Source organism: Erinaceus europaeus, chromosome 15 (assembly GCF_950295315.1).
Source record: "Erinaceus europaeus chromosome 15, mEriEur2.1, whole genome shotgun sequence".
NCBI lineage: Eukaryota > Metazoa > Chordata > Mammalia > Eulipotyphla > Erinaceidae > Erinaceus > Erinaceus europaeus.
The window spans coordinates 20,981,228-21,125,406 of record NC_080176.1 but is presented as its reverse complement, the minus strand read 5'-3'; the positions used below and the strand labels follow the sequence as shown (position 1 = coordinate 21,125,406).

Genomic DNA, 144,179 nt, shown 5'->3' with positions numbered 1-144,179 from the left:
AGCTCAAGGACCAGCGTAAGGATCCCAGTTTGAGCCCTGGCCCCCCACCTGCAGAGGAGTCTCTGCACAAGCAGTGAAGCAGGTCTGCAGGTGTCTATCTTTCTGTCCCCCTCTCTGTCTTCCCTCATCTCTCTCCATTTCTCTGTCCTATCCAACAACAATGACAACAACAATAATAGTAACTATACAATAAAAACAAGGGCAACAAAAAGGAATAAATAAATAAATAATAAAAATTAAAAAAATAGTAAGCAAATAAAGAGCTTGGGTAGAAGTGATTGCCTAGTAGTTATCATCTTTCTGTCTTTATAATTATCTCTCATTACTAAAGATATTTAAAAAGTAAAGAAAGAGAAAGATGTTAAAAGAAGTCCTTGGACTGGGAGACAGCTTAGTAGCTAGCACCATTCTCTCTGTATCTCTCTCTCCCTCTCTCTCTCTACCCATAGCTAAATATAACAGTACAATAAAATATCTAAAGTTTGAAGACCCTGTGCTAGGAGCTATGCTAGGAGTTCTGCCAAAGACTTTTATGGCTTGGCTCTCAAAAACCCAGTTTCAATGCCCAGCACCACCATTAGCTTGAGCTGAGCAGTGTTCTGGTCTTTCTGTCTGCTTTTCTCCCTGGATCTGTGTCAGGAAAAGAAAATGAAGAGAATATTCAAAGAAATACAGGAGCCCTTTGGTTGGCGCTAGTCTCCCATAAGGTGCATTCTGCTCCGTGTCCACAAGGCGGCGACATAACCCAGCAGGGCTCCTGCTGGGCGGGCCTTGTTTTCTCACTGTGCTGTCAGTTGGTCAGGACTAGCTGTTGCTTTGGGCAGGGTGTTTGCAGTCTGCTCACAGAATCTGTTCTTGGAAGCTTCCATCCCGTAGGCTAGAGAGAGGCAAGAGACAGGGCTCACTGGGCAGACACCGGGCTTTTGAGGCTGAGGCACCAGGTTCCCTGGTGGGATGACCACAGAGTCAAAAGTGTCCTGGAGCTCTGCCTTTGTTTCCCCATCTCTGTGCCATGGGTCAGTCCCTTTCTGTCTCCTGCACTGCTCCAACTCCATTATAGGAAAAAAAAAAAAAAAGTGATTTGAGGGGGCTGCATGGTAGTGCATTGGGTTAAGCACATGTGGCACAAAGCGCAGGGGCCGACGTAAGGACCCTGGCTCAAGCCCCCTGCTCCCCACCTCTAGAGGTGTCGCTTTGCAAGCAGGTGAAGCAGGTCTGCAGGAGTCTTTCTCTCCCCTTCTCTGTCTTTCCCTCCTCTCTCCATTTCTTTCTGTCCTATCCAACAACAATGACATCAGTAACAATAAGAGTAACTACAACTGTGATAAAACCAGGGAGACAAAAGGGAGGAGAAATAGCTTCCAGGAGCAGTGGATTCATAGTGGAGGCACCGAGCCCCAACAATAACCCTGGAGGAAAAAAAAAAATAGCGATTTGAGCAGCTCTGCTGTGCTGCTGGGCTGTGAGGAACCTGCTGGAGTTCCCAGACCTCCGTGCACAAGAACCAGGGATGGAGCCCTGTTCCCAGCCTGCAGCGGGAGGAAAGGTGAGGCAGGTCTGTGGGGTCTCTCTCTCCACATCTCTATCTCACCTCTTCCTATCAATTTCTCAGTGCACTTTAAACTCAAAGGGAAAGAAAAAATGAGAAGGTGTTTGGGTGGGGAGCCGCCAGCAACCCTGGATTCCTACTGCTGGCACAGAGCCTCAGCAACCCACCTAGTGGCAACCAAACTAGAAAGGGCCAGGGCTAGATACCAGAATGGTGATGCAAAGACACTCTCAGGCCTGAGGCTCTGAAGTCTTGGGTTCAGTGCCCTGGACCACCAGAAGTGATAATAACAAATCAATGTCTTTGATTTGTTTATTTCTGCTTCCAGGGTTATCATGAGGGCTCAGTGCCAGCACTGTGAATCCACTGCTCCTAGAGGCCTTTTTTGTTGTTGTTGTTCTATTTTATTGGATAAGACAGAGAGAAATTGAGAGAGAAAAGGGGATATAGAAAGGGAGAGAGACAATTTCACACCTGCTTCACTGCTCATGAGGTGTCCCCGCTGCAGGTGGGGAGTGGGGCTGAAACCCTGGCCCTCGCATGTGCACAGCAATGCCCATGCTTAACGGGGGCACCACTGTCTGGCCCCCATGAATGAGTGTCTTTTTATTTTCACTTCCATTCTGGGATAGATCAAAAAGATGCCCTCTGAGCAGTTGCCTGGGACTCTGGGGACATTGAGAACAGGTCCCCAGCAGGGACCTGAAGCTGACACACTCCGACTCCTGCTCCAGGCTCAGGCCTCCAGGGCTTTCCAGCTCTCCCGCTGCCTCCGTCTTTCTCAGCTCGGCACCACCATCACCTGGGCTCACCCACCAGGTGACTTTTATTTCAGATGGAAAGAGAGACAGAGGGAAGAACTTGCAGCTCTGAAGCTTCCTCCTTCAGAGGCCGTGTATTGCCGTCACCCAGTAGGCATCTCACTTCCCCACAGGTCAGAAACTAGTTCTGTGTCCACCACGCCCTGGAGTTCTGTTTGATTTCCTTGTCTGAAATAGTCTCTTGCTTTGTCAAGTCGGTATTCAAATCTTCAATAATCTTGACAGGTAGGATGTAGGTGATTAGGCAGATGGGTATGTGACCCTTACATACACAGATGTAGGGAATTCTTATTATTCTTTTTAATGAGAAAGGGAGCAGGTGAGAGAGAGCATGTGCATCACTCTGGAATTTGCGGTTCCTGGCGTGGAACTTGGGTCTCATGCTAGAGGGTCCAACACTGTAGCCACTGTGCCACCTCCTGAGCCCTGTGGCCATGAGGCATCCGAGCGCACAGTTTGCACGAACATTGTCCAGCACTCAGCTGGGCCTCACGGGGGGAGTGATTAAGGTTTGCAAAGACCGTCAAACGAGTTAGCTGGATAGATTTCACCTGGAGGAGAAGCCCTGCTAACCAGAGGGGAAGGAGGAGAAAACACCTAAGAGACGCTGGGACGGACGGGACAGGACAGACAGAAGACTGGTGGAAGAGGAGCAGCGTCTCCACAAAGGACAACACAGTACGTGCCATCTCCTGCATCTCTGAAATCTTTTGTAGCAAAACAGAGATGGTGAAGCTGCCGTGTGTGTGTGTGTGTGTGTGTGTGTGTGTGTGTGTGTGTGTGTCCGTGTCCCCGTGGTGGGGGGGTGGGCTGTCAGCAGTCTCACAATGGCCTGGGCTTTCCACGGGGCAACCATGGTCTCAGCAGGTCTCGAACTCTTCTGCCACCCAGAAAACTCAAGCCCTCTGGGTCTCCGGGACACTTGGCTGCAGTTTGCTCTTGGCCCCTCAGATGCTCCTGAATCCTTAAATCTTTCTTCTCAGAAAAGCTTTAAGATCTGTTTCTCGGCTGCACTTAAGACCCAGGCGCCAGCTGCCGTGCCGGGTAGTGAGAGAGCCTGTGTTGATCCTGCAGGGCCCGAGACCTGCTTCCTGCCTGCCCTGTTCCAGCCTGTCCTTCTGCCTTGGGGACTGAAAATTAAAATCAATCACTGTGGTTGTGTTCATGGCAGACTTGTTGCCGAGAACTCAGGAAACAGCCAGGCTGGGATCTTCCTCACTTTTATGTTCTCTCTGCTTCCTGGTGTGTCACTCAGCCCCTGTCCCCTCCTGCCACTCTCAGCAGTCTGGAGGCTGGAGTCAAGCTGCAGAGGACAGAGGACGCCCTGCAGACACTTGCAGTTTCTGCCCAAAAAACAAAGACCTGGAGAGGTTTAATGGTTTGTAAGTTTCTCTGTGGTTTAAACAACAGGTTTCTAGGATCCGGGGGGGGGGGGGGGGGTCCTATCGGACCTCCCTACCTTCCTAGAGCTGAGAGGTCTTGGGGGATCCTGGGAGGGGTCCTACCGCTTCTCCCTACCGGCCCCAACAAGCAGGAAAAGCACTTGGCTCCCGGGGATCCGATCCCCCGGGACCTGGAACATGAGAGGCAAGAGCGCTAGCAATGTTCCTAAACCCCCACCCACCACCTTAAGTGGACTTTTAACTTACTTAGCTCTCCACCAAATCTCATCTCTCTAAAGCTCAAACACGTGAAAATGCTCAGACCACCGGCCTTCGACTGATCCCGGGAGCTGGGGCGTGAAAGACGAGAGGCCTCTGTGAGGCTATTCACCCGCCTTCTGGACTTTCCCCCCAGTCTCCTCCAGACTGCGGGGGGGGGGGGGGGGGGGGGGGGGGCACTGAGGCCTGAAAAGCTCAAAATGCTTCACATACTGGGGTGGCGGGGTTACTAGGGAGACTGAACCCGGACCTGGGATATGAGAAACATGCGAGTTCCTGGGACATCCCCCCCAGCACCTCCCAAATTGACTCACAACTCCTTCATGCTGTGACAACCAAGGACTGAACCCAAGGCCCCGGGGTCCCCGGGCTCAGCGCCCCCACACCCACACAACTCCCAGCTTCCTGCAGGTGAACTCCGCTACAACAGCCCCTCCTTGGGGAAGGGGCAAAGCAGGGTGAAAACTGACCAAAGTGGAAACAGGAGGGGAAACCCCCAACCCCTGCAGGTGTCTGCAGGCCAGGGGCTGGGAAGGCCTCAGGGGACGGGTGGACGGCACCCGGGTCAGCAGCCTCGGCCAGCCCTGAGCTGTGGGGACATGGCCGCATCTGTTGACTCTGGAGGTTGGTCCCCTGCTCCTCAGTCCCATTACGTGGTCTAGACGAAAGGAAAATCACATCAAAAAGGACCATTTTAAAAAAAGCTTTATTAGAGAATGAAGCAGAGTATCACTCCAGCCTTGACAGTGGCTGGACTCAAACTCTGGGCCTCACACATTCGAGTCCTTTGCTCTGCCTGCGGTGCCATCTCCCTGCCGCAGGGTTCTCTCAGGCCAGGGAGACAGCTCAGTGGGAGAGCGCAGCACCTGTGCGCCCAAGGCCTCCCGTGCTGGAGCTGCTCCTCCCACCCCGCCTCTGGCCAGATGCTGTGCCCTCCACCTGGAAGCCATTCAGGAATGGGAGAGGGGGGAGAGCAGCTCGAGGACTCACCACGCTTCCGGGTGTGGGGGCGCTGCTGTGGGGCTGGAGTGACCCCCTCACTGCTCAAGAATGTTCCCTCAGCGCATATGGCACAGTCCTGTGTCCACACTGAGATCCTACCCTGGATACACAAGGCTGCAGAGCTCACATGCAGCCATAGCAGCAGGAGTCCTGCATCTGGGCAAGTGCGGACTTGCGGGCCACACCCACACACTGCGACGCCCTCCCCTCAGGCCCCGCCCACCAGGGTCTGGTCGCGCCCACCAGCTTCTGGCCAGTGGGCTGATCCTGGCAGGTCCCAGATGACCCGCAGCAGGGGGAGGGTGTGGACCTCCCAGATTAACCACACCTGAGGTGGCCACGGCCCTGCCAATCAGCACATCCATCCCCAGGAAAGTGACTTAGGAGACGTTCTGCATTGGCATGGCCATTAAGTCCAGCCGAGGATCAGTGGGGCCTTGCAGAGGGGCACCTTGATGTGTGGCATAAATAAGTAAATAAATGAATAAACAAACAACTAGAAATAAAGGTGAGGCAGCCTGGATGGAGCAGCTCCCCTCCTGGTGGGGCTGTGCCCACAGAGCTGCACCCAGGGCCAGGTGGGGACGCAGAGGGCCATCGTGCACAGGGTGTGGTCCCTGTGATTCTCCAGCTCCCTCACTCACACTTCACTCCGTGACTTTGTAATGACCTGCGGGCAGGATGGGAGGTTTCAGGAGAAAACACAATCAGGGAGTGAGGGAATCTTAAACCTTTGCTGTCAGCAGACTACAATGTCAGCTGCCTTGATGGGCGTTTATATAGTCCAGCTTAAATGTTAAAGGGGAGAGCTGTTTTGTTGCAGGAACTCTGAGAGAGACAGAGACGGTGTTATCCGCTACTCTAATATGCTAAAATTAAGGGAAGACAGAACCGTGTGTGGCAAGTCAGTTTTCCGTGTGAGGTGGTGCAGTCACAGGGGTCATCTCTGCTTCTGTTTCTCTCTTCACCTTAAAAGACAAACGTGGGGCCAGGGAGGTGGCACAGGGGGAGAAGCTTTGGAGTCTCAAGCCTGAGGCACTGATTTAGATCCCAGCATAACACGAGCCAGAGTGACACTCTGGTTCGACCTTCTTCCTCCTCCATCCTCCATCAATAAATGTTTTTACAAAATGATAAAAATAAAGAAAACAAAATGAAAAAGAGAAGAGTTCAGAAAAAGTAGTGGAATAAGAAGTCCTGCCAGGTACATGTACACACACACACACACACACAGATGAAAGTACTGGGGAGCTATAGTAACATCCTGTGTGAGCAAACAGAACTTGCACGTTTTCTTTTGTCAAGAAAGATGCCACAGAGTTTCAAGATAGCATAAGCAGCACAAAGGTAAAGGTAACAAAAACAAAATCAATTTTTACTATTTAAATAGCATGAGTTATTTATAACCTAGTAAACACAAACATATCAACTTATTTTTAAAGAGTGGTTTTCTCTCAAAATATTTTAATGACAGCAATACAGAGAGATAAATAGAGAGAGAACAGAGCACTGCTCAGCTCTGGCTGATGGTGGTGCTGGGGATTAGACCTGGGACCTCAGAGCCTCAGGCAGGAAAATCATTTGCAGAACCGTCATGCTGTCTCCCCAGCCCCCAACTTACTTTTTTAACCTATTTTTCCCTTTATTGGGGGATTAATATTTTACATCTGACAGTGAATACAATAGTTTGTACATGTATAACATTTCTCTGTTTTCCACATAACGATACTACTTTTTTAACCTTAACATTTCAAAGTGTGCATCTTTTTTTTTAAAGTAAACTCAAGGGAGTCTCTGAACTGTTAATTATCCCATTTAGTTCTAAACCTAGGCTTTGGACAGTTTATTTAAACCTGCCTGGGTTGCCCGGAGGCCATGCCTTGGCCCAGCCTCATCTACTTTGTAATGGCTTTTATCTTTAAAATAAGAGCAAGCCAGGGAGGGTTAAAAATACTCACCAGAAGAGAGTTTAGTAGGTTCATACAAAGATAAAGATCTCAATATGTGATTCAGATATCTTGATTACTCCTAGATATTTGCCAAAATTGTTTTTAAAACATGCTTGTACACAAAAGCAAAGCCACACACATTTTTCAGAGTATCTCTGGTCATAATTACCCAAAACTGGAAGCAACAAGATGTCCTTCAATAGGTCGATGGACTAACACTTGCTTTACGTCCCTGCAAGGGACTACAGTTTGAAATGCAGAGGGATGATGTATCAAGCCATGCAAGGCACAAGTGTGTTGTAAGTACATTAGTCAAGGATGGAAGACTGCATACACACACTTCAAATTAGCTAGCATTCTGTAGAGAAAAGGTCAAGAGAGAGAATAAACAGTGTCTGTGGGGCAAAGAGAGAGAGAAATCAGGTACAGAGATTGTCACGAGCAAGGAATGGAGCAAGGACTCACTCTCCAGCAAGTGAATCCGGGTTAAGCAATAATTCTTTACTTATTTTAGATGTCAGAGAAGGGTCGTACAATTCAAACAACACACAGTCAACCCAATACCTCTCCTTACTAGTAGCTGTTCACAGGTAAGGCTCACGACGTAGTCCCTAACCGCTGTGTTGCCGGACTGGAGGTCCTTTGTCCGCTGGGGCGACCAGATGAGCGAGGGTCCCTGGAAGTGTGTGCTTAAGTCTCTAGCAGCACTGGCAGCATCCGGTCAGTAACAGTGAATGCGCTTCATTCAGCTGGTTTCTGAGCCTCTACTTATACTAGCTTGCCTCAGGTTTCAACGTTACATTGGCCAATCAGGTTGGGGTTGACGTCTTATCCTATGTACACCTATGTCTCTGTCCTTATCACACCATGCTGGCGCACTATGGTTACTATAGTTACTAGGGTTACATGTTTACTACAGAGATGCATTTGAGGGAGGCAAAACTGGTCAGTTCCTACTGGAATGATGACTATGTAAAATTCTGCATTTGTCAAAACAAAGTATCACAGCAAAAAGGAAATCTTTAAAAATTCAACTGAGAAAATCATTTGAAAGGTTGAAAAGACAGCAGAAGGTAAGCTACATGGCAAAATGATGTAAACTGAAAGGTGCTGAGTACAGTAATTTTTCAAAATTGTGTTTGTATTATTAAAGGCAAAAAGAACTGCATATAAAAAAGTTACTAGGGGTGAGCAAAATAGCTCACTTGGGGGGGCAGCAGTGGTGTACTACACATATACTACAGACTGCAAGGACTCAGGTTCAATCCCCTAGTCCCCACCTGCAGGGGGAAAGCTTCATGAGTGGTCGAGCAGGGCTGAAGGTGTCTTTTTTTTAATATTCATTTATTTATTCCCTTTTGCTGCCCTTGTTGCTTTTTATTGTTGTAGTTATTATTGATGTCATTGTTGTCAGATAGGACAGAGAGAAATGGATAGAGGAGGGGAAGACAGAGAGGGGGAGAGAAAGATAGATACCTGCAGACCTGCTTCACCACCTGTGAAGCGACTCCCCTGCAGGTGGGGAGCCGGGGCTCAAACTGGGATCCTTACGCTGGTCCCTGTGCTTTGTGCCACATGCGCTTAACCCACTGCGCTACCGCCCGACTCCTCAAGGTGCCTTTCTGTCTGCCCCCTCTCCTCTCAATTTCTGTCTCTACCCAATAATAATAAAAACAATAGTTCACTTGTGTGGTGTGCCATGTCTCCATGTATGCCATGCTGGCTCCAGCCCGGCCCCCGCCACAGTGACGGAAGCTTCCAGGATGTGGTCTCACTCTGCCTGGCTGGCTCTCTCTGTCTTTAAAAATATTACTTTGGAGGAAAAAAGGATTCCATTTTTTTTAAATATATATTTTTAAATAAATTTATTCATTATTGGATAAAGGCAGAGGAATTGGGAGGGGAGGAGAAGATAGAGAGGGAGAGAGACAGAGAGTTACCTGCAGCCCTGCTTCACCACTCATGAAGCTTCACCCCCATGGCCCTACAGGCCTCCCTGGGCAGATGACTTCAACAATGTGTCATAAAACCTCCCCTCTGCAGAACCCTCCCCAACTAGGGAAAGACAGAAACAGGCTGGGGGTATGGATCCGCCTGCCAACACCCATGTCCAATAGAGAAATATTTACAGAAGCCAGAACTCCTACCTTCTGTACCCCATAAGAAACTGGTCCAGACTCCCAGAGGGATGAAGAATAGGGAAGTGGTCCAGGAAGTGGCACAGTGGATAAAGCTTTGGACTCTCAAGCATGAAGTCCTGAGTCTGAGTTCAGTCACCAGCATGATATCTACCAGAGTGATGTCTGGTTCTTTCTCTCTCTCCTATCTTTCTCATTAATAAATAAATAAAATCTTTAAAAAAAAAGAATAGGGAAGCTTCCAATGGAGGGGATGGGACACAGAACTCTGGTGGTGGGTACTGTGAATTGTACCCCTATTATATCACAATCTTGTTAATCATTATTACATCAAAAATAAAAATGAATAAAAATTATTTTTTTTAAAAAAAAAGGTCAGCTTTGGGTCACTCTGCTTCTAGAGCTGTCTGGATGAAGGTGCATAAAGCCCCGGGCGACAGGAACAGATACAGATTCTGAGCAGCTCAGGCACTGGCCCTCCCTCACCTGAAGCCCCAGTCTGATGTGCGTGTCAAACCTGCCCTCTAATAATAATGGTATCTCCCTCTCCCTCTCCCTCTCTCTCTCTCTTTCAGTGGAGTCTCAAGCTCTTTACATCAGAAATTTCATGCCCATGAAAAAAAAAAAATCAATGCTTTCATCTCTAGTATTAAAAGGCAAACAAACCTGGCAAGTATTTTTTAAAAATATTTATTTATTCCCTTTTGTTGCCCTTGTTGTTTTATTGTTGTGGTTGTTACTGTTGTTGTTGTTGTTATTAATGTCATTGTTGTTGGATAGGACAGAGAGAAATGGAGAGAGGAAGGGAAGACAGAGATGGGGAGAGAAAGACAGACACCTGCAGACCTACTTCAACGCTTGTAAAGCGACTTCCCTGCAGGTGGGGAGCCGGGGGCTCAAACCGGGATCCTTATGCCAGACCTTGCACTTTGCACCACCTGTGCTTAACCCGATGCACTACTGCCCAACTCTCTCTGGCAAGTATTTTTATACACAACTAGAAACGGTAGAACGAAAGTGCTGATATATTTGACCTGAAAACTTACCTACTTAGTAAGTAAGCTCCAGGCGATGCTTTTGAAAAGCCCACTTCACTGAGGAAGGTTCATGATTGACAGTGCAGCTGCTGACCCTGGGATATAGTTCTCTCTCAGTCCTATCAAATTTGAAAAAGAAAGGGGAAATATGGCCACCAGGACTAGTGATTCATCCTATAGGCACAGAACCCAATTGATAACCCAGATGGCAATGGGAAGTAAGAAGTAAGAAAAAAGACAAGCAGACAGACAGACTGCAAAAATTCTTTAAACACCAGTCTCCATAGGAGAACACCTGCACAGGGGAAGCTTCACAAGAGACAGAGCCATGCTGTGGTCTCTCTCTCTCTCCCATCTGGACTCATCTCTCCCTGTCCACATTTCTCCCTCACTGGCTCTCACCTCTAAATTAAAAACAAAACATCAGAGTTGGGTGGTAGCACAGCGGGTTAAGTGCACGTGGCACAAAGCACAAGGACCAGCATAAGGATCCGGGTTCGAGTCCCCGGCTCCCACCTGTAGAGGGGTCGCTTCACAGGCGGTGAAGCAGGGCTGCAGGTGTATCTCTTTCTTTCATCTCTGTTTTCCCCTCTTCTCTCCATTTCTCTCTGTCCTAACAACTTCGACATCAATAATAACTACAACAACAATAAAAAGAAAAGGGCAACAAAAGGGAAAATAAATATTAAAAGGTTTTTTTAAAAAAAGAACAGCAGTCAGTCATGATCCGTGGAATCTACCAGGTGCCTAACTAAAGAAAGATGTTCATCAAATATAAATTAATATATTCTAAACACTAGATACTCAATATGCCACAGGGGAAAAAGAAAACAATGGTTTGAGAGTAATTTGTGCAATTCATATGTTAAAATCCACTGTGCACTGGAGTAGGGCACCAAAGTAAAAACCCTGGGGTGAGGGTGAGGGTGGATATTCAGCTTCCCAGGGGTGGGGGGGGTGGGGGGGGACACAGTCTTTCGGCAGTGGGAATAGTGTTTATGTACACTCCTATTAATTTGTAGTCATATAAATCACTAATTAATATGAGAGGGGAAAATTGATTGTATGTCTCAAAGTTTTTAAAGCACAGAGTCTTTTTAATATATAGGCTGAGTCTTTGATATGCTGACACTCTCGAAAGTCTAGACCAGGGAGAACAGAAGCAACTGGTGGCACAGCTATATACAAATAATGTCAAAGGACATAAATTATGGTGATATTGGATATTATACAGCAAATTCTAACAAAGGGATTTTTTTTAAGTTAACCCAATTACCAAATAATGTGATTATAGTAATAACTATCTATTGTCTTCTTGAACCCTAAGATAGCAGGAACCTCACATTTCCACTATAGAGCCTATATTTCCCCCAGTCCTGGAACCTTAGGGTGGGGCACACTTTCCTGCACGCTTCTCTCAACTCATACCAAATAATATTGCATCTGCCAATCCCAACCTAATCAACACAACAAGTACCACGTCAGCATGCTTCACTTCAGACTGTGTCCAGAGACTTCAGATGTGGAATGACAACCCTTCAGCTTCATTACTCGGGTGAGACCTTTCCTTTCATAGTATTCTCTAATTCCATTCCAGGCGGTTCACTTCCTAATAAAGTCCCAGAACCTAGATATAGACCAGGTTCCATGAGACAGAGCATATGTTCACACATATCCATAAACTTGGGCAAAATATATACATGAAAGCAAAAGTACACAATAGTCTGCAGTGAGTCAGTATAAAGTTCCTAATGAAATAGTATCTAATTAGACTTAGATACCCTTCTAACCTACTTCCTATTACAGTTCTCTCACTCACTCCAAAGCTAACCTTAGCAAAGCGAGGACTGCAAAAGCTGAATCAGGGCAAGAGACTGGCATACTTTAATGATGACTCTTTAGTCACTATCAGGCCATCCCATCAACTGGAGCCCTACTTGAGGTGTCCTGAGATTCCCAAAAAGACATGATGGGCCTAGACCTCAAATAAATACCTCTCTCCATTGTTACAGGTCATCTCTGTCGGCTGCGACTCGGAGGAGAGGGAGAGGAGATCTGGAGGGGAGAGGGAACACAATTCTTTATTCGTGCGACACCTCAGAGTTGGGTGAGAGCGCAGCATTTTGGGCCACATGGAGCTAGCAAAAGTGGCCCCTGGTGCAGCACCTTTTTCTGCTTCTAACCACCAAGATGAAAAGCGGGCAAGAGAGAGAGGGGCAGAAGAAGAAGGGCTTTTATGGGAGAAAGTTGGGACGTGATTGGCTAGGAAACAAGGCACTCGGGGATAGGATAATGAGAAGGGGAGGAGTAAACAAAGCACTCCAACTATGCGGGGAATTGACAATGCCCTGAGGGGACAACATGGTGGCTGTGACTGCATCTGCATATCTCTATCAGGAACAGCAAAAAAGACCCTTTTGTGGGGCCCCCCATAGGACCTTGCCCTCAACTTGGATCAACAATGGTAGAGAATGTTCCATCCTTTGAAGGGAGGATGGACAACATACTCTATGCTACATCTGAGGAAGGTGGGTCAATACTGGGGCAGCTTGGAATGTTCCTACTCATGACCACAGGCTGTGAGCTCAGATCTACAGGGATGCAGAGGTCACATAGGCTCCTAAGCTGAATATGGGCCACAGACCAAGTCAAATCGATGGGGTTTACAGTCAACAATATTTATACACCTTTCCCATATTAGGGAGTCAAATTGATGGGGTTTACAGTCAACAATATTTATACACCTTTCCCATATTATCTTCCTTGATCCAGCTTTCTGTCCCTTTTCCAGCCATGACATCACCTCCCCAGACAGTAACTTGGAACCACCTACATATCAGATTTCAGGCTCAGAGAAAGAAAAAAAAAAAAACTCGTATAGCTAAAGGCCCTTTGGAATTTAACTAAAATATGCCTACTAGCTATCTACAAAATGGAGGATCCCCCAAATCTTCATCTGCACTATTCCAGCCTTTAGGTCCATGATTGTTCAACAATTTGTTTGGCTTTGTATGTTAACTCTCTTTACAGCCACCAGGCTCCAGAGGCCAGCATGATGCCAACCAGACTTCCCTGGACAGACGACTCCATCAATGTGTCCTGGAGCTCCGCTTCCCCAGAGTCCCACCCTACTAGGGAAATAGAAAGGCAGGCTGGGAGTATGGATTGACCAGTCAATGCCCATGTTCAGTGGAGAAGCATTACAGAAGCCAGACCTTCCACCTTCTGTACCCACAATGACCTTGGGTCCATACTCCCAGAGGGATAAAGAAGAGGAAAGCTATCAAGGGAGGGGATGGGATTCGGAGATCTGATGGTGGGAATTGTGTGGAGTTGTACCCCTCTTATCCTATGGTTTTGTTAATGTCTCCTTTTTTAAATAAATAAATTTTTTAAAAATCCACTACAGGGAGTCGGGCTGTAGCGCAGCGGGTTAAGCGCAGGTGGCACAAAGCACAAGGACCGGCATAAGGATCCCGGTTCGAACCCCGGCTCCCCACCTGCAGGGGAGTCGCTTCACAGGCGGTGAAGCAGGTCTGCAGGTGTCTATCTTTCTCTCCTCCTCTGTCTTCCCCTCCTCTCTCCATTTCTCTCTGTCCTATCCAACGACGACAACAATATTAACTACAACAATAAAAAAACAACAAGTACAACAAAAGGGAATAAATAAATAAAAATAATAAAATAAAATAAAAAATCCACTACAAAAAGGCACATTACACAGAATGCTTAGAAACAACTAGATGGTGTGGTGTTTTGCTGCCATCTTGTGGACATGCTGAAGAATGCATCTGAATGAGAAAAAGACTCCGTATCTTCTTTAGATAATATATATGCTTTATGGAAACTCATTTAAAAACTGTCTTTAAGAAATGCACTGTGAGGGGTTAGGGGACAGCACACCTGGCTAAATGCACTCACTACAGTGCACAAGGACCCAGGTTCAAGCCCTTGGTCCCTACCTGCAGGGGGAAGCTTCACAAGTGGTGACGCAGGGCTGTAGATGTCTCTCTCCCTCTCTATCTCCCCTCCCCTCTCAATTTCTCTATTTCTATCCCATAATAAATATATAATTTTTAAATGAAATGTACTGTGTACAAAACCTGAGCTCTCCTTCCCACAAAATGCTTAGAAACACTCTGGATTGTGGTATTTGCTGCTGCCTTGCATCTGAATAGACGAATTGATCAATTCCAGGTGTAAGCTTTATATATTCAAAGGTATCCGTGTCACTGCATTTAAAAATAATGGAGGATGGAAGTCGAGCGGTAGCGCAGTGGGTTAAATGCAGGTGGTGCAAAGTGCAAGGACCACCGTTAGGGATCCCGGTTCAAGCCCCCGGCTCCCCACTTGCCCGGGAGTCGCTTCACAGGCGGTGAAGCAGGTCTGCGGGTGTCTATCTTTCTCTTCCCCTTTCTGTCTTCCCCCTCCTCTATTTCTCTCTGTCCTGTCCAATAATGACAACATCAATAACTACAACAATAAAAAAAAACAAGGATAACAAAAGGGAATAAATAAAATAAATATTTAAAAATAATAATAATAGAAGACAAGGGAGACAGCATAATGATGATGCAAAGAGACTCTCCTGTCTGAGGTTCTGAGGTCCCAGGATCAATCCCTCAAACCAGAGCTGAGCATCAGCCAGAGCTGAGCATGCTCTGGTAAAACAATAATGGTAATTATAATGATAATAATAATAATAATAATATAGAAGTTGGGGAGTTGGCTCTGTGGTGGACAGAAGGTCTTGAATGTGTGATCCCAGGTTCAATCCATGCCCCTCCTGGGCCTGGTTGTCTCTCTAGAGCCCTTCCCCTCTTTACATGGATAGAAAGTGCTTCTAAATGAACAAATACAGGCCACAAGCTTCTCAGAAGAGGAGGAAGACCCTGAGACCACGGGGAGGTGAACAAACACACCAGAGAGCAGTAGCCTCAGGAGAAGGCAGCTCGCCTGCTCCTGGGGAACTTGATTCCAAAGACCTTATCTGAACCGGCATCCTGTGGTGAGCTAGCAGTGCTCCGATTCCGTTATTAAACTGCTCAGCCCAATTATTTCAGAAGACCTGCTGCCTTCCCTTCTGTGTCTGAAACAATCGTTTATACTTCAGTGCTCTAGAGCCAAGGCTGCCCTTGGTCATCAGGGAGCTGCTGTGGTGTCTGTGGGGAGCCATGGCTCAATCAAGAGGCTTCCCCTCTGCCAGGCTCCAACCAGATGGGGCCAGGGAGCTCTCTCTCTCTTTCCCCCTTCTCCCTTCCCCCCTTTATTTGACAGGACAGAGATAAACTGAAGGGGGAGAGATACAGAGAGGGAGAGACAGAGAGACACCTGAAGACCTGCTTCACCACTCCTGAAGCTTCCCCCCTGCAGATAGGGACCTGGGACTTGAACCCAAGTCCTCATGCATTTTAATATGTGTGCTCAACAGGGTATGCCACCACCTAGCCACGTCCATCTCAACAGCTGTCAGTGATGGTACATTACATTGGCGAGCGGCTCTCCTATAACCTGGGGAAGCTAGTTTCTCTTCACTGTACTCACACACTTTCTGTGGCTTTTTGGAAGCTTTCCAACTAAAAGCTACTTAAGCAATGCCTTTAAAGGGGCTCAGACACACCAGGAAGTCAGAGATACAAAACCAGCAGGAAACATATTCGTGCAACGAAACAAGAGTCACAAAAGCAAGACAAATCCTTGTTTAAAAAGATAACGCTAGTGCAACAGGTTAAGCGCAGGTGGCGCAAAGCACAAGGCCCAGAGTAAGGATCCCAGTTCAAGCCCTGGCTCCCCACCTGCAGGGGAGTCGCTTCACAGGCGGTGAAGCAGGTCTGCAGGTGTCTATCTTTCTCTCCCCCTCTCTGTCTTTCCCCTCCTCTCTCCATTTCTCTCTGTCCTATCCAATAATGACAACAACAATAATAACTACAACAATAAAACAACAAGGGCAAAAGGGAATAAATAAATAAAATAAATATTTTTTTTTAAAAAAGAAAACGCCAGGGAGTCGGGCAGTAGCGCAGCGGGTTAAGCACACTTGTCACAAAGCACAAGGACTGGCATAAGGATCCGGGTTCAAGCCCTCAGCTCCTCAACTACAGGGGAGTCACTTCACAAGTGGTGAAGCAGGTCTGCAGGTGTCTATCTTTCTCTCCCCCTCTCTGTCTTCCCCTCCTCTCTCTATTTCTCTCTGTCCTATCTAACAACAACAATAATAACTACAACATTAAAACAACAAGGGCAACAAAAAAGGGAATAAATTAATTAACAAATATTAAAAAAAAGATAATGCCAGGAGTCAGGTGGTAGCACAGCAGGTTAAGCACATATGGTGCAAAGCACAAGGACCATGGAGTAAGGATCCTGGTTCAAGCCCCCAAATCCCCACCTGCAATGGGGTCACTTAATGAGTGAAACAGGTCTGCAGGTGTCTGTCTTTCTCTCCCCCTGTCTTCCCCTCCTCTCTCCATTTCTCTCTGTCCTATCCAACAACAATAACAACAACAATAATAACCACAACGATAAAACAACAAGAGAAACAAAAGAGGAAAAAAAGTCTCCAGCAATGATCTTGCAGGCCAAAAAAAAAAAAAAAAGATAATACCAAGGGGCTGGATAGGGTTGAGCAGCCACATTGCCGGGTTCAAGCCCCTGGTTCCCAGATGCTGGGGTGAGGGAAGTTTCGTGAGTGTTGAAGCAGGACGATAGGTGTCTTTCTCTCTCTCTACCTCCCCAACCCCCCCTCAATTTCTCTCAGTCCCATCAAATAAAAGAAAAGAAAAAGAATGGCCTCCAGGAGCAGTGAAAGCACCTAGCTCCAGCAATAACCCAGGTGACAATTAGAAAAAAAAAAAAAAAGAAAGAAAATATCAAATACAATCTTACAAACTGTTAATATGACACAGGAAAATAATTCCCAGGAAAACCTGAACCCAAAAAGAGCACTGATGGAGGGCAGGGGTAAATAGCATAATGGTTATACAAAGAGACTCTCATACCTGAAGCTCCAAAGTCTTAGGTTCAATATCCTGCACCATCATAAACCAGAGCTGCTCAGTGCTCTGAGGGGGGAAACGATGGATTTTGTGAAACCCCCACTCCCCACCCCTGTCTCTGTTCAGTCTGGGTGCAAACACTTCTCTAGGTTGTGCCAGGCCCCAGGCACTGTCCCAGGAAATTCACAAATGTTGCTTTTAATCCCCACAACAATCAGGTGAGCACGGTTATTAACTCCCCTCTTAAAGCTAATGAAACCGAGGCCAGGAAAGGTTAATGAACTTGCCCCAGGTCACACAGCTTGGGAGAGGTAGAAGTGCTGAGAAGCTGCTGGCCTGGTGACAGCCTGCAGAAGGGAGGGTGAAGAGCCCCCCCCCCCAGATAGGCTGGGCCGGACGGGCCTTCCCACGGCCAGGCTGATTCTGCAGCACAGACTTGGCCCAGGAGCTGTCCTGGAGCGGCACACTGGGACCAAGTGCTTGGGTCACAAAGCCGGAGCCACTGTTTATTCCTTTTTTAGTAAATATAGATGCATATATGTATATTATTTCCTACTTTAATGAGAGAGAGACAGAAACGGACTGAGATTAAGGTCTAGACCAGAGGACTGCTCCACTCACAGTGGTACAGGGGACTGAACGAGGGACTTTGGAGCCCCAGGCCTGAAAGTCTCTAGCCAACCATGATGCTGCCTCCCCGGCCCACAGAGGCTCATTCCTCACGCCTACTTATGAGAACACAGCAGCCACCTGGCCAAGTTAACCCGATATGGTGGCCACAGGTCATTGTGGCTGTTCACATTTAATTATTATGTTTTTTTAATTTTTTCTATTATCTTTATTTTATTTACTGGATAGAGACAGCCAGCCATCAAGAGGGAAAGGGGTGATAGAGAAGGAGAGACAGAGAGACACCTGCAGCACTGCTTCACCTCTTGCAAAGCTTTCCCCCTGCAGGTGGGAACAGGGAGCTCAAACCTGGGTCCTTGTGCACTGTAACCTGTGCGCTCAACCAGGTGCGCCACCACCCGGCCTATAATTATGTTTTTATTACCACCAGGGCTACCGCGGGGCTCAGTACTGGCACTAGGAACCCACCACTCCCAGTGGCCACTTTTCATATTTTTTTCTTTCTAATTTTTATTAGATAGGACAGAGGAAAAGTGAGAAAGGAGGGGAAGTGAGAGGAGAAAGAGAAAGACATTTTCAAACCTGCATCCCCCTCCCCACATACACACCCTGACAGCTAGGGAGTGGGGCCTCAAACCTGGGTCCTTGCACTTCGTAATATGTGCACTTAACTGGGTGCATCACCATCTGGCCCCCTAATTCTAAAGAAATAAAATTGGACTGGGGAGATAGCATAATGCTTATGCAAAAAAAAAAAAAAAAAAAAAAAACCTCTCATTCTTGAGACACCAAGGTCCTGGGTTCAGTCGCCAGCACCACCATCAGCCAGAGCTGAGCAGTGCTCTGGTAAAAATTAATTAATTTAAAGCTTCAATGCCTCACATACAATTCCTCTTTTTAAAAAAAAATCTACATATTTATTTGAGGGAAAGAGAGAGAACCAGGGCATCATGCTGTCACATATGATACCAGGGATGAACTCATGTTTGAAAATCTAGTGCCTTACCCACTGTGCCACTTCCCAGGCCACTCAACACTTTTCAAGAGCTCGCCAGCCATATGTACTCGTGATTGCCACAGGAAACAGCATAGGCTACAGGACACTGCTGTCACCACAGGGAGTGCTGCTGGATGGGGTCAAATCCAAAGATTTCTTTACAAAGAACTACAATTATTCTTCAGCTGGGGTGGGAGGGGGGACTAAGACAGCCTGAAATTTATGTATTTATTTATCTGTCTCATCACCACTCCAAGTCAACTTATCCAGACAGAGACAGAGAAGGGTCTGACAGTGGTATAACTGGTAGAGCACACATGCTCTCTTGCACAAAGACCCAGGGTCAAGTCCCCAGTCCCCACCTGCAGGGGGAAAGTTTCATGAGTGGTGAAGCAATGCTGCGCATGTCTGTTTTTTCTCTCCCCCTCTCTATCCTCCCTTCCCTTTCAAATTCTCTCTACCAACAAAGAAAGGGGAAAAATAGAGAAAAAATGATAGTAGGGAAAGGTGGATTCATTGTGCAGGCAGAAAACCCCATCAATGACCCTAATGCTGAGATAGAGAGAGAGAGAGAAAGAGAGAGAGAGAGAGAGAGAGAGAGGTGCATCACAGCAGCAAAGCTTCCCCCAGTGCAGTGGGGGCAGAGCTGGACCCTGGGTCAAGTAAAGCAGGTTTACTATCCAGTGAGCTATCTTCTCATTCCAGTCTAAAGCATTCTTAAATTTGCACTATTTTTTATAAAGATTTTATTTATTTATTAATGAGAAAGATAGGAGGAGAGAGAGAAAGAACTGGACATCACTCTGGCACATGTGCTGCCCAGGGTTGAACCCAGGACCTCATGCTTGAGAGTCTAGTGCCTTAACCACTGTGCCACCTCCTGGACCACAAATTTGCACTTTTACTTATTTCACATGAGATAGATCTAGCTCTCAAGCATTACATGAGAGAGAATCCAGGGCATCATTTTAGTGCTGGAGATCAAACCAGTAGCCTGGAAGCCCAGGAGGTGACACAGAGGGTGGAACATAAGAGTTGTAAGTTGGGATCCTGAGTTCCATCCCCAGCACCACATATGCCTGAGTAGGTACTGGTCTCTCAGTTCTCTCTCTCCTTAATAACTAATTTGTTGGTTAAGCACATGCGGTGTAAAGCACAAGGACTGGCGGGAGGATCCTGGTTCGAGCCCCCTGACTCCCCACCTGCAGGGGAGTTGCTTCACAAGCAGTGAAACAGGTCTGCAGGTGTCTTTCTCTCCCCCTATCTATCTCCCCCTCCTCTCTCCATTTCTCTCTGTCCTATCCAACAATGATGATGACATCAATAACAACAACAATAATAACTACAACAATAAAACAAGGGCAACAAAAGGGAATAAATAAATAAATATTTAAAAACAATAGTAAGTGTGGTCTGGGAGGTGGTGCAGTGGATAAAGCGCTGGATTCTCAAGCATGAGGTCCTGAGTTCAATCTCTGGCAGCACATGTACCAGAGTGATGTCTGGTTCTTTCTCTCTCTGCCTAACTTTCTCATGAATAAGTAAATAAATTCTTTAAAATAATAATAATAAGTAATTTGCTTAAAGAAATGAAGTGGGAACTTGTCAAAGTAAGGACAACAAAAGCTGAATAAGGGCAAGAGGCTGGCATACTTTAATGATGACTCTTTAGTCACTTTCAGGCCCTCATCAGCAGGGGCCCTCCTCAGGGAGTCCTGGGATTCCCACAGATAGGATGGGCCTAGACCTCTAACAGATCACTCTGTCCACTGTCACTGGTCATCTCCATCAGGAACAGCATAATGGACCCCTTTGGGGGCCCCTATAGGACCTTTCCCTCAAGGTGGATCAACAATGGTAGAGAATGTTCCATTCCCCCGAAAGAAGGTTGGATAACACACTCTATCTACCACCTGAGGAAGATGGGTCCTGAAAGTGGGGCAGCTTGGAACGTTCCTACTCACGATCACAGAATTCGAGCTCAGACCTACAGGGAGCAGAGGTCACAGAGGCTTCTAAGCTGAATATGGGCCCCAGATCACATCAAATCGATGGGGTTGACGAGCAGCAGCAGATCGCTTTCTCTCCTCTCCTTTCCTCTCCCGGATCAACTAGGAATACCAAAGGAGACCACCCGGGACCGAAACAAGGCAGGACTAGAATGACCACAGGCAACAGTTGAAGGAATCAACTATCACTAAGAAGCTGAAAAACAAGATCAGAAACGAAAACACAATTAGAACCTGAACTGGAGTTGGTGTATTGCACCCAAAGTAAAAGACTCTGGGGTGGGTGGGTGGGTGGGTGGGGAGAATCCAGGTCCATGAAAGATGATGAATGACATAGTGGGGGTTGTATTGTTATATGGGAAACTGGGGAATGTTATGCATGTACAAACTATTGTATTTACTGTTGAATGTAAAACATTAATTCCCCAATAAAGAAATAAATTTAAAAAAGAAAGAAAGAAAGGAAAGAAGGAAGGAAGGAAAACTAGAAAGAGAGAGAGAAAGGGGCTCTCAGTGGTGGCACACCTGGTTGAGTGCATGTTACCGTGTGCAAGGACCGGGGTCCTTCATCTGCAGGAAGAAAGCGTCACAAATGGCAAAGCAGTGCTACAGGTGGCCTTCTCTTTCTCCTCTATCCACCTTCCTTCTTTTTTATTTTTATTTCTTTCTTTTTCTTACCACCTTCCTTCTTAATTTCTCCTTGTCAAAAAAAAAACACAAGTAGAACCTGAAATATATTTGACATATCACACCAAAGTAAAAGACTCTGGGGTGGGTGGGTGGGTGGGTGGAGTACAGGTCCATGAAGGATGACAGAGGACCTAGTGGGGGTTGTATTGTTATATGGGAAACTGGGGAATGTTATTCATGTGCAAACTATTGTATTTACTGTTGAATGTAAAACATTAATTCCCCAATAAAGAAATATATAAAAAAATTGATGGGGTTTACAGTCAAGAATATTTATACACTTTTCCCATATTTGGGAGCTACTCTCTTCCCTGATACAGCTTTCTGGTCTTTTGTCCAGCCATGACATCATCTCCCCAGACAATAACTTAGGTACACCTGCATATCAGATGTCAGGCTCAGGAAAAAACTAGTAAAGCCATGGGCCCTTTGGAATATACCTAAAACAGACCTACTAGCTACCTCCAAAACGAAGACCTCAAATCTTCATCTGCAATATTCTTGTCTTTAGGTTCATGATTAGTCAACAATTTGTTTGGCTTTATATCTTACCTCTTTTTTCAGCCACCAGGTTCCAGATACTACCATGATGCCAACCAGACTTCCCTGGGAAGAGGACCCTACCATGTCCTGGAGCCCTGCTTCCCCAGAGCCCTGCCCCACTAGGGAAAGAGACAGGCTGGGAGTATGGATCAACCTGCCAATGCTCATGCTCAGCAGAGAAGCGATTACAGAAGCCAGACCTTCCACCTTCTGCATCCCATAATGACCCTGGGTCCATGCTCCCAGAGAGTTAAAAAAAAAAAAATAGGAAAGCTATCAAGGGGAGGGGGGATGGGATACGGAGTTCTGGTGCTGGGAATTGTGTGGAGTTGTACCCCTCTTATCCTATGGTTTTGTCGGTGTTTCCATTTTTACAAATAAATTTTTTTAAAAAAACTGGAACAGGACCAGGAAATAGCTTCCTTGCTAGTGAACACACTTCACCATGTGCAAGAACTCAGGTTTGAATCCCTGGCCATCACACGGGAGCACCGTGAAGAGAAGCTTCATGTGCAGTGAGGCAGTGCTGTGGTGTCTCTCCTCTCCTTCTCTCTCTATCTCTCTATCAGGAAGAAAAGAAAGAAAGAAAGAAAGAAAGAAAGAAAGAAAGAAAGAAAGAAAGAAAGAAAAAAGAAAGAAAGAAAGTCCACCGGCAGCAGTGGAATCACACAGACACAAAGCCCTTTCAGGAAGGAAGGAAGGAAGGAAGAGACGGAAAGCTGAGGGGATGGAAAGGAGTGGAAGTGAGCAGTGGCGAGGGGAGAGGGATGGAGGAGGGGGAAACAAAATCTGGAAATAAAACAATAGCAGCAGCTGGACTGAACGCCCCAACCCAGCCTGGGCTGCTCCAGCCTGACCTCCTGCCTGCAAGGCCCAGCACAGCACCTGTCACCGTCCCACTCTACAAATGACACACAGCGGCTGCAGAGGGGAGGGCACCACCCAGACCCACACTGAGAGCGCAAGAGCCTGGCTCTGCCCCATCCCGGTTCTCCTGGGAATGGGTCTGCTTACTTGAAGTGATGGAAGGAGAGACACCTACTCCAGCAGAGTTCTGACTCAGCCCACAGTCAGAACAATCAGGATGACGAGAGAATGAAAACAGAGCTCAGGTACAGGAGCCCTCATGAAGCTGATTTGAATCTGTTTTTCTCCCTTCCCTTCCTTGCTCCCCACTATACACTCCATGCTTCAGCTTCACAGAAATGCTGCTTGCTTGATTTCTGCCAGTTTCATTGTGATATAATTTACATATCATGTTGTATTTTTTCTGGTATGTAATATTATTATATATATTCTCTCCCTTTTTTGCAGACTTTTTTCTCTTTCAATTTCAGAGAGAATAGATAACACAACACCACGCTGTTACTCACTATGAGAACAATATTTGAATTATGTACATACTGCAAAATAATCACAATAAGTTTAAAAAAAAAAAAAAGAAAGAAAACAGAGCTCAGGCCAAGTATACAACAACCATACAGGTCAAGGAGTAAAGAGTGGAGGATGCCTGCATTCACCTAAGAGCCCTCCAGACGTTTGGGAGTCTTGGCTGGCTCACCTGCTTGAGAGGTACCTGACCTGGACTGGCAGTCAGGAAGGGCTTCCTGCAGGAGAGGACAACTGATGCATTAGAACTAGAGTCCTCACCCCTGCAAGTCCTGTGCTTTACCTGTTGAGACACCTCACCAGCTGCCAAGCTCTCCTTTAATGAAATCCAAAGAAACCACATATCTCGGCCCAAGATCACACAGGAAAGAGAGAGCAAAGTCTCCCATCCCCGAGCGCAGAGCCAAGATGGCTGCATGAAGCCAAGCCCGGGGAATCTTCTGCTTAAGAGATCTCTTCAGGTCCTGATCTTCTTGACCAGAAAGGTGATTCCAGAGGACAAGAGGAGCCTCAGAAAAGGGAAGGCAAAGTCTCCCATCCCCATCTGTGAATCTCTAGTTTCTTTCTCAGGGGCAATGGAATTTTCTTAGTATTCAACTAGATATACTTATTTATTTTTGTGAGAAAGATAGAAATCCAGGAGTATACCACTCAGCTATCCCCAAGGCAATGGTGTTTATAGCCTTGTGGGTATTTCCTGAGATACTTTAAGCACCAGTAGCAGTCCAGAAAGCAGCACAGTGACTAGAGCACTGGATTTAAAATCACAACATCTCAAATTCAACCCCTGGCAACACACATGCCAGAGTGACGGTTGGCTTCTCTCTTTCCTCTCTCTGGAGTTAATTATAGTCATTTAAAAAGCACATAGAAACTTTAACATTAATTAAACAAAACAGATGTCTTCTCTTAGCATAATGGTGCTCCCACTATAGTGGATTTTACTTTTTTTTTCTTCTTAATATTGTCATCAGGATCTTTGCCAGTTAATAACATCTAAACTTGGAGGCTGGGGAGATAGCTTAAAGTTCATGTAAAAAGCTTTCATGTGGGAGTCAGGCAGTAGTGCAGCAGGTTAACTGCAGGCGGCACGAAGCGCAAGGATCAGTAAGGATCCTAGTTCGAGCCCCCGGCTCCCCACCTGCAGGGGAGTCGCTTCACAGGCGGTGAAGCAGGTCTGCAGGTGTCTATCTTTCTCTCCCCTACTTTGTCTTCCCCTCCTTTCCATTTCTCTCTGTCTATCCAACAGCAACAACAGCAATAACAACAATGATAATAATATCAACAACAATAAACAACAAGGGCAACAAAAGAGAAAAATAGCCTCCAGGAGCAGTGGCTCTCTAGTGCAGGCACCGAGCCCCAGCCATAACCCTGGAGGCAAAAAAAAAAAAAAAAGACAGAACATAACCAAAAGTTCGGGCACTGCTGACAGCAATTGGCTTTCACAATTCCAGGACATGCTGAGACAAAGCAGCTGGCAGAAATGCTTCCTGGCATCAAAACCTGCTCGGTGCAGACAGTCTGAGTAGTTTAAGGACACTGGCTGTGGGTGGGAAAATATCACTTGTTACTAGAAATGATGGCGATGATGATGGTGAGGTTTCAGATCTTGTGGACAGTTTTGATGAAGCTTGAAGAATGAAACACATTAAATTAAACCAACCCCTATAAAAGATAACACTTGTAGTTTCTGGGGGCTGCTATCTTTTTAGTAGAACTGCTTTTTCAAATTGTATTCATGAATCTGATAAAATTTAGTCCTCTCGGGAGTTGGGCGGTAGCGCAGAGGGTTAAGCGCAGGTGGCGCCAAACTCAAGGACTGGCAAAAGGATCCAAGTTTGAGCCCCCGGCTCCCCACCTGCAGGGGAGTCGCTTCACAGGCGGTGAAGCAGGTCTGCAGGTGTCTGTCTTTCTCTCCTCTTCTCTGTCTTCCCCTCCTCTCTCCATTTCTCTCTGTCCTGTCCAACAACAATGGCATCGATAATAACTACAACAATAAAACAACAAGGGCAACAAAAGGGGAATAAATAAATAAATAAAATTTTTAAAAAATTTAGTCCTCTCACCTCTTTTTTTAATTCTTTTTTGTTGCCCTTGTTGTTTTATTGTTTTTGTTGTTATTGATGTCATTGTTGTTGGATAGGACAAAGAGAAAATGGAGAAAGAAGGGGAAGACAGAGAGGGGGAGAGAAAGACACCTGCAGACCTGCTTCACAGTTTGTGAAGCTACTCCCCTGCAGGTGGGGAGCTGGGGGCTGGAACCAGAATCCTTACCGGTCCTTGTGCTTTGCGCCATGTGCACTTAAGTCTAACATCTTTTTAAGGTTGTCAGACACTCCAGCTCTTTTCAGCTTCTGCTTATATGCAATTCATTCTTTGTAGCTAACTATGGTCAAGGAGTTTGGGAATAAAATCTGAAATTAAGATAAAAAAAAAAAAAACTTGGTTCACTCCAACACCCCAATGTTCTTCCTCTCTCTCTACAGATGTGGCTATTTTAAGTTGGAAGGCTCGGTCAGGGTTCTGGTAGTTGCCATATAACTTCTGCAGACTGAGGCTCCCAACAGATCAGGGGCTTACCGAGATACAGATTTGATAAGACGATGCTCCAAAGCCCCAGGTTTAATCCCCCGCACCACCGTAAACCAGAGCTGAACAGAGAGCTCTGGTAAAAAAAAAAAAAAGGAGGCAGAGGAGATGATGAAGCTGGATGGCTCAACAATGGTCTGTGCACTCTTCTATTTCTTCAAAGGTCTGAAATTTGGGGCTGAGTGGTAGTGCACCTCACTGAGCACACAGGTTCCCTTACTCTGTGCAAGGACCTGGGTTTGAGCCTCCAGTCCCTACTGCAGGGGGAAAGCTTTGCAAATGGCAAAGTAGTATGGCAAGTGTCTCACTGTCTCTCTCCCTCTCTATCACCTCCTTCCCTGACACCCTTCAAAGCACTTTGCTTCAGGAGGCAGGCGGCAGTGCACATAGTGTAAAGTGAAAAGAATCGGCTCAAGGATCCCGGTTCAAACCCCTGGGTCCCCACCTGCAGAGGAGTCGCTTCACTAGCAGTGAAGCAGGTCTGCAGGTGTCTGTCTTTCTCTTCCCCTCTCTGTCTTCCCCTCCTCTCTTGATTTCTTTGTCCTATCCAATGACAACAATAGCAGCAACAACAACTATAATAACAGCAACAACTGGAAATAAGAGGGCCTCCAGGAGCAGTGGATTTGATTTATGAATCCACCAAGCCCCAGCAATAACCCTGGAGGCAAAAAAAAAAAAAAAAAAAAAAAGGAAAGAGAGAGAAATAAAGGAAGGAAAGAAAAGAAAGAAAGAAGGAAGAAAGAAAGGAAGAAAGACAGATGAGTCTGGCAGTAGCGCACATGACGCTGAAGTAAAAGGACTGGCTTAAGCATCCAGGTTCGAGCCTGCATGCAGCTCCCCAATGGCAGGGTCGTCGCTTCACAGGCAATGAAGCAGGTCTGCAGGTGTCTATCTTTCTCTCCCCTTCTCTCTCCTGTCTCTTCTGTCTTCCCCTCCTCTCTCCATTTCTCTGTTTTACCAACAATAATAACCACAACAATAAAACAACAAGGGCAACAAAAGGGAATAAATAAATTAAATAAATATAAAAAAGAAAGAAAAAGAAAAGAAAGTAAACAGCACTTTGTTTCCATCTAAGCTTGTAAAGACCTGCACTAGGGAGTCTATTCGTTATATAACTATCCTGTAATTAAAATCTATTGGGGGTATTGGTTTTTGCATACGAAGACATCAGAAAGCTGGGGTTGGGGTAAGTTTAGAATGTCTTGTTTGATTGTTAAAGCAGAAAACTACTCAGCTATCTGATGGTGGTGGCTTGGGGTAGTGGCTGGGGACTGAACCTGCAACCTTAGAGCCTCTGGTGTGAAATTCTCTTTGCATAACCATTAAACTATCTCCCTAGCCCACAGAATTTTTTTTTTTTAATCAATGAGTAAGTGGGTTTTTTTTTTCCTTTTAATTTTGTTGGACAGGGATAAATTGAGAAGGGAAGAGGGGGGAGAAAGAGAGAAACTGACTGCACTGCTTCCTTGCTTGTAAATCTTCCCTCTCTGCTGGTGAAGCTTCAAGCCAGGGGCTTTAAACCAGACCCTTGCACATGGTAACATGTGTACTCAACTTGGTGTGCCACCAGCTGCCCCTTGAATAAGAACTTGTAGAGAGTCGGGCAGTAGCGCAGCAGGTTAAGCGCATGTTGCGCAAAGTGCAAGGACCGGAGTAAGGATCCTGGTTCAAGTCCCCGGCTCCCCACCTGCAGGGGAGTCACTTCAGTGAAGTGGTCTGCAGGTGTCTGTCTTTCTCTCCCCCTCTGTCTTCCCCTCCTCTCTCCATTTCTCTCTGACCTATCCAACGACATCAATAACAAGAGCAACAATAAAAACAAGGGCAACAAAAGGAAAAATAAATAAATATAATAAAATTAAAAAGTTTTAAAAAAAAAAAACTTGTAAAGTAAATCATGCTAAAGGTATGGGTGGTGTGAGGGTGTCCAGAGAGGCAGAGAGGTGACCAGGTCTGAACTGCTCTAGACACCTTTACCTTAAGGGACATCCTCAAAAGAGGTCATGGGCCGCAGAAATGAGGGCGCTCCAGCAAGCACAGCATGTTACAATACTTGCCACTGAGGTTTCTGGGGCTTCCGGGAGTTAGATCCTGGAAAGTGGCATTCCATAGAAAATGTCTTCAGTTCCATTGGTCAGTTGCCTGGTTACAGGGATTCCAAAATCTACTGGAAATATTGTGGAGGTGGGGGGAGTGATTTCACTTTCTGGGGCCCTCTTAAGTGAACCCTATCTTCAGATAACATCTCTCTTAACTATATCCGAGCCCACTTGGTGTCTGGTTTCCTTTGCTGGTCACTCTGGTCTCTCTCACCCTGAAATCTTTAAACATTAGCCATCTGTCAAAAAAAAAAAAAAAAGTGCAGTCACGTATATCGTGCCTTATGTAAGCAATATTTGGGGCAATATTTTTATAGGTGTTAGAAGAGAAACAGACCCCAGAACACTGCTCTATCATTTAGGATGTTCTATTTGTTTTTATTTTTATTTTTGTTTTTCTTCCAGTTCTGTGGTGCCAGGAATGCCTCATGTACATACGGTGTCTCAGTGAGATATTTCTTCTATCCCCCTTTGTTTAATTAAACCAAACACACAACATATGGTTTAGCTATTATTGCTGACTTACCATAATACACTTTTAAATTCAACTAAAATGTAATGAACATACATATCACCACAGCACTCTGTAAAGTTCTTCAGTGCTTTTGTCATAATTGCTATAATTATTTTATTTATAATTATTAGCTACATTTATTTTTTAATATTTATTTATTTATTTATTCCCTTTTGTTGCCCTTGTTGTTTTATCATTGTAGTTATTATTGTTGTTGTTACTGATGTCATTGTTGTTGGACAGAACAGGGAGAAATGGAGAGAGGAGGGGAAGACAGAGAGGGAAAGAGAAAGACACCTGCAGACCTGCTTCACCACTTGTGAAGGTGGAGAGCCGGGGGCTTGAACCAGGATCCTTAAGCCGGTCCTTGCACCACCCGTGCTTAACCCACTGCACTACTGCCCAACTTCCAGCTACATTTATTTTATATTTGCTATATATAGACAGTGTGCCAGTTGTGCTCATATGCTCACTCATGTAGTTCTTAAAACAGCTCTATGATGTGTATGTCATTTCCATCTTTAAAAGCTAGATAAAAATGGCCCACTCATTACTACATAACTAAATGTTGACATGTCAATGTTAGCATTTGCAATAAGGATATCTCTCCTAAATTATATTTTAGCTCATGTGTTCTGCTCTTTCCCAATTTTGTAAGTCGATTTTCTCACTAAAATGCAAGCTCTGTCACCAGGCCCTGACCCACAAGAAAAATTCTCTAGATATGAAAATAAATTAAGCTTGTATTTAAATTTTGAGTTAAGACTGCAGGGAAAACAATCAAAAAGCCCTTCAGTTTTGGAGGACTTCAGAGGGGTAGTTCAGCAGTACGGTGCAGGGTTTGCGTGCATGGGGCCAGGGTTTGTTCTTCAGTGCTGTGGATGACAGAGTGGGGCTCTCTGCTCTGTTGCCTTCTCGCTTCCTTACAAAATAAAAAAGCTATTTCTTCAAGTAGTACCCCATTGGGGGTTTTCCCTGCTCCAAGCTATTTAAGAGCTTGTTCTATAACTATAGAAAAATAGAGGGGGGGTCTAGTTGAACACACATGCTACCATGTGCAAGACCTCGGGTTCAAACCCCCACTCCCCACCTTCAGGAGGAATGGAAATTTCACAAGTGGTGAAGTAGGTCTGATTCTCCCTCTCTATCTCCCCTCCTCCCCGCCACCCCCTCCCTTCTCCACTTCTCTCTGACCTACCAAACAAAATAGGAGGGAACAAAGGAAAAAATGCCCACCAGGAACGGTGGATTCTTAGTGCCAGCACCAAGCCCTAGTGATAACCCTGGTGACAATAAAAAAATAAAATAAAATGGGAGGCGGAGCTACGAGCAGCAGATCGCTTTCTCTCCTCTCCTCTCCTCTCCTCTCCTCTCCTCTCCTCTCCTCTCCTCTCCTCTCCTCTCCTCTCCCGGATCAACTAGGAATACCAAAGGAGACCACCCGGACTGAAACAAGACAGGACTAGAATGACCACAGGAACCCAGTAAATCACCCGTGAGTACAAACACGTGTGGCTGGTGACAGAGAGGAGAGAGGGGCCTAAGGAGAGATTAAGTGGCTGCTAACAGTTCAACAGTTTATCAGTGGAGACACCACCTCCAGTCTGCTCCACAACAAGGGGACAGCTGAAGGGAGGAAAGGACTCCCCAGAGCCTCACTAAGTGCAACTCTGAGTCTCCATTGCTACTACCCTCAGAATCTGGAGCAGCAACAGGGAGGGACACCAGGGGACAGAGATCTAACCGGGGAAACTCAGGAGAAGACCTATACCTCAGTGGCATAGCTGAGGGGCTGTGAAAGTCTCTTTGCATAACCACTAGATTATCTCTACCACACCCTGCTTTATCTCTTGGTCAGGAGTCAGTGATTAAGCTAAGAAGCCTATTGACAGTTTAAAAGCCCTCAGGCTCCCATAGCCTACATGGAAGAAAAAAAAAAAAAAGAGGCTTTTACACCACTGAACTCCAACTCAGGGATTGAAAAAACTGTTAACATATATAAAAAGGTTAAAACAACAAGAAAAAATATTGGAGACTCGAACCAGGACAAGAGTCCAGCTAAAAGTCCTCCAGAGGGTGAAGCACAAAACAATGAGTTCAACATCCAAACATTAGCTAAGGAAATAATAACAGGAGTGAGTAAAGAATTTGAAAAAATTGTAATCAAAAATGTAGGAATAACAAATGAGAATATGGAAGAAAATTCTAATAATCTCATGGTTATTAGAGAGCTGAAAGCTGAAATCGCTGAGCTAAGAAGGCAACTAGCTGAACAAGCTAAAACAGTATCAGAGCAGGGCAACAAAATAGATGAACTCCAGAAAGCAGTAGAGGGCAGAGAGAATAGAATCTATGAGGCTGAAGACAGAATTAGCAAGATTGAGGATGAATTAGAGACAACTAAAAAAGAAGAGATCTCAAAAAGAGATTAAGAGATGCTGAAAACAACAACAGAGTCCTATGGGATGACTTCAAAAGAAACAATATACACATTATTGGCTTAACAGAGGAAGAAAGAGAAGGAGAGGAAGAAAGCATTCTCCAGGCCATAATAGCTGAAAATTTCTCTAGTCTAGACAACACCAAAGACATAAAGATTCAAGAAGCCCAGAGGGTCCCAAACAGAATTAGCCCAGACCTAAAGACACCAAGACATGTCATACTTAGAATGGAAAGGAATAAGGATAAAGAAAGGATCCTGAAGGCTGCAAGAGAAAAACAAAGAGTCACCTACAGAGGAAAACCCATAAGATTAGCAGCAAACTTCTCCATACAAACACTACAGGCCAGAAGAGAATGGCAAGATATCTATCGAGTGCTCAATGAGAAAGGCTTTCAGCCAAGAATACTATATCCTGCTAGACTGTCCTTCAGACTAGATGGAAGCATCAAAACCTTCTCAGACAAGCAACAATTGAAGGAAGCAACCATCACCAAGCCTGCCCTGAAAGAAGTTCTGAAAGGTCTCCTATAAACAACCAGACCACCACAAATAGGACATATATCAAAACACTCTAAAACTCTACAAGAATGGCATTAAAATATCTTCAATCTTTGATATCAATAAATGTGAATGGCCTGAATTCACCTATTAAAAGACACAGAGTAGGAAGATGGATCAGAAAACACAACCCAACAATATGTTGTCTACAGGAAACTCACCTAACGCAACAAGACAAACACAGACTTAAAGTGAAAGGATGGAAAACTATCATACAAGCCAATGGCCCACAAAAAAGGGCAGGAACAGCTATTCTCATATCTGACATGATAGACTTTAAAATAGGTAAGATTAAAAAAGATAGGAATGGACACTACTTAATTCTCAGAGGATCAGTCAATCAAGAGGACTTAACAATTATTAATATCTATGTACCCAATGAGAAGCCATCTAAATACATCAAATTTCTACTGAAAGAGCTACAGCAATATATTAACAGTAACACAATCATAGTAGGGGACTTCAACACCCCACTATCTCAACTTGACAGAACATCCAGGCAGAAAATCAATAAAGACATAAGGGAGCTAAATGAAGAGATAGATAAACTAGAACTATTGGACATTTTCAGAGTCATTCATCCCAAGAAACTGGAATACACATTTTACTCAAATCCACATGGATCATTCTCAAGGATAGACCATATGTTAGGCCACAAAGACAGCATCAGCCAATTCAAGAGCACTGAAATCATCCCAAGCATCTTCTCAGACCACAGTGGAATTAAACTAACACTTAACAATCAACAAAAGATTAGTAACAGTCCCAAAATGTGGAAGCTCAACAGTACACTTCTTAACAACTTCTGGGTCAAAGAGGAAATCAAGGAAGAAATAAAAATGTTTTGAGAGTTCAATGAAAATGAAGACACAATCTATCAAAATATTTGGGACACAGCTAAAGCAGTCCTAAGAGGGAAGTTCATAGCTATACAAGCACACATTAGGAAACAAGAAAAGGCACAAATAAACAGCCTGATTGCACATCTTAAAGACCTAGAAGAAGAACAACAAAGGAATCCTAAAGCAACCAGAAGGACAGAAATCACTAAAGTTAGGGCAGAAATAAATAACATTGAGAATAGGAAAACCATACAAAAGATCAATGAAAGCAAATGTTGGTTCTTCGAAAGAGTAAACAAAATCGACAAACCTTTAGCCAGACTCACAAAACAAAAAAGGGAGAAGACCCAAATAAATCGGATAGTAAATGAAAGAGGAGATATCCCAACAGACACTGCAGAAATTCAACATATCATGCGAGGCTTCTATGAACAACTATATGCCACCAAGCTAGAGAACCTGGAAGAAATGAATGATTTCCTAGATACCTACCAACTTCCAAAACTAAGTAAAGAGGAAGTGGATAACATGAACAGGCCCATCACAGCTAATGAAATTGAAACAGTTATCAAAAATCTTCCCAAAAATAAAAGTCCTGGACCAGATGGTTTTACAAATGAATTCTACAAAACCTTCAAAGAAGAACTAATACCTCTACTTTTAAAAATCTTCCAGAAGATTGAGGACACTGGAATACTCCCTGCCAGCTTCTATGAAGCCAACATCACCCTGATACCAAAAGCAGACAGGGACACAACCAAAAAAGAAAACTACAGACCAATATCTCTGATGAACATAGATGCGAAAATATTGAATAAAATTCTAGCCAACCGGATACAGCAGTATATCAAAAATATTATTCATCATGACCAAGTGGGGTTTATCCCAGGCATGCAAGGTTGGTTTAATATACGTAAATCAATCAATGTGATCCACCACATCAACAAAAGCAAGACCAAAAACCACATGGTCATATCAATAGATGCAGAGAAAGCCTTTGACAAAATACAACATCCCTTTATGATCAAAACACTACAAAAAATGGGAATAGATGGAAAATTCCTCAAGATAGTGGAGTCTATATATAGCAAACGTACAGCCAACATCATACTCAATGGTGAAAAACTGGAAGCATTTCCCCTCAGATCAGGTACTAGACAGGGCTGCCCACTATCACCATTACTATTCAACATAGTGTTGGAAGTTCTTGCCATAGCAATCAGGCAGGAGCAAGGAATTAAAGGCATACAGATTGGAAGAGAAGAAGTCAAACTCTCCTTATTTGCAGATGACATGATAGTATACATGGAAAAACCTAAGGACTCCAGCAAGAAGCTTTTGGAAATCATCAGGCAATACAGTAATGTATCAGGCTATAAAATTAACATTCAAAAGTCAGTGGCATTCCTCTATGCAAACACTAAGTTAGAAGAAATTGAAATCCAGAAATCAGTTCCTTTTTCTATAGCAACAAAAACAATAAAATATCTAGGAATAAACCTAACCAAAGAAGTGAAAGACTTGTATACTGAAAATTATGAGTCACTACTCAAAGAAATTGAAAAAAGACACAAAGAAGTGGAAAGATATTCCATGTTCATGGGTTGGAAGAATTAACATCATCAAAATGAATATACTACCCAGAGCCATCTACAAATTTAATGCTATCCCCATCAAGATCCCAAGCACATTTTTTAGGAGAATAGAACAAATGCTACAGATGTTTATCTGGAACCAGAAAAGACCTAGAATTGCCAAAACAATCTTGAGAAAAAAGAACAGAACCGGAGGCATCACACTCCCAGATCTCAAACTGTATTATAGGGCCATTGTCATCAAAACTGCTTGGTACTGGAACATGAACAGACACACTGACCAGTGGAATAGAATTGAGAGCCCAGAAATGAGGTCCCACACCTATGGACATCTAATCTTTGACAAAGAGGCCCAGACTATTACATGGGGAAAGCAGAGTCTCTTCAACAAATGGTGTTGGAAACAATGGGTTGAAACATGCAGAAGAATGAAACTGAACCACTGTATTTCACCAAATACAAAAATAAATTCCAAGTGGATCAAGGACTTGGATGTTAGACCACAAACTATCAGATACTTAGAGGAAAATATTGGCAGAACTTTTTTCCACATAAATTTTAAAGACATTTTCAATGAAACAAATCCAATTACAAGGAAGACTAAGGCAAGTATAAACCTATGGGACTACATTAAATTAAAAAGCTTCTTCACAGCAAAAGAAACCACTACCCAAACCAAGAGACCCCTCACAGAATGGGAGAAGATCTTTACATGCCATACATCAGATAAGAGTTTAATAACCAACATATATAAAGAGCTTGCCAGACTCAACAACAAGACAACAAATAACCCCATCCAAAAATGGGGAGAGGACTTGGACAGAATATTCACCACAGAAGAGATCCAAAAGGCCGAGAAACACATGAAAAAATGCTCCAAGTCTCTGATTGTCAGAGAAATGCAAATAAAGACAACAACAAGATACCACTTCACTCCTGTGAGAATGTCACACATCAGAAAAGGTAACAGCAGCAAATGCTGGAGAGGGTGTGGGGGGTCAAAGGAACCCTCCTGCACTGCTGGTGGGAATGTCAATTGGTCCAACCTCTGTGGAGAACAGTCTGGAGAACTCTCAGAAGGCTAGAAATGGACCTACCCTATGACCCTGCAATTCCCCTCCTGGGGATATATCCTAAGGAACCCAACACATCCATCCAAAAAGATCTGTGTACACATACGTTCTTGGCAGCACAATTTGTAATAGCCAAAACCTGGAAGCAACCCAGGTGTCCAACAACAGATGAGTGGCTGAGCAAGTTGTGGTCTATATACACAATGGAATACTACTCAGCTGTAAAAAATGGTAACTTCACCGTTTTCAGCCGATCTTGGATGGACCTTGAAAAAATCATGTTGAGTGAAATAAGTCAGAAACAGAAGGATGAATATGGGATGATCTCACTCTCAGGCCGAAGTTGAAAAACAAGATTAGAAAAGAAAACACAAGTCGAACCTGAAATGGAATTGGAGTATTACACCAAAGTAAAAGACTCTGGGGTGGGTGGGGAGAATACAGGTCCATGAAAGATGATGAATGACATAGTGGGGGTTGTATTGTTAAATGGGAATCTGGGGAATGTTATGCAGGTACAAACTATTGTATTTACTGTTGAATGTAAAGCATTAATTCCCCAATAAAGAAATAAATTATTAAAAAATAACTAAATAAAATAAAGAGAAATGGATAAAGGAAAGGAGTGATTTACCCTATTAACAGCAATAATAGTAATGTGATTCAGCACAGGAAAAGAACATTTAACAAAAATAAATATTAGGGGGAGTTGGATGGTAGCACAATGAGTTAAGCACAGGTGGTGCAAAGTGAAAGGACCAGCTCAAGGATCCCAGTTCGAGCCCCCGGCTCTCCACCTGCAGGGGAGTCGCTTCACAAGCGGTGAAGCAGGTCTGCAGGTGTCTATCTTTCTCTCCTCCTCTCTGTCTTCCCCTCCTCTCTCCATTTCTCTCTATCCTATCCAACAACAATGACAACAATAATAACTATAACAATAAAACAAGGGCAACAAAAGGGAATAAATAAATATAAAATAAATAAATATTAGGTCATGAGGATAAGCTCATGTTAGAGTACAGGACCTGCATGCACTGGCCTCCAGGTTCAATTCTCAGCACTGCCATCTGCTGAAGCTGAGTGTTCTCCAGTCTCTGTCTCTCATAAAAGCAAATAGGTATGTGAATTTTTAATAAAAATAAGAATTAAGGAAAAATATTGAGTTGTGTCTCTAGAGACAACTAGTTTAATTGGAAGCTGTTTTGTGCATGTAAAAGTAGGCAGATTCTTTTGGAATGTAATAGGTTAGGTCCCAGGGTTTTGTTTGTTTGTTTTGTTTTTAATGAATTAATTGAAGAAACTTTAATTCTAGAGGCTGGGAAGTGGCACGCCTGGTTAAGCACACACGTTACCATGAGCAAGGACTCAGGTCTGTCTCTCTTCCTCTCTATCTTCCCCTCAACTGCTCTCTGTCCTATCAATTAAATAAAGAAAAAAATAATGGTTTCTGAGAGCAGTGGATTCATGTGCAGGCATCAAGTCCTAGTGATAACCCCGGTGACAACATCATCATCATCACCATAGAAGAAGAAAGAGAAGGAGAAAGGAAGAAAGAAGGAAGGGAGGGAGGGAGGAAGAAAGAGACCTAATTCTTCCACCAGGACTCCTTTTGAGGAACCTAAAAACTCTATTAACATCTAGAGGCTTATTTCTGAGGAGATAACTGAGTGGCTGCCTGAGTCTCCAAAGCTCTGGGTTAAATACCAAGGACCACCACAACCCAAAGCTGAGCAGTGCTCTGGTAAAATAGATAAATAAATGCCTAGATAATAAAATTTAAAGGAGGGTAGACAGCATGATGATTATGCAAAGAGACTCTCGTGCCTGAGGCTCTGAATTCCCAGCACCACCAGAAACCAGAACTGAGCAGTGTTCTGGTAAAATAAATAAAAGCATAAATAAAAATTAAAAAATACAACTTATAAAAAAAATAAAAATAAAATTTAGAGACCCATTGACATTATAGACAGGGATTTGGAAATTAATCAAGGAGGGATCAATCCTTAAAGTTTCTGCTTTAGTGGTCTGGGAGGTGGCATAGTGTATAAGGCATTGAACTCTCAAGCATGAGGTCCTGGTTCAATCCCTGGCAGCACATGTACCAGAATGACGTCTGGTTCTTTCTCTCTCCTCCTATCTTTCTCATAAATAAATATTTTTAAAAATATTTCTGCTTTAATAAATTAATTTCAATAATTGAGGAAGAATGTTCTGGTTCAAATATGTTAATGATGTGTCTGAAAAGAAGTAGTGACAACTGCTTTTAGAGATCTAGCATATGAAGGGGCTAGGAGGTGGCACACCTGGTTGGGTGCACTTTACAATGCGCAAGGACCCAGGTTTGAGCCCGTCCACATCTGCAGGGGAGAAGCTTTGAGAGTGGAGAAGCAGGGCTACAGGTGTCTCTCTCCCTCTCTATTACCCTCTCCCCTCTTTATTTCTGGCTGTCTCTATCCAGTAAATAAAGATAATGATATTAATCATTTTTATTGAGAGGATTAATGGAAATTAAATAGAAATCTACCTTAAAAGTCTACTTCCTAAGTAGGGCACCAAAGTAAAAGCCCTGTGGTGAGGGGTAGACATGTAGCTTCCTGGGCCAGTGGGGGGTGGGAGTGGGCGGGAGGGATGGGTCACAGCCCTTTGGTGGTGGGAATGGTGTTTATGTACACTCCTAGCAAAATGTAGACATATAAATCAGTAGTTAATTAATATGAGAGGGGGAAATCAATTGTATGTCTCAAAGTTTCTCAAAAGACAAACTGAATCTTTTTAATATATAGGCTGTGTATTTGATATGCGGACTCTCTCAAAAGCCTAGACCAAGTAGATTAGAAGCATCCAATAGCACAGCTATATACAAGATACTGGGTACTGTACAGCAAACCATAACAAAGGGACTTTTCAAAGTTAACCCAATTAACAAATAAAGTGATGATAATATTAACTATCGATTGTCTTTTTGAACCCTAAGACAGCAGGAACCTCACATCTTTACTATAGAGCCCCTACTTCCCCCAGTCCTGGAACCCTTGGATAGGGCCCACTTTCCTGTATGCATCTCCCAATCCGAACCAAATAATATTGCATCTGCCTATCACAACCTAACCAAAGTAACGATTGCCACCTCAATATGCTTCACCTCAGACTGTATCCAGAGACTTCACGTGTGGAATGACAACCCTTCAACTTCACTACTCGGGTGAGACCTTTCCTTTTATAGTACACTCTAATTTCATCTCAGGTAGTTCACTTTCTAACAAAGTCCCATAATCTAGATATACACCAGTTTCTGTGAGAGAGAGCTTATGTGCACACGTATCCATAAACTACTGCAAAATATATACCTGAAAGCAGAAGTACACTAGAGTTTGCAGTGAGTACCTCCCTAACACTTCCTCTCCACTATTCCAAGCTTGGGATCCATGATTGCTCAACAAATTGTTTGGCCTCATATGTTAACTCTCTTTTCAATCACCAGGTTCCAGATGCCACCTGGATGCTGGCTAGGCTTCCCTGGACTGAAGACCCCACCAATGTGTCCTGGAGCTCAGCTTCCCCAGAGACACACCTTACTAGGGAAAGAGAGAGGCAGACTGGGAGTATGGACCGACCAGTCAATGCCCATGTTCAGCGGGGAAGCAATTACAGAAGCCAGACCTTCTACCTTCTGCAACCCTCAACGACCCTGGGTCCATGCTCCCAGAGGGCTAGAGAATGGGAAAGCTACCATGGGAGGGGGGGGGGATTATGGGGATTGGGTGGTGGGAATTGTGTGGAGTTGTACCCCTTCTACCTTATGTTTTTGTTCACTAATCCTTTCTTAAATAAAAAATTTAAAAAAATAAAAATAAAATAAATTAAAAAAAAAAGTCTACTTCCTCAGCTTATAATTTAAATTTGGAAGGCATTCTAAGTGTTCTTCACACTCTGTAATTCTGCTTGGAATTTTTCCTTTATGCTTCCTATCTTCTCAGGGAGGAATTCTTGATTATGGTGAATTGATTTTGAAAGCTGTTTTTCTGTGTGAAGAAGTTTTTACTTCTTGAATTGCCCTCACAATGATTTTTGTTGGATAGACAGAAATTGTCAGGGAACGGGGAAATAGGGAGGGAAAGAGAGAGACACCTAAAGACCAGTTTTGCTACTTGTGAAGCTTTGCCCCCCTCCCCTTCCCCCTGCAGTGGGTACATGGGGCTTGAACCCGGGGTCATGGTATCGTATGTGTTCAACTGGTTGTGCCACCCCCTGACCCCTACACTTTTAAAATCTTTTCTCTGGTGCATCCTCTACAACTTCTAGTCCTGTATGTTCCTGGAGTTCTTGTGTGGACTTTTTTTTTTTTCTTTTCCTATAGGCTCTGCCATAGCTTTAAATGAAGTGGTTGTATGTTGTCTGTGTCTGTACATTGTTTTTTCTTTTTTTCCTCCAGGGTTATTGCTGGGGCTCAGTGCCTGCACTATGAATCCACTGCTCCTGGAGACTATTTTTTCCCTTTTTGTTGCCCATGTTGTTTATTATTGTTGTTATTGTTATTGTTGTCATTGCTGTCGTTGTTGGAATAGGACATAGAGAAATGTCGAGAGGACAGAGAGGGGAAGAGAAAGATAGACACCTGCAGACCTGCTTCACTGCTTGTGAAGTGACTCTTCTACCAGTGGGGAGCTGGGGGCATAAACCAGGATATTTACACCAGTCCTTGTGCTTTGTGCCATGTGCGTTTAACCACTGTACTACTACTACCTGACCCCCTGTGTCTGTACATTTTTGTGTGGCTTGTGTTGTTGAGAGCTGCAGTGTTGGGAAATTGTGCAGATGTGGTTGAACATTGGCAGGGCCCACAAACCACTATATTTCCATGCAAGTATTATTTACAGATCCCCACCATGTTATCCCCTCAGGGTATTGCTAATTCAGTTAAAACCATTGCAACAGTTGCTAAGGATGCTTCCACCTTCCCAGTATGCCTTTTGCCTCTCTCCACCCCCTTTCTTAGCTAATTCCGTCCTGACTTGCCACTTCCAGAATTCTCCTATAAAAGTCACTCCTGTTTCTGCTTTCTCTCTCTTTTCCTTCCACATCCCAACCAGGAGAAGACCTGGAGAAGGGCTGGCGAGCATAGCGGGAGGCGGCCATTTTGCTAGCTACACATGGCCTAAACCTGCTGTGCTCGCACCCAACTCTGGGGCTCCCACATCAATAAAGAATTGTATTACCACGCCGCCACAAGTTCCTGGTCTCTTCTCTCTCCCACGATGCAAACCCGACACTGCAGATGGTACTTGGTTGCTTCTTTGTATAAGTGGGGCAATGGTAGAGGTTCTTCTGATTGATGCCCTAGCTTCATGCTTGGCAAAGCACTATGATACATTTGAGAAGTGAAGGGTCTACTGGGAGTGTTCTGACCTACATGCAGACCTCTGAGAACCAGAAGCAGAAGAGTCATTTCCCCCAAACTATAGCTAAAACCCATCATCACATTGCAATGGGACAGATACAGATTTCACTTTACAATGCTTAGTTCTACTCACTCTCAAAACATATTAAGAAATCATATTGCCTACTTTGTTCCTATAGAATCTACTCCCCATAGTGTTATTTGTAAGATGTGTTCAGAGAAAATTGGTTATAGATGCTGTAAATGTAATTTCCTTTGGCACTCATAGCATGTAAAAGATCTATATAGGTTTCATTATGTTGTTAAATAATAAATCATGGCACATGAAAAAATATATAGTTTCCACTGCAGTATGGAGGCAGAAAGGAAACATATTAGATTCCTGATTTTTTTTTTCTTGCAGGCAAATAAGCAAGATAAACTTTCTTTACATTTTTCATGTGTATATTGCTTTAAAGTACTGGAATGGGAAAGAGAATTAGAAATGTTCTTTGAGTGAGTTGGGCTGTAGTGCAGCGGGTTAAGTGCAGATAGTGCAAAATGCAAGGACCGGTGTTAGGATCCCGGTTTGAGCCCTGGCTCCCCATCTACAGGGGAGTTGCTTCACAAGCGGTGAAGCAGGTCTACAGGTGTCTTTCTCTTCCCCTCTGTCCTACCCAACAACAATGACATCAATAATAACAACAACAATAGTAACTACAACAATAAAACAAGGGCAACAAAAGGGAATAAATAAGTAAAATTAAATTTTAAAAAAATTTAAAAACAAATAAATATGTTCTTGGAGCAAATGCTGAAGTTCTAGAATAAGCCTTACCCGGATTCCTCCCAGCATCCCACACGAGCAGTATAGCTAGAACAAAACAGGACTGCAAGAACCTGCTGGAACACCAGTTGCCACAGATTACCTGGGGCCTCCCTGGCTGCCTTGGAGACAGAGAGACTGGACCTGACAACACTTGCCACCCATTACAAGGACTCTTAGCAGACTGCTCCTAATTGAATCTAACCATCAAAAATCTCAGAAACCTCAAAGAGCAATAAGCTGAGCCAGCAAGATAGCTCAGCCTGTTAGAGCACCATCTTGCCTGCCTACCACTGGTCCCCATTGCCACATGCCCAATCTCTGGCACTATTTTGTTCCAGAGGTAAGCAGTACTAAGGTCCTCTTTGCTATCCTTTCTCATTCTTTCTCTCGTAATAAGTTAATAGACCTTTAAAAGTGGGGTGGGTCCAACCTTTGGGTCCATGATTGCTCAACAACTTGTTTGGCTTCGTATGTTAACTCTCTTTTCATCCACCAGGTTCCAGGTGTCATCAGGATGCCGGCCAGGCTTCCCTGGACTGAAGATCCCACCCATGTGGCCTGGAGCTCCGCTTCCCCAGAGACCCACCCTACTAGGGAAAGAGAGAGGCAGACTGGGAGTATGGACCGACCAGTCAACGCCCATGTTCAGCGGGGAAGCAATTACAGAAGCCAGACCTTCTACCTTCTGCAACCCTCAATGACCCTGGGTCCATGCTCCCAGAGGGATAGAGAGTGGGAAAGCTATCGGGGGAGGGGGTGGGATATGGAGATTGGGTGGTGGGAATTGTGTGGAGTTGTACCCCTCCTACCCTATGGTTTTGTTAATTAATCCTTTCTTAAATAAAAATAAATAAATAAAGTGGGGGGGGGGCAATAAGTGGCCCAAAGAGGACTGCTTGAAAATTTCTAGTTGACAAAATACATTTTGAATAACAAAAAGTCTTTGGGGTTTTCTTGAGAAAAACCTCAGCTCAACCTCAAACTCTCATCCTCCATCAAATAGCTGGTCTAGTAGGAGCAGACCTGAGTACTGATGAGAGTAGTTTCACTGTAAGGAATCCGCCAGAAGTCAGTGTTACTTTTTCCTTCCCATCACTTCACCAAGAGAGGTGGGAATGTGGGTTCTCCAGAGGTTGTGGCAAGGTCAGAAGTTCCAGTACAGATTCTATCAGCCTCCAGCATCTTATATCCTTGGAAGATTCTCATTTGTTCCCTTGTGGAAGGAGATTAGAATTACAGCACAAACATGCAGGCAACCTAGATGTCCAACTACAGATGAGTGGCTGAGAAAGTTGTGATATGTATATATATAACTAAAAATGATGAATTCACGTTCTTCATCTCATCTTGTATGAAGCTTGAAGGAATCATGTAACATGAGATCAACCAAAAAGAGGAGGATGAATATGGGATGACCTCATTCATCAACAGAAGTTGAGAAGTCACATCAAATCGATGGGGTTTACAGTCAATAATACTTATACCCCTTTCCCATATTAGGGAGCTACTCTCTTCCCTGATCCAGTTTTCTGGTCCTTTTTTCAGCCATGACATCATCTCCCCAGACAATAACTTGGATCCACTGGCATACCAGATAACAGGCTCAGGGGCAAAAAGAAAAAGAGAAGAAAAAAAAAAAGTAGTACAGCCACAGGCCCTTTGGAATTTACTACCTACTAGCTATCTATAAAATGGAGGGGCCCCCAACTCTTCATCTGCACTATTCCAGCCCTTAGGTCCATGATGGGTCAACAATTGATTGGGCTTTGTATGTTAACTCTCTTTTCAACCACCAGGTTCCAGATGCTAGCATGATGCCCACCAGACTTCCCTGGACAGACGACCCCACCAATGTGTCCTGGAGCTCCGCTTCCCAGAACCCTTCCCCACTAGGGAAAGAGAGAGACAGGCTGGGAGTATGGATCGACCTGTCAATACCCATGTTCAGCGGAGAAGCAATTACAAAAGCCAGACCTTCCATCTTCTGCCATCCCACAATGACCTTGGGTCCATATTCCCAGAGTGTTAAAAGAATAGGAAAGCTGGGAGTCGCTCCCCACCTGCAGAGGAGTCACTTCCCAGGTGGTGAAGCAGGTCTGCAGGTGTCTTTCTCTCCCTCTCTGTCTTCCCCTCCTCTCTCCATTTCTCTCCATTTTACACATGTATCAACAACTGTATTTACTGTAAACCACTAATCCCCCAATAAAAATATTTTTTAAAAAGAATTCAGATACTCACGGGGCTTTGGACATAGGAAACAACAGAGATAAGAAGTCCTGAACAGGAAGCTGGGCGGTAGTGTAGCAGGTTAAGTGCAGGTGGCGCAAAGTGCAAGGATGGGAGTAAAGAACCTGGTTTGAGCCCCCGGCTCCCCACCTGCAGGGGAGTCGCTTCACAGGCCGTGAAGCAGGTCTGCAGGTGTCTATCTTTCACTCCCCTCTCTGTCTTCTCCTCCTCTCTCCATTTCTCTCTGTCCTATCCAACAACAATGGCATCAATAACAACAACATTAAAACAACAAGGGCAACAAAAGGGAATAAATACTTAAAAATTAAAAAAAAAAAAATTTTAAGTCCATCACAGATTGGTTTTGCAACATAATTGTTCCCTCTTGATCTCTGCTTGTTCTCTAGTCTCAGAAATCAAGTTATACCTACAACTCAAGAATGTTCTATCCCTCTCCCATGAGACTCTCCACTACACATTTCATAAGCAACCCTCTCAAACCACCCTGGAAAGACAAACTCGGTGTCTACAAAAATTGAAAAGTGGAGCTGGGCAGTGGCTCACCTGGTTGATCACACACATTACCACCTAGTACTCAGGTTCAAGCTCCCCAGTCCCCAGCTGCAGGGGAGAAGCTCCAGGGATGGTGAAGCAAGGTTGCACATCTCTATATATATCTATCTTTCCTTCCCGTCTCAATTCCTCTGTTCTATAAAATAAAATGGGAAAAGCGTGCACACACATGCTGGGAGTGGTGTATTTGTCACATAGGCATCTAGCCCCAGCAATAGCCCTGGTGGCAAAAAAATAAGAAGAAATTGCCAACTCAGAAATGAGGCTGAGGGGTGAGGTAGAAATGCATACCTTATCATACATGAGAACCCAGGTGCAAGCCCTGACACGGCATTAGAGCACCAAGGACAGCACCAAGGGAAGTCCTAGGAATAGTGGAGTGGTAGGGAGTCTGGCAGTAGCGCAGTGGGTTAAGCGCACGTGGCGCAGAGTGCAAGGACCGGTAGAAGAATTGCAGTTCGAGCCCCCGGCTCCCCTTCACAGGCGGTGAAGTGATCTGTAGCTGTCTATCTTTCTCTACCTGTCTTCCCCTCCTCTCTCCATTTCTCTCTGTCCTATCTAACAACGACAACATCAATAACAACAACAATAATAACTACAACAACAAAAAACAAGGGCAAGAAAAGGGAAAATAAATATAAAAAATATTAAAAAAAAAAAAAAAAAAGGAATAGTGGAATGGTTCCATGGTGTCTTTCCTTCACTTTCTCCCTCTACAAATTGGAGGGGGGAAATGAAGTCTGGGCAGTGGGAAATGACTCACTGGGGAGAGTGCACACTTCAGCACACACAAAGACCCAGGTACGAGTCCCCAGAAACACATAGGAGCACCATGCAAAGGGGAGGCTTGACAGTGGTGGAGTATTGCTGTAGTGTCTCTCCTTTATTCTCTCCCCCTATTTGTCTCTTACACACCCTCTGCACAAAAAAGGAAGAGTCCGGGGGTCGGGTGGCAGCACAGCAGGTTAAGCACACGTGGCATAAAGTGCAAGGACCGACTCAAGGATCCCAGTTCGAGCCCCTGGCTCCCCACCTGCAGGGGGCAGTCCCTTCACAGGCAGTGAAGCAGGTCTGCAGGTGTCTATTCTCTCCCCCTCTCTGTCTTCCCCTCCTCTCTCCATTTCTCTCTGTCCTATCCAACAACGAACGACATCAACAACAACAATAATAACCACAAGGCTACAACAACAAGGGCAACAAAAGGGGGGAAAAATGGCCTCCAGGAGCAGTGGATTCAGGGTGTAGGCACTGAGCCCCACCAATAACCCTGGAGGCAAAAAAAAAAGGAAAAAGAAAGTCCATGAAGAGTGCTGAAAATGTGCAAGCACCAAATTCCAGTGGAAACTTGGTGGCACCAAATTAAACAAACAAAACAAATGTCGGTTGATAACACTGGCATTGGACATGTGCAAGATCCCAGCACTGATGAAAAGAAATGAAAAAGAAACAAGGCTGAACTAACGTGAAGTGTATTCACATGTGGGACACTATACATTTCCACTAGACTACAGTGAAGAGAATAGTTGTAGAGATATTTTTAGGGGAGGGGAATTTCAAGGACTGTGAAACAGAATTTCCCGGGATTTTAGGTCTTCACATCTCCCTGTGAAGCAATCAGTTTGCTTCATCTTCTTGGTTATGAAATTGCATTCCCTTGGCCCCAGACATTGTGGCTATGCTGTGACCCTCATACTTATTTATACCTTGTGTCCAGTGGTTCTTCTGGGCTTCACTTACATTTTTTCATACCTCCACATAGATGGCTCCTATCTACATCCCTCGAAAATTTCCTCTCTCGCCCCAACTACTTCTCTCTTGTGTTCCTCATCTCAGTGGAGATGGGAGCAACCACTGGCCAACATCCAGGAAGGAAATGTGCACCTCAGCCCCCTAACTTCAAAGACTTACATTCAGTCAACAATCTGAATGGGCTTGGGAAAAAGACTTCCCAAGTATGAATGTTCATGTACAAGTTTTCATGTGAATAGTTTTTTTTTTTTAATTCTCTGAGACAAATGCCTAGAGAAACAACTTTTGGATTGTTGGTAGTTATAACTTTTGGATTGTTGATTGTTATTGTTGATAGTGTTTAAGAATTATTAATTAGTGCACAAGAGACTGAATAATGGTCCTGCAAAAAAGTTTAATGCCTTGAGGCTCTGAGATCTCTCTCTCTCTTAAAATAAGATAGATAAAATACTTTCTAAATTGTTAATTAATGAATTTGAGATCAAGAAAAGACAAAGAACCAAAGCATCACTCAGGAATATACAATACTGGGCATCAAACTCAGAACCTTGTGAGCAGTCAAGACCAGTGCCACCTCCCACGACACATTTATTTTTGTAAGAAATTTCACTGTTGGGGGCCAGGCGGTGGTGCACCAGGTTAAGTACACATAACAGGAAGCATTAAGGACCCGCGCAAGGATTCCAGTTCAAGCTCCGCTCCCGACCTTTTTTTGAGGGGTCCCCTCACAAGCGGTGAAGCAGGTCTGCAGTTATCTTTCTCTTCCCCTCCCCTCTCAATTTCTCTCAGTCCTATCAAAATAATAACCATAACAATAGCCACAAGAGCAATGGATATTTAGTGTAGGCACCAAGCCCTAGTGATACACCTGGAGGCAAAAAAATTTAAAAAGAAATTTCACTGTTTTCTAGAGTGGGTGCACCATTTCCCCCTCTATTTTTGACTGATGATTTGCCACTGATCTGGGTATCTTTGGTTTTCAGACACCTTTAAATGGAAACACTGGGAGCAGGGAGTCCAGGGGAAGGAAGTGTATCTAGGCATGACCACTCCTAGATTCCACGGCTTTTCAATAAATAAGTACTTCTCAATTCTTTATTTGCCCTTGGTCAGTTTCCAGAGTCCTGAAGGGTTCTATCCTGTTTTATAGCTGCCCAAAACTTTGTCAAAGATGCCCAGACATAAAAGTTTCATCCTGGGAGTCGGGAGGTATCCCAGCGGGTTAAGCGCACTTGGCGCAAAGAGCAAGGGCTGGCGTAAGGATCCCGGTTCAAGCCCCCGGCTCCGCACCTGCAGGAGGTCGCTTCACAGGCGGTGAAGTAGGTTTGCAGGTGTTTATTTTTCTCTCCCCCTCTCTGTCTTCCCTTCCCCTCTCCATTTCTCTCTGTCCTAGCCAAGAACAACAGGTATGGCAACAAACAACAAGCACAACAAGGGCAACAAAATGGGAAAAATAGCCTCCAGGAGCAGTGGATTTGTAGTGCAGGCACTGAGACCCAGCAATAACCCTGAAGGCAAAAAAAAAAAAAAAAATTGCATCCTGGGCAGTTTGGGATTCAGCTGAGTTCTGGACTCTCAGTCAGTCTCCATGGGTGAGTCAGCCTCTTTTCTTTTTCTTTTGCCTCTAGGGTTATTGCTGGGGCTCAGCGCCTGCACTATGAATCCACTGCTCATAGAGGCCATTTTTCCCATTTTGTTGCCCTTGTTGTTAATGTTATCGTTGTTGTTGGGTAGGTCAGAGAGAAATCTAGAGAGGAGGGCAAGACAGAGAGGGGAGAGAAAGATAGATACCTGCAGACCTGCTTCACCATTTGTGAGGCAACCCCCCTGCAGGTGGGGAGCCAGGGGCTTGAATCGGGATTCTTGTGCCGGTCTTTGCACTTTGTGCCATGTGCGCTTAACCCATTGTGCTACTGCCTGGCCCCTAGTCAGCTTTCTTGAACTGAAACACAGACCTCTCTCTGATTGTGAAAGAAGATTCAGAATTTCTTAGTTCTCCTTACTGAGAGATCCCACAGTCTAGGGAAATAATCTCCAGAATAGAGAGGACACTACTCAGAGGGAGATATGATACCAGTCAGTACACAGCATGGAGGATTTTATATTAAACAAAACAATTAGAGATTTAATCATTTAAATCATGGAGATTTAACAGCTCGACACCCTGATCCTCAATGCTGTTTCTGTCCCACTAAGTGTCCAGACACTGACCTCTATGGCCTTGGCACTTGCTGGCAGGTAAAGAAAGGCCCACAAAGCCTCGGCCAATTTGGAACAGAATCCACATAGGTATACACAATCTCCCTGTACAAATAACTGTACAGGGTATACCATGCCGGCAAAGTCTAGCTCTGTAAGGGGAGAAGGCAGAGCCAGCTAAGAGTTTGCTTTTGGTAACTCAAGCTGAGAACACATGGAGTGTTTATGTAGCTGAGATGTCTTTACATGCCCATTTCTATTCAAAGTTCCCTACCTGTCTTCTTTGGGACAGACTGTACATGAGAATTTTGAGTACTTGTGGCCAAGTACTCCTAAAGAGGTTTTGTGTTCTTAGAAAGGCCTGAATGGCTTGATGAGGCCAGTGTATCAGAAAGCATTGCCCATTCCTCTTGCTAATGACATGTGAGACTTGAAAACAGCTTGCAAAACTTGCTTGTCGCATATACTTTCCTTGGAAACAGGGTCCAGGAGGAAGGTAGCCTAGTAGATAAAGAGTCAGACCATCAGGGAGTCAGGCGGTAGCGCAGCGGTTTAAGCGCATGTGGCGCAGAGCACAAGGACCGGTCAGGATCCCATTTCAAGCCCCCGGCTCCCCACCTGCAGGGGAATCACTTCACAGGTGGCGAAACAGGTCTGCAGCTGTCTCTCTTCCTCTCTATCTCCCCTTCTCTCTCAATTTCTATCTGTTTCTACCCAATAACAAATAAATAAAGTTAAAAAAATTAAAAAAAAAAAAAGAGAGAGAGAGACTATCAAACATGAGGTAGGTCCCAAGCCTGACCCCTGGCATCCCGTGTGCCAGAGTGATGCTCTGGATCTCTCTCACTAACAAAGAAATGGAGGGAGGGGAGGAAAGAAAGAAGAAACACCCACCCACCAAGCTGGAGAAATGGAGGCATAACAAATAAATTCAGATGTTTTTATTCAGTAAAGCACATATGCACATATTTCAAACACAGTAAATTAATCTGGAAGTGAATGCCGTAACAGATCAGCTACTGACCATCATGCAGCAAGATAAATGAAATGGATCCAATGGCCCTCATAACCCCACAGTGCCTGCAGGAGGGGTGAAAAACCAGGATGCCGAATCCCCAATACTGCCAAAGAAAATGCAACAGAAATAGCAGGTTCTGAATGATGAGAAAAACTTACAAATAGAATCAAAACTGATTCAAGTCATACAGTGAAAGGACGAAAAGGAAAAAGGAAAGAGATCAATATGATCTGAAACAACCATTTGAATATTAAGTTGCTGACCTTTTGTGGGATCTCCAGTCCAATATAGTTGAGGATGAGCCAGTGCTCTTATGCAAGGTCACCCTTGAATGGCAGAAGTACCCTATCTGTGACACTCCTCTGATCCTGAGGAAGCCCAGTCAGACACAGAGGAGAATCAGGTCTTGTCTCTAAGTGCCCAGATAGTAGCAGGTCCTCTGGAATCCCCCAGACTCAGTGGTAATCTTGACTGTCACTAAACCACTTCACTAAGTCTCATGGCCTCCCTGCTTCCCCAGCCTTCCTTAGACACCTGTTTGACTCTGGATTCCGGTAAGATCTTTGAGAATTCCCTGCTAGGGTGAATGCTGGATTTTTTAAGTGTGTCCTGGTTTCATGCCCAGTCATACTTTCTCTCCTCATGCCTAATAGTGTCTGTCCTTCCTTCCCTGGTTACAAATTCCAGCCATTCCCTGCTATTAAAACAAGCTAGACTGAACAAACCAGAGAAAGACTTTTTTTTTTACTTGTCTATCTCTGTTTATATTACTCTAGCTGTTATAAATTTGTCCCTACAACTCCACTTCACTGGGATTTTATTAATACAGTAGCAGCTTAATCTAAAATTATTGGCCTTAACTATGTTGATGTTTCCAAAGGTCAAGCCAAATAAATGGCTCTTTCTCAATCTTACCTCATGAGAGTCTCAAGGTCTCTAAAGAGAAAACTAAACAGGTTAGCCATGCATCATATAAGCAACTCCTAACACACACACACACACACACACACACACACACACACACACACAACTGGACCAACAAGTATAATTATTGCGCTTGAAATATACTAAAAGGAAAAGAGAGATACTAATATATCAAGTTTCTACAGTGATTATTTTAACAACCTTCAGTAAAAGCCCACAGTTGTTTTCTATTCAAGAATGCCCGGGATAAGATATTCTAGGCTAGTATATTTCAGATTACAGAAATGATTTTGATTTAGAGCAGACTACAGACCTAGAGTTAAGGGAAAGAAGTGCTGACTGTCATGTCCAAAGTTTTACATGCCATTTTGCTGTAACAAAAAAAAACTGTGTTTGCTTGGGAAAACACAGTCACTAACGACAGTGAGTTAGTTATTAAGGCAAAGAACTATTACAAAAAAAAAAAAAAGTAACAAGAAAGGATCGCAAAAGATAATGCACAATTTTTTTTAAAAAACGGGGATGGATTAAAAAGGAAAAAGGATGGAGCAACTACATTGCCCATGTGTTCTAAGAAAGTAAAATGCTTTTGATTTCCCTGATAAAAAAATAACCACAACTACTTGCCTTCAAATTTCACAAGCACAATTTTCACATTACTGATCTAACTGCCACTTTCCTTCTGAAGATATGTTAATTGTATAACATAAATCCAAGAAAATGTACTCAGTCTTTAAAGAAAATAAAAATCCCTTTCAAAACTACTAAACCAAGTCATTACCCTTTTAGAGTGTCATCTGCATTCCCAGAAATAAAACAGGTCATTTACTTTAACCTAGAGCCACTTACTTTGTTTTAAGCCCTTTTGGGTGAGGAAGCTGCTTGAACTTTTATAATGGAGGGAAGAGACCAAAAAAAAAAAAGGAAACAACAAACAAAAAAGACAGTGGAATTTTCCTTGCCAACTCAAACAAGAACAGGTTCCTCACCAGCTATATGGAAAATGAGACTTAGATCTTTGCAACATAGGTGACTTTTAAATACTTAACATTTACTCAAGATAAAAGCATAGTTCTCTGTTAACTAAAGTAGTATTGAAATGTGACTATTTTTTCTTCAAAGAAAAACAAAAAAATTAGAAATATAGGTACGTTTCCTTCCAAGCAGAACATAAAAAATGATTATTACTGTTGTTACTATGATTATTAAGTCACAGACACTAAAATCCACAAAAATGGACCATTGGCTTTGGAAATGCAGTATCAGGTCAAAGGTGCAGACTGCTTTGAACATTCTGTACATATTGGGCTAAAATAAGAACCAAAGCAAACCTCAACCCCACCAGCAATGAGATGCCCCATGAGCTGGAGCCTGGTCTGCTCAGATGGAACGAGGTCACCAGTCCTTGCCGGTACTCTAGAGAATCATCTTGTCAAGTACACAGGTGAGGCTGAAGGGTTCTGGCTGGCTGCACCCAGTGCAAAGCACGTGCATCACTGGACCAATTATGAAGTGATTTTTATAAATATATACAAATCAGTTACAGGCACTTTGAAATGTCTTTGGCTGGAATAACCCAACATTGCAAGATAATGTATTCACAGAGTATCCAGGCCCAGACTGGGTTCAGCAGGCAATGATTATGGTTCTCTCAGTCTCTCAGAAAACAGGCAACTGTGAGATTAGGCATCAGCCAAAGCCACCTGGAAGAGAGTAAAATAATTGGCAGTCACTTGACAAGCTCAGGGAACCCTGCCCCACTGGCACCCTATCCAGAGACCATGGAAAGCCACATTATATGCACATGATCAGGCAGGAGGATGATTAGGTCCCAAAGAGAAACACCTCATCTAGGAGGAAATAAGAAATCTAAAAGTCCCCCATAGGAAGTAACCGAGCTGGTGGATCCTGTACTGAGAGTTTATTGTTTTGAAACCCCACCACCATTCTTTGAGGTGCTTTCTCAAGCAGACAGAAGTGATGGGAAGGCAGTTTCTTCAAGGTCAGTTTCTTTCTTTTCTTTACTTTTCTTTTAATGCCACTAGGGTCATTGCTGGGGCTTGGTGCCAGCACTACAAATCCACTGCTCCTAGCGGCCATTTCTTTCCCTTTTTTTTTTTCTTTTTATTTGATGGGACAGAAAGGAGAAGAGAGATAGAAAGACACCTGCAGGGAGTCGGGCTGTAACGCAGCGGGTTAAGCGCAGGTGGCGCAAAGCACAAGGACCGGCATAAGGATCCCGGTTCGAACCCCGGCTCCCCACCTGCAGGGGAGTTGCTTCACAGGCGGTGAAGCAGGTCTGCAGGTGTCTATCTTTTTCTCCTCCTCTCTGTCTTCCCCTCCTCTCTCCATTTCTCTCCGTCCTATCCAACAACGACAACAACAATAATAACTACAACAATAAAACAACAAGGGCAACAAAAGGGAATAAATAAATAAAATAAAAACATTTCTAAAAAAAAAAAAAAAAGAAAGACACCTGCAGGCCTGCTCACTGCTCATGAAGTGCTCCCACTATAGGTGGGGAGCAGAGGCTCAAGCCCAGGTCGTTGAGCACAGTAATGTGGGCACTGAAACGGGGGCCCCACCACTGAGTCCCCAGGTCAGTTCCTTTCTAATGGGGATTTGAGAACAATTCAGAACCTTTTGCCAGGTACACTGGATATATGGGTAACAACCCAACATCATCACAATGTAGGTGACGGTAGACTATTTCTGATAAAAAGACAACTAATTTCTGTAAAGGAACAAATAAATAAGTAGAATGAGGACTTCCTATCCAGAGATCTCTAATGAAATGCCTGACCCCATCCACTGCTCACCTTCTCAGGACAAAATTCAGGATTGCTCTGACGCAATTTGCTGGGTCTGCCTTTGATAACAGCATAGCAAAACATCGTTATCACCATCACAAAGAGGAAGTAACTGGTGTGCATGAGGTGCAAGTTTATTAATGAACGGTCATCCTAAGAGAATAAACCAGAAACATCTGCAATGAGTTATTGAAAAATTTTAAAGTTGGGTTTCTGAGAAAAAGATTTACAACCTCTATATGAGAGAGAGAGAGAGAGAGAGAGAGAGAGAGAGAGAGTCAGTTCAGAACACTGCTCAGCTCTGGCATATAATGGTACTGGGGATTGAACCCGGGACCTCAGAGACTCAGGCATGAAGTTTTTCCTTTTTTGAATCACAATTATTCTGCCTCTCCAGTCCTATACTTGTTCAAATTTAAACCTTAAATCGGAACAGACCTTTTCTTTTTTCTTTTTTTTTTTTTTTTTTGCCTCCAGGGTTATCTTTAGAGCTTGGTTTCTCCACTACTCCCAGAGGCTATTTTTTTCCCCTTTTGTTGCCCTTGTTGTTTTATCATTGTTTTGGTTGTTATTATTATTGTTGTTATTGGATAGGACAGAGAGAAATGGAGAGAGATGGGGAAGACAGAGGGGGAAAGATAAGACACCTGCAGACCTGCTTCACTGCCTGTGAAGTGACCCCCTTCACAGTGGTGGGGAGCCGGGGGCTCGAACCAGGATACTTAAGCCAGTCCTTGCGCTTCGCGCCACGTGCACATAACCCGCTGCACTACTGCCTGACTCCCAGACCTTTTCTTTGTGTTGTAAATATTAAATCTGGATCTCATGAAGTGAGATGGGGCTATTCCTGAAACCAACCCTCCTCCCCCAGTACTCTTGTCCCCACACTGCTGCAACGCTGCTCTCTAGCCTGAAATCTTCTCCAGAGGCCCAGAGTCATAACACCTCATCCCAGCCTCTTCTGAGGGTCCTCAGGCTGGCAGCCCAAGCTTGTTACTACCCCTGGAAAGGTCTCTCCCCAGAAGAGCTCCTTTCTTCTGCCCCCCACACCCCTCTATTGGCAAGCCCTTGACTGGAAACACTGCAGCTGCCTTTGACTCATTCCTCTCTGATCTCCCATCTGCCAGGCCCTGCTGGGCACTGAGACCCCACCACTGTTTCCACTCCATTTCCTTTCTTTTTATTTTATTTTTTAATTTTATTTATTTATTCCCTTTTGTTGCCCTTTGTTGTTTTATTGTTGTAGTTATTATTGTTGTTGTCGTTGTTGGATAGGACGGAGAGAAATGGAGAGAGGAGGGGAAGACAGAGAGGAGGAGAGAAAGATAGACACCTGCAGACCTGCTTCACCGCCTGTGAAGCAACTCCCCTGCAGGTGGGGAGCCGGGGTTCGAACCTGGATCCTTATCCCGGTCCTTGCGTTTTGCGCCACCTGCGCTTAACCTGCTGCGCTACAGCCCAACTCCCCATTTCCTTTCTTTAAAATATACTTCGGGAGTTGGATGGTAGCACAGCAGGTTAAGTGCATGTGGCGCAAAGCACAAGTACCGGCACAAGGATCCTAGTTCAAGCCCCCGGCTCCCCACCTGCAGGGGGAGGGTCAATTCACAGGTGGTGAAGCAGGTCTGCAGGTGTCTGTCTTTCTCTCCCCTTCTGTCTTCCCCTCCTCTCTCCATTTCTCTCTGCCTTATCCAACAGCAACGACATCAACAACAATAACTACTACAACAATGAAAAATAACAAGGGCAACAAAAGGGAAAATAAATAAATATAAAAAAATATTTAAAAAAAAAACAAACTTCTAGGGGGTTGGGCAGTAGCGCAGCGGGTTAAACGCACGTGGTGCAAAGCTCAAGGACCGCATAAGGATCCCAGTTCGAGCCCCTGGCTCCCCACCTGCAGGGGGGGTTGATTCACAGGCAGTGAAGCAGGTCTACAGGTGTCTATCTTTCTCTCCCCCTCTATTTTCCCCTCCTCTCTTGACTTCTCTCTGCCCTATCCAACAACAATGACATCAATAACAATAACCACAACAATAAAACAAGAAGGGCAACAAAAAGGGGGGGGGGCCTCCAGGTGCAGGCACCAAGCCCCAGCAACAAAACCCCCCCCTCCCGGGGAGGGGGAATGCTTCAGATCAGCCTTTTGTAATTTTTTATATTTTGATAGAGAAATCAAGGGAGCCAGGCAGCAGCACACCCAGTTAAGCACACATAGTACAACCCGCGCAAGGATCTGGGTTTCAGCCTTGGCTCCCAACCTGCAAAGGGGTTGCTTCATGAGCGGTGAAGCAGGTCTGCAGGTCTGTCTCTCTCCCTCTCTATCTCCCCCTCCTCTCTCAATTTCACTCTGTCCTATCCAATAAAATGGAACAAATGGCGGCCAGGAGCAGTAGAATCATAGTGCCAGCATGGAGCCCCAGCAATTACCTTGGAGGCAAAAAAGAAAAAAAACAAGAGGGGGAGGGGTGATGGGGGAGGAGGGGAGATAGACACCTGCAACACTGCTTCACCTCTTATGAAGCTTCCCCCCTACAAGTGGGGACCTGGTGCTTAAACCCGGGTCCTTGCACACCGCATGCACTCAACCAGGTGCATCATCACCCAGCCCCTCTGTGTCAGCCTTAAAGGCCCTCCCATTTCCACATACCAGGCAGTGAAGGCCAGTCTTCCTAATCTGCAGCTTACAAATCCCCTACAGCCCAGACAAGACAGTAACTGTCTAGTCTGAGGGGAAAATTCTAAGCTCCTCAGGTGATGGTCCCTTCTGGAACCAGACTTCCAACCACCACCTAACAGGAGCTCCACTGTTCACTTCTGAAGGCCCCAGTCTACCAACTATCACAACCTAATAACAAGAGACAAGAGAGGGAAAGAACAAGAGAAAAGAAATTTTATGCTGACAGGAAGCAAAGGACATTTACAAAAACAAACAAAACCCATGCAGTTTGTTAAAAAGCAGGTTCAAATGTAAGCAAGAAATTAAACTAGTCAGCTACCCACTAATCTATGTCGGCTTTCCTCCCCTTTCCTCTCAGTTATGTGAAATACTATTCAACTCTCAATATTTAGCCGGGCTGATGGCCATTATATTGCTACCTTTCTGAATTCCTAACAGCACTACCTACTGTTTAGATTAATACTAACGGAATACTCTTCACGAGTAGTTGCATGGATGAGTAAGACTAAATGCATCAGGCCAGTAAAACAGCTCGCTTGGATAGTATGTCGCTTTGCCATCTGAGCAACCAAGCTTTGAGTCCAGCCTCCAACAAGTTGAAGGGAGCTTTGATGGTGTGGTCTCTTTCATTCTCTCTCTCTCTGCCTATCTTTAATAATAATAACAAAAATAATCCCTATGAGTTATGTATACAATAGCAGCTCAATAAATAACGACTGCCGAACAAAACAGAAAATGAGCAGAGCAGGGTTTCCTTAACCAAAGGAGTGTCATGTTTCTCCAGATCTCTACTATTCTCCCTCGTCTTCCAACCCAACTAGAAATCTAGACTGACAGGAGCCAGGCTCACCCCATTCTCAGAAACACACACCTCAGCCCAGCCCAGCCCAGCCCAGCGGTTTTTCTCACTTACATCTGGAACAATAACAGTGAGCTTGGGATTTAAAGCATGGTAGACTTTTCCAATGGCCCCCTTATAACACCAGAAAGGATTGTAATCTTGAGCATATTTCGTGTTGGCATCTCTGGCAGTTGTGAAGATCTTATACCAGAGCGTGGCATTGCTGTACGTGTCGGGAACACAGTGTGGTGGCTGTCTGCAGGGGGAGAGACACATACTCAGTGGCTTGAGACATTTATTTGTGTTCCTTAAGCCACTGGCACAACACAGAAAATAGCCACATGAGTAGAAGGGAAGCATAAGAGACACATGTATTGTTGGGATTAATACCAGTATGGTTTCAGTTGAAGGATTATTTTTTAAAAATAATAAGCATCTAACAGGATAAAAATCAGTCATTACAAGTTAAGATTCTTGCTTTCAGATTATTCAGCCTTGGTCCTTTCCACATATGATGTAGTCAAAAGAAGAGTCCACCTGCATATCAGATGTCAGGCTCAGAGGACAAAACAAAACAAAACACTAGTATAGTCATGGGCCCTTTGGAATATAACTAAAATAGGCCTACTAACTATCTACAAAACAGAGACCCCCAAATCTTCATCTGCACTATTCCAGCCTTTAGGTCCATGATTAGTCAACAATTTATTTGGCTTTATATGTTAACTCTTCTTTCAGCCACCAGGTTCCAGATGCTACTGTGATGCCAACCGGACTTCCTTGGGCAGACGACCCCACCAGTATGTCCTGGAACCCCGCTTCCCCAGAGCCCTGCCCCACCAGGGAAAGAGAAAGGCAGGCTGGGAGTATGGATCGACCTGCCAATGCCCATGTTCAGTGGGGAAGCAATTTCAGAAGCCAGACCTTCCACCTTCTGCACCCCATAATGTCCCTTGGTCCATGTTCCCAGAGAAATAAAGAATAGGAAAGCTATCAGGGGAAAGGAGGGGATACGGAATTCTGGTAGTGGGAATTGTGTGGAGTTGTACTCCTCTTTTCCTATGGTTTTTGTCAATGTTTACTTTTTATAAATAAAAATTATATATATATAAAGATGGCTTCTAGTAAGCCCATTTTCTTTTTTTTTCTTTTTTTTATTTTTATTACCACTAGGGTTATGGCTGGGGTTCAGTGCCTGCACAACAAATCCACCACTCCCAGAAGCTATTTTCTTTTTTTCTGTTTGATACAGAGAAAAAACAGGGGGAGAGGGAGGAGAGGGGAGATTAGAGACGCTTGTAGCACTGTTGCACCGCTTGTTAAGTCTCCTTGCAGGTAGGGACTGAGGGGGGGCTTGAACCAGGATCCTTACACAGGGGTTGTGCATGCTCTCCTGAGTGTGTCTGGTCCCAGTAAACCTATTTTTCAAGTTATCAAAATTCTTAGAACAGGAAGTCTTACACGCAAATTTCTCCATCAGATATAATACTTATCTGATCTTGTCCTACAAACCTCCAACTATCTAAAATAAACAAATCCCAAGATAATTATTCTTTGCCTCCAGGGTTATCACTGGGGCTTGGTGAATGAATCCAATGCTCTTGGAGGCCATTTTTGTTCCCTTGTTGTTATTGTCATTGTTGTTGTTGCTGTTGTTGCTGGATAGGACAGAGAGAAATGGAGGGGGGGGGAGACCGAGGGGGAGAGAAAGACACCTGCAGACCTGCTCTGCCACTTGTGAAGCGACCCCTCTGAAGGTAGAAAGCTGGGATCCTTACACTGGTCATTGTGCTTCATGCCATGCGTGTTTAACCTGCTTCGCTACCACCTATGCCCCAAGATAATTATTCTTATTTTAAAAGGATTTGTGATAGGACTTCAATAGGCTATGTCCTGTGTTTCATGTATTGAATGATCTCCTTTACAGAGAAAGGAGAAGCAAGAAGGAAACTTAGGAGATAGGAAGAGCAACTACTCTTTCATGGAAAATAAGCTTGATTTTTTAAGTAGCCTTGGCATAAAGGTGATGAACAAAATCTTTACTTTTTGAAAGCTGTAACTATGGTTTGTTCCGGCCAGAGGACCAACTTTTATCTCCCCTGTGAGCAGTCTCTCCTGCCAATAGGAAAGTCAACCTAAGAATATGTGAGAGTGACCAGATGCTTTCATTGTCTTGTTGGTGCCCCAACTCTAACATTTACATACAGGAGTTCTTCAGGGGCACAGCAGTGGCGCACCTGGTTGAGCGTATGTGTTATAGAATACAAGGACCTGGGTTCAAGCTCCCGATTTCCACCTGCAAGGGGAAAGCTTTGCAAGTACTCAACCAGTGTTGCAGGTGTCTCTCTGTCTCCCTCTCGATTTCTGGGTGTCTCTATCCAATAAATAAAAGTGATAAAATTTTAAGAAAAAAAAAGGTTCTTCTACAGTATTCCAAGTTAAACATAATTCCAGGAAGTGACTACAGTAATATAATGCAAACCATCCTGAGAATTTGCTGAAGGGTCCCAGTCATCTTCAAGGTTAATAAAGCCTCCCACCCATATCCACCAACTCATGAAACCACTTACACGGTGACAGGAAAGACACCAGGGCTGGCTGTCAGTGTCATGCAGGTTGTGAACACCACCTGCTCACAGTGACCATGAAGGGCACAGTCGTCCGAGCTCCAAGCAGTAGGCAGGGTAAAGGTAATATTTATCTCTCCGTGGGCTTCCCTGCCTATGGAAGAGAAATCAGTTTTCAGTAAATAAAGGTGAAAATTCCTATGTTCATTATTCCTTAAATGGCTCTTATTATCAGAGCCACCCAGGAATCACGGATGAGCCTACCCAAGTGGAACACCTGCCTGTGTTGTAGAAGTGACTCTGAAATGGACTGTGAGGCCTGCTCACCCAGCAGAGACCCAAAATCATGCACAGAAACGGGGTGTCTTTACCCAGGCCTGAAAATGCCAAGCAAAGGTATAGGCAGTAGTCAAGTTGGCAAGCTGCTGCTTGGTGGATTATTACTATCACCGCTTTTCTAGCATCTGTAGCACTTCTAGTAACTTAGCATCTTCAAGTTGTCTTTGCATGTATTCTTTCACTTCAAATGTACCACTATTCCATGAAGATGATGAAAGAAATGTTACTACTCCCTCTTTGTATATGAGTGGTTGATGACCAGAAGGTCTAACAGACTTAACAAGGGTTATGGAAGTGCTAAGTGATAAAGTTTAAATGGAAACCAAAGTGTTCTAACTCCACAGCACAGGGAGAAAGTCCACTTGCAAACATGGAAAACCCAGAAGTCATCTTTCCTTTTACCAAAGGAAAAACTCTCACCTTTAACAACCTGCAGGAGTTTGGCAGGCACTCTCCCACATTCAAAGGACCTTGAAATGGTCTTGGTGACCAAATAAAAAAATAAAAAGATTATTTTTCCAAGACCCAGACTTCCAGCATGAAGCCTTTCCTGATAATTCCAGCCTACACTATTTTTTTTATTTTTAACATTTTCCAGAAATGCTTGCAGTCTACTAGTTCAGTACTGGTCAAATGGGAGTGCTCAAAATATTAGAGGTGTTCCATTTTAATATTATTTAGCAAGCACTTATATATTATTTCCTTTGTGCCAGAATGTATTGATAAGCACTTGAAATATATTAACTTATCCTTGTCTTTCATGATTTCAAAATCCCAAAGGAATAGACCAGATCTTAATTACTACTTCTATTTCTTCCCATCAGCCAGCACAGTGCTGAACTAATAATGGACATTTAAAAATGTGTAGACTAGAGTGCCGGGCAGTGGTGCATGGGGTTAAGCTCACATGGAACAAAGCGCAAAGACCCATGCAAAGATCCTGGTTCAAGCCCCCAGCTTCCCACCTGCAGGGGGGGTCACTTCACAAGTGGTAAAGCAGGTCTGCAGGTATCTTTCTCTCCCCCCTCTGCCTTCCCCTCTTCTCTCAATTTCTCTGTCCCATCAAACCACAATGACAGCAATAATAATAATAGCAATGATAGACAACAAGGGCAACAAAAGGGAAAAAACAGCCTCCAGCAACAGTGGATTTGTACTGTAGGCACCGAGCCCGTGATAACTCTGGAGGCAAAAAAAAAAAAAAAAAAAAATGTGTAGACTAATAACAGTATTTAAAGAAAGTACTGTTTTCAAATTCCAACAGGATGAAACTAAACAAAAGTTGTATTTGCATACATATTAAGGCCAGAAACAGGCCCTCTGGCTTCTTACCCTTTACAGACATTTACTGAGGACATGTTACATGCCAAACAGTTTAAACAGGGATGGAATAGAAATGGCTTTAACTTTATTTGCTTCAAACTCAACAAAACAGAGACACCTGCAAGAGTAATTAGAAAAGTGAAAGCAGGGGCCAGGCAGAGGCACACCAGGTAAAGCGCACACATTACAGTGCACAAGACCCAGGTTTAAGCCCCTGGTCCCCACTTGCAGCGGGAAAGTTTCATAAGTGGTGAAGCAGGGCTGTAGGTATCTCTTGTCTCTTTCCCTCTATCTCTCCTCCCCCTACAGTTTCTCTCTATATATCCAAACATAAATAAAAATACTTTTTAAGTGAAAGCATATGGTGATAATACTGTCTTAAAATAGTTGGTATCTGAGAAGGCCTGTGAAGAAACTGGCTACCACATACCTGAAAGTCCAATCTGATGCCCTAAAATGGTCAAGTACAGATGGGTGACATTGCGAGAGTACCCTCCGAAAGGCTTGAGTGGGTCCAGGGTTAGGGTGATTGCAACTGAGATGTTAGCTGGGCCTGACTCCTCCAGGGCCTGTGGGGACTGGGTGGATGTCCTGGCCTGCCCGCTGGTCATCGTGCTTTCCGGAGTTGTGGTATCGTTTGTGAGATGCTTTAATGTTTCATTCTCTGATACACATAAGTCCAAATCATTAAATCGTAGCAGAAAAGTGTTCCAATCCTTCAGTAAAATCAAAGAAAAAGAATTGTGAGCAGTCGAGAATTGCTACCACTGCAGAAATACTGTTATGGCCATTGGTATAGTTTTACATTGTAACCGAGAAACTACATTTTCTTTTTTTAAATTTTATTTATTTATTTATTCCCTTTTGTTGCCCTTGTTGTTTTATTGTTGTTATTATTGCTGTTGTTGTTGGATAGGACAGAGAAATGGAGAGAGGATGGGGAGACAGAGAGGGGGAGATAAAGACACCTGCAGACCTGCTTCACCTCTTGTGAAGCGACTCCCCTACAGGTGAGGAACCGGGGGCTAAAAGCAGGATCCTTATGTGGGGGGTCCTTGTGTTTTCCGCCACATGCGCTTAACCCGCTGCCCGACGACTCCCCAGAAACTACATTTCTAAGCCAATCATTCAAAGTAACAATGCAAGTCCAGATGGTGGCGCACTTGGTTGAGCACACACATTACAGTGCAAAAGGATCAGGGTCTTACCTGTGGGGGAAAGACTTCATGAGTGATTAAGCAGAGCTGCAGGTGTCTCTCTGTCTCTCTCCCTCTCTATCTCCCACTCCCCTTTCAATTTCTCTCTGTCTCTATCCAATAATGAAAAAAAAAAAAAGAAATAAAGTAACAATGAAAATACCAACATCAGTCTCTTACATTAGCATAACTAGTTTAGTAGAGGCTCTCAATTAATAATCTAAAATAAGAAATTTTCATTAGTATGAGGTATAAAATAAACTGAGATTAAATCAACTTATTCAAGAAAATATGTGAACAAGATAGCAAATTATATTTAAAGAAAATTATCTAGCTTCAGAATCAAATTTGACAAGAAAGCTCAAACAAAAACAGCAAAACATTTTAAAATTTACACAAACTAATTACCAGTTGCAATTAGTTATTTTTGTTTTGACTTCAAATAAGGCTGCCTCACAGTCAGTCAGCAGATACTCTATAGACCTGGCTTTCTCTTCCTAGTGTGTTAGATTGCACATGCACCACCAAAAAAAAAAAAAAAAATGTTATAACTGATATATGGAGAACTAAAAGACATTTTCCCACTCTATAAAAAACAGCCTGAGTGGCTGGGGACTTTCTATACCTGAGGTTCCTGGTTTGATCCCTGATGCTTCATGTACCAGAGTGGTATTCTGACTTGTCTCTCTCCTTCATATATAAAACTCTCATATGTAATAAATAAAAAGAAATCATTCATAAAAAATATATAGCCTGAGAAGAAACTGGAATATATTGTACCTCTGTCATTTCCGGTGACTTAATCTCTTTGATTTTGAAGAAATAGCCCAGAGTCAGAAAAGCTATGGCCATGGCGCTCACGCTGATCATGAAGACCACCAGGGGAGGCCGACTGCTGATGTACAGCTTCAGGTTCTCCAGGGGGTTGATGTTGAACATTATTGTGGTCAGCTCCACCTGAAAGAAAGTAATCAGAATACTCATGGCCTAGCTGCCAAAAGGAAACCTAGGTTCTCGCTTTTGTTTCCATTAGTGATACTGAAGGATAAGGAAGTCACTCATTAATAAACCTGAGAAATGTCTGATGACAAAATCACCCAAAGACTAAACCAAATAATGAAATAATAATAAGTAGCCACAACCACTCAGTGTTAAGTGCCATTATTTCAAAGTGGTAGGATCTTGAAAGATACACGTTCTCTCCATTTGACCCTTTTAACTATTCTATATATTAACACTAGCTACTTCCATACTAGGAAAATATTTAAGCAGTCAGTAATATGTCACATGCAAAAAAAAAAAAAAAGTGGCTGAAAGACAGCTGGGACTTTGACAGGGACTTTGTGTTGAATCTACAGATCAATTTGGGGGAGTATTGCATTACATCATTTTGTCTTCCTACTAGTCAAAAAGCCTGGGGTGTTTTTGTCTATTTATCAAGGTCTTTCTCTTCAGTAGTGGTTTGTTGTTTTCAAGGTAGTTTTATATGGGTCTATTTTTTTGTGTTAAACTTATTCCTAAGTATTTTATCCTTCTTGGTATTTATTAACCAACCCTAGCTGGAGGCTTTTAACCTCTGCCTGGAATGCTGCTCTAAAAAATTCCAACATCTCGTGGCCCAGGAGGTGGCACAGTGGATAAAGTGCTTGACTCTCAAGCATGAGGTCCTGAGTTCAAGCCCCGGCAGCACATGTACCAGAGTGATGTCTGGTTCTTTCTCTCTCTCCTCCTATCTTTCTCATCAATAAATAAATAAAATCTTAAAAAAAAAATTCCAACATCTTTACACTTCTTCTTTTTTAACATTTTTATTCCCCTTTTGTTGTCATTCTTTTATTGTTGTAGTTATTACTGATGTCATTGTTGTTGGATAGGACAGAAAGAAATGGAGAGAGGAGGGGAAGACAGAGGGGGAGAGAAAGAGAGACACCTGCAGACCTGCTTCACCGCCTGTGAATCGACTCCCCTGCAGGTGGGGAGCTGGGGGCTGGAACCCGGATCCTTATGCTGGTCCTTGCACTTTGCACCACATGCGCTTACCCGCTGCGACTCCCTTCTTTACACTTCTTAAAATACAGGTATCTGCTCACTAGCTGGCTTCTTAGGGGCCTTCCCAAATCACTGTCAGTCAACCTGGTTTCTCGATCCCTCCCAGTGTTACATACACACCAGTCAAGATTTCTACCATTTCTTGCCTATTAGCTATATGTAGGTTGCATTTAAGCAATGATTTTGGCAGTATTTTTTTCTTTCTTTTATTTTTTGATCACCAATGTTATTGCTAGGGCTCAGTGACCCCTGCAAGCGTCAACCCGGCTTTGACCTAGCACGTTATGATTGGGCCCTCCTCAATCGCTATCGAACAGGCCATGGCCGGTGCGCCGCTATGTTCCATCGCTGGGGAGCCAGAGACAACCCGAACTGCCCCTGCGGCTACAGGCAGACTATGACCCACATAATCAACGACTGCCAACTCTCCAGATTCAAAGGAGGTCTCGAAACTTGACATCAGGCTCAACCTGACGCTGTTGACTGGCTACGGAAGAAGGGCAAACGCTAGAAGAAGAAGTGCCTACATGACTTAACCACACCTAGCAATACTCCCCCTCCCCTCCTGTGTATTTAGAGGGTGACAGAGATAGGATGAGGAAGGCAGAGAGGGGAGACCCCACAGCACCACTCCATAGTTGGTGAAGCATACCATGTAGTGGCTGGGAACTTGGGCCTGGGTTCCATTTAATGGTAATTAACATGTGAGCCACTTCCAGTGCTGATTTTGGCAATTTTATTCACTGTTATAGTCTTGGTTCCTCAAACAGTTGCTGGCACACAATGAATACACACACATATATGAGTTGGCTATACCACTGGAAAAAAATTTTTTTAATCTATACCAATTTTTCAATCTTAGAGAGGAAAAAAAAAAAATCAATTGCCCCTAAGAATTAACAACAACCATTTGTAACAAGCCAAACTGTGTACTTATTTGCCCTAGCTTTTGAGATGGAAAATCTGGGTGTTTGTTTGTTTGTTTGTTTGTTGCCAGAGCACTGCTCAGCTCCAGCTTATGGTGGGGCAGAGGATTGATCCTGGGACCTGGGAGACTCAAGCATGAGAGTCTGTTTGCATAACCATTATACTATCTCCTCTGCCCCAGTATAACTTTAAATATAATGCAATTCCATGTTCCACAACCTCACCACCATTCCTCAGCATATGAGTAGGCATGAAGCAGCAGCTCATTGAGATTTAATCTGCATTCCTTGATAGCTGTAGGTTCTTGATTTCAATAAATTTAAATTCATACACTTATTTTATAATTATGTACATCACTTAAGAACCCCCTTTCCTATTTCAACTTTTTTTTTTCATTAATTTCTTCCTGTTTAAGTTTGGAATTGATTTAGGAGTCTAAAACCAGATAGGTTTCTTCAATGTTTTTCTACAGAGATGGTCAGTTGTCCAATACCATTTATTAAGGGTGGTTTTATATTGAACATGAGCTTCCAGTGGAGTTGTAATGCTCTCTCTCAAATACATATGTGAACTTGTTTCTAGGTTTCTTCTTGTGTTCCATCACTGTATTTCTCTCCTTACCTCAATACCTTGCTGCTTTAAATCCTGTTGTCTACTATAAGGTGTCTACCTCTTTATTACTATTATTTTTTTCTTGGCTATCCTACTCTTAGATCTCTTCAGTCTGCTATATGAGTTTTAGATCCCAATTGTATAGTTCTCAAAAAAAAAAAATCTGTCTTCCCCTCTCTCCATTTCTCTCTGTCCTATCCAACGACGACGACATCAATAACAACAACAACAAAAAAAAAAAAGGGCAACAAAAGGGAATAAATAAATATTTAAAAAGAAAGAAAGAAAGAAACAAGGATGTAAAGCAAAAACACAGGGCCTAGGCAGTGGTACACCCAGTAAAGCACAGGTTACCTGCAGAGAGGAAATTTTACAAGTGGTGGAGCAGTACTGTATGTGTCACTGTCCCTGTCTCCCCTTTCCCTCTCAATTAATACCTCTATAAAAGGAGAAGGAGAAGGGAGTCGGGCTGTAGCGAAGCGGGTTAAGCGAATGTGGCGCAAATAAATAAATCATAAGGATCCTGGTTCGAACGTCTCCCCATTTGCAGGGGAGTCGCTTCACAAGCGGTAAGCACATCTGTAGGAGTCTCTCTCTCCCCCTCTCTGTCTTCCCCTTCTTTCTCCATTCTCTGTCCTATCCAACGACGACATCAATAACAACAATAACTACAACAATAAAAAGGGGCGACAAAAGGGAATAAATAATTTTTTTAAAAAGGAGATGAAGATGATGATGATGATGAAAGAAGGAAAGAGAAGAAACCAAAGAAAAGAAAAAGACCACCAGGAGAGGTAGACACTGAGCCCCAGTGATAACCCTAGTGGTAGCTAAAATAATACATAGGGAAAAGTGAAACTTGGATTGCGTGTGGTGTAGTCCACCAAAGCAAAGGACTCTGGGGAAGGGAGGGAAGGGAGAGGTGTAGAGGATACTGGGGTCCTGATGCATGATGGCAGAAGCACAAGGACCCCAGCCCCCGGCTCCCCACTTGCAGGGGAGTCACTTCACAGGCGGTGAAGCAGGTCTGCAGGTGTCTGTCTTTCTCTCCCCCTCTGTCTTCCCCATCTCTCTCCATTTCTCTCTGTCCTATCCAACAACAACGACATCAACAACAACAACAGTAGTAACTACAACAATAAAACAAGGGCAACAAAAGGGAATAAATAAAATAAATAAAACCTTAAAAGTAAAAAAAAAGAAAAGAAAAGAAGGATCTATGTCAGGTTTGTGTTTTGTTCAAAGGCAAGATCACTTAAGAAAAAAAGGCAGTACATCTTCAAATGCCAATGGTGGGGTTAGCTGTAGCTACTGAATTTATATAATCCTTGTTTTTACTTATAAAGTTTCTTGCATGAGTATGCATTTCCTTCATAATGATTTTATAGTAGAATGTAAGTATTCTTCCACAGATCCTGGTGATGTAGTATACAAGGTAAAATGTCATTAAATTTTAATTTAATTCATTTTCTTCATTAGTAGAGACAGGAAGGGAAGAAGTTGTTTGCATTCAGAGTAATTTTTTTTTACTGTTCATTCTGTATATTTTTCCAGGTGATTAATATACATAACCATGTTAGTATCATCAGATTATACATCTTACATCTGAACTAGAGTGTAGTATATCCTTTTCCCGGCCAGAGTTTGGTGTTTGTTTTTTCAGACAGAGAGGCAAAGAGATAGAGGAAGAGTGAAAGAAACCACAGTACCAAAGTTTCCTTCAATGTAGAGAGCTGGGCTCAAACCTGTGTTGTTCACATGCACACATGGCAACACAGAGTGACTGATGGAAGAAATGCCATTGGAATAATCAGGGAGAGAAGAGAGGGAAGAGGATATACCCACCTTAGGAAATGCACTAAGAGAGATAGTTAGGAACTCACCTGGATATGGAAGAACCATCTAAATTTTTTTCTTGAGAGACAGACCAGAGCCCCACTCCTATGTGGAACTGGAAACTAGGGACTGAACCCAGGTGCTTGGGCATACAAACTATACTCCAACTGCTGCATCACCTCCTCAGCCAGGCTGAGAGGTCCATTTTGAATGTAAAACTTAAAAGTAGAATCTCCCAAATAGACCTGGAAGCAACCCAGGTGTCCAACAACAGATGAGTAGCTGAGCAAGTTGTAGTCTATATACACAATGGAATACTACTCAGCTATAAAAAATGGTGACTTCACCGTGTTCAGCCGATCTTGGATGGACTTTGAAAAATTAATGTTAAGTGAACTAAATCAGAAACAGAAGGATGAATATGGGATGATCTCACTCTCAGGCAGAAGCTGAAAAACAAGATCAGAAAAGAAAACACAAGTAGAACCTGAACTGGAATTGGTGTATTGCACCAAAGTAAAAGACTCTGGGGTGGGTGGGTGGGTGGGGAGAATACAGGTCCATGAAAAATGATGAATGAAATAGTGGGGGTTGTATTGTTAAATGGGAATCTGGGGAATGTTATGCATGTAAAAAAAAAAAAAAAAGAAGTAGAAACGCAAAGCAGAAATTGACTGAGTTTGGAGTATGGCACCAAAGTAAGAAAGCAGAAGTATACTAGAGTTTGCAGTGAGTACCTCCCTAATACTTCCTCTCCACTTTTCCAAGCTTTGGGTCCATGATTGCTCAACAACTTGTTTGGCTTTGTATGTTAACTCTCTTTTCAGTCACCAGGTTCCAGGTGTCATCAGGATGCCGGCCAGACTTCCCTGGATTGAAGACACCACCAATGTGTCCTGGACCTCAGCTTCCCCAGAGACCCATCCTACTAGGGAAAGAGAGAGGCAGACTGGGAGTATGGACCGACCAGTCAACGCCCATGTTCAGCGAGGAAGCAATTACAGAAGCCAGACCTTCTACCTTCTGCAACCCTCAATGACCCTGGGTCCATGCTCCCAGAGAGATAGAGAATGGGAAAGCTATCAGGGGAGGGGGTGGGTTATGGAGATTGGGTGGCGGGAATTCTGTGGAGTTGTACCCCTCCTACCCTATGGTTTTGTTAATTAATCCTTTCTTTAATTAAAAAAATAAATTTAAAAAAAAAAAAATTCGGAGGCTCTTGCCGGCCGGTCTAGCTTCACTGGCGGGTAACAGAGACACAGAGACAACGGCTGGGCAGGAAAGCTGTATTTCTTTATTCAGGAACAACGATTCACAAACTAAGACAAACTAATCACCAAACAGAACTCTGCTGTCTCTTTGCGGCGGCACAAGCACTCTCTCCTACTCTTGAAAAAAAAAAAAAAAAGAAATAAAGAATCTCCCAAATAGACAAATAGACTATAATTCAAAAGAAACTATGACCAGTGGTGGCAAATCCTGAACCTAATAAAGAGCACTAGCTGATGAGAGGTTACACAGCTAAGACTTAGCAGAGAAACTTTGTTTCAGGTGCTGAAACAAAGTAACTGCACCCATAAGCACCTAGCTGTCTCAGCACTCAGTAGAAACTATTCCTTCAGCACCACAAAGCAGCATTGTGGACAGAATAGATCCTTGGGTAAAGGAACAACAAAGAAAACCTGCGAGGTCTCTAGTTAAGATCTCAGATGCCAATGCCCAAGTTTCAGTCCTTAAAATTCATGCTGTACAAAGGAATACTACTGAGGGTACATAGCATAATGGTTATGCAAGCAGACTCTCAAGCTTCAAAGTCCCGGATTCAATCCCCCGCACCACCATAAACCAGAGCAGAGCAGTGCTCTGGTAAAAAAAAAAAAAAAAAAAAAAGGAAGGAATAAATAAATAAATACTACTCAGCTGTAAGAAATTAAGAGATTCTCCTCTTTGCCTTGCCTTGGATGGAGCTTGAAGAAATCATGCTAAGTGAGGTAAGCCAGAAGGACAAGGGTGAATACGGGATGATCTCCCATACAGGTGGGACTTAAGAAAGGAACAGCAAACAGGTTGCAAGTTGGACGAGGTTTCGTTCTCTTGTTACAGCAAGGGTGGGAACAGGCCTTGGCAATCCAGTGGATGATGGTAGAAGAGGACTTGAGCCGACAGTGGGAGAGGTGTACAGACACCTACTAGGGAACTATAAGAGATTTTACCTGGGCAGGGGAGATAGCCTACTGGTTATGCAAACAGACTATCATGCCTGAGGCTCCCAGGTCCCAGGTTCAGCCCCCCACACAAGCCAGAGCTGAGCAGTGCTCTGGAAAAAAAAAAATTGTACCCATGTGACAACTCTCTTGTAAATCATTATTTCCATATATATGTGTGTATATATATTATATATAATATATACATTATTATTTTTTTTTAATTTCTGCTACATTTAACACCAAAGGTCACACCCTCTATCTAGCCTCCCTACCCAGCCCCAGCCTTAAGATAACTTTTCACCAGGGTCAGGTGGTAGCGCAGCAGGTTAAACACAAGGACTTGCAAAAGGATCCCAGTTCGAGCCCCCGGCTCCCCACCTACAGGGGGGTTGCTACACAGGTGGCGAATCAGGGCTGCAGGTGTCTTTCTCTCTCCCTCTCTGTCTTCCCCTCCTCTCTCCATTTCTCTCTATCCTATCCAACAACGAAATCAATAACAACAATAATAGCCACAACAACAATAAAAAACAACAAGGGAAACAAAGGGGAAAAATAAATAGCCTCTCCCCATCAAGATCCCAAGCACATTTTTTAGGAGAATAGAAAAAATGCTACAGATGTTTATCTGGAACCAGAAAAGACCTAGAATTGCCAAAATAATCTTGAGAAAAAAGAACAGAACTGGATGCATCACACTCCCAGATCTTAAATTGTATTATAGGACCAGTGTCATCAAAACTGCTTGGTACTGGAACATGAATAGACACACAGACCAGTGGAATAGAATTGAGAACCCAGAAGTGAGCCCCCACACCTATGGACATCTAATCTTTGACAAAGGTGCCCAGACTATTACATGGGGAAAGCAGAGTCTCTTCAACAAATGTTGGAAACAATGGGTTGAAACATGCAGAAGAATGAAACTGAACCAGTATATTTCACCTAATACAAAAGTAAATTCCAAGTGGATCAAGGACTTGGATGTTAGACCACAAACTATCAGATACTTAGAGGAAAATATTGGCAGAACTCTTTTCCGCATAGATTTTAAAGACATCTTCAATGAAACGAATCCAATTACAAAGAAGACTAGGGCAAGTATAAACCTATGGGACTACATCAAATTAAAAAGCTTCTTCACAGCAAAAGAAACCACTACCCAAACCAAGAGACCCCTCACAGAATGGGAGAAGATCTTTACATGCCATACATCAGACAAGAGGTTAATAACCAATATATATAAAGAGCTTGCCAGACTCAACAACAAGACAACAAAGAACCCCATCCAAAAATGGAGGGAGGACATGGACAGAATATTCACCACAGAAGAGATCCAAAAGACTGAGAAACACATGAAAAAATGCTCCAAGTCTCTGATTGTCAGAGAAATGCAAATCAAGACAACAATGAGATACCACTTCACTCCTGTAAGAATGTCATACATCAGAAAAGGTAACAGCAGCAAATGCTGGAGAGGATGTGGGGTCAAAGGAACCCTCCTGCATTCCCTCCTGCTGGTGGGAATGTCAATTGGTCCAACCTCTGTGGACTGTGGACTGTGGAGAACAGTCTGGAGAACTCTCAGAAGGCTAGAAATGGACCTACCCTATGATCCTGCAATTCCTCTCCTGGGGATATATCCTAAGGAACCCAACACATCCATCCAAAAAGATCTGTGTACACATATGTTCTTGGCAGCACAATTTGTAATAGCCAAAACCTGGAAGCAACCCAGGTGTCCAACAACAGATGAGTGGCTGAGCAAGTTGTGGTATATATACACAATGGAATACTACTCAGCTATAAAAAATGGTGACTTCACCGTTTTCAGCCGATCTTGGATGGACCTTGAAAAAATCATGTTGAGTGAACTAAGTCAGAAACAGAAGGATGAATATGGGATGATCTCTCAAGCAGAAGCTGAAAAACAAGATCAGAAAAGAAAACACAAGTAGAACCTGAAATGGAATTGGCGTATCTCACCAAAGTAAAAGACTCTGGGGTGGGTGTGGGTGGGTGTGGAGAATACAGGTCCAAGAAGGATTCAGAGGACCTAGTGGGGATTGTATTGTTATATGGGAATCTGGGGAATGTTATGCATGTACAAACCATTGTACTTACTGTTGAATGTAAAACATTAATTCCCCAATAAAAAAAATAGTACAATAAAAAAAATAGCCTCCAGGAGCAGTGGATTCATGGTGCAGGCACAAGCCCCAGCCAAAAAAAAAATATATATATATATATATATATATATATATTTTCTTTCACTTATCTGTAGACCCCTTCTAAGTTAGTTCTCTTCAAAGCTGATTCCCCCTGCACCCCCAACTCAGGCAGGGGCCTATTACTCAGAGCAGATGCACTCATTTGTATTTTACTGTCAGTTTTCCTATCTCCACCTTCCAGATGCAAAATGTCTACCCCATTGAGTGCTCTACTTAGTGACCCACAGGCACTTATGCCAACTAGCTAAATCAGTTCCTAATAATGAAAGGCTACGTGAGACCCCTGCCAATCATGTTTGACTCTCCCTCTCCTGCAAGCCAAGTTATCAACCTCTTAAATGTGACAAAAGCAGTTCTCACACTATCCCTTCCTTGAGCCAACTTGCACTCAAAAATGTACCCTGTTCGTATTGTCTCTCACTGCTGTGATGTTTTCTGCATTCCCAGACTGTGGGCAGTGCCTTATAAAGCAATAATGCTCACATCCTGTGAGAGAAGCATGCATTTTTTATGGTCCTCACAACATCTGTAAACTACAATGGAGTAAATTATCATTAAGAGAGTAACAGCTTGACTAAAGTCACATTGTAGTAAGTGAACCTGGACCCAAATAGAGTCAATCTCCAGAGTCCATACAGTCATCCATTAACTGCCTCCAATAAATATTATGGACTAGAATAGCCACCTTCACCAAATGAGGTAACTACTAAGGAGTGTCCACACGATTTTCTAATTTAAACAAGTGATGTGATGAGAACAGAAACCAGATTTAAAATATCTGAGAGTGGGGTCGGGTGGTGGCACACCTGCTTAAATGCACATGTTACACTGCACGAGAACCCAGATTCGAGTCCCCAGCTCCCACTTGCAGGGGGAAAGCTTTGCCAGTAGTGAAGCAGTTGCTGTAGGTGTCTGTCTATCTCCCCCTTCTCTCTCAATTTCTGACTGTCTCTATGCAATACATAAATAGAAAAATTTGAAAAAAAAAGTTCTGAGAGTGAGACTACCATTTTTAGGAATTACTATTCAAAACAGCCGAGCGGTATTGCAGTGGGTTAAGGACATATGGCGTGATGTGCAAGGACCCTGCAAGGATCCCGGGTTCGAGCCACCAGCTCCCCAGCTACAGAGGGGTGGCTTCACAAGTAGTGACGCAGGTCTGCAGGTGTCTGTCTTTCTTTCCTCCTCTGTCTTCCCCTCCTCTTTCCATTTCTCTCTGTTCTATCCAACAACAGCAATAACAACTAGGGCAACAAAAGGTAGGGGTGGAGAATGGCCTCCAGGAGCAGTGGATTCATAGTTGCAGGCACTGCGCCCCAGTGATAACCCTGGAAGCAAAAAAAAAAAAAAAAAGAATTACTACTCATAATGTGCCACATACCTACCCTATTCAAATGCCATGCATGTGGGATTTTCAATTCTTAAAACACAACTAGGTAGATAATGTCTTTACCTTACAAAAGAGGAAACAGTTAAGATGTTAAATAAATTGCAATACAAAGCTGCATTGCAAATAAATTGGTAGAATGACTCTGACTTAATCTGACATCAAAAGAATGTCATCAATCATATACCAGGGTGGTTAGCAGGCTTCAAGTCAAATGACAAAGTGGAAAAAATTCACAAGCCACGAAACACGGAAGTATACTTTAACTGCCGGCTTCAACAAAAGCACCCTCAAAGTTAGTAAGGGAAGAAGAGTAGATAGCATAATGGTTATGCAAATAGACTCTCATGCCTGAGGCTCTAAAGTCCCAGATTCAATCCCCCCACACCACCATAAGCCAGAACTGAACAGTGCTCTGGTAAATAAATAAAATAAATAAATGGTTGACTCATTGTTCATCTGTTCAGCAAGGTGACCCTGCCTCAGCACATTCACAAGTCAGACTGTGGATCAACTGCAAGCATTGTCTGCCAATGGCTTCTTGCTTCTTCATCAAATACAACTTTTAGGGTGCAGGAAAGACTTTCACAATAACAACTCAAATAATCGAGAGAGAAATTACAACAGAAAACATGAACTTTCAGTTGCTAAATACATGTTAGGCAAAAATTTTGCTCTAAAGGAAAGGAACACCATGAGCCAATGTAATTACATGTCTGTAACCAGACTTCCCTAAAAATTCAAACTTTAACTGTACTGCTTGCTACTCATAATTAATGAGCATGATGCTCCATTTTCAAAGTCACAATACAAAACCATGAGAACTCCAGCATGCTCCCCCTTAAAAATAAACTCACGGGAGTCGGGCATAGCACAGCGGATCACACGCGGCGAAGCAGGTCTGCAGGTGTCTACTTTCTCTCCCCCCCCCCCCCCCCCCCGTCTTCCCCTCCTCTCTCCATTTCTCTCTGTCCTATCCAACGACGACGACACCAATAACAACTATAATAACTACAACAATAAAACAAGGGCAACAAAAGGGAATAAGTAAATATAAATTTTTTTTAATTCACTAGACTCTTGAAAATAATTTATCTCTGTTTTTCGGCTCTAAAAACTGTTAACCCACTGAAAAATCAAATCACAAAGAATCTCTATATTGAAATTCAACAATTTGGCTTTAGTAAACAGATCTGTAAGGAGGCAAATTATAGTGGTGATAAAACTAAATGATCACTAAGAGCTCAGTATGAAGTCATATCATAACATCCAAACTCAGTGTAAAGACTTGAAAGTATTTCCTATATATATATATATATATATATATATATATATATATGATAGAAACAGAGAGAAATTGGAAGGGAAAGGGGAGGTAGAGGAGAGAGAGAGATATCTGCAACACTTCATCTCTTGGGAAACTTCCCCATGATGGTGAGGACTGGGGACTTGAACCAGGGTCCTTGCACGTTGTAGCATATACACTCAACCAGGTGCACCACCATCCAGCCCTGAGATGTTTACAAAACAGTACTTTTTTTTTGTAATTTTTTTAATATTTATTTACTTTTCCCTTTTGTTGCCCTTGTTCTTTATTGTTGTAGTAGTTATTATTATTGTTGATATTGATGTTGTCACTAGAGAGAGAAATGGAGAGAGGAGGGGGAGAGAAAGACAGACACCTGCAGACCTGCTTCACCGCCTGTGAAGCAACTCGCCAGCAGGTGGGGAGCCAGGGCTTGAACTGGGATCCTTACACCAAAGCTTGCGCTTTGCACCATGTGCGCTTAATCCGCTGTGCTACTTGCCTAACTCCCTAAAACAGTACTTTTTTCATGCCTGAAATACTCAGGTCCCAGGTTTGATCCCAGCCATCATCATAAACCAGAGCTGAGCAGTGCTCTGGGAAGAAAAAAGGAAAAAGAAAGAAAGAAAAAATTAACCAAGCAACAACACAAAAGTCCATATGGCAAATAATAGTATTTTGCAAACTATCATCATCTGTGTACTTTGAGTGCTCTCCAGGACTACACCTAGATATTAAATTATACACAGAAAGACAGTGTAAAGATAGCGAGAGGGCCAGGCAGTGGTACATCATGACAAGGACCTGCATTTGAGCCCTCATTCCCCACCTGCAGGGAGAGAAGCTTCAAGAACAGTGAAGCACGTCTGTAGGTGCCTCTCTCTCTTCCCCCCTCCTTTCCTCCCCCTCCATTCTCAATTTCTCTCTGTCCTATCAAATAAAAAACAGGGCGGGGGGGGGGGGGGGCGCCAGGAGACAGCAATAGATCTCATCCCAGATTTACTCAATTTATATCTGGATCTGGGAAAGATAATTTAAGAATTTCCTTCTTTGTCAAAATAAATTTAACTTCAGTTTGCTAAGAACCTTATCTATCCTTCATTTACTTTTCTAGCATTTTAATTAGAGTGTCATAGTAAAATTAAAAAACAAGACCTGTGAAGCAGGTCTGCAGGTGTCTTATCTTTCTCCCTCTGTCTTCCCCATCTCTCTTCATTTCTCTCTGTCCTATCAACAATGACAACAATAAAACAACAAGGGCAACAAAAGAGAATAAATATTTTTTTTTAAAAAAAAGGCAACAACAACAACAAAAACCTGTAACGTCCTCTTACATGACAATGAAATTCTGTGTCTTGCTAACAGTAACAAAAACACCCCTCTACTGTGTCAGCCTCGGTCATGCCTGTACTATGCTGGGCTATGTCCTCCTTTTAAGTCCACTCTTTTTCAGGTCCTTATCTACAGTTGGTCAGAGAGGGCAAAAGAGTCAAAAAGAAGCAGCACAAAGTTAGGACCATGCAGTCCTAAGTGCATTTAAAGGAAGGCTTAGACTGAAGTCCTAAAGTCTTGAGATTGTCACCATGTTCCAGAACAATGACATGGTGTTATGTTTGAATGGACTTTAAAGATTCTTTGACAAAATTGGGTAACAGAAACAAGCAGCATCCCTGTCAAGTGAGCCAGATGTCACTGAAAGCACTCAGGAGGCAGCTAAAGAATCAGCCATTTACTTGGCTGTAGTCAGAGTGACAGAGGTGGTCAACATCTTCATAGTTAGAAAAAAAAAGGGAGCCGGGCAGTAGCACAGCGGGTTAAGTGCACATGGTGCAAAGCGCAAGGACCGCATAAGGATCCCGGTTCAGGCCCCTGGCTCCCCACCTGCAGGGGAGTCGCTTCACAGGTGGTGAAGCAGGTCTGCAGGTGTCTATCTTTCTCTCCCAGTCTCTCTCCACTTCTCTCTGTTCTATCCAACAATGACAACATCAACAACAACTACTACAACACTAAAACAAGGGCAACAAAAGGGATTAAGTAATTTAAAAAAAAAAAGTGGTCTTGGAGGTGGCACAGTGGATAGAGCATTGGACTCTCATGCATGAGGTCCTGAGTTCAATAACTGACAGCACATGAAACAGAGTGATGTCTGGTTCTTTCTCTTCCCTATCTTTTTTTTTTTTTTAAATGTTATTTATTTATTCATGAGAGAGATAGGAGAGAAAAAAAGCAGATGTTATTCTGGTACATGTGCTGCTGGGGATCGAACTCGGGACCTAAGGTTGAAAATCCAATGCTTTATCCACTGCACCACCTCCCAGACCACCTGTCTCCCCAAACTTTCTCATGAATTAATAAATAAATTCTTAGAAAAATAAATAAGCAGTTTTTCAGCACTCTGAACTCTACCAGAAGTCAGACTAAATAGTAAAAGCCTTTCTGCCTTAGAAGAGCACTGGGGAAAAAAAAAGAAGAGCACTGGGGGTGGGGGAGGCCAGGTGGTGGCGCACCTGGTTAAGTGCACACATTACAGTGCTCAAGGACCCCGTCCCCACCTGCAGGGGGAAAGCTTCACGAGTGGTGAAGCAGGGCTGCAGGTGTCTCTCTGTCTCTCTCTCTCTCTCTCCCTCGCTGCCCTCCTTCCTCTCTCAATTTCTCTGTCACTATCCGGTAAATAAACAAAATTTAAAAACTAAAATTAAAAAAAAAAGAGCACTGAGCGCTTAACTAGTCAACTCTTTCAATATTTGTAGGCGCCTATAGCCCAGTTAACAAGTCTAGGTGATAGACTACCAATTTGTCCTAGTTTCTCCATTTCTCAGCCAATTCTAGTTCTTCCAGTCACTTCCTCTATGAAGCCTCTTCTGATCCTAACCAAAAAAAAAAAGCTGTAACAATTTGGCATGCCCATACGGCAGGCAATTAGCTCGTCATATTTTATAGCCCATTACTTCCTTTAAATAGTTCCCTGCGGGCAGAAACTATTTGCCCTGAGCTCTGTCACCTGCGGCAAGGCACCCAGAACCCAGGGGTGTGCTCAGCCAGCATCTGCTGGGGTCAATACCCAGACCACAACTGACGCCTGTGAATCCGGGTCAGCCTCAGCATGGTCTGCATCAGTCCTCCCCACACCTTCGCTAGGAAATCATCCCAAAAGAGAGAGGAGCGAAGACGCCTGGATCACCAAGGATTATGCCGGGGGCACAGCAGGTCGGCTTCCTTCTGGGAGCTCTAGATTCGCGAGAGGTGGTCAGGCGCTCTGGCCCCTCCAGCACTAAATGCTCAGACCCCCCACACTGACCAAGATGAGCTCCACAAACAGTCATCGGCGGCCGGCCGTGGAGCTGTTCCTCCAACTACCCTTTACTGAGGCAGGAAAGTAGCAGCTGAGGAGCCCGAGCAGGCAACAAAGAAACTCATCCTCCACCTCGGCGAGGCCACCGACAGCGACAGCGGCTCCCGGCCGCCCGCCCGCCTCCGAGGCCCCGAACTGCATTACCTGGAGCCGCCGGCACTTTCCGAAGCCACGCCCCGAGCCCCTTATTAAAATATGAATGGAAACAACGATCCGCCTCCGGGAAACCGCGGCCCAGCTTGCCACGTACAGCGATTCTTCAAGTTCCTGCCCGAGTCCCTCCCACCTGTCCTGTCCTCTGCGATGCAGACAACCTGCAAACAGTGAGCGCAAACGGCAAACTACGAAGATGTTTTCAGGACGAGACGCGGGGTGTCCAGGCCGCGGCGGCACACGTGAGCGGTCCCGCCGAGCGGCGGCGGCCAGGGCTCTGCTCCGAGGGGCAGGTGGGCCGGAGCCCCGCGCCACCCCGCGACCCCCAGGCAGTTGGGCGAGGAGGGCGCTCCGAAGGCCACGGAGGCCGCCCGCACCCCGCCCGCCCGGCTCGCAGCCCCGCAGCCGCCCCAGCCCCGCCTCGCTCACCCCGCCCGGGGGCAGCGGCGCGCCCCGGCCCCGCCGGCCCAGCAGCTCCGCGGCGGCTCACAGCTCACTCGCGGCGGCGCGCGGCGGGCCCGGGGCCGCCAGGCAGCATCCTCCCCGCCGCGCCGGGGGCAGCGTCCGGCTCCGCGGGGCCCACGACAGGACCAGGGCCAGTTCTGCTCACGCTGCCTCTACACTCGCTGCTCTAGACCGTCTGGAGCCGCGGTTTCCGGGTTAAAAAAAAAAAAAATGCGACCGCCAACGTTGCCTTGACCTCTGACACCCAGCGTCCGACGGCGGCGCGGTGGGGACAAGCTTGTTCTGTCGCTGTCGCTAGCGCCTTCCGCTCCGGGCTGGGTCACGTGGGAGGCGGGTTTCGCGTGTGAATGCGCGCGTGTCTGTCAGTCTGAACGTTTTTTTGTATGTGTTTTATTCTACATTGAGATCGAAGTTGGGGGGGGGGGGGGAGTTGGGTGTAGCGCAGCGGGTTAAGTGCACGAGGCGTGAAGCACAAGGACCGGCATAAAGATCCGGGTTCGAGCCCCCGGCTCCCCACCTGTAGGGCAATCGCTTCACAGGCGGTGAAGCAGGTCTGCAGGTGTCTATCTTTCTCTCCCCCTCTCTGTCTTTCCCTCCTCTCTCCATTTCTCTCTGCCCTAACAACATCAGTAACAACAATAACTACAACAACAAAGAGGGCAACAAAAGAGAAAATAAATATTAAAAAATTAAATTAAAAAAAGAAGTTGAGAGGGAAGGAGAGAGAGTTGGAGCACTGCTTCATCGCTCGTGAAGCGTCTCGGCTGTAGGTAGGGACCGGAGCTTGAACCCGGGTCCTTGAGCGCTCGCTCCACCAGGTGCGCCCCCCCTCTCCCCGGCTCGCATTCCGTGTGGCTGTGGACCTGTTCATGTTTGGCGTGTGAGACTTTTTTTAATGTTTTATTTGGATAGAAACAGACAGAAATTGAGAGGGGAAGGGGGAGATGTAGAGTCAAAGAGGGGCCAGTGGTGACACACCTGGCCGAGTGCTCAAGGCCCCGTCCCCACCTATTAAAAGAGAGAGAGAGAGACCCACAGTACTGCTTCATCACTTATGACCAGAGGCTTAAACCTGGGTCTTACACAGTGTAACAGGTGCTCGGCCAGGTGCACCACAGGTGAAACTGTTTCTTTGCTCTTGTATTAGTGCTGATGAAAATATAATTTGGTGCAATCACTTTGTAAAATTATTTGACATCCTGTAAACTTGAAAGATACAATGTCTCTGATATTTTTATTATGTGGCAAAACAGTTGCACATACGCACAGGCCAGTAATAGTTTCTAGAGGTGGGGAGATGACATAATGGTTATGCAAAAAGTTTCTCATGCCTGAGGCTCCTAGTTCCCCCTCCCTCTCACCCCAAATCAGAGCTGAGCAATGCTCTGGTAAGAAAAGAAAAAGTAAGTAAGGGAGAATATTGTGTAGAGCACCGATGTTTGTGGTTTTTTTAAGAAATGGGGGGGGGGGGGGTTTGGTAACGCAGTGGGTTAAGTGCAGGTGACAGCAAAACGCAAGGACCAGCTCAAGGATGCCAGTTCGAGCCCCCAGCTCCCCACCTGCAGGGGAGTCATTTCACAAGCAGTGAAGCAGGTCTGCAGGTGTCTGTCTTTCTCTCCCCTCTGTCTTCCCCTCCTCTCTCCATTTCTCTCTGTCCTATCTGACAATGACAACATCAATAGTAACTACAACAATAAAACAAGGGCAACAAAAGGGACTAAATAAGAAATAAAAAGGGAAACAGCACTCCATCCCTATTTCTTCGTGGCCCTTCTGCACAGGTTCTCAGTTGCCTGCCTTTGCAACTGAGGATGCTCTCAGAGAGTTCTAGTGCAGGGAAAGCACAACACCTTCTGCTACTACAAATCCCTGCAGTCTGTCTCACATGGACTCCAGTACTGGCTACCTCTGACTCAGCCAACCACCCATACAAACAGATCATTTGTGTGGATTGTAGAATGATCAACAGAGAAGAGAATATATTTGGCAGAGCCCACAGAGGCTTCAAGTTCCATTGCTCTTACCTGGACATGATCCACTATCTGGTGTTGTGGGTAACTCTCAACTCACATCTATGTGTCTTTTGCTGTGTTTCCCTATGACACTAAATTCTACCAGGAAGAAAAAAGGAAAGAAAGGAAAAGAGAAAGAAAGAAGCCGAGCTTCATAAGGTTAAATGGTGCAGCCCCTTTGGAAGGCTGTATGCAGAGTCCTTAAACAAATAAAATGGAATTACCTTATGACCCAGCAATACCACTCTTAGACATTTATCTGAAGGATACTCAAACACTAATTCCAAGGGATATAAGCACCCCATGTCCATAGCTGCATCATTCACAATAGCCAAAAAGTGGAAGCTGCCTAAATGCCCATCAACAAATACCTGGATAAAGAAGTCATGGGATATATATTCCATGGTATACTAATCTTCAGTCAAAAAAGATGACACTGTGTCCTTTGGGACAAAAATGGATGGAACTAGAGGTGATTATGCTTAGCAAAATAAGAGATGAGACACAACTACCCGATGGTTTCACTCGTGGGATTTAGAGATCTGATACACATGAACTTGGGGGGGAAGCAAAAAATAGAAGCAGGATGGGAGTAGATAGCATAATTCTTATGCAAAGAGACTCCTGTCTGAGGCTCCAAAGTCCCATGTTCAATCCCCCGACACCACCATAAACCAGAGGTGAGGAGTGCCTTGGTTAAAAAATAAATAAATGGGAGTCGGGCTGTAGTGCAGCGGGTTAAGCGCAGGTGGCGCAAAGCACAAGGACCGGCATAAGGATCCCGGTTCAAACCCTGGCTCCCCACCTGCAGGGGAGTCGCTTCACAGGCGGTGAAACAGGTCTGCAGGTGTCTGTCTTTCTCTCCTCCTCTCTGTCTTCCCCTCCTCTCTCCATTTCTCTCTGTCCTATCCAACAACGACAACATCAATAATAACTACAACAATAAAACAACAAGGGCAACAAAAGGGAATAAATAAAATAAATATTTAATAAATAAATAAATAAAACAGAAGCAAACAGTTTCTTTTTTTTTACTTTGAAACTTTTTTTTATATATTTTATTTATTTTCCCTTTTGTTGCCCTTTTTTTTTATTGTTGTTGTAGTCATTGTTGAATAGGACAGAGAAATGGAGAGAGGAGGGGAAGACAGGAGGGGGAGAGAAAGATAGACACCTGCAGACCTGCTTCACTGCCTATGAAGCGACTCCCCTGCAGGTGGGGAGCTGGGGACTCGAACCAGAATCCTTAAGCCGGTCCTTGCATTTTGTACCACATACGCTTAACCCCCTGTGCTACCGACCAACTCCGGCAAACTGTTTCTAAAAATTATGAGAACTCTTAATTTCTGGCTGTCTCTATCGAATAAGTAAGAATAAAGATAATACACAGAACAGATATCCAAAAAGAGGAATGAGGTTCTGATATGCCCTTGAAAGCAATGCTAAATGAAAGAAATCAGTAACAAAAGGTCACCTATTATATGATTCTACTAGTATGAAATGTCCAGAATAGGCATATATGGTTGAGGATATAACTCCATGATTTGGTCCCTGGCACCAAAAATCAAAATGATAATGGAGATACAGGACTAGGTGGTGGCGTTACAATGTGCAAGGACTCAGGTTCAAGCCCCTGGTCCCTACCTGCAGGGGGAAAGCTTTGCAAGTAGTGAAGCAGTGCTACAGGTGTCCAACCCTCTGTTTCTCTTCCTATCAATCTCCCCCTACTCTCTTGATTTCTAGCTGTCTCTATCCAATAAATAAAGATAATATATTTTATTTTTTAAGATGACAATGGAAGCAAGAGACTAGGCTTTTTTCTTTTATATATTATTATTATTGCATAGAAATGGGAGTAAAATTGAGAGGACAGGAGTGGGGAGGGGGGGAGAGAGGGAGAGAGAGAGAGAAAAACCTGCCGTACTGCTTCACCACTTGCAAAGTTTTCCCTGTGCAAGTGGGGAACAGGAGCTTAGCACATGGATGGGAGTTAGAGCCCCAGCTCCCCACCTGTGGGGGTGGGGGTCGCTTCATAAGCCATGAAGCAGGTCTGCAGGTGTCTGTCTCTCTCTCCCCTTCTCTGTCTTCCCCTCCTCTCAATTTCTCTCTGTCCTATCCAGCAACAACAATAATAACAACAGTAAACAAGAGCAAAAAAAGGGGGGAAAAAATAGCCTCCAGGAGCAGTGGATTAGTAGTGCAGGCACCTAGTCCCAGCCATAACACTGGAGGCAAAAAAAAAAAAAAAAAAAAAAAAAAGAAAAGAAGAAGAAACTCTTCTTTTCTGCAGGAAGATAAATCCAGTTTGTGTCCTCTCCCTCCCCCCTCCCCCTCGGTTTCCAATAGGTTTCTTGCTGGGGCCTGGGACCTGCATAATGTATCTACATATTCAGGTGGTCACTTTTTCTTGAATCACTCTTTTCTTTTCCCTTTGATAGAGGCAGAGGGAAAGTTGTTTCACCACAGTGTGGAAGAGTCCAATAAAAAGGAAGAAATCACAGATGGTGTTTACTCACATTAGTATTTCAGCAGCCTGCATACCAGAGCAGGTGGAGCCAGACGACCAGTCTCTGAACCTTCATGTCTAGTCCTCTCAGAAAGGGAAGGTGCGGGTGGGCGAGGAGAGGGAGCGATCAGAACCGGGGTATGGATTGAGGAGGGGAAGTGGCTGGAAAGGACTCAGCAGAAGTCCTGGGATCAAATGAAGTCCTAGAAGATAGGGAGGAGGGTGTAGACAAGGCCATGGGTCCCAGGATTAGCCAGTGGTAGACCTGTTGATCCGCTCCGCTGGACAAGGAAGCTGGGAATGTGGCTTAGAAGCACTGGAGGAAGAGGAGGAGGAGGAGGGGGACTTCAATGCCAGGGAACCTTCCCCAATATGGGCGTTACTTTAGCAACCACAGTGCTTTCTACTAACGCTTGACCAATCCCCAGCCTTGGCGTTTGTTTCGTCACAAATGGGCATCCCAGCAACCCCTCCCCCACCTGGTGCTTCATCACGTGTTATCTCCAAGGCAAGTCTCCTGGGAACCTGTGTAGTCTTTCCCAATCAGGGTGCCCTGCCCCCCCCTTCTGTGTACTCCTCATTACTAATGTTTGCCATGAACAGTGGTCAAAAAATATGTGAAAAGGGGCTGAGTGGTGACGCACCTGGTTGAGCCCACATGTTTCAATGAGCAAGGACCCAGGTTTGAGGCCCCAGTTCCCACCTGCAGGGGGAAAGCTCCATGAGTGGTGAAGTAGTGTTGCAGGTGTGTCTGTCTCTCTATCTCCCTAACCTCTCGATTTCTGGCTGTCTCTATCCAATAAATTAAAAAAGATAATAACAAAAAAAATTTTTAATGTAAAGAAAATGACAACAGAACTTCAAAAACAGATTCACAGCAGAGTGGCAGTTTTGTTTGTTTTTTGCCTCCAGGGTTATTGCTGGGGCTCAGTGCCTGCACTACGAATCCACTGCTCCTGGCCATTTGTCTCCATTTTGTTTCCCTTGTTCTTTTTGTTGTTGATGGTGGTGGTCTTTTTCTTTTTTTTTTTTTTTCCTACAGGGTTATCCCTGGGGCTCGGTGACTGCACTATGAATCCACTGCAACATGGATTGATAATATATTGGCTTCTCACCTGGGGCTTCTGTTTTGTGTGGTAAAATTATATGGTCTCAAAATCACCCCCTGAGGGGGTCGGGCGGTAGCACAGCAAGTTAAGCGCCCATGGCGCAAAGAGCAAGGACAGGCACAGTGATCCGGTTTTGAGCCCCCGGCGCCCCACCTGCAGGGGGGGTCGCTTCACAAGCGGTGAAGCAGGTCTGCAGGTGTCTTTCTCTCCCACTCTGCCTCCCTTCCTCTCTAGATTTCTCTGTCCTATTCAACAACAACATCAATGACAGCAATAACAATAATGACAACAAGGGCAACAAAATGGGAAAAAATGGCCTCCAGGAGCAGTGGATTCGTAGTGTAGGCACCGAACCCTAGTGATAACCCCGATGCAAAAAAAAAAAAAAAAATCACCCCTGAGTAACCTAGACATGTCAACACATAAAACAAGGATCACTGTTAGCTTGGGATTTACATTAGGGGTGTGAATCCAAGTTGACTCTCATGATTGACTTCCTGGGTTCACTAGGAACCTGAATTATTTTATTGAATTTATTTACTTACCAGAGCACTGCTCAGCTTCACCTTGTGGTGCTGAGGATTGAACCTGGGAGTTTTTTGACCTCAGGCATGAAAGACTTTTTATTTTTATTTTTATTTTTATCTATTAAATTGCCCTTGGAGAGGGAGGGGGTGATAAAGAAAGATATGATAGATACATAGATGATAGATAGATAAATAGATAGATAGACAGATAGGCAGACAGACAGACCTGCAACACTGCTTTACCACTTGCAAAGCTTTCCGCCTGCAGATGGAGACCAGGGGCTTGAACCCAGGTGCTTGAGCATTGTAACGTGTGCTCCACCATGTGCACCACCACCTGGACCTTTGGAAGACTTTTTTTTTTTTTTAGTAGCTGTTAAATATATTTATTGATTTATTTATAACTTGGGGAAATGTACCCTGTGACAATAATTGTATGACTCAATATTTCCTTCATAAAGTGATACTGAAATTGGAAGAATATATTTAATCATTTGTTTATTACCAGGGCACTGCTCAGCTCTGGTTTTTTTTTTAATTTTTTTTTTTTATTTAAGAAAGGATTAATTAACAAAACCATAGGGTAGGAGGGGTACAACTCCACACAATTCCCACCACCAGATCTCCATATCCCACCCCCTCCCCCGATAGCTTTCCCATTCTCTATCCCTCTGGGAGCATGGACCCAGGGTCATTGAGGGTTGCAGAAGGTAGAAGTTCTGGCTTCTGTAATTGCTTCCCCGCTGAACATGGGCGTTGACTGGTCGGTCCATACTCCCAGTCTGCCTCTCTCTGTCCCTAGTAGGGTGGGTCTCTGGAGAAGCTGAGCTCCAGGACATATTGGTGGGGTCTTCAATCCAGGGAAGTCTGGCCGGCATCCTGATGACACCTGGAACCTGGTGACTGAAAAGAGAGTTAACATACAAAGCCAAACAAATTGTTGAGCAATCATGGACCCAAAGCTTGGAAAAGTGGAGAGGACTTTTTTTTTTTTTTTGCATAACCATTATGCTGTCTCCCCAGCTTGTAACCTGAATATTTTAAGAGTAGGTTTTGGTGGCAGTTGAGGTGTTCTGTCACCTATCTTGGGGAGATGTGAAAATGTGTCCCAGTGGTTTGTAAAACAGCATTTCCTCAGTAAAGTGGTAGGGATAAAAATCACCATATAGAAAAAAAGAAATTTCATTAGCTTCTCTCCCAGAGAACCTGGGACAACACCTGGGACATTTGGAAACACAGGGAGTGCTAAGTGGGGAGAGCCAAGCAGATGGGTGGAGTCTCAGTGACCCAGGTGACTAGAACAAACCCAGAGGACAAGAACTATAGGTGAGGACAATAAGCGCCTCCACCCTGCACAGAGCAAAACTGTTCTGGGGGCAGGGCGGTGGTGCACCTGATTGAACTAGGGTCAAGCCCTCAGTCTTCACCTGCAGGGGGAAGTTTCATAAGTGGTGAAAGTGTCCCTATCTATCTATCTATCTATCTATCATCTATCTATCTATCTATCATCTATCCCTTCCCTCTCAACTCTCTCTGCATCTGTCATAAATAAGTAAAATATGTTTTAAAATATTTTTTAATATTTTATTTTATTTATTTATTCCCTTTTGTTGCCCTTGTTGTTTTATTGTTGTAGTTATTATTGTTGTTGTCGTCATCATTGGATAGGACAGAGAGAAACGGAGAGAGGAGGGGAAGACAGAGAGGGGGAGAGAAAGATAGACACCTGCAGACCTGCTTCACCGCCTGTGAAGCGACTCCCCTGCAGGTGGTGAGCCGGGGTTTGAACCGGGATCCTTATCCCGGTCCTTGTGCTTTGCACCACCTGCGCTTAACCCGCTGCACTACAGCCCGACTCCCCTAAAATATTTTTTAAAAAATAAAGAAATAAATTAAATATATACATATATATTTTTTTAAGAAGTTAACTGTTCTAATGTCCCTTTGGGGGCCAGGTGGTGGCACACCTGGTTCAATGCACACACTAGACTGTGCAAGGATCCGGGTTCAAGCCCCTGGACCCCACCTGCAGAGGGAAATCTTCATGAGTGGTGAAACAGAGCTGCAGGTGTCTCTCTGTCTCTCTCCCTCTCTATCTCCCCCATCCTCTCAATTTCTGGCTGTATTTATCCAATAAATAAATAAAGATACTTTTTAAAAAATAATAATAATCCTATAAATCAGTACTCCCTCAATAAAATGATACTGAAGTTAGGGGGAAGAAATATAAATAATTGTCAGATATGTGAAGAGACAAGTTGACTTTCAAATCTATAGTAGGTAAAGTCATTCTGACTTTGGAAAAAGACAAGATAATTACAAAACCCAACATGTCCAATTTCTGTTAAGATACTCTATGATAATTTATAAGATACTCTAAATCTTGAGAGATTAAATTCTCTTAAGCCCAACTTCCTTCTCTGTGAGATAGGATAATAAAGATCCAGTCTTGGGTGGAGGGTAGATAGCATAATGGTTATGCAAAGAGACTCTCATGCCTGAGGCTCCAAAGCCCCAGGTTCAATCCCCCCCACCACACACCATCATAAGCCAGAGCTGAACAGTGCTCTGGTAAAAAAAAGAAAAATCCAGCCTTCAGAAAGCTTTGTGAGTGGTGAAGCAGTGTTACAGGTGTCTCTCTCTCTCTCTCTCTCTCTCTCTCTCTACCTCTCTATTCCCCCTTCCCTCTCAATTTCTGCTGTCTCTATCCAACAAATAAAAATAATAAACAAAAATCTCAAAAGGATCCAGTCTTCATGGGTTTCTGTAAAGATTCAATGAGATGATGCATGTGAAATATCTGGCTAATTTAATTTGAGTCTCCGCCCTCTCTCCCTTTTTATATATTCACTGTCATTACCTATGTAGGTTTGTGGCTGCAAAGTCTTCTGCTTTGGAGTGCCAAACATTCCCCTGGGATGCAGAGTGATTGGGAGTCATGAGTCGCAAATGTGAAGATGTGGACATTTCATGCTACGGATCACATGGCTGACATGCTCCCTCTGGGCAGGAGGATCTGCAAAGTGTATCCACCCAAAGCTCTGGAGTGTGGCTCAAACAGGTCCTCCCAGCATGAAACAGCTTACAGGACTCTATCCAATAAGAAAGAAAGAATAAAAAGGGGGAAAAAAGAAACTTGTATCTAAAAAAAAAAAAAGAAGAAATGAAAAAAGTTTAAACAAAGTAAGCTACTACTTTGTGTCAAGCATGGTACAAAGTTGTTTTCACACATTATTATACTTCAATTCCATAACAAGGTTAGAAAGTAGATAGTTCCATGGTCTGAGAGGTGGCACATTGATAAAGTTTTAGACTCTCAAGCATAAGGTCCTGAGTTCAATCCCCAGCAGCACATGTGCCAGAGTTATGTCTGGTTCTTTCTCTCTCCTCCTATCTTTCTCATAAATAAAAAATATCTTTTTTAAAAAAGTGAAATACTGTTTGGAAGACCACCTCCTATCACCCAGGGACTCCGGGGAGTCCTACATGAAATCAGTGAAGTTGAACTCATGATAGTTTATAGGCCTGGGAACAGGGATGCATGAGATAACAAGATGGGTGAGAGAAAAGGTGGAACTAGGACTAAGTCAACATGTACTCATGTTTAGCCTGGAGACTGGGTCTGGGTGAAAACACACAAGCACTGCTATGGGAAGAGCCACATCAAGTCATACTAACCACACCTCAAGCCCATAAAGTTGCAGGACTGAAGCCCTGGATTCACCACACCCAAGACAAGTTTGCTGAATGAGAAGAGGGACTGCTGGCTTGGACCCCGCTGATCCATTGTGGTTAAGACTGAGACAAACTGCCCCCCATCGCATCTCCAAACCAAGTGAATAAGGATGTAGACTGGCTAATGACAAACAGGGAGAGGCAGAGGACCAACGAGAATTCTCTTAAAATGTTGGCCCAAGGGAGTTGGGCAGTAGCGCAGCGGGTTAAGAGCACTTGGAGCAAAGTGCAAGGACCTGCATAAGGATCCTGGTTGGAGGCCCCCAGCTCCCCACCTGCAGGGGAGTCGCTTCACAAGCAGTGAAGCAGGTCTGCAGGTGTCTATCTTTCTCTCCCCCTCTCTGTCTTCCCCTCCTCTCTCCATTTCTCTCTGTCCTATCCAACTACAACAACATCAATAACAACAGTAATAACTACAACAATAAAACAACAAGGGCAACAAAAGGGAAAATAAATATTTTTTTTTTAATTATTTAAATGTTGGCCCACAGTTCTACCAATCCTGAGTCCTATCACAATCATCTTGACTATGGGTCTGATTGCAATAGCACCCCAGGACTAGGGGTCAGGAGGATGGATTACCCTGGGTATTATCTATGTCCTTGTCATTGTCCTTCTCTTGTCATTATTCAGTACTTTTAAAAAATTTTTTATTTATAAAAAGGAAACATTGACAAAACCATAGGATAAGGGGTACAACTTCTCACAATTCCCACCACTAGACTTCCTATCCCATCCCCTCCCCTGCTAGCTTTCCTATTCTTTATCCCTCTGGGAATATGGACCCAAGGTCATTGTGGGATGCAAAAGGTTGAAGGTCTGGCTTAAAACCGTAATTGCTTCCCCACTGAACATGGGCATTGACAGGTCAATCCATACTCCCAGCCTGTCTATTTCCCTAGTGAGGAAGGGCTCTGGGGAAGTGGAGCTCCAAGGCACATTGGTGGGGTTGTCTGTCCAGGGAAGTCTGGTCGGCATCATACTAGCAACTGGAACCTGGTGGCTGAAAACAGAGTTAACATACAAAGCCAAACAAATTGTTGAACAATCATGGACCTAAGGGCTGGAATAGTGCAGATAAAGTGTTGGGGGTGGGGTCTATTTTATAGACAGCTAGTAGGCATATTTTAGTTATATTTCAAAGGGCCTGTAGCTATACTAGTGTTGTTTTTGTTTTGTTTTGTTTTGTTTTTTTGCCTGAGCCTGAAATCTGATATGCAGGTGGATCCAAGTTATTGTCTGGGGAGATGATGTCATGGCTGGGAAAAGGACCAGAAAGCTGGATCAGGGAAGAGAGAGTAGCTCCCCAATATGAGAAAGGGGTATAAATATTGTTGATTGTAAACCCCATAGATTTGATTTGGTCTGGGGCCCATAATTAGCTTAGAAGCCTGTGTGACCTCTGCATCCCTGTAGATCTGAGCTCACAGTCTGTGGTCATGAGTAGGAACATTCCATGCTGCCCCAGTATCGACCCATCTTCCTCAGGTGTAGCATAGAGTATGTTGTCCATCCAGTGAAGCAGGTCTGCAGGTGTCTTTATGTTCCCCTCTCTGTCTCCCCCCCCCCTCCATTTCTCTCTGTTGTATCCAACAACAATGACAACAATAGTAACTACAACAATAAAACAAGAAGAAAGGGCAACAAAAGAAAATAAATAAATAAATATTAAAAATGAAAAAAATTGTAAGTAATTAATGCCTTCTAAAAAAAGTCTGCCTAATTTTATAGGATATCCATGTGCCTGTCACATTAAAAAAAAAAAAAAACTTTTAATGAGAGAAGTACAGAGAGAGACCAGCACACTGCTCAGCTCTGGCTTAGGAACCTGAAACTGGAGCTGGGTGTAGCATACATGCTACAGTGCACAAGGACCCAGGTTCAAGCCCCTGGTTCCCACCTGCAGGGGGAAGTGAAGCAGGGCTGGAAGTATCTCTCTGTTTCTCTCCCTCTCTATCTCCCTCTTCCTTCTTGATTTCTGGCTGTATCTATTCAATAAATAAATAAAGATAATTTAAAAATCATAAAAATATTTTTTAAAAAGGAACCTGAAACCTCAGAGACTCGGGCATGAAATACATGTGCATAACTTTTTGTTTTTTTTACCAGACCACTGCTCAGCTCTGACTTATGGTGGTACGGAGGATTGAACCTGGGACTTTGGAGGTTTAGGCATGAGAGTCTCTTCGCATAATCATTATGCTATCTACTCCTGCCCCTGTATAACTATTATGCTGTCTCCCCAGCCCCTCCTGCTGCCATCTTTATCCTTATTATATCTTCCCTGCCTTCTAAACACATTGACTTGACCTGCCTTTACTTTTTGGTACTCTAAATTCATTAAAAAAACAAAAAAAAACTTGCTGCAGGTGGCTCACCAGGTGTGGAAGATCCTGTGTTGTGAGCACTGTGGGGACTGGGGGTTCAGGGTGCAGCAGTGGGGAACAGCTTCATGAGTAGTAAAGTACTTCAGTGTCTCTCCTTGAGACAGAAAAGGGACAGTGACAATAAACAGGGAAGAGAGGCCCCAGGCAGAAGACCAAGGACTCTTTGGTTCCCTAGAATCAGAAGACACCATGCTCCATAGGTTCCTGTGAGTCAGTAGATAACACTCATCAACCTACACAAGATGCCATACACACAGCTGTGCAGAGGACAAGATGTCCACGCAGCCCTTAGAGGTTCCATGTTAGGAGCTGAGTGAATATGCGCACAGCCTGTGAAGCCTCCACCTAGACTGAAGAGATAATGGAGCCATTTGTTTGTTTATTTGTTTGTTTATTTATTTTTGACCAGAGCACTGCTCAGCTCTGGTTTATGATGTTGCTGGAGATGGAACCTGGGACCTAGGAGCCTCGAACATCAGAGTCTTTTGCACAGCCTTTTGCTATCTCCCTAGCCCATCTGAGCTCTTTATAAGGGGCCTAGTTTCTGCTCAGTGAGAGTATTTGAGGAACCCTTTGTGCTTCTTTCTGGGATCCTTTCTTCTCCTTTACTCTTATCTCTTTCTTTCTCTCTTTCTTCATGCTTAAAATAAATAAAATAGGGGGTCAGGCAGTAGCACAGCGGGTTAAGCGCATGTGGCGCAAAACACAAGGACCGGCATAAGGATCCCGGTTTGAGCCCCCGGCTCCCCATCTGCAGGGGAGTCGCTTCACAGGCGGTGAAGCAGGTCTGCAGGTGTCTTTCTCTCCCCCCTCTGTCTTCCCCTCCTCTCTCCAGTTCTCTCTGTCCTATCCAACAATGATGACATCAATAACTACAACAATAAACAAGGACAAAAGGGAATAAATAAATAAAAATAATAAGGCAGAGGGAGGGTAGATAGCATAATGGTTATACAAACAGACTCTCATGCCTGAGGCTCCATAGTCCCAGGTTAAATCTCCCAAACCACCGTAAGCCAGACCTGAACAGTGCTCTAGTAAAAATATATATATTTAAATGCTTAGGAGGGCCTGGGTGGTGGTGCACCTGGTTGAGCACACATGTTACAATGTGCAAGGACCCAGGTTCAAGTCCCCAGTCCCCACGTGCAGGGAAGAAGCTTTGCAACAGATGAAGCAGTGCTACAGGCGTCTCTGTCTCTCTCCCTCTCTGTCTTCCCCTTCCTTCTCAATTTATCTCTGTTACTATCCATTAAATTATATATATATATATATATATATATATTTTTTTTTTTTTTTTTTACCAGAGCACTGCTTAGCTCTGGCTTATGATGGTGTGGAGGCGTTGGAGCCTCAGGCATGAGAGTCTCTTTGCACTAACCATTATGCTATCTCCCCCACTAAATAAAATGTTTTTTAATTTTTTATTTATAAAAAGGAAACATTGACAAAACCATAGGATAAGAGGAGGCAACTTCGCATAATTCCCACCACCAGACCTCTGTATCCCATCCCCTTCCTTGATAGCTTTCCTATTCTTTATCCCTCTGGGAGTATGGACCCAAGGTCATTGTGGGATGCAGAAGGTGGAAGGTCTGGCTTCTGTAACTGCTTTCCTGCTGAACATGGGTCAATAAAATATTTTTTTAAATAAAAAGAAAATACTTGGAGAAGGTGGGCAACTTTGGTTCTGCGAGTACACCAACATTTTTCACATTGAGTGAAAACTCAGCGGCTTCTCTAGGACTAGAAAGGCATCGCAAGAGGAAATGGCAAATTGACAAAGGCCTTGAGTTTGGGAGCAGCAAACTTACCTGACTTCCTCCTCGGGGTCAGGTAAGTCTAGATTCAATCTTGACCTCTCTTGAGCCCTGAGGCTCCAGAAAGGGGAAAGATGTCATGGGGGTTGGGGGGGGGCTGGAGGGGGGTAGTGCTGAACTTGGTTGAACACACATGTTACAGTGCTCAACTACTGAGTTCAAACCCCTCATCTCTACCTGACCTGCAGGGAGAAAGCTTTGGGCTGGTGAAACAGGTATCTCTCTGTTTCTCTGCCTCTCTTCCTCTCTATCACCCCTTCCCTCTCAATTTATGGCTGTCTCTATTCAATAAATAAATAAATAAAGATAATAAAAAAATTATAGGGAGTTAGGCAGTAGCGCAGCAGGTTAAGCGCACGTGGTGCAAAGCGCAAGGACCGGCCTAAGGATCCAGGTTCAAGCCCCAGGCCCCCCACCTGCAGGGGAGTCACTTTACAGGCAGTGAAACAGGTCTGTAGGTGTCTATCATTCTCTCCCCCTCTCTGCCTTCCCCTTCTCTCTCCATTTCTCTCTGTCCTATCCAACAACGATGACATCAATAACAACAACAATAATAACTACAAAAATAAAAAAGGGCAACAAAAGGGAATAAATATTTTTAAAAATTATATATATATAAAAGAAAGATAAAAAAATAAAAAATAAAAATAAATAAATAAATAAATAAAAAGAAAGATGTCATTGTGTAAGATGGTAGATTTCCCCAAAGGATCCCTGGTGGCGGTCTAAGCATCCTGGAAAAATGGTGTTGGAAGGGACAGCTGGACAATGGAAATTTGGGTTGTGGCTCACCAGGTTGAGCTCACATGTTACAATGTGCAAAAACCTGGCTTTAGGGCCCCAGTTCTCCCTTCAGTGGAAGCTTCAAGAGCAGTGAAGCAGTACTGCAGGTCTCTATCCAATAGATGATAAATAAACAAAAAAAATGTTTTTAAAAGACATGCATACTTTGGGACAAAATGGAGGTTATTGTACTTACTGAAGTAAGTGCCAATGGTCTTATTTTTGGAATATAAATAACTGAAAAACTGAATTTACAAAGGAAAAAAGGGGGGGCAGGAGCAGAGTCAAACTGTTTCTTAGGACTTTGTGAGAACTATGGGAGCTAGCTGGGGTGGGGTTTGGTGGGAAGCAAACAGAACTTTAGTGGAGGGTACACCATATACCCCTATAATCTTTTTTTTAAAATAATTTACTTCTTTATTGGGGAATTAATGTTTTACATTCAACAGCAAATACAATAGTTTATACATGCATAACATCTCCCAGATTCCCATTTAACAATACAACCCCCACTATGTCATTCATCATCTTTCATGGACCTGTATTCTCCCCACCCACCCACCCACCCCAGAGTCTTTTACTTTGGTGCAATACGCCAATTCCATTTCAGGTTCGACTCGTGTTTTCTTTTCTAATCTTGTTTTTCAACTTCGGCCTGAGAGTGAGATCATCCCATATTCATCCTTCTGTTTCTGACTTATTTCACTCAACATGATTTTTTCAAGGTCCATCCAAGATCGGCTGAAAACGGTGAAGTCACCATTTTTTAAAGCTGAGTAGTATTCCATTGTGTATATATACCACAACTTGCTCAGCCACTCATCTGTTGTTGGACACCTGGGTTGCTTCCAGGTTTTGGCTATTACAAATTGTGCTGCCAAGAACATATGTGTGCACAGATCTTTTTGGATGGATGTGTTGGGTTCCTTAGGATATATCCCCAGGAGGGGAATTGCAGGGTCATAGGGTAGGTCCATTTCTAGCCTTCTGAGAGTTCTCCAGACTGTTCTCCACAGAGGTTGGACCAATTGACATTCCCACCAGCAGTGCAGGAGGGTTCCTTTGACCCCACACACTCTCCAGCATTTGCTGCTGTTACCTTTTCTGATGTATGACATTCTCACAGGAGTGAAGTGGTATCTCATTGTTGTCTTGATTTGCATTTCTCTGACAATCAGAGACTTGGAGCATTTTTTCATGTGTTTCTCAGCCTTTTGGATCTCTTCTGTGGTGAATATTCTGTCCAAGTCCTCCCCCCATTTTTGGATGGGGTTATTTGTTGTCTTGTTTTTGAGTCTGGCAAGCTCTTTATATATGTTGGTTATTAAACTCTTATCTGATGTATGGCATGTAAAGATCTTCTCCCATTCTGTGAGGGGTCTCTTGGTTTGGGTAGTGGTTTCTTTTGCTGTGAAGAAGCTTTTTAATTTGATGTAGTCCCATAGGTTTATACTTGCCTTAGTCTTCTTTGTAATTGGATTCATTTCATTGAAAATGTCTTTAAAATTTATGTGGAAAAGAGTTCTGCCAATATTTTCCTCTAAGTATCTGATAGTTTGTGGTCTAACATCCAAGTCCTTGATCCACTTGGAATTTACTTTTGTATTTGGTGAAATACAGTGATTCAGTTTCATTCTTCTGCATGTTTCAACCCATTGTTTCCAACACCATTTGTTGAAGAGACTCTGCTTTCCCCATGTAATAGTCTGGGCCCCTTTGTCAAAGATTAGATGTCCATACGTGTGGGGCTACCCCTATAATCTTATAATTGGTAGACTATTACTCAATAAAATAGAAACAAAATGCAAAGTTTATAACCTCTCCCTATGTGCCCTTCATGGATTGTAAAGTTTCTCTTTGGGGTGGGGTGATAGCATAATGGTTACGGCAAGAGACTATCATGCCTGAGGCTATAAAGTCTCAGGTTCTATCCCCAGCACCACCATAAACCAGAGCTGTGTCACAGTTATCTGGTAGGGGAAAAAGTTTCTATTTATTCGGTTTTGACCAGAGTACTTACTGGCTCTGGCTTATGGTTATCAGGGGAGTTGAACCTGGAACTTTGGAGCCATAAGCACTAAAATTTCTCTGCATAGTCATTATGCTATCTACTCCCACTTATTTATTCTCTTTATTTCATTATTTATTTCTGTTCTCCCTCCTTTCCTGAATTTCTGTGTCACTCACGCATTGGCTTTTCTTTCTCAATATCATATGAAGATCTTTTAAAGCAGTCGAATTCAGATGTATGAAGTAGAAATCAAGATACCTAGGTCTCAGGTCAGCCTAAAGTTTGGCTCACAGCCCGCCAAGTCTGTCTCCCTTTCGCTCCCTAGTGGTGGCGCAGGGACAGCGCGGGAAAGCAAGGATCTTCCTCCGACTCAGAGCTGCCTCATTTCCATACCCACAATGCACTGTACAAAGCACAGCTTCAAAACCATAAAATTAAAACCTTCCTCCCATATATGCTTTCAATAATTGAATATTATTTCTTATATCTCATGTAAAAGCACTCTTCAGTCACTAAGTCTTAGTGAGGACTAACCACCATCATTGTACTAGGAGTTTCCTATACTCGGATTGGGAGTTACGAGTATGTTACGTATACTCTGGTTTCTCTTCAGATCGCATAAATCTTTCGCCTTTTACTAAAGATTTCCGTGGAGAGAAACAATTCTGAGTTTTGTCTCAATTTTTTGAGCCCCTGTTTTGGCAGGGGTACGTACTATGGTTAAGAAAAGCACATACTGTGGGCTGGGTGACTACAAACTTGAGCTCTGAGTCTATTTTTTATTTCCCCACTTTCAAGAAGAAAGCTTCACAGGATCCGAGTTCAAGCTCCCGGTCCCCACCTGCACAAGGGGAAAGCTTTGCGAGTGGGGAAGCAGGGCTGCAGGTCTCTATCTCCTTCCCTTTTCCCCCTCAATTTCTGGCTGTCTCTATCCAATAAGTAAATAAAGATTTAAAAATTACAATAAAAAAAGCTTCACAAGTGGTAAAGCAGGGTTGTAGTTGTCTGACTCTATATCCCCCTTTTACTTTCTAGCTGTCTCTATCAAATGAAGAATTAAAGGATCAAAAGAAAATGTTATACTAAGGGCAGGGTGTAATAGCATGTATCAACAGTGTGCAAGCATCTGGGTTGGAGCCTTTGCCCCACCCCCCTTCACCGGAGAGTTTTACGAGTGGTGCTGCAGGCGTCTCTGTCTCTTTTCCTCTTTATCCCACCTTTCCCTATTCCTGTCTCTAACCAACAAATAAAGAAGGTACTACAAATCTTGGACTTCTTAAAAACGTGCGATTATTACAGTTATTTGATGGAGCTGCAAATTTACTAGAAAAAGGATTTTAAAAAGTTACAGCGACATGGGCAGGAAGGATGGTGGCATACCCGGTTGAGCTCACACATTAAGTGATAGAAACGGGCCAGGTGGTGGCGCACCTGTTTTGAGTATACCTTACAATATGCGTGTTCGAGCCCTCAGTTCCTCACCTGCATGAGGAAAGCTTTTACAAGTGGTGAAGCAGGGCTGCAGGTGTCTCTCTCCCTTCCCTCTTGGTTTCTGGCTGTCTTTACCCAATAAATAAATGAAAATTTAAAAAATTAAAAAGGGATTAATTATTTATTTAACTATTTAATTAAATTGATTGAGATAAAAATATAGAAATAATCTGAGATGAAAACATACTGAGAAAGGAGCTGGGTGGTGGCACATCTGGGTTCGAGCCCAGTTGCCCACCTGCAGGGGGAAAGCTTTGCAAGCAGTGAGTGAAGCAGGGCTGCAGGTATCTCTGTTTCTCCCCCTCTCTCTTTTTTAGATTTTATTTATTAATGAAAATCATAGGAAAGAGAAAGAACCAGACATCACTCTGGTACATGTGCTGCAAGAGATTGAACTCTGGACCTCATGCTTGAGAATCCTATGCTTTAATCCACTGCATCAATTCCCAGACCACTGTCTCTCCCTCTCTACAACCCTTTCCCTCTCAGTTTCTGGCTGTCTCTATCAAATGAACAAATAAAGATTTAAAATTAAAAAAAAACTTACTGAAAAAAACAGGAAGAAAGGCGGGGTACTCAGTTCCCCCACCTTTAGTCAAAATAATAATAATAAAAAACTTGTAGGAGTAGGCTAACTGCAATTTGCTTCTGTACTCTTTTACCCTGCTTGCTTGCTCTAACCTACTGTGAAGGAATAATAAGTCCCCCAAGTTGATTCAATAAGGAATCCCTCATATAGAAAGCTAGTGATTTTAGAGATTAATAACAACTCCTACGAGTTGCTATGTCTGTTCTGTGTCTGTACATATGTAGGTTTGTAATAATGGCTATTCTATGTGTTTCTGTGAATAAATACTTCAACTTCCTTTATTTCTTGTGTCAGTTTGTCTCAGTTTGTAATGGACAGAGTCAGAAGCACAATACTTAACAGATAAAGTGTAAATATCAAGCATGAGATCCAGAGTTCATCTCTGGCATTCCATGTGCCAAAGTAATACTCTGGTTTTCTCATTCTCTCTCTGCCAGCCCCAGCAGGTTATTAGGGTAACCTGGAGGAGGAGGGGCATTGGCGAAGAATGAAGAATGAGAGATGAGTGAGTTGATGCTGAATCAAGCTCAAGCAGACATCTCTGTCATACTTAAGCAGAACTTTATTTTTATAGTCTCATAAGGCTTAGCTCATTAAAACAAAAATCACCAAGGTATAGATTACTAAAACAAAAACCACCAAGGCTTTAGTCACTAACAAAAATAACCAAGGTTTTGATTATTAAAACAAAAATCACCCAGTAAGAACAGCACAGGTAGGGAACACCTCCTGCTTTGTGGAACATTCACATTCCAGGGGCACTTTCCTCCCTAGAGATCACATCACAGTTTCTATGTTTTTTTGTTATTCCTGTACCTGTGTGCTAGGCAGATGTCCTATTGACTAAGATTAACATTCTACCTGTATGTTTATGCCATTCTCTTGGCCCTATGCATCAGAAGCCGTGGTTCATAGAAAGTTCAAGCTTGGGTTGGGGAGACAGCATAATGGTTTTGCAAACAGACTATCATGCCTGAGGCTCCACAGTCCTAGGTTCGCACCACCATAAGCCAGAGCTGAGCAGTGCTCTGCTATTTCTCTCTGTCTCTCTCCCTCTCTCTGCATTTCTCTCAAAAACAAAATAAATAAAATATAGTGGTCCGGGAGGTGGCGCAGTGGATAAAGCACTGGATTCTCAAGCATGAGGTCCCAAGTTTGATCCCCAGCAGCACATGTACCAGAGTGATGTCTGGTTCTTTCTCTCCTCCTGTCTCTCTCATGAATAAATAAATTAAAAAAAAAATTTTTAATGTATTTATTTAAAAAATTTTAAAAAAAAAGAAAGTTCAAGCTTGTTATGTTTCTAGGGGCCTTAAACAAGTTGAGTAGCCCATTTTTCATAAAATCTTTTCCATTGTTTGATCAAGGAGTTTTGTTTTGTTCCTTACTGAGAAGGCACCAAGGTGTTGCTGACCTGGCCAGCCTCTCCATAAAGTTCAGCTCTCTAGCTGGAATACATCTTCTGAGTGTGCTCACTGTGTGACCTAGGTTCTTGTGTACTATTCCTGCATAAGGAGGTGGGAGCATAGTGGTGGGTGGTAGAGTAAAAAGCCCATTGTATCTCTGCTTCTGTCTCCCCATCCCACTCCCTCTCTCTCCCTTTCTTCACTCTCCTTCTCTGTCTGCCCCTCTCTCTCTCCCTCTGCTTTCCTCTCTCTTCCTCGCCCCATCTATCTCTCCCCCTTCATCTATTTCTCTCCTTCACCCCTCTCCCTTTCTCTTCTCTCCCCCTCCTAGCTCCCTCTCCCTCCATCGCTCACACTCTTCCTCTCTCCCCCTTTCTTTTTTTATTGGGAGGATTAATTTTTTACAGTAAATACAGTTGTAAGTACATGCTTGTTTTTCTTCTCCTTAAAATTTTTGGTTAAGTATAGTGGGGGTAGGTAGCATAGTGATTATGCAAAAAATCCCCCGAAACACCTTAAGCTGGAGCTCAGCAGTACTCTAGTAAAATTCATTAATTAGCTAATTAATTAAACTATAGAAGATCTAGAAATTGCTTTGAGGGAGCCCGGCCAGTGGTGGACCCAGCTGAATGATCATGGCACAAGAATCTGGGTTCCAGAATGGTGAGGCAGCGCTCTCTCTCTCTCTCTCCCTTTTCTATTTTCCTTTCCATCAAAATTTGTCTCTGTCAAATGATTTTTTTTTTCCAGATCAACAACAGTAGAGAATGTTCCATCCTCCAAAGGGAGGCTGGACAACATTCTCTATGCTACACCTGAGGAAGATGGGTCCTGATATTGGGGCAGCTTGGAATGTTCCTACTCATGACCACAGAATGTGAGCTCAGATCTACAGGGATGCAGAGGTCACATAGGCTCCTAAGCTGAATATGGGCCCCAGATCAGTTCAAATCGATGGGGTTTACAGTCGACAATATTTATACACCTTTCCCATATTTGGGAGCTACTTTATTCCCTGGTCCAGTTTTCTGGTCCTTTTTCCAGCCATGACATGATCTCCCCAGACAATAACTTGGATCCACCTGCATATCAGATTTCAGGCTCAGGGAAAAAACAAAACAAACTAGTATAGTCACAGGCCCTTTGAAATATAACTAAAATATGCCTACTTCTACAAAATGGAGAGCCCCCAACTCTTCATCTGCACGATTCCAGTCTTTAGGTTCATGACTAGTCAATAACTTGTTTGGCTTTATATTTTAACTCTTTTTTCAGTCACCAGGTTCCAGATGCTAGCATGATGCCAAACAGACTTCCCTGGACAGAGAATCCCACCAATGTATCCTCGAGCCCCGCTTCCCCAGTGCCTGGCCCCACTAAAGAAAGAGAGGCAAGCTGAGAGTACCGATCGACCTGTCAATTCCCATGTTCAGCGGGGAAGCAATTACAGAAGCCAGACCTTCCACCTTCTGCACCCCACAATGACCCTGGGTCCATACTCCCAGAGGGTTAAAGAACAGGAAAGCTATCAGGGGAGGGGGTGGGATATGGAGTTCTGGTGGTGGGAATTGTATGGAGTTGTATTTGTCTTATCCTATGGTTTTGTCAGTGTTTCCTTTTTATAAATAAAAAATAAATTAATTAAATTAAAAATAATAAAAATTTAAAAGAAAAAATTTTTTCCTCAATTGTATTAATTTAATTTTAATATTTATGATGAGGGTCTCATAAATATAATTTTTTTTATATATGAAAAAGTAAGTTTATTAGAAAAATAAACAACATTAATTCTTACAATATTTTCCATTTCCAAGATTCCTTTAAATAGAGCAGAAGCGCCTTATGGATTAAACATGATCTGTTTTACAAAAGCTTATTTAGTTTGATTTAATGAAACGATACAGAACACAAATGGTGAAATATTAACAACTGCTTTTAAAGATGCAAACATTTGAGGGGGTTAAAAAACAAAAAACAAAAAAACCACCATTTGTTGGTACCTAATGTGGCACTGCTTAATAAAAAATGTATCAAATAGTTTTCACTACACTTCAAAGTACTGACATTACCAAGATTAATACTATCATATTAAAATGCAACTAAGGAAGTTTATTTATGCAAAAATTTTTAGAAGCTGTACCAGAAGTTGCACATTTTCCCTCAATGTCAAACACAGTAAAAAATATAGGTTTCATTGCTCTCACTAAAAGAAAGCAATCATAGACAACATGTGCATGACTGTTTGTGGGTGGCTGCAAATGCCAACTGAACCACACACCAGGGTCTCAAGAAAAGACTGAATTTCAGGTGTGCCATCAGAAATATGTTATATATGGGGGTCAGAAGGAATACAACATAGATTTCTAGATGTCAGTAAATGAAAATTATAAATTAGAAATTTCACTTCTCAGTTTTCACTTCAAATCCATATTCTCATTGGGAATGCTAAATAATGTAGGACGTAGGTCAAATAGGCAGCAAAGGACCATAAGTGAGTACTCAAGAATAATTCTGGCTGACATCTAAAATTTTCTATATAATAAAAAAAAAGTTTACTTACTGTGCCCCTAACATCAAATGTATATTTAACAGGTCATTTTAAAAATTCAATTGAATTGTTACCATTGTGAAGCTAAATGTGATTTGCTTTGTTTTATTAGAAAAAAATACTCAGGCAAGGTCTACAATCATCGGTCAATTAAAAATGACTTACAAGAATATGAGGGAATAAAATTAAAAATACAGGTACAAACTATATATCTGAAACACTTCTATTTGGCAATTTATAACAAATCAAAATTTAAAAAGAACAAAAAAGATTGCAGATTACTTCGTAGATACAGAATAAAGCAATTGATGAAGTGCTTAAGCAAAAGAAATTTAAAAATAGTAAAACACACTGCTGTTTAAAAAAAAATCACATCTGCTACAGATCAAATGGATAATACCCTTATTAAACAACCATTCCAGAACGTCTTGTAGTAGCAGTGCTTTTGTATTTGCACTTCATTTAATTTTCTGACTCATTTCATGTACATAGCGCTTTAACCCATTGTTAACAAATAACGCCTCCCATAACTTTTATTCTTTTCTAAAATTTTTTAAAATAAATGAGTAATGAAACTTGTGTGTCATGGAATCTTTCCTGGTTTTGGAAGCAAAGGTTTGATTTTATAATTTTTCCTATTCTTTCTTTAAAAAATTTTTTGTGTAAAAACTGGTTTTTTAAAATTTTTTTATTTTAAATACATCACTGTAGTAAAGTGAAAACTCCTCAATTCGGAGTATTTTCTGCAGTTTGACTGCATATAACCACATACTTTACAATATGTCCTTCCAACAGTAAGGAAATATATGATTTCATGGTCACTGTCAGAAATGAGTGCCATAATTCTATTATGGGCATAGGTCCTCCCTCAAAGACTTTCTGGAAGGATGTTCAATGTGTTTTGTTCTTATAGATATTAACAGTAGTACATAGTCCCTTAAGTCTGCAAAAAGACATTTATTGTTAAAGAAGGTGCTTTATTAACAATTCCTCTGGCAGCACTAGTGAATTACAATATCCTTCAATATTATTTCTTTTTTTTTTTTTAAATATTTTATTTATTTATTCATGAGAGGGATAGGAGAGAGAAAGAACCAGACATCACTCTGGTACATGTGCTGCCAGGGATTGAACTCAGGACCTCATGCTTGAGAGAGCAACATTTTATCCACTGCGCCACCTCCTGGACCACATCAATATTATTTCTAACCATAATATATACATTTAACTTTCATGCCTCTAGAAAAACATCTACAGTACATTTCATAATATAAAAATATATTACAAATCTGCTGAATTATTTACAAGCAATGTTCTATTATCTCTATGCAACATTTGTTTGATACAATACTAACAAGTTACACATATTTCCATTTCTGTAAGATAAAAAAAATCCGTATGGCTTCTTGCTAACCAAGCAAGAAAGTGATTTTATTTTCCTTTCAAAACCAACTTTGGTGCATAAAGGATTCAGTTTGAAGAAAATAAAAAAAAAAAATACAATTTTTCTTACATTAAGGAAAAACTCAACCAAATGCTCTCCTCAGGGAAAAAAAAAATAGTCTTTTATATAGGTTAAAATGAAAACATGAGAATTAAATAATTTGAGACAGGTTTTCCAAAAACCATTAACAGATTATATAGGTGAGTATTAACATACTGTGCTCCATGAAAGCCCTAGTCCTGAAAAGGGAGCCACCATACTGCAACACTCTTTAACAGAAAGTTTCAGCCCTAATTTGATAGACGAATTTTTAGTTGATTGCAAATGTCCTTCACTGTTTGCTTAAATACAAATTGAACACTTTTCTTATCAGAGTTCTCTTCAACCTCTTCTGCGGCATTGTTCTGTAAATGTTTGGATCCAAAAGCAAGGCGGTATCTTTGGGTAGCTTTGATAAATGAACTACTTTAGTTTTTAATTGGTGTCGTTCACTTTCATTCACCCATACATCAGGCAGGATGTCCTCAGGCATCCAATGAAGCAAAAGTTTTATCTTCCCAGAATCCTCTTTTCTCTTAGCTATTACAGTACTATGAAAAACAACACTGTGTCCCTTCCCTAAACTTTCTATATGAGCTGAGAGATTAAAGCATATGGCTCGGTGTCTCATAGCATCCAGCGTCTGTGCATCGAAGAAGTCGTGTGGCCGTGGTAATGAGCGCCGTCTCTTGTTCTTTAATTTCCTCCTTTTGTTCATTCCAGCTTTAGAAGGAGACTCTTCTTTGGCCTTTGGCTGGCTAGACACTTTTGAGGAGTTCTGCTGACTGAAGTGTGTGGGTACATGGCGAGCAAGCCCTCCCTGAGAAGCAAAGCTGGCATTGCAGCCACCAACGACACACTTGAAAGGTTTGTCTCCACTGTGTGTCAGCATGTGCCTCTGTAACCAACTCTGACTGGTTGATGGGGTATTGTAAACTTTACAACCTTTCCATAAGCAAACGAAGACCCCTCCTCGCTGACCATCTACATGTATGGAACGGATGTGATCTGCCAGGTCTGGACTAGAGTTGAAGCAAGCCTGGCACTGGTCCCAACAACAATTATAGGCAATATTTTTGCTTGAAGATGTAGTGCTTCCTTGTCCATTCATCATTGCTGGAGTTGAACGCCCACTGGAAATTGTGCTGTCTACATCCATTATAGTACTGCTTATGCTGCAGCTGAGGGTCTCCTCCTCTCTCAGGTAGGCCGTGGTCCTCACACATCTCATAAATATAATTTACCAAGAAAAAACCAGGTGTAAAATAATGTAGCAGAGGATGGTTTCGATCCATCGACCTCTGGGTTATGGGCCCAGCACGCTTCCGCTGCGCCACTCTGCTGCGTGCCTTAAGCAGCTCCACGTCGCCCCTCAAGGACCAGCTACCCCGCCCGCCCCGCCCCGCCCGCCCCGCCCCGCCGCTACCCTCGGTCTCCTGCCTCGGGGCGCCAGGCCCCGCCCCCAGGCCCAGCGACTCCACAACTGAGCGCGCTCTCGCCACACACAGCGTCAGGTGGCTGCAAGTCGCTTATTCCTCCCAAAGCTCTCATGGTTCACTGTCACCACCGGGCGGGAGTCGGAGCAGTCATGTCACTTGTCTCCCATATAAAGACAATGACAATTTCCTTACACTCGTTCAGATTAAACAACCACACACAAAAAAGCTTTTAACTTGCTGGAATGGTGCAACTTTCTCAGAAGCACGGTGCATCTGAAGGAAAGAATAAACCCGATTTGTTGCCCAAAATGCTACTGGGGACGGGACGGGCGGGGCAAAGAACCGCAGAAGCTGAAGGAAGAAGCGAGTGGGCCGAGCTGCCTGTCCCTGCGGCGGCCATGGGGGAGCAGCCTGCAGCAAGTCCCCGAGCACCAGCTCCCGTCGCCGCGTCTCTGCGGCCGCTCGGGGACGTCAGACTCGGCTCCTGTGTGACGTCACTTCCGGGGCCACTTGTCCCTCGGCCCTGGCCAGGGCTGCTGTCGGGAGAAAGAGTGGGGTTGCTTCGGATTTCTTTTTTTGTTGCTGCTGCTATTTTATCATTATTTTTGTTTATTGGATAGAGACAGCCAGAAATTGAGCGGGAAGAGTGAGTTATACAGAGAGACGCTTGCAGCCCTGTTTCACCACTTACAAAACTTCCCTCTGCAGATGGAAACCTACCTTGGGCGGTTCAGCCCTTTACGTTGTGACGTTGCCCAATGGACCTCAGAACCCTAGAAAACTTATGTTTTGCTTATTTTTTTAATTAGAACGGAATTTGCACTATTTTCACTTTTCCTCCTCCGAAATAAATATATGTTTTAACATATATTATTTGCATTTTGTGAGAAATAAATGTATATTATTTGCTTTTTTTTTTTTTTACGAGACCGTTGCTCAACTCTGGTAGTACAAGGGATTGAACCTGTGACCTCACAGCCGTAGTCATTATGTTTTAGCAAGGGCCAGGTGATGGCACACCTGGTTAAGCTCACACATTATAGTAAGCAAGGATGCAGGTTCAAGCCCCTTGTCCCCATCTGCAGGGAGGAAGCTTCATGAATGGTGAAGCAGGCTTACAGGTGTCTCTCTGTCTATCTCCTTTTCCCCTCTCAATTTCTGTCTGTGATATAATAAATAAGTAGAGATAAATAAAAATTTTAAAAGAATGCTTTTGCATAGCCATCACACTATCTCCCTAGTCCCTAGTTTCACTTTAAAATAAATAGTTTCATCTACATAGGTGCAAAATTGAGGAAAGAATAACAAAGGAGTGGCCAGGGAGGTGGCACAGTGCTAGAGCACAGGACTAGAATGCCTGAGATCCTGGCTTCCATCCCCAGCACCACATATGCCAGAGCTGAGAAGTGTGTTCTGGTCTTCTATGTCATAAAGTAAATAAATAAACAAGGGGTTGGACAGTGGTTAAGTGCACATAATACGACGTGCAAGAACCTGTGCAAGGATCCTGGTTCGAGCCCCGTCTCCCTACTGCAGGGAGTTTGCTTCACAACAACATGTCTGTCTCATCTGTCTCTCTGTGTTTGCCTCCATTCCCAGTCTCTCGCTACCCTATAAAAAAAAATCAAAAAGAAAAGTAAAAATGGACACGAGCAGGGGATTCATAAAAAGGGGGGGGAGGAGAGTGGGGAAACAGTTATGCGCTGGATATTCATAGGTCCACTATTAACCTCCCATGGGTCAAGACCTAGTCTGTGTATTTCTTTTTCTTTATTTTTTTCATAGTTATTTATTTATTGGGTAGAGACAGCCAGAAATTGAGAGGAAGGGAGGAGATAGAGAGGGAGAGAGGCAGAGAGACACCTGTAGCCCTGCTTCACCACTTGTGAAGCTTTCTCCCTACAGGTGGGGACTGGGGGCTCAAACCCAGGTCCTTACACATTGTAACATGTGCACTCAACCAGGTGTGCCACCACCCAGCCCCTATAATTTCTTTTTCTTTGCTTTTTTTTATTTAAGATTTTATTTATTAATGAGAAAGATACGAGGAGAAAGAGAGAAAGAACCGGACATCACTCTGGTACATGTGCTGCTGGGGATTGAACTCAGGACTTGATGCTTGAGAATCCAATGCTTTCTCCACTGCACCACTTCCCAGATCACTTCTTTCCTTTTTTGCCACTAAGTTCTTTTCTATATTTGATACTATCAGGCAGTGGGTTCCTCCAGGACACTTTTCTTTCTTTTTTTTTTTTTTAATATTTTATTTATTTATTTATGAGAAAGATAGGAGGAGAGAGAAAGAACCAGATATCACTCTGGTACATGTGCTGCTGGGAATTGAACTCAGGACCTCATGCTGGAGAGTCCAATGCTTTATCCACTGCGCCACCTCCCAGACCACAGGACACTTTTCTTATCTATTTGGAGCCTCAGGCATGAAAGCCTTTTTATTTATTTATTTTTTAAAATTTTACTTAATAGAGGCAGAAATCGAGAGGGAAGGAGAAGACAAGACACCTATAGCACTGCTTCACAATTTGCAAAGCTTTCCCCCTGCAGGCGAGGACAGGGGCCTTAAACCTGAGTCTTTGTGCATTATAACATGTGCACTGAACCAGGTGTGCCACCACCTGGCCCCCTAGTGTATGTATTTCACCTATAAACAGCCCTACAGAACCTGCAGCAGAACATCCAGGTAGGACAGTAACCAGATCCTTAAGGCACTGAAGCTCCAGGCACAAATAAGCAATCTGGGCAACAGTGCAAGCAGTGGCCTGTGCTGTGCTGCCCTATTCAAGTGCAGCCTGGAGCAGAGGCACCACAGAGGTTTGGGATCTGGGATGGGCCAGAACTGACCAAGAAAGCAGAGGCCAAGCTAGAGCCACTTCTCCCACACTAATCAACATACATATGCACCCATGTAAGTGCTGACTCCCTTTAAAGGGTAGGGAGGTTGATTTGAGTAATAACTCCTTCCTGGAATTTGGGTTTGAATGGCACTAAGCCTTTTTGCAAATATTGGTGTGTCAGGAGTTTGGTTTTCTGTGCCAGATTGCTCACATCCAGCTTCAAATCCATTAAGATGAGTGGTGAAAGTCTGCTTTTCTTTTAATTTTATGTATTTATAGGATAGGGAGGAACAAAAGAAAAATTTGGAGGGAAGGGATATAAATATAACACAGAGAGAAGACTAAGGGCCTTGAACCTGGGTCCTAGTGCCTTGTAACAGAAGTGCTCACTAGATGCACCACCACTGAGCCCAATAAATCCTGTTTTTGTTTGTTTGTTTTTTGCCTCCAGGGTTATTGCTGGGGCTCAGTGCCTGGAGTACGAATCCACTGCTCCTGGAGGCCATTCCCCCATTTTGTTGTCCGTGTTGTTGCCGCTATAAATCATGTTTTTAAACCCATTATACTGTTTTCAAAGACTGATCTCTCCCTCTACCCCTTGGAAATTGGGAGAAAAAAAGATGAGGGGTCAGAAGTTCTCCCTGCCCGTCCCTCTTAGACAGCACTCTGCCCTCTAAAGGAACTCGGTTTATATGTGGGTGAATGTGTGCTGTCTAGGATGGGGGAGGGTGGTGCATCTGTAAAGACTAGATTTGGGGGCAATCAGGAAGAGGCCTGGTATCTGAAGGCATCAGACTTCAATCTCCCTGCCTCCTGTAACAAGGCTCTTCAAACTTCCTCCTATTGTAGAACAAAGCCTCCCATTAATCTTAGCTATTCTTTATCATTTCAAGAGGGCAAAGCCAGCAAGACCGGTATGGGGGGTCTGCATCCCTGACGCTGTCCTTGAACTTTACAAATTTTGCTTTGGTATGCTAACCGCTGGCAGAAAACTGTTAAGTGTAACCAGTTTTTACCATTTCCAGCCAACACCACACTCCCCAGCTCCCCAATCCATCTCCATATGGGGCAACAACTTCTGTTTCCGGTTTCTGTTTCATTTCACAGTACAGTCGGTTTGTCAACCTGTCCTTGGGGGAATGGCACGATCAGGTGCAGATGCCATCAGAGAGAGGCGATCTTGCCCACACACACACACACCCCCAAAGCTGGAGTCCCATCCTCCCTCAGGCTTGCAGGTGGGGTGGTCCTGAGAACCCAGGGGAAGGGGATCCACCCGCTGATGTCCCTCACATCCCTGTCAAGCTCCTTCCGGCCCTGGATCCGAGGTGACCAACAGCCCCTGCAGAAGTCACGAGTCCGCAGTTTTGGGGCCTGGCACCAGACTCTTGCGGGAACCCCCACGAGCAAACCACAGCACAGGACTACAAAACAAGCGTTGATGACTCCATGCTGCTGGGCAGTCCGGGCATATTCCGAGCAGATCTTGTGCCCAATCTCTCGGCCCTACCCACGACCCATCCAACAGACCTATCTCTGGGCCAAATTCCCCCTCCTCAACAATGGGCCCCAAGCCCCAATCAGGTCAGATGTTTAAGGTCTGGGGGGCCGGGTGGTGGCGCACCGGGTTAAGCTCACATAGTACAAACCATAAGGACCCGCAAAGGTGCTCGAGGGCTAACTACAGAGCCACTTCCGGAGTCGAGCAGGCGCGCGTCACGTGACCGGCTTTCCGCGGTGGGCGTGTCCATATTTGGTTTCCCATGGTTCCTTCATTTGCAAATACAGCATGAAGAGTAAAGTACGATATAGTTTGGACATAAAAAGAAGATAAAGTAAAATCTTGAGTTAAACATAAAGTGAATGTTTATTTTAGGTGAGGCACTGCTCAAAAGGGACATAATTTAGTGACCCTAACTGTAAAGAAATTATGATATTTGCCTACATATACTCTAGGAGTATGGCTGAAGACCGTGCTCGCTTCGGCAGCACATATACTAAAATTGGAACGATACAGAGAAGATTAGCATGGCCCCTGCGCAAGGATGACACGCAAATTCGTGAAGCGTTCCATATTTTACACCTCTGGGTTTCATCCCAGTGAACAATCTAGCCACCTAGACAATTTATATTACTACATGTTTTGAATAGATAAGGAGTTCGATCCCCGGCAGCACATGTAATAGAGTGATGTCTGGTTCTTTCCTCCTATCCTTCTCAAGAATAAATAAATAAATTTAAATAATGTTTAAAAAAAAGAAATTGCTGAGTAATTTCTATTGGGAAGCTGAGACAAAAATTTTATTTTAAAAGTTGTAGATTGTCAAATTTTTCTGTGATGATTAGTTGTTTTAATCAACCATTTCTTTGCAGGAGGAGAATGTTGGTGCACATGCTTTGCTGGTACCAGAGCACATATATACCAGTCCGGCTGATAGCTGATGGTCTCTGCAGTTGCTAGAGATGCCAGACAAGGACACAGTGTTGCTGTTCTACAAAATCTAAAGACCTGAGCATACACCACCGAAAACTAACCCTATTGATGAAAGACCTTCTGAACGGACAGCCTAGGCTTAATGAGCCTGAGATAAATTCTTATACCATGATGTTGTCTTTGAGCAGAGATTAGAAAGACAGCTCATTTCTAGTACTGGAAAATCCACAATCATAACTGGTACAACCACTTTGGAGAACAGTGTGGAGAATCCTTACATAAATTCAAATAGAAATGCCATATGACCTAGCAATTCCACTACTAACTAGGCATATACCCAAAAGATATAATAACAGTGATCTGAAGGGATATATGCAACCCCCCCCATATTTATAGCTACTTTATTTACAGTAGCAAAACCCTGGAAACAACCAAAATGCCGTTCGACAGATTAATGGATAAACATGTTGTGGGGAGGTGGTGCTGTGGATTAAGCATTGACTCTCAAGCATGAGGTCCTGAGTTTGATCCCTGACAGCACATGTACTAGAGTGATGTCTGGTTCTTTCTCTCTCTCCTCTTATCTTCCTCATAAATAAATAAAATCCTGTTAGTGGGACATGTACTCAACAGATTATTGTGCAGCAATAAAAAGAGATGATATTGTGTCCTTTGGGATAAAATGAATGGAACTGGAGAAGATTATGCTTGATGAAACAAGTAAGGAGGTGAAGGACAACTACAGAATGGTTTTGTTCATATGCAGAATATAGACTGTTGAATATACAAATGTGAAAAAAAAAAACTGCTCTGGGAAATGGCACAGTGCATAACGCATTGGACCCTAAGCAGGAGGTCCTGAGTTCAATCCCTGGCAGCACATGTACCAAAATGATGTCTGGTCCTTTCTCTCTCCTATCTTTCTCATTAATAAGTAAATAAAATATCTTTGTCTTTAAATTTTTTAAATTATCTTTATTTATTTATTGGATAGAGACATCGAGAATTCAAGAAGGAAGGGGGAGATAGAAAGGGAGAGAGACAGAAAGACACCTGTAACTCCGCTTCACCACTTGCAAAGCTTTCCCCCTGCATGTGGGGACTGGGGGCTTGAACCCTGGTCATTGCACATTGTAACACGTGCACTCAACCAGGTGTGCCACCACCCCATAAATAAAATATTGTTTTAAATGTGAAAAAAAAAATCAACCTATTTTCAAGAGTGGGAACTATAGTGGTTATCTATGGGGGTGGAGTCAGGTGGGGACACAGACCTTAGGTGACAGAGCAATAAATAATTAATAATAATAATAATAATAATAATAATAATAATAATGGAGAGAGAAAGAGAGCCACTTGCAGCATTGTTCCACCTCCCGAGGAGTTTCTCATGCAGGAGCAGAGTTCTTTCGGGCCAGCAGTTTCACACTGGCTTGGTGACATCGCCAGAGCTTGTGATGTCCTGTGACTCCAGTCACTGAACAACTGGTTTCAGGAACCCTGTGTCCTGGGTATGAAGTGGCAGAGGGGAACAGGATAACTAAACACAAAGGGAAGTGAGCACAAGAGGAAACAGGGACCTGCAGCGGCACATGGACCAGAGGACCTTCCTCCTCACACCAAAACCATCATGAGAGAGAACCTAAAAGAAAAAAAAGAAAAAAAAACTTCTCTTACTTTAAAAGAGTGAGGTCCCACCGAGACTTGAACTCGGATCGCTGGATTCAGAGTCCAGAGTGCTAACCATTACACCATGGAACCACTACAAGGTGATCTGTTCTTTTTTGAGGTGTGGAAGGTACTAGTATGTAGTATTGGCAGTTGCTATTGATAATCCTCAAACATTTCTCCTTTTGTTTTTAAAGATTGTATTTGTTTATTGATGAAAAAGATAAAAGAAAAGAAAAAGAACCAGACACCACTCTGGTTCATGTGCTGCCAGGGATCCAACTCAAGACCTCATCTTGAGAGTTCAATTCTTTATCCACTGTCCAATGCTTTATCCTCCAATGCTTTATCCTCCCAGACCACATCCCCAAATGTTTCTACTTGGCACTGCAGTCTGCAAGTGTGTGTGTGTGTGGGGGGGGAGGAACACCCAAGTACTTCCTATTATTTCACTTAGGCACCAGAAAAGGTGTCTCTCATGTGTAAAATTCTGAGCTTTGAGCCAAGGAAGAGCCTCCTATATCTCCACCATAAATCACACATCCTGGACAGGTGACAGCTCCCTTGGATAGTATGCTGCTTTGCCAGGCACTCAACCCAGATTCAAACCCAGCCACTACTATCTTGAGGAAAACTTCAGTGCTGTGGTCTCTTTACTACTCTCTCTAAAAATAGAAAAATAAATCACAGATATGTCAGTCTAGTAGTTTCCTGTTGTGAGCTGAATTTCCACAAATCATTGTGTTCCTTCCCTTTTCCTTCCCTCCACACTTCCACAGCCTCAAGCAAACAGATGACTGACAGGCAGGACGTGGGAATTCCTGGGTCCCTTGGCCACACAGCACCAGTTTCACTCCAGCTACAGAGTGTGATCATAGAAATGTTGACTTACGAACCTGAAATGGAATTGGCATATTGCACCAAAGTAAAAGACTCTGGGGTGGGTTGGTTGGTGGGTGGGGAGAATACAGGTCCATGAAAGATGATGAATGACATAGTGGAGGTTGTATTGTTAAATGGGAATCTGGGGGATGTTATGCATGTACAAACTATTGTATTTACTGTTGAAAGTAAAACATTAATTCCCCAATAAAGAAATAAATTATTAAAAAAAAAAACAAGAGAAAAAGAAAAAAAAAAGAAATGTTGACTTAGTGTATTTAAAAGAACAAGTACAGTGGTCTGGGAGGTGGCACAGTGATAAGGCTTTGGATTCTCAAACATGAGGTCCTGAGTTTGATCCCCGGTAGCACATGTGCCAGAGTGATGTCTGGTTCTTTCTCTCTCCTCCAATCTTTCTCATTAGTAAATAAATAAAGGCTGAGGGTAGATACCATAATGGTTATGCAAACAGACTCTCATTCCTGAGGCTCCAGAGTCCCAGGTTCAATCCCCTGCACCACCATAAGCCAGAGCTGAACAGTGCTCTGGTAAAATAAATAAATAAAATCTTTAAAAAAAAAAAAAAAAAGAAGAAGTACAATAACTTGGATGGTGTGCTGCTTTGCAATGTTGAATCCCACTGCATTGAAGGAAGCATGATGTGGCCTCGTCCTCCTCATCCCCCACCCCCACCCCACTTCTTTTTTTTTTTTTTTTTTTAGAGATTTTATTTATTTATGAGAAAGATAGGAGAAGAGAGAAAGAACATCACTCTGGTACATGTGCTGCTGGGGACTGAACTCAGGACCTCGTGCTTGAGAGTCCAAAGCTTTATCACTGCGTCACCTCCCGGACCACCCCACTTCTTGTTTATATTTTTATTTATTTTTGGTAGAGACAGAAAGAAATCAAGAAGGATCAGGAAGACAGTGAGGAAGAGAGACAGACAACTGCAGCGCAGCTTCACAAATTTCGAAGTTTTCCCGCTACAGGTGGGGACCAGGAGCTTGAACCTTGTTCCTTGTGCATTGTAATATGTGCGCTTAACCAGGTGTGTGAGCACACAGCCACTTGTTTTTATCTTTAAAAGCAAAAACAAAACCCCAATATAGCTCTAGCATATATTAAGAAAGGAAGAAAAGCATGAGGGTACACAGCTGGGGGTCAATGGAGACCTAGAATGGCAGACAGGTCCCAAGGCTTGTGACCAGACACACGGTCAGGAGGGGCACCAGGGGGAGTCAGGTGGTAGCTCAGCGGGTTAAGCGCATATGGCGCAAAGCTCAGCGGGTTAAGCGCATATGGCGCAAAGCACAAGGACTGGCATAAGGAGGGGCACCAGGAGGAGCTGCTGTTGCCGGGGCAGCCTGGAGAGAGCCCCCAGAGGACCAACTTGCACCCCTGAGAGGCTTTGCTTCTGCTTCTGGGGTTGGGTCCTGAGCTCAGAGGCAGAGAAAGCAGAAACTCTTCAAAATCCTGGGAAATGACAGAGAAGATGGGCCAGTTAAGAAGATTACCATGGCTCCCTGTCAAATCTGGAACTGGAGCCCCTCACCATTGCAATCAGACAAGAAAGACAGATCAAAGGTGGACATATTAGAAAGGAAGAAACCAAGACAGACAGTCTGCTCGGCAATCACAAGAAACTGCAGGGTCTCAAAGCTGCTTGTTAAACGTGTTGGCCCACAAGGGTTGAGGAGGGTCCACTCATCTGAGGCTTACCTGAGCAGTCTGCCCTGACCTAGGGGTCTGTCCTGACCTAGGGGTCCCTGGCTTACTTTACTAGTCCAGGCCTTGCTGCAGGCGATGGGTCTGAGGGCCAAGTCAGTGTGAGAAATGGGCTGGAGCTCAGGAAGTCGGCTCTCAGTGCAGGAAGGATGGTGGTGGAATCGGTTGGTCCACTCTTTATAGAAGCCTCCACAGGTGGGGCCAGTGTCCCTGAGAGCCTCATGAGAGCCAGACAGAGCATGTTTATCCCTTCTCCTCTGTGGTGTCTTTCTTTCTTTCTTTTTTTTTTTTTTTTAAATAATTTATTTATTTGAAAGATAGGAAGAGAGAGAGAGAGAGAGAGAAAGAACCAGGTATCACTCTGGTACATGTGCTGCCAGGGATTGAACTCGGGACCTCATGCTCAAGAATCCAGTGCTTTATCCACTGCGCCACCTCCTGGACCACTGTGGTGTCTTTCTGATCTCACCCTGCTAGCAAACACCATTTGTGGAGTTAAGGAATCCCTGTTTTAGGACTCTGCAAATTTGCTAATGATGCAACGATGGAGGAAATTGTGGGCAGCAATTCCTTTAAGACAAGAAACTAGAACCTTTGATATTCTCCTCATCTGGGCTGGACTAGTGTGCTTGTTGGGAGATCTATATGATGCTATTGAGGAACTGAAAGAAGTTCCCATGGGACTGGGAAGATGGCACAATGTTTGTTTTTTTTTTTTTTTAAATATATATATTTCTTTCATTTATTTATCTTTTGTTTGTTTTTACCAGAACACAGCTCAGCTCTGGTTTATGGTGGTGCAGGGGATCAAACCTGGGACTTCGGAGCCTCAGCATGACAGTCTCTTTGCATAACCATTATGCTATCTACCCCTGCCTGGCACAATGTTGTCTGATGCACAAGGATCCGGTTCAAGCCCCTGACTCCCTATCTGCAGGGGTGTCGCTTCACAAGCAGTGAAGCAGGTCTGCAGGTGTCTATCATTCCACCTCTCTGTTTCCCCTTCCTCTCTCAATTTCTCTCTGTCCGATCCAACAACAGTGACAGCAACAACGATAAATAACAATGGCAACAAATGGGAAAAAATAGCCTCCAGGAGCAGTGGATTTGTGGTGCAGGCACCAAGCCCCAGCAGTAACCCCGGAGGCAAAAAAAAAAAAAAAGGCGCAAAGTATAAGGACCAGCTAAGGATCCTGGTTCGAATCCCCGGTTCCCCACCTGCAGGGGACTCGTTTCACAGGTGGTGAAGCAGGTCTGCAGGTGTCTATCTTTCTCTCACCCTCTCTGTCTTCCCCTCTTCTCTCCATTTCTCTCTGTCCTATCCAACAACAATGACATCAATAACAACAATAATAACTACAACAATAAAACAACAAAGGCAACAAAAGTGAATAAATAAATATTTTTTTAAAAAGAATAAATAGGGGGCTGGGGTGTGGTGCAGCTGGTTAAGCATGTTACAATGTGCAAGGACCTGGGTTCAAGCCCCCAGACTCTTCCTCTATAGATGTCTGGCTGTCCCTATGTAATAAATACACAAATAGAATACTTTAAAAATGAATAAATAGTGGTCCGGGAGGTGGCGCATTGGATAAAGTATTGGACTCTCAAGCATGAGGTCCTGAGTTCAATCCCCAGCAGCACATGTACCAGAGTGATGTCTGGCTCTTTCTCTCTCCTCCTATGTTTCTCATTAATAAATAAATAAAATCTTTAAAAAAAAAATAAATAAGTGGGAGCCGGGCGGTAGCGCAGCGGGTTAAGCGCAGGTGGCGCTAAGCGCAAGTACCGGCATGAGGATCCCGGTTCGAACCCCGGCTCCCCACCTGCAGGAGAGTCGCTTCACAGGCGGTGAAGCAGGTCTGCAGGTGTCTATCTTTCTCTCCCCCTCTCTGTCTTCCCCTCCTCTCTCCATTTCTCTCTGTCCTATCCAACAACGACGACATCAACTACAACAACAATAAAAAAGACAAGGGCAACAAAAGGGAAGATAAATAAATAAAATTACAAAAAAAAAAAAAAAAAAGAATAAGTAAAATTATTTGTCTGGTAAAATAGCTCAATTGGATAGCACGCTGCTTTGTCGTGTGTGCAACCCAGTTTCAGGCATCTCCCCACCACACTGAAGGAAGCATTTGGTGATGTGGTCTTTCTGACATTGTCTCTGTATTTAAGGGGTAAAAAAGCCCAATTAAAATATTTTTTCCCTTTTGTTGCCCTTGTTTTTTATTGTTGTAGTTGTTATTGATGTCATCGTTGTTGGATAGGACAGACACAAATGGAGAGACAGGGGAAGACAGCTTTGCGCCATAAGTGCTTAGCCCGCTGCGCTACCGCCCAGCCCCCAAAGCCTAATTTTTAAAGAAAAATCATAACTATATTTATGGAAGAATCGGTTTTCTTGGCTTCAGCAATTCCCAAAGAGGAACATATAATCTGGTTTCACAATTTTCCTAAATTTAAACTTGTGGTCTCCCCTTCTCTGCCGGGTAAGTTAATAATAAGTAAAAAGAGCCACGCGCCCAACGTGGGGCTCGAACCCACGACCCTGAGATTAAGAGTCTCATGCTCTACCGACTGAGCTAGCCGGGCAGGCTGGATGTACGCCTCTCCAATTATCCTATGTAAGGCACATACGAAGGCGAGAGGGAGGAGCCGGAGCCCCGCCTAGTGCCTGCAGGCTGCGCCTGTCCCTGGGCACCAGGTGGCGCTGCTCTGCGCCCGTCTGGTCCCCAGGCTGGTGCCTAGGGGTCATATGAACAGCAGTTATTCAGTGTAGGCTTGTGAGGCGCCTGCTGTGAGCCAGACTCCCGAGATACAACAACTAAATGCGTTTATGGAGATAGATGGGGGGACGGGAAGGCAGACCGTGAAAGAGTGTAGCACAGCACAGAGGCTTGAACCTGGCTCGAGGCACCGCAAAGCCACGACTATCCCCGTGAGCTCTTTGGTTGCCGCCCACTCTCACCTTTCAATACTTGAGCAAGACAGCTCACTACGATGGTGTGCTTGCTTTGTGCACTGGTATGACCCAAGTTTGAGGTCAGCTCCAAATAGTGGATCTTGAGAGCTTGTTTGGAGGTTCTAGCAGGGGAGCTGGATTCCAAATAATGAAGGAAACTTCAGTGCTATATGTTTCTTTCTGTCTCGTTCCGGAAAATGTCGATTTGGAGTGGTAAAGTCCCATTGACGACCAAAAATATAAAATGAATGATTTATATATGTGTTAATTAGTTATTTATCATAATGCTAATTTCTCGCTTACAATTGTGTGGGGGTTTAAACCTGAGACTTTGGAACCTCGAGTATGAAAGTATTTTGTGTGTCAATTATGCCATCTTCCTTTTTTTTAAAAAAAATTATTTATTTATTTATTTAGATATAGACAGCCAGTAATCGAGAGAGAAGGGGGTGATAGAGAGGAAGAGAGACAGAAAGACACCTGCAGCACTGTTTCACCACTTGTGAAGCTTTCCCCCTGCAGGTGGGGGCCAGGGGCTCGAACCCAGGTCCTTGTACACTGTAATATGTGTGCTCAACCAGGTTCACCACCACCTGGCCCCCCCTTTTTGTTTTTTAAGATTTCATTTATTAGAAAGATAGGAGAAGACAGAGAAAGAACCAGACATAACTTTGGTACATGTGTTGCAGGGGATTGAACTCAGGACCTCATGCTTGAGAGTCCATTGCTTTATCTACTGCACCACTTCCCGGATCACTATGGCATCTTCCTAACCTGGAGTAAAGTTTCCCCTCTGGAGGCCTAGACTAAAAAAAAAAATTTTTTTAATTATCTTTATTTATTGGACAGAGACAGCCAGAAATCGAGATGAAGGGGGTGATAAAGAGAGTTAGAGAAAAATATCTGCAACACTGCTTCACCATTCACAAAGCTTTCCTTCTGCAGGTGGAGACATGGGGCTGGAACCCAAGTCATTGAGTATGGTAACATGTGCGTTCTACCAAGTGTGTCACTACACACACAACCCTGTTTTTGTTTTTGTTTTTAAAGAAGTGATTTAAAGGGTCATCGGGTAGAGTGCACACATTACATGAATCCCTACTCGAAACTCAATGATATGCTGTCCTATCGCTCCTCTTCCTATGTCTATCTTCGTATCTCCTTTTGTCTTTAGAGATAGCTGCTGAATCGGTGGAGTTATTTAGGCACTGAACCACAGAGATAACCCAGATGATATAATAATAACAACCACAGAACAGCAACTTGATCTTCATTTGCTCCCATCCGAAAATGCCGGAATACTCACTAGACTTTAGGAAACTGGCGCTAAGCATCTTTGTCAGCAACACATTATTTAAGAAGAGGCACACTTTGACAACTCCAATGGAGGAGGGAAGCCAGGAGGGAGAGGGAGTCACCTCCAACTGCAAGGGTCTCCTATCTCACCCCAGAGAACCCCCACTCCACCCGCAACTGGAGCGGCAGAGTAGGGAGCCGGGCCTGAACTGGAGGGAGGGGATCCATTCGCACCGCCCCAGAAGGGGCGTGTCTATGCAGATGAGGGAAGTGCACCGGCGGACCATTGGCCGTCTGCTGCCCACAGTCACTGTGATCTCCACGCTGCGGGAGCCAGCGCACCGCAGCTGGAAGCCGAGCTGCCAGCTGTGTGCGAGGTGCAGGGAGGTTCTGGGGTTGGGGAGGAGGTCACTCTCATTTCAAAGTCGGAGGCATCTGCGGCTGAGCTGAGGATAGAGAGAAATGGAGAGAGGAGGGGAAGATAGAGAGAGGGAGAGAAAGAAAGATAGACACCTGCTAGACCTGCTTCAACGACTGTGAAGTGACTTACCTGCAGGTGGGAAGCCGGGGCCTCGAACTGGGGTCCATATGCCGGTCCCTGCGCTTTGCGCCACGTGCATTTAACCCATTGCTACCGCCGATTCCCAATTCATTTTATTTTTTATTTTACTAGAGCACTGCTTAACTCTGGCTTATGGTGGTGTGGGAGGATTGAATTTGAGACACAGTAGTCTCAAGCATGAGAATCTTTTTGCATAACTATTTTGCTATCTCCCCCACCATGAAAGAATTCTTTTTTAAAAAAATATTTTGATGGGGCAGGGTTAGATAATACAATGGTTATGCAAACAGACTATCATGCCTGAGGCTCTGAAGTTCCAGGTTCAGTCCTTTCAACCACCATAAGTCAGAGCTGATCAGTGCTCTGGTATAAAAAAATTTATTTATTATTATTAATTATTATTATTATTGCTGGTGGTGGCGCACCTGGTTGAGCACACACATTACAGTGCTCAAGGACCTGAATCCTGGTCCCCACCTGCACGGGGAAAGTTTCATGAGTGCTTTAGCAGTGCTGCAGGTGTCTATCTCTCCCTCTCTATCACCGATTTCCCTCTTGATTTCTGGTTGTCTTTATCCAATAAATAAATAAAGATAATTAAAAACAATTCTTTTTTTTTTTTTGCCTACAGGGTTATTGCTGGGTCTCGGTGCCTGCACCACGAATCCACTGCTCCTGGAGACCATTTTCCCCCCTTTTGTTACCCTTGTTTTATCATTGTTGTGGGTATTACTGTTGTTGTTGGTGGTGCCGTTGGATAGGACAGAGAGAAATCGAGAGAAGAGGGGAGACAGAGAGGGGTTGAGAAAGATAGACACCTGCAGACTGGCTTCACTGCCTGTGAAGTGACTCCCCTGCAGGCGGGGAGCCTGGGGCTGGAACCCTGATCCTTATGCCTGTCCTTGCACTTTGCGCCACGTGCCCTTAACCTGCTGCGATACCGCCAGACTCCCAAGATAACATTTTAATTTTGACTTTATATATTATTGGATAAGACAGAGAGAAACTGAGAAAGGAAGGAATACAGGGAGAGAACGAGACAGAGAGACACTTGGAGCCCTGTTTCATCACTCATGAAGCTTTCCCACTGCAGGTGGGGACCTGGGGCTTGAACCTGGGTACTTGCACACTGTAATGTGTGCATTTACCCAGATATACCATGGATTGTCTCTAGGAAATAATTCTTTTAAAAATATTTAATTTAATTTAATGAGAGAGATACAAAGAGAGAGAAAGAAAGAGAGATGAGAGATAGAGAGAGAGAGAGGGAGAAAGGGAAAGTGGGAGAAAGTCCAGAGCACTGCTTAGCTCTGCCTTATGGTGGTGCAGGGTGAGTGAACTTGGGGCCTCGGAGTTTCAGTCATGAAAGTCTTTATTACATAACCATTACACTGTCTCCCAATTCCAGAAATAATAATAATAATAATAATTGGGCAGAGGGTAGATAGCATAATGGTTATGCAAACAGACTCTCATGCCTGAGGCTCCGAAGTCCCAGGTTCAATCCCCTACACCACCATAAGCCAGAACTGAACAGTGCTCTGGTTAAAAAAAAAAAAAAGTGAAAGAAAATAATAATAAAGAAGACATAGGAGTCAGGGAGGTAGTTTAGTTGATAGAGTGCACTTTTCACCATAGACAAGGAGGCTGGGCAGTGGTGCAGCTGGTACTAAGGAGGATGGGTGCACACATAGTACTAAGACCAAGGACCTGCTCAGGATCCGTGGTTGGAGCGCAGGCTCCCCACCTGCAGGGGAGGGACACTTCACAAGCAGTGAAGCAGGATTGCAGATGCTTATCTTTCTTTCTTTTCTTTCTTTTTTTTCCTTTTTTTCCTCCAGGGTTATTGCTGGGCTCAGTGCCTGCACCATAAATCCACCGCCCCTGGAGGCCACTTTCCGCCCCTTTGCTGCCCCTGTTGTTGTAGCCTCGCTGTGGTCACTATTATTACCATCGTTGATGTTGTTCGTTGCTGGATTAGACAGAGAGAAATGGAGAGAGGAGGGGAAGACAGAGAGGGGGAGAGAAAGACAGACACCTGCAGACCCCCTTCACCACCTGTGAAGCGACTCCCCTGCAGGTGGGGAGCCGGGGGCTCCAACCGGGATCCTTACTCCGGTCCTTGCGCTTTGCGCCACGTGCGCCTAACCTACTGCATCACCTGACCCCGTTGTCTATCTTTCTATCTCTCCTTCCTCTCTCAGTTTTTCTCTGTCCTATCTAATAAAATAGAAAAATGGCTGCCAGGACCGTTGGATTCATGCCAGCACTGAGCCCCTGAGATAACCTTGGAGGCAAATATATATATTTCATTTATGAGAAGATGAGGGAGAAAATCAGAAGGTTACTCTGGCACATACAGTGGCAGGGGTTGAACTCAGGACCTTGAGTTTAAGTGCCCAACACCTTATCCACTTGCCCACCTTAAGAGATATACATCTTCTATATTTTTTCACCAAAATCTTTTGCAGTAAAACACTGTTGCTCCTCTGTAGGTACTTTTGTTTCCGAGATGGACGTGCAGAAGTGTAAGTGGGTGGACACTCCAGGTATGGAGACCAGTCAATAACCAACACCGCCCAGCCTCCATGAGCACCTTGATTTTCCCTTCTTGCTGGAAGAGACACAGTGGCTGCTTCATAAGCAATACTTAATATGGTTGAGCATTCTGGGCTGCTGTTAAATTCCTGTAATCCAGTATGTTCTAGGATTGAAAGATTATTCAATCACTCATTGGTAAGTGAGAGAAATACCTGAGGACCAACACCAGGAGGAGAAGCTCAGAAGGAGACTGCACCAAGTGCAGACACCTCCCAGGCTCCAAGCATGGTTTTTATTATTTTTTTTTGTATTTTTTAAAATTAATTTCCTTTTGTTGCCCATGGTAATATATGCGCTTAACCGGGAATGGAGACTGGGTTCTTAATAAGCCTTTTCTCTAACTGAACTCGACCTGACTGGATGGAGCCAGGCATTGTGAGTGATCTGGACTTCCAGGAAAGATCAAGATAAAAACATGAAGGATCAGCTTGGTGATTTTAAAGTTTTTTCTTTCACTTCTCTTTGCAGAGTCAAGACTTCTATGTTTAAAGGAGAATATCTCCAACAAAGCAATAAGGGGTCATCCTCTCACACCCTAAGTAACAATCTTAGCCCGAAGGCCAACAAGCCACAGGAGAAATGGTTTCCAGCTCTTTGCATGACAGGTGACAGGTGATTGAGCAGTGGGTGCCAGGCTAGATGGAATCAGTGGAAAAGTGAACACAGAATTCCCAAGTAAGGTTGGTTTCAAGGCTCGATACCTGTCTCCAAACTGACAGCTCTTGCTGAAAAAGGCAGCTACCAGCCTATAGCCCTGGAGTGTCAGCACAGCTGCTTTGAGGTAAAGGCTCTCTCCCCTGTGGGGGCAGTAGTCCCTTACAGCACTTCTCATTTTAACTGCAGCACTGCTCAGATCTGGCTTATTGTGTTGCCAGGGTATGAACCTGGCATGAGCCTCAGGTGTGAAAGTCTTTTGCACAAGCATTGTGCTATCTGCCTGTCCCTGTGGCTCTCCCTCTTGAACCGGACATTCCCTGGAAGGAGGGAACCCTGCTGAACGCTCAGCCTCTGCCAGGTGACAGCCTCTGACCCTCTCCTTTAGCCTGTCTTGTCTCTCCAAGCAAACATGGTCTTGACACTGAGCATCCTCTGTCACACAGTGCTGGGATCCTCAGTGGGGGTTGGTGGTGAGGAAAGTAGTTTCAATATCTCCCCATCGTGGCAGTCTGGGGCATGTGCAGCATGTGTCCTGGGCTCCAGTGTGCTCTCTGGGCACAGGGATGCCTTCTTGGAGTCCCAGGGATAAAAGCAGAGACTGGCGGGTTAGCTGAGGTGGGGATTGAGAGATGGAGCCAAGGACAGGTGGGACAACAGACTCCAGAGTGTACTCAGAGGTACTGAAGTTGAGATCTGAGGTCTGGCAGGTTGGGCTGAGTTCCAACCACTCCGTCCACTACACCCCACACCTGTGTGTAGTTTGACTCTTCAGACCAATTTCCTCCACACCAGCCTCCATGTCCCCTCCCTCCAAGAGGCAGGCCTGCTACTGCCCAGTCTGAGAGAGGAAATGTTAAAGGAAAAAGGGGTGAGGGCATATCTGTCCCCCCCATCCTAAGGGTCTGTCATGCATGGTCTCAACAATGAATGGGGGAGAGAGCATGATTATCCAGGTAAATCAAACTTTATTGAAAACATGTTACGGCATGAGAGAGAGAGTGTGAGAGAGAGAAAAAGGAAGAGAGAGAGATGGATGGGGAGATAGAGAAGGTAAATAAACTTACATTGCGGTGGCAGCATCAATGATAGGGAGCTAGCCTCCCCAGACTCTCGGTTTTATACCCAAAACCCCGCCTACACCTTCCAAGCCACACCTGTAACCATCCCTATTTCTGGGTGGTACCTTCTCGCCTTTAACAGAAGGATTAGAGGGAGAAGAAGCTACCACTGAGATGGCTGTACTTGTGGGACTACAGTGTCCAGGATGGTCTGAGGTGACCCCAGTGTCAGGCTGATATCCCACAAGGAAGACGAGTGAGGCAGCACTTTGCCACTGGATGCCCTGTAGAGTAGGCAGAGGGTGGCGGGAAAGCCCTTCCTTGGTGGCTGAAGGCAGGAGCTGGGTGCACAGGCAGGTGAGGGGACTTCTCAGCCCACAGCACTAGTTCCTCCTGACCCCAGGGCCACAGGCTTTGTCTGGACAGGTGCACTGGCAGCAGGGCTCAGGCCTCTTGCTAACCCTGCAACCATTGTCGCCAAACCCATTTGGGATCCAGGAAAGCCCTTTCCATGCTTTTTGACGAACCCTGGTGTAGGTTCCAGTCCGCGGAGCTGCTGATGGGACTGCAATGTCACCACTGATGCCACAGGATACACTGGGGGAGGTCTAGCTGGCCAGGGCAGCAGTCCACGTCTTCGATATGATCCTAGAGTGGTGGGAAAACCTGTACACACTTCCCAACCACCACACCACTGCGCCCTCCCGGCGGAGTTCCCTACCCTGCCCCCAAAGCCCCAAACCCATATCACCGGGTGGCACTGTGTCTAGTTGGGCCCCTCTAACCAACTTTCCCCTCTGCCCACCACTGCTTGAGTCCGCCCCTTGCCTCTGCGCATGCGTCACAAGGGAGCTGGGCCTTCACAGAGGGAGGCGGAGCCTCGTGTTGCTAAGCAACCGGAGACACGGGCGGAGAAGTTGGCTTTCTGAAACCACTAGAGCCTCATCCTCTGTGGCTGTGATAAGGTCTCTGTCAGTGGGTTTTGGAGGGGACCCAGATGTCTTGAATTTGGGATCTTCAGGATGTCAGGTAGGGCGCAGAGTCCCAACATCCCTGCCCTGGCACCTCACCTCTACTTTGTGTGAAGCCTCTGTGGATCTGCTGACCCCCCAAGCCCTCTGGCCTCTTAACAGGTGACCCGCCTGCCTCTTGAGCCAGGACTGTCTCTATGGGCCAAGGTGGATTTACCCGTGCGCCTCCTCCTTCCACTCCCCCTACCCCCTCCCACTCCACACACTCTCAGTGTTGTATCCCCCACCCAATCTAGGGATGGGGACCTGTGGGGATATTGGTGATTGTACCTCCGCCCCCGAAGGGATCAAGCAGCCTCAGATTTGCAATCTCTGTCCTGCGTCCAGTGTGCTCTCTTGGGGGATCGTCCTACCCTCCTGGAATCCCAGGGATGGAGGCGTGGCCGGATAGATGAACTGCGTGCACTCCCGCCTTTCCAGGATCATATGCCAACTCTAGCATGACCCAGTGGTCATACTGTCTGCGTTGCCTCACTGGTAGAGTTTTCCATCCATTGAATGAAAAACTGTGGAATGGATTTTTTCTTTTTCTTTCTTTTTCTTTTCTTTTCTTTTTTTTATCAGAGCACTGGTCAGCTCTAGCTTATGGTGGTGCTGGGGCTTGAACCTGGGGCTTTGGAGCCTCAAGCATGAGAGTCTGTTTGCATAACCATTATGCTATCTACCCTTCGCCCTGGATTATTTCTTTTAATAAGATTTATAAAAACGTGAAATACAAACGATAGTGTACAGCAAAAGTTCCTGAGATACAACTCTGTTCCGTAAGTACTTTAAAAGGGATTGAGCACAGAAATCCTATTTCATTAAAGATTTCTTTCTTTATTCACCACTTGTTTGAAAGTCATAACAAATGAGTTATAATATGCATCAGGACCCATATTCAATTGCTGGTACCCCAGAGGCAAGAGCAGACCTCAATTTGTCTCTCTCACACACATGAAACAGAAAAAAAAGTCTCAGCTTCAGAGGAAGCAGTGTAATGGTTATTAAAGAGCAAAACAAGCGGCTGGGGGGTTGCGCACCTGGTTGAGCACACATGTCACAGTGCACAGTGACTCAGGTTCAAGCCCCTGGTCCCCACCTGCATTGCGAGTGGTGGAGCAGGGCTGCAGTTGACTCTCTTTCTCTTGCCCTCCCTATCACCCCTTTTCTCACAATTTCTGATGGTCTATATTCAATAAATAAAGATAATAAAAATTTTAAAACAGAGCAAAACAAAAAACAAAATTTCATCCCTGAGGCTTCAAAAGGTCCAGGTTCAATCGCAGGCATGACCATAAACTGAAGTTGATTAGTCCTCTGCTAAAAGAAAATAATTTAATAAACAAATATCTTGGCTATGGGAAATATTCTGTACACTACAATAATACTCTTCAAGGTGTTTGAAACTATTTCAGAATTTCTGGGGGCAGTAAGTGGTGCACATAGTAGACTTCATGTTACCATGAACACTGATCCAGATTCAAGCCTCAGGCTCCACCTTCATAGGGGAATCCTGAGCAATGTTATAGGTCTCTTTCTGTCTCCCTCTCTTCCTTCCATATTAGTTTCTCTGTTTCTATCCAATAAACACATAAAATATATATTTTTAAAAATAGCTCTTTTTTTTTTCTTTCTTTACCAGAGCACTGCTCAGCTCTGGCTTATGGTGGTGCTGGGGATTGAAAATGGGTTCTCATGCTTGAGAGTCCAAAGTTTTATCACTGTGCCACCTCCCGGATCACTTGAGCTCTTCTTTTGTTTCTTAAATCCTTAGTGAAATATTCTTTTAACTTTTTAATATGTTTCTCCATACTATGCTTAGATTCTTGGAGTCGTGCTCATAATGAACTTTCTCTAATAGTCTCTCTACATCTATTATTTCTTTTTTTAACTTATTTTTTAAATATTTATTTATTATTATTGCATAAAGACAAAGAGAAATTGAGATGGGAGGGGAAGATAAAGAGGGAAAGAGATAGATACCTACAGCCCTGCTTCGCCACTCATGAAACACCCCCCATGCAGGTGGGGACCAGGGGCTTGCACCTCAGTCAATGTTCACTGCAGTGAGTGCATTTAGCCAGGTGTGCCACCACCTAGCCCTCATCTATAAATTCTTGTTTTATTACTATACAACTGATATGGCATGTTTTGTTTCTGCTATTTTTCTTTTTTTTTTTACTTTTTTTTTATTGGGGAATTAATGTCTTACATTCAACAGTAAGTACAATGGTTTGTACATGCATAACATCCCCCAGTTTCCCATATAACAATACAACCCCCACTAGGTCCTCTGAATCCTTCTTGGACCTGTATTCTCCCCACCCACCCACCCACCCTCCCCAGAGTCTTTTACTTTGGTGCAATACACCAACATGATTTTTTCAAGGTCCATCCAAGATCGGCTGAAAACGGTGAAGTCACCATTTTTTACAGCTGAGTAGTATTCCCTTGTGTATATATACCACAACTTGCTCAGCCACTCATCTGTTGTTGGACACCTGGGCTGCTTCCAGGTTTTGGCTATTACAAATTGTGCTGCCCAGAACATATGTGTACACAGATCTTTTTGGATGGATATGTTGGGTTCCTTAGGATATATCCCCAGGAGAGGAATTGCAGGATCATAGGGTAGGTCCATTTCTAACCCCCTGAGAGTTCTCCAGACTGTTCTCCACAGAGGTTGGACCAATTGACATTCCCACCAGCAGTGCAGGAGGGTTCCTTTGACCCCACACCCTCTCCAGCATTTGCTGTTGTTACCTTTTCTGATGTATGACATTCTCACAGGAGTGAAGTGGTATCTCATTGTTGTCTTGATTTGCATTTCTCTGACAATCAGAGAATTGGAGCATTTTTTCATGTGTTTCTTGGCCTTTTGGATCTCTTCTGTGGTGAATATTCTGTCCATGTCCTCCCCCCATTTTTGGATGGGGTTATTTGTTGTCTTGTTGTTGAGTTTGGCAAGCTCTTTATATATGTTGGTTATTAACCTCTTGTCTGATGTATGGCATGTAAAGATCTTCTCCCATTCTGTGAGGGGTCTCTTGGTTTGGGTAGTGGTTTCTTTTGCTGTGAAGAAGCTTTTTAATTTGATGTAGCCCCATAGGTTTATACTTGCCTTAGTCTTCTTTGTAATTGGATTCGTTTCATTGAAGATGTCTTTAAAATTTATTCAGAAAAGAGTTCTGCCAATATTTTCTTCTACGTATCTGATAGTTTGTGGTCTAACATCCAAGTCCTTGATCCACTTGGAATTTACTTTTGTATTTGGTGAAATACAGTGATTCAGTTTCATTCTTCTGCATGTTTCCACCCATTGTTTCCAACACCATTTGTTGAAGAGACTCTGCTTTCCCCATTTAACAGTCTGAGCCCCTTTGTCAAAGATTGGATGTCCATAGGTGTGGGGGCTTCTGCTATTTTTTATTTATACATTTATTGTACTGGTTATTGCTTACCAGCAGGTGGTGCTATTGTTGTGGCCTCTAGACTTCCTTTGATTATATGTTAGGAGGCTGGCCCCACGGGTGGGGGCTGGGGTTGGGTTTTTATTTTTTACTTTTTTATATCTACTGTGCTCCTTGTGGTGCATGTATATAGTTACTATGTGTGATTTTGGTCTGTAATCAAGCCTCAGGGGCTTGCTGCTGGGCTGAAGCTGTGTTCATAGAAGTAAGACAAACTGCCATGTAGCTGCTACTGGGTGTCGCAAATTATCATTATTTTGGGGCAACAGACTGAACTTTTTTTTTTTTTTACCTCCAGAGTTAATGCTGGGGCTCGGTGCCTGCACCACAAATCCACTGCTCCTTGAGGCTATCTTTCCCCTTTTGTTGCCCTTGTTGTTTAATGTTGCTTTAGTTATTTATTATTATTGATGCCATTGTTGGATAGGACAGAGAGAAATGGAGAGAGGAGGGGAAGACAGAGAGGGGAAGAGAAAGATAGACACCTGCAGACTTGTTTCATTGCCTGTGAAACGACACTTCCGTGCAGGTGGGGAGCCGCGTGAACCAGTTCTTGAGCTTTGTGCCATGTGTGCTTAACCTAATGCGCTACCACCGGACCCCCCAGAATGAACTTTTTTAAAAACATTTTATTTGTTTATTTATTTTTTAATTTTTTTATTGGGGAATTAATGTTTTACATTCAACAGTAAATACAATAGTTTGTATATGCATAACATTCCCCAGTTTCCCATTTAACAATACAACCCCCACTGTGTCATTTATCATCCTTTATGGACCTGTATTCTCCCCATCCACCCACCACAGAGTCTTTTACTTTGGTGTGATATGCCAATTACATTTCAGGTTCTACTTGTGTTTTCGTTTCTGATCTTGTTTTTCAACTTCTGCCTGAGAGTGTTATTTGTTTATTAATGAGATAGATAGGAGGAGAAAGAACTGGACATCTTCCTGGTACATGTACTGCCGGAGATCGAACTCAGGACTTCATGCTTGACAGTCCAACGCTTTATCCACTGCACCACCTCCCGGACCACTGAACTTCTTACTGTTATTGAAAAGATCCATAAACAGCTCTTCAGTGTAACCAAAGAAGAGACTGCGGCTGCTCAGTAACAGGTTTCAGGTCAATTCCTGTCTAGCCTGAACAACTTTCTATTTATTTATTTATTTATTTATTTATTTATTCCCTTTTTGTTGCCCTTGTTGTTTTATTGTTATAGTTGTTATTATTGTCGTCATTGTTGGATAGGACAGAGAAATGGAGAGAGGAGGGGAAGACAGAGAGGGGGAGAGAAAGACACCTGCAGACCTGCTTCACCGCCTGTGAAGCGACTCCCCTGCAGGTGGAGAGCCGGGGGCTCGAACCGGTCCTTACCGGTCCTTGGGCTTTACGCCATGTGCGCTTAACTCGCTGCGGTACTGCCCGACTCCCCTTTTTATTTATTTATTATTAATTTTTAATATTTATTTATTTTCCCTGCTGTTGCTCTTTTGTTATTGATGTCGTTGTTGGATAGGACAGAGAGAAATGGAGAGAGGAGGGGAAGACAGAGAGAGGAGATAAAGACAGACACCTGCAGACCTGCTTCACGCTTGTGAAGCGACTCCCCTGTAGTTGGGGAGGAGGGGCCTGAACAGGGATCTTTAAGCCGGTCCTTACGTGCCCAACTGCCCCTGAACAACTTTCTACCTCAGCATTCACCTTTTTTTTTTCCAAGCTGGGTGTGGCACAAGCTGATTGGTTACAGAGTCCACCAAAGAGTTGACTGTATCAAAATGTGAGAGCAGGTGGAGCCAGGTGTTGGCACACCCGATTAAGGACTCACATTAAGGCGTGCAGTAACCCAGGTTCAAGGACCTGGCCCCCATTTGTAGGGGGAAAGCTTCACAAGTGGTGAAACAGGGCTGCAGGCATCTCTCTCCCACCCCTCTCTTTCGGTCTCTGTCCAACAATGAATAAATATAAAAAAATATTTCAGGGAGTCGCGCGGTAGCAGTGGGTTGAGCGCACGCAGCACAAAGAGCAAGTACTGGCGTAAGGTTCCCGGTTAGAGGCCGCGGCTCCCCACCTACAAGGAGTCGCTTCACAAGTGGTGAAGCAGGTCTGCAGGTGTCTATCTTTCTCTCCCCCTCTGTCTTTTCCTCCTCTCTCCATTTCTCTCTTTCGTATCAACAACGACATCAATAACATCAACAACAACAATAACCACAACAATGAAGCAAGGGCAACAAAAGGGAATAAATAAATATTTTTTAAAAAGGTGAGGGGGTGGGGTAGATAGCATAACTGAAATAAAATGTTCCCCAATTGTACACCAGACAGACAGGTGTGTCTGCTGTGCCTGCACTTCAACTAACCTATTGTGAGAAAATGGAATTCCCCAAACTTAGACTAGTCCATTAAAGTAGAGAAAATGTCTGAGAAACTAGATAAGATGGAATGCACTAATGCACTAATTGTCTCAGCTCTGCACCAGGCAGATACAAATGTTTCTCTTGAAACTGCATACCCTGTAACCCCTGCTTCCTCAGCTATATGTTAGCCTGTACATTTGGCTTCTGTAAACACTGCTTGCTTCCTCCCTAGAAGACAGGAATGGAATGTTCTCCTTGAGACTTTTACCCCAAAGATAAATTAGCGAGGATATGCAGACCACCCCAATCATGCAGACCCCCTTTTCGCTTTTCCCTTTTAAAGGAGGGTGAATTTCAAGCCTGGTGATCTCCGAGCAACGAGACCAGTTGGTACCGGCCTGGGATCCCTCAGCTGAGGTTTGTCTTTGTCTTTTGGTGTTGTCTCTTTGTATGTATGTGGACTGGTGTTATTTTCACTCTTTTAAACTTAAGAATAAATTCTTTATACTTCACTTATATACTGGAGTCATGTCAGTTTGTGTGGGTTCGGATCAGAAGTGTTCTTACACTATGGGACTAGAAATGTAAGCAATCGGGTTAAATCATTTTGTTTCGCACAATGTAGCCAAACGAAATTGTATGTTTCATTTTTGTATTCACTTGCATCTTGGCAGACCAGATTGGGTGTAGAATGTAATCAATCCACCTCATGCTTTGTCTTATATGATGATTCACAATGTCAGCTCCCGGCTGGCTTGAAGGGTATATAATCGGCTTTCAAAATCAGGTAAGTCGTCTAGCATGGCCAGAGTCCTCTAGACACTGTTGATGATGTACTCCCTGCCCTGCCTCAGACTCCCCACCTGCAGGGGAGTCGCTTCACAAGCGGTGAAACAGGTCTGCAGGTGTCTTTCTCTCCCCCTTCTGTTTTCCCCTCCTCTCTCAGTTTCTCTCTGTCCTATCCAATAACAACAATAATAACTACAACAATAAAACAAGGGCAACAAAAGGAAATAAATAAATAAATAAATAAATAAAATATGGTGAGAACAGGTTGGCTGCAATATATATGGATGGGGGTAGAGAGTCAATTTATTCATAGATTTAAAAAAATTATATGTATTTATTCCCTTTTGTTGCCCTTGTTTTATTATTGTAGTTATTGTTGTTGTTGTTGTTATTGATGTCATCATCATTGGATAGGACAGAGAGAAATGGAGGAGGGAAGATAGAGAGGGGGAGAGAAAGACAGACACCTGCAGACCTTCAGGTGGGGAACTGAAGGCTTGAACCGGGATCCTTATATTGGTCCTTGTGCTTTGCTCCATGTGCACTTAACCCGATGCTCTACCGCCTGACTCCCTTTTTTTTTTTTTTTTTTTTTTTTTGCAAAATGGAAGCCGCTGTGGTCTGTGAGGTGGTGCAGTGGATAAAGCAATTTTAGTCTTTTTTCTTTTTTTTTTTTTTCACCAGAGCACTGCTCAACTCTGGTTTATGGAAGTGTGGGGAACTGAGTCTGGGACTTTGGAGCCTCTGGCATGAGAGTCTCTTTGCATAACCATTATGCTGTCTACCTCCTCTCTTTCTCTCTCTATCTCTCTCCTTCTTATCTCAATTTCTTTCTTTCCTACAATTAAAAATAGTAAAGAGTCACATGGGAGATGGCTCAGAGTATAAATTATTGGATTCTCCACCATGAGCTCCTGAGTTTAATCCCTTGGAACACATGTACCAGAGTGATGTCTGGTTTTCCTCTCTATCACGTTATCTTTCTCATGAATAAATGAATTAATTTTTTTAAAAAAAAAAGGCAAAAAAATGGACACCAGGAGTAGTGGATTTGTAGTGTCAGTACTAAGCCCCCGTGATAAAGCTGGTGGCAGAAATATATATATATATATATATATATTTTAAAGTTTTTAAAAATTTATTTATTCCATTTTGTTGCCCTTGTTTTTCATGGTTGTAGTTATTATTATTGTTATTGATGTCGTTGTTGTTGGATAGTACAGAGAGAAATGGAGAGAGCAGGGGAAGACAGAGAGGGGGAGAGAAAGACAGACACCTGCAGATCTGTTTCACCGCTTGTGAAGCGACTCCTCTGCAGGTGGGGAGCTGGAGCCTCAAACTGGGATCCTTATACCAGTCGTTGCACTTTGCACCAAGTGTGCTTAACCCGCTGTGCTGGCGCCCGACTCCCAGAAATATATTTGTTTTTTTTTTTAATTTTTTAAAATATTTATTTATTTTCCCTTTTTGTTGCCCTTGTTGATTTTCATTGTTGTTGTAGTTATTGTTGTTGTGATTGATGTCATCGTTGTTGGGTAGGACAGAGATAAATGGAGAGAGGAGTGGAAGACAGAGATGGGGAGAAAAAGACAGACACCTGCAGACCTGCTTCACCGCCTGTGAAGCGACTCCCCTGCAGGTGGGGAGCCAGCTGGGGGCTCGAACCGGGATCCTTATGCCGGTCCCTGCACTTTGCGCCACGTGCAATTAACCTGCTGTGCTACCACCCGACTCCCCAGAAATATATTTGTTAATAGAGAGAGAAAAAGCAAAAGCTTCATTCCACACATGGGATGCTTGAATCAGAGACCTCATGCTCTTATCAAATGCATCATCTCCCCCCTTCTTTTTTCAATAATAATAAGAGGTGAGGATAAGCAAAAGATAGGAATTACATTTGCCACCTGGTGTCCCAAAACTGCGATGTCCTTCAACCCTGGCCCTGAGCCCTCCTTAGTGAGGAGCTGAGCACAGGGCCGCCTCTTCCAACATGCATCTTGCCTAGACTCAGCATGTTCATGGTCGGCAAGAGGAGCCTCTGAGAGGTTTCTGCTTCATGTTACAGCACCATATCAGCACCAGCCACCACTGGTCTCTCCACTGCTAGCTCCTGGTGAGCCGAGTGGCAGTTTTTTTATTTTTTATTTTATTATTTTATAATTTTTTAATTTTTAAAATTTTAAAAAATATTTTATTTATTTATGAGAAAGATAGGAGGAGAGAGAAAGAACCAGACATCACTCTGGCACATGTGCTGCCAGGGATCGAACTCGAGACCTCATGCTTGAGAGTCCAAAGCTTTATCATTGCGCCACCTCTCGGACCACTTTTAAATTTTTTTTATTAATTATTTTCCTTTTGCTGCCCTTGTTTTTTATTGTTGTTGTAGTTATTGTTGATGTCATCGCTGTCGTTGGATAGGACAGAGAGAAATGGAGAGAGGAGAAGATTGGGGGGGAGAGAAAGAGAGACACCTGCAGACCTGCTTCACCGCTTGTGGAGCGACTCCCCTGCAGGTGGGAAGCCAGGGGCTCGAACCAGGATCCTTACACCGGTCTTTGCACTTCATGCCACATGTGCTTAACTTGCTGCGCTACCGCCTGACCCCCGGCAGTTTTTTTATTGCTGCCAGTTGTTGGCCTGCCCTTCCTCAATGTCTTTTTTTTTTTTTTTTAATCTTTATTTATTGGACAGACAGCCAGAAACTGAGAGGGAAGGGGGTGATAGAAAGGGAAAGAGACAGCGATACCTGCAGCCCTGCTTCACCACTTGAAAAGCTTTCCCCTTGCAGGTGGGGACCAGGGACTTGAACCTGGGTCCTTGAGCACTGTAATATGTACGCTCAACCAGGTGCACCACCACCCGGCCCCTCTCACTGTCTTTTTCTATGGGAGACCAGGGGGACATCCATATAGACTCAGGTGTGGGTGCTTTCTGGGCCAGGCTGCACGTGGCCCTGTGCCAAGACACCCCAGAGCACGTGGGTCCTCTTCAGCTTTGGGCACAGGCCTGGCCTATGTTATCCACTGCAGCAGGCCAGAGGGGGTAAGAGGTGGCAGGCTGCATCCAGAGGACATGGCCCTGCCTCCATCACTGCTGAGGACAGAAATGGGACTGAGTGTTAAGGACAGGTAAGCCCACTGCTCTGGCATTGCTCAGCTCTGGCTTATGGTGGTGCTGGAATTGAAGTTGGGTATGGGTCTAATGCGCGTTTGAGCATGGATAGTTGGACCCCTGGAAGCTCTTCTATCAGTCTCCCCTTGACACGCCAGCCTTGTGGTCCAGCAAGATGTGGCCAGAGTACGCGGCGGAATTCCAACCAGCCTATCAGTCTTGCCGCATCACCCCACCCTCTGGTGGGCTTTGCCTTCTTTAAATTTCTATTTCCCTGTTTCTGCATCACCATCCACACCTTCTCATTGCCTGCTCTCTTTTTCCTTATAAGGAGATATTCGTTTCATTGGTCAGCTTGGCTACTTCCCCTGCACAGCTACCCCTTTATAAACTTGTAACTGAAACAATAAAGCATTCAGTCCACTGCCAGGGTACCCTGAGGGTTTGTTGTACCGTCTGCAGCCACAGTCCCCTGGAAGACCGATTAGCGAGCTCACCCCTGCAGCTGCTGGCCCGAGATTCCCCGGTCTCCACCTGTCTCTGGTGGCCAGTGGGACAGATGGTGAAGTGGGAGCTGGACTGGCCCGATCCCCCGAGGAACCCGACAGTTGGGAGCTCAGAATCTCAAGCATGAAAGCTGTTTGTATGCCATTATGCTGTCTTCTCAGCCCTAATTGTTGTTATATTGTTTTTATTCTCACCAACGAAGTATGATGAGAGTTCAGAATGTTCCATCTAGTATGACTAACAAATGGTGTAGATTTTTAAAAGATTATTTGTCATTTATGTATTTATTTATTTATGAGGAGAGAGAACAAGAGGGGGCCAGGCGGTGGTGCACCTGGTTAAGCTCATACAATACAGTGCACAAGGACTCTGGTTCAAATCCCTGGTGCCCACCTGCAGGGGAAAACTGCATGAGTGATGAAGCAGGACTGCAGGTGTCTCTCCATCTCTCTCCCTCTCTATCTCCCATGCCACTCTCAATTTCTCTGTCTCTATCCAAAAATAAATAAATAAATATTAATTTAAAAAGAGAGCATTGATCTGGCACATATGATGCTGGAAATCAAACTTGAGACCCCAAACTTGAAATTCCAATGCCTTATCTACTCTATCAAATCCGGAGCAGCAGGTGAGGATAATTTTATTATATATTATATTTTATTAGGGTGGGGTAGGTAGCATAATGGTTATGCAAAGAGATTCTCATGCCTGAGGCTTTGAAGTCCCAGGTTCAATCCCCTGCACCACCATAAGCCAAAGCTGAGCAGTGCTCAGGTAAAAAAAAAAAAAAAAAAAAAAGATAGGGGGTCGGGTAGTAGAGCAGAGGGCTAAGCGCACATGACTCAAAGCCCAAGGACCAGCCTAAGGATCCTGGTTGAGCCCCCCGGCTCCCCACCTGCAGGAGGATACTTCCCAAGCGGTGAAGCAAGTTTGCAGGTGTCTTTCTTTCCCCCTCTGTTGGCTCTCCTCTCGATTTCTCTCTGTCCTATCCAACAACGACATCAGTAACAGCAGTAATAACAACTATAAAAAACAAGGGCAACAATAGGGAAAAAAAAATAGCCTCCAGGAGCAGTGGATTCATGGTACAGGCACCGAAATCCAGCAATAACCCTGGGGCAAAAAAAATATATATATGTACATATATATATTACATTATATAGTAAACCCATGTCTAAGACCTTGAGAGAATTATAATGGTTTCCATTGGAAGGGTGTAGGGGCACAGAACTCCATGGTGGGAGCAGTGTAAAATTATACCCCTATTATCTCATCATCTTGTAAATAGCTATTAAACCACTAATAAAAATTTTTAAAGGACTAAGATTTTAGGGGCTATATCTATGCAAGAAGCCAAAAAATAAAAGATGTTTCTAGTAGTTAGGGGTGGTTAGTAGAGTATTAATAGGGATCAAGTTAGTTGAAGGCTCCAAGAAATACTGTAGTAGGAAAAATATCCAGAAGAATAAAGCTTTGGACAGACAAAGGGGGAAAAATATGGAGTATTTAAACAAACAATGAAAATACTATTTTGCCCTGCACTGGGGAAGTAGCGAACAGCTGTGATAAAGGACTTTCATGGCTTGGGCATCAAATATCCTAGGTTCAATTCACAGCACCACCAAAAGCCAGAGCTGAGCAGTCCTCTAGCAACAATGAATAAGTAAATCCCCTCGTTAACTTTTACTACAACAAAACAAAACAAAAGCAAAAAAAAAAAAAATTATGATCCAGCAATACCATTCCTTGCTCTATATCCAAAGGACATGAAACTGTGAAATTTTGAAGGAATCTATGTACCCCAATGCTTAGATCTGCATTATTTACAATAGCCAAGGTGTGGAAATAATGCAAGTGACCACCCATGGATGGATCTGGAGGTGATGGCATTTAGTGGATTAAGTAAGAAAATGAAAGACAACTACCAATGGTTTTCTTAGTTGTGGAATATTAATAACTGAAACATATGCATTTGAAAGGAAAAACGGGGGTGGGGGAAATAGCAGACAATATCTAAGACACTGTGGCGACTATGCCCCTACTGTCTTGTAGACCACTAATAAGTAATAAAGTGAAAGAAAATGCTAACTTAGTAACCCTCTTGTGCTCTTTATTTACCTACCCTCCTGAATTTCATTTTTTTCTATTTTGTTTTTAAATTTATTTTACTTATTCTTTTTTTTTTTTTTTACCAGAGCACTGCTCAGCTCTGGCTTATGGTGGTGCAGAGGATTGAACCTGGGACTTTAGAGCCTCAGGCATGAGAGTCTGTTTGCATAACCATTATGCTATCTACCCCCGCCCATACTTATTCTTTTTTCACCAGAGCACTGCTCAGCTCTGGTTTATGGTGGTTCAGGGAATTGAACCTGGGACTTTTGGAGCCTTATGCTATTTTCCCCCTAACCCTCCTGAATTTCTGTGTAGACTTTTCTTTCTCAATGCTATACCGAGGTCTTTCAAAGTCGTCAATTTCAGATGTATGAATACAGAAAACAAGAGACCCAGGTCACAGGTCAGCCTAGATTTAGATCGCAGTCTCCAAGTCTCCCTTTCGCCCCCTAGTGGTGCCGCAGGGTCAGCGTGGGAAAGCGATGCTCTTAGCAGAGGTGACTCGTTTGAATACCCACCATGCACTGCGCAAGGACCAGTTTTTAAAAACAATAAAATTAAAACATTTTTCCATAGATAGTTTCGGAATACAGAACGCATATTTTATAGTTCATCAAGAAAGTCTTTTGAGGCACTAACTGTTCGTGAGGTCTAACGACCATTAGTTTACTAGGAGTGTGCTTTACTCGAGAGTGGAGTTGCCGGGTGCTAAAACATACTCTGGTTTCTCTTCAGATCGCATAAATCTTTCGCCTTTTACTAAAGATTTCCGTGGAGAGAAACAAATCCGAGTCCTAACTAAATTTTTTGAGGCCCTTTAATATAAGGGTTGTATTTAATTGTTTTAAAAAAAAGACTAGTAGTGTGTCACACTTAACTCTATTCATCTTTTCAAGTTTATGTGTAACGCTTATGCTTTCCCGAAGAAGTTTTCCAAAAAGGCATATTGGATGGATGTATCTTTCTATTTTGTTGCAAATACGTTTCTCACATTAACCAAGGTACTCAGGTTTTTTTTTTTTCCATTTGCTGTGAGTAAAGTCAAAAGCTTGTTTTGTTTAGGGTGGACCGCTGTTGAGCTTGCTTGAGTACACACATTACCTGGGAAGAAGTTCTCAAGCAGGTCTGCAGATGCCTCTCTGTCTCTGACACACACACACACCCTTTAATTTTGCTCTGTCCTATCTAATAAAACAGGAAAGAAAAAGAGGGGCATAAATGGATACATAGGGCTGACACTGAGCCAAAGTGATAATCCTGGTGCAAACAACTATAAAAAATTTAAGTATATGGGATTAAAATATGTTTTGAAGGTTTAGTTATGAGTGTGACCATGTAGGGCCGGGCGGTAGCGCAGCGGGTTAAGTGCACATGGCATGAAGCACAGAGACCAGCATAAGGATCCCGGCTGGAGCCCCAGGATCCCCACCTGCAGGAGGCTTCCCTACTAGCGGTGAAGCAGGTCTGCAGGTGTCTATCTCCCCCTACTTCCCTCTGTCTTCCCCTCTCTTCTGATCTCTCTGCCTATCCAGGAGCAGTGAATTTGTAGTACAGGCACTGAGCCCCAGCGATAATCCTGGAGGCAAATAAAAAAAAAAAACAGAGTGTGAGCACGTGAGGCTAATTCTTTAATTTTTTTTTTTTTTTTTTTTTACCAAAGAACTGTTCAGCTCTGGCTTATTGTGCTGCAGGGGATTGAACTCAGAACGTTGGAGCCTCAGGCATGAGCGTCTGTTTGCGTAACCATTATGTTATCTACCCTCCACATTCATTAATTTAATTAATTTGTTTATTTTAATGTTTTTAATATTTATTCCCTTTTGTTGCCCTTGTTGTTTTATTATTGTTCTTATTGATGTCATTGTTGTTAGGACAGAGAGAAATGGAGGAGGGGAAAGACAGAGAGGGGGAGAGAAAGACACCTACAGATCTGCTTCACCGCCTGTGAAGCGACTCCCCGGCAGGTGGGGAGCCAGGGGCTGGAACTGGTATCCTTACACCGGTCTTTGCGCTATGCGCCACCTGCACTTAAGCCGCTGCGCTACCACCTGACTCCCATTAATTTTATTTTAATGAGAGAGAAGATATTGCTGCTATGCTCTTATTTATGGTGGTGCTGTGAAGTGACTAAAACCTTGGAGCCTCAGGCATGGGAATCTTTTGCATAGCCATTATGCTAGCGCTCCAGCCTTTAGGCTGATTTTTTAAAACCTAGAGATACAGGGGCTGGGTGGTGGCATACCTGCTAGAACACTCATGTTGCAAAGTGCAAGGACCAGGGTTCAAGGTGGGGATTGGGGGATCCCCACCTGCAGGGGGAAAGCTTCATAAGCAGTGGGGCAGAGTTGCAGGTGCCAACATTTTGCTCTCCTATCTTTCCTTTTCCCTCTCAATTTCTCTCTGTCTCTATGCAAAATAAATTATCTAAATTTTGAGAAACTACAGATATCAACAATTACATAACATGTAAACAGACCAACATACTAAAACCCACATGCAGGCATAAGGATAAGCAAAGAGTGTGTGGAGGTGGGTGGGAGATATTTTAAGGATTATACATGGGATAGAAACATGTCGAATCTAAAGTTCTATCAATTTCTAAGAAATGTTTACATCTATGTTAATGTAGTTTGTGGGTTTTTTCCCCTTATTTTATTTTTCTTTCTTTTCTTTTCCACTCCAGGGTTATTCCTGGGGCTCGGTGCCTGCACTACGAATCCACTGTTCCTGGAGGCCATTTTTTCCCATTTTGTTGCCCTTGTCTTTATTGTCATTTTTGCCATTGATGTTGTTGTTGGATAGGACAGAGAGAAATGGAGAGAGGAGGGGAAGACAGAGAGGGGAAAGATAGACACCTGCAGACCTGCTTCACTGCCTGTGAAGCGACCCCCTTGCAGGTGGGAAGACGGGGGCTGGAACCTGGATCCTTACCTGGTCTTTGCACGTTAGCTTAACCTGCTACCGCCTGACCCACCACCCCCTTTAAAATGTTGGGAAGAATTCACCATCAAGGGCCAAGTGGTGGTGTAGACATTAACATGTTCAAGGACCTGAATTAAAGTTTTGATTCCCCCATAGCCCTGCAGGGGGAGGGCTTCAGGAGAAGTGAAAATTTCTTAAATCTGGGTTGGAGGGATAGCACGGTGATTATGCAAAGTTCTCAGGTTCAATCCCCACCACCACAATAAACCAAAAATGAACAGTGCTCTGGTTTCTCTCCCCTCTCCCACTCCCTCTTTCTCCCTTCTCTGTATCTCTTGAAATAGTTAAAGGTCAGGTAAATCTAGAAAAAGGGAATGTCATTGACTTATATGAGAAGCTATTCAAAGACAGGTGTAACTGTATGAGTCAACTACTAGTAATTTTTTTTTTTGCCTCTAGGGTTATTGCTGGGGCCTGGTGCCAGCACTATAAATCTAATATTCCTGGGGCCCTTTTTTTTTTTCAAATTTATTGGCTAGGACAGAGAGAAATTGAGAGAAGGTAAGACAGAGAGAGGGAGAGAAGGATAGACACCTGCAGACCTGCTTCACTGCTTGCCAAGCGACCACCTGCAATTGGGGATCCCGGCACTTGAGCCAGCATCCTTGAGGGGGTCCTTGTGCTTCCTACTATGTGCGCTTAACCTGGGGCGCCACCTGCTGGCCTCCCACTAGTAATCTATTTCTGTACTCCCTGCTGGCTATGCACCAGTGAAATTGTACCAAGTAAATAGAGATCCGGCCTATGGATGAATATAAATACCCTCTAGGACAAAGGCTGGGGGCTGGTGCTTTTTCCAGAGAGAGCTGAGACCCCCCCCCCCAGACGTGAATGTAAATAAAGTCTCTCCTTTTCCAAATATTTGATTCTCTGGTCTCATTTGCTGCTTCACTCTCACTCATTAAAAATGAAGAAGTAGAGCTGGGGAGATAGCACAATGGTTATTAAAAACTACTTTCGTGTTCTGGGAGGTGGTGTAGTGGTAAAGTTTTGGACTTTCAAGCATGAGGTCCTCAGTTCGATCCCCGGAAGCACATGTCCCAGAGTGATGTCTGGTTCTTTCTCTCTTCCTATCTTTCTCATAAATAAAATCTTAAAAAAAAAAAAAGGGGAGTCGGGGGGTAGCGCAGCGGGTTAAGCGCAGGTGGCGCCAAGCGCAAGGACTGGCATAAGGATCCCGGTTCGAGCCCCCGGCTCCCCACCTGTAGGGGAGTCGCATCACAGGAGGTGAAGCAGGTTTGCAGGTGTCTATCTTTCTCTCCTCCTCTCTGTCTTCCCCTCCTCTCTCCATTTCTCTCTGTCCTATCCAACAACAATGACATCGATAATAACTACAACAATAAAACAACAAAGGCAACAAAAGGGAATAAAAAATATAAAATAAAAATAAGAAAATTTTTAAAAAATGTAAAAGAAAGAAAGAAAGAAAGAAAAACTACTTTCAAGCCTGAAACTCGGAGCTTTCAAGATCAGTCCCCAGTACCGCCCTAAACCAAAGCTGAGCAGTTCTCTGGCAAAGAAAATAAATCAATATACATAAATGAATATAGTTTGAATACAGAAAGTTTTGTGTTTTTATTGACAATGTACGTTAAACAGCATTACTGCAAAGTTGAGCATTCTTTGCACTTGCTAATGTCTTTGTACTGGCGCGCACTAATTTGTTGTAATTTTCTTCCTCATAGCTAGCTCCAGTTTTCCACACTCAAGCTGAAAACAGAACAAACAACTATTTTGGGTCATACTAATGTATGTTCAAATATGTCCACTTGATGTTATATATTAATGTTAAAAACTGTTGCATGGGCGTGGATAGATAGCATAATGGTTATGCAAAGATACTCTCATCACGGAGACTGCAGAGTTCCAGGTTCAATCCCCACACTACCATAAACCAGAGCTGAGTAGTGCTTTCTGGTTAGTTAGTTAATTAATTAATTAATTAAAGGGGTGGGGCCAGGTGGTAGCACACCTGGTTGAGCAAACATGATACAGTGTAAAAGGAACCAGGTTCAAGTCTGCGGTCCCCACTTGCAGCGGGAAGCTTCATGAGTGGTGAAGCAGGGCTGCAGGTGTCTCTCTGTCTCTCTCCCTCTCTACCACCTCTCCTCTCTTGATTGCTCTCTGTCTCTATCCAATAACAAATAAAATATTAAAAAAATAAGAGGGGGTGAGGGGAGTAGGGTAGAGGCACACCCAGTTTATCTTACATAGTACTAAGTGTAAGGACCCTCTATAACGACCTGGGTTCAAGCCCCCGCTTCAGGAGCAGTGAAGCAGGTGTACAGGTATCTATCTTTCTCCCTCCCTACATCTCTCCCCTCTTGATTTCTCTCTGTTCTATCTAATAAAATGAAAAAAACAAAACAACAACAAAAAGAAAACAATGGCATCCAGGAATGGTGGATTCATAGTGTCAGCAGTCAAGCCCTAGTGAATACCCTGGAGGAAAAACTTGTTTCCCATCACATGATTTAATAATAAATTATTCAGTAGGGGAGATCATATAATAGTTATGCAAGAGACTTCCATGCCCGAAGCATCAGGTGTCCCAGGTTCAATCCCTTGCATCACCATCAGCAGAGTTGAGCAGAGCTCTGGTAAAAAATAAGTGATTCACTACCAAACAAAAGAATAAATTCAGAAGACTGAATAGGTGTAATTACATGAAGTCAATAGACAGTTTTATCCTATTGTCCCTACTTTGCTCCTTCCTAAATACGGTTTTGCTAGATGTATAAGGAACATTTATTTTTTATTTTTATTTATTTATTTAAAAAAGGAGACATTGACAAAACCATAGGATAAAAGGGGTACAACGCCACACAATTCCCACCACCAGACTTCCGTATCCCATCCCCTCCCCTGATAGCTTTCCTATTCTTTATCCCCCTGGGAGTATGGACCCAAGGTCATTGTGGGATGCAGAAGGTGGAAGGTCTGGCTTCTGTAACTGCTTCCCAGATGAACACGGGTGTTGACTGGATGATCCATACTCCAAGCCTGCCTCTCATTGCCTAGTAGGGCCCCCCATCACTTCATCTACACAATTTTTTAAAATTTATTTTTTAAATTATCTTATTTATTACATAGAGACAGCCAGAGATTGAGAGGAAGGGGGCTATTGAGAGGGAGAGAGACAGAGACACCTGCAGCCCTGCTTCACCACTTGTGAAGCTTTCCCCCTACAGGTGGGGACTGGGGGCTTGAACCCAGGTCCTTGCGCACTGTAAAGTGTACGCTCAACCAAGTGTGCCACCACCTGGCCCCCAAGGAACATTTATCAATATTGATATATGATGGTTATGTAGCACTCAAATTCCAAATGATTAAAAATAGGGATCCCGGGAATTGGGCGGTAGCGCCATGGGTTAAGCGCACGTGGCACAAAGCAAGGACTGGAGGAAGGATCCCGGTTCGAGCCCCCGGCTCCCCACCTGCAAGGTAGTTGCTTCACAAGCAGTGAAGCAGGTCTGCAGGTGTCTTTCTCTCTCCCCCTCTCTGTCTTCCCCTCCTCTCTCCATTTCTCTCTGTCTTATACAACAACAATGACATCAATAATAACTACAACAATAAAACAACAAGTGCAACAAAAGGGAATAAATATATAAATTACTATAGGGATCCTATACATTAATCAAAGTGGAATTATAAATTTATACATAAAACTACTATCGAGAAGCCAGGTGGTGGCACACCTGGCTAAATGCATGTATTACAATGCATAAGGCCCAGGTTTGAGCCACCCCCTTCCCCACCTGCAGGGGAAAAGCCTTGTGAGTATTGAAGCAGTGCTGTGAAATTGAGAATTGGTAAACAAAGTCACGACACCTTGGGGTTACTGGAGTTTTTTTTTTTTTTTCTGGCGTGCCAGTCCCAGAACTGGCTAATCCCCAAAGCTGCTGGGCCTCAAATGTGCTGTAAGATTTCTCTTTTATACATAAAGAAAAGAAAAGTTAACCAAAAAAAAAAAAATGGATTCACATTATGCATACAAGGACTGAGATGGGCAGAGGTCATAAAGGTCAAAGGCTGTCAGGACTTTTACAAATAACAGAAGCTGACTTTGAATCTGCCAGGGCTTTTACAAACACCAGGTTGGGTTTAGGATTTACTGGTGGCTTAAAGTTGCCTTTAATGTCTATATACTCTACTTCATTGCTGCAGATGTCTCTCTGTCCCTCTTTTTTATCTCCCCCTCTCAATTTATCTCTGTGCTATCAAATAAGATAAAGTTTAAATAAAAGGATTCAACAGGGCAGGGGTAGACAGCATAATGGTATGCAAAGAGATTCTCAAACCTGAGGCTGCAAAGTACCTGGTTCAATCCCCTGTACCACAATAACCACAGCTGAGGTATATTCTGGTAAAACAAGTAAGTAAAAATAGACAGCTGGAGTTCTCCCTCCAGCTCCTACAGTGACTTTTTTTGATTCAGCATGGGCTATTTACATAAATATCTTGTTTGTGAAAATTTACCAGCGTTTACATTTTATACATGGGAATGTATGCATATGTATAAGTTATTGCAATATATGTTACTTCATTTCCAATAACTCCAGTACACATTTTTAACTTTGTGAGATTTATGGTGGTAATGGGGGAACAGGCAGATTTTGGTGGTGTGTGTATTGACTTATCTATGTATGGAAATTCTAATCTTAAAATCCTGTAATTTTGTGAAACTCTGTAAAATCACTAACAAAAAAGAAAAATTATTTTATTTTTTTATTTTGGATAGTGACAGAAATTGAGAGGGGAGGGAGAGACAGAAAGAGACAGGGAGAGATACCTACAGCAGTGCTCCATCACTCATGAAGCTTCAAGTGGATCCTTGCACGTCATAAAATGTGCACTCAGCCAAGTGAGCCACCACTTGCGACCCCCCCCAAATTTTTTTAAAGGACCAAAAGGATGTGGCCTGAGATATAGTGAAATGGATAAAGCAATGGATTTGCAAACATGGTGCCCTGAGTTTAATTGCAT

General features: G+C 43.8%; 2 protein-coding genes and 6 non-coding genes across 9 annotated transcripts; 3 read left to right on the top strand and 5 right to left on the bottom strand.

The window, feature by feature from the left end:
• Window positions 1–49,005: 49,005 nt before the first annotated feature.
• Window positions 49,006–78,445, bottom strand: TMEM248 (transmembrane protein 248). 2 transcript variants are annotated; one of them, XM_016189109.2, is made up of 7 exons: window positions 77,829–78,445; window positions 62,561–62,737; window positions 61,015–61,300; window positions 58,926–59,076; window positions 56,428–56,611; window positions 52,844–52,987; window positions 49,006–51,724 (listed from the first exon to the last, which is right to left on the bottom strand). In XM_016189109.2, the coding sequence occupies exons 2-7, from the start codon at window positions 62,717–62,719 to the stop codon at window positions 51,704–51,706; spliced, it is 945 nt and encodes a 314-aa protein (XP_016044595.1). In that variant the 5' UTR covers window positions 62,720–62,737; window positions 77,829–78,445; the 3' UTR covers window positions 49,006–51,703. The 2 variants fall into 2 exon arrangements, with proteins under 2 accessions (XP_016044595.1, XP_060029136.1); XM_060173153.1 differs by having other exon boundaries at window positions 78,267–78,403.
• A 17,340-nt stretch (window positions 78,446–95,785) lies between these two features.
• On the top strand, window positions 95,786–95,901 carry LOC132533304 (U5 spliceosomal RNA). The gene has a single exon (XR_009545184.1). It is a non-coding gene; the product is annotated as a U5 spliceosomal RNA (small nuclear RNA).
• A 5,401-nt stretch (window positions 95,902–101,302) lies between these two features.
• LOC103115367 (zinc finger protein AEBP2) lies at window positions 101,303–103,881 on the bottom strand. Its single transcript, XM_060173152.1, has one exon. The coding sequence runs from the start codon at window positions 103,866–103,868 to the stop codon at window positions 103,002–103,004; it is 867 nt and encodes a 288-aa protein (XP_060029135.1). The 5' UTR covers window positions 103,869–103,881; the 3' UTR covers window positions 101,303–103,001.
• Window positions 103,882–103,980: 99 nt separating this feature from the next.
• TRNAM-CAU (transfer RNA methionine (anticodon CAU)) lies at window positions 103,981–104,052 on the bottom strand. Its single transcript has one exon. It is a non-coding gene; the product is annotated as a tRNA-Met (tRNA).
• Window positions 104,053–108,973: 4,921 nt separating this feature from the next.
• LOC132533312 (U6 spliceosomal RNA) lies at window positions 108,974–109,080 on the top strand. The gene has a single exon (XR_009545192.1). It is a non-coding gene; the product is annotated as a U6 spliceosomal RNA (small nuclear RNA).
• A 2,043-nt stretch (window positions 109,081–111,123) lies between these two features.
• Window positions 111,124–111,195, bottom strand: TRNAQ-CUG (transfer RNA glutamine (anticodon CUG)). The gene has a single exon. It is a non-coding gene; the product is annotated as a tRNA-Gln (tRNA).
• Window positions 111,196–116,231: 5,036 nt separating this feature from the next.
• On the bottom strand, window positions 116,232–116,304 carry TRNAK-CUU (transfer RNA lysine (anticodon CUU)). Its single transcript has one exon. It is a non-coding gene; the product is annotated as a tRNA-Lys (tRNA).
• A 20,622-nt stretch (window positions 116,305–136,926) lies between these two features.
• On the top strand, window positions 136,927–137,042 carry LOC132533305 (U5 spliceosomal RNA). Its single transcript, XR_009545185.1, has one exon. It is a non-coding gene; the product is annotated as a U5 spliceosomal RNA (small nuclear RNA).
• Window positions 137,043–144,179: the final 7,137 nt, after the last annotated feature.

Excerpts from the sequence above, each read along its gene's own strand:
- TMEM248 (XM_016189109.2), bottom strand. The coding sequence starts at position 62,719 with ATGTTCAACATCAACCCCCTGGAGAACCTGAAGCTGTACATCAGCAGT. Across the intron at positions 56,612-58,925 it reads GGTGTCTTTCCTGTCACCGT|ACAGCCACCACACTGTGTTC; the intron begins GTAAGTGGTTTC and ends CTCCCCCTGCAG. Across the intron at positions 51,725-52,843 it reads CTGAATTTTGTCCTGAGAAG|GTGGCTTTGGCTGATGCCTA; the intron begins GTGAGCAGTGGA and ends ACTCTCTTCCAG.
- LOC103115367 (XM_060173152.1), bottom strand. The coding sequence starts at position 103,868 with ATGGATGTAGACAGCACAATTTCCAGTGGGCGTTCAACTCCAGCAATG.